The sequence below is a fragment of the Macrosteles quadrilineatus genome, unplaced genomic scaffold, assembly GCF_028750875.1.
Source record: "Macrosteles quadrilineatus isolate MER2022 unplaced genomic scaffold, UCM_ALF_1.0 Scaffold_1__1_contigs__length_201487025, whole genome shotgun sequence".
In the NCBI taxonomy this organism is placed as follows: domain Eukaryota; kingdom Metazoa; phylum Arthropoda; class Insecta; order Hemiptera; family Cicadellidae; genus Macrosteles; species Macrosteles quadrilineatus.
In genome coordinates, this window is record NW_026542594.1 from 85,460,300 (window position 1) to 85,577,863 (window position 117,564).

At 35.7% G+C, this 117,564-nt stretch overlaps 5 protein-coding genes across 11 annotated transcripts; 3 read left to right on the forward strand and 2 right to left on the reverse strand.

Moving 5' to 3' along the window:
• Window positions 1-7,788: 7,788 nt before the first annotated feature.
• LOC128982490 (ribonuclease P protein subunit p29) lies at window positions 7,789-33,354 on the reverse strand. 2 transcript variants are annotated; one of them, XM_054401454.1, is made up of 5 exons: window positions 33,234-33,354; window positions 23,187-23,341; window positions 21,868-22,088; window positions 15,708-15,895; window positions 7,789-7,955 (listed from the first exon to the last, which is right to left on the reverse strand). In XM_054401454.1, exons 1-5 carry the CDS (start codon window positions 33,244-33,246, stop codon window positions 7,819-7,821), a joined length of 714 nt encoding a protein of 237 aa, XP_054257429.1. In that variant the 5' UTR covers window positions 33,247-33,354; the 3' UTR covers window positions 7,789-7,818. The 2 variants fall into 2 exon arrangements, with proteins under 2 accessions (XP_054257429.1, XP_054257433.1); XM_054401458.1 differs by lacking the exon at window positions 33,234-33,354 and adding an exon at window positions 27,599-27,699.
• Window positions 33,355-35,083: 1,729 nt separating this feature from the next.
• LOC128983712 (uncharacterized) lies at window positions 35,084-77,764 on the forward strand. 6 transcript variants are annotated; one of them, XM_054403115.1, is made up of 5 exons: window positions 35,084-35,235; window positions 61,539-61,577; window positions 69,142-69,223; window positions 74,244-74,421; window positions 77,460-77,764. In XM_054403115.1, the coding sequence occupies exons 2-5, from the start codon at window positions 61,557-61,559 to the stop codon at window positions 77,710-77,712; spliced, it is 534 nt and encodes a 177-aa protein (XP_054259090.1). In that variant the 5' UTR covers window positions 35,084-35,235; window positions 61,539-61,556; the 3' UTR covers window positions 77,713-77,764. The 6 variants fall into 6 exon arrangements, with proteins under 6 accessions (XP_054259090.1, XP_054259093.1, XP_054259091.1 ...); XM_054403116.1 differs by lacking the exon at window positions 35,084-35,235 and adding an exon at window positions 35,286-35,503; XM_054403117.1 differs by lacking the exon at window positions 35,084-35,235 and adding an exon at window positions 37,299-37,364.
• On the forward strand, window positions 53,274-55,948 carry LOC128998547 (uncharacterized). Its single transcript, XM_054424734.1, has 2 exons — window positions 53,274-54,487; window positions 54,664-55,948. The coding sequence occupies exons 1-2, from the start codon at window positions 53,274-53,276 to the stop codon at window positions 55,946-55,948; spliced, it is 2,499 nt and encodes an 832-aa protein (XP_054280709.1).
• Window positions 77,765-81,770: 4,006 nt separating the features above from the next.
• Window positions 81,771-83,454, reverse strand: LOC128998555 (uncharacterized). Its single transcript, XM_054424746.1, has 2 exons — window positions 82,504-83,454; window positions 81,771-82,075 (listed from the first exon to the last, which is right to left on the reverse strand). The coding sequence occupies exons 1-2, from the start codon at window positions 83,330-83,332 to the stop codon at window positions 81,771-81,773; spliced, it is 1,134 nt and encodes a 377-aa protein (XP_054280721.1). The 5' UTR covers window positions 83,333-83,454.
• A 9,491-nt stretch (window positions 83,455-92,945) lies between these two features.
• Window positions 92,946-105,307, forward strand: LOC128982155 (venom protease-like). Its single transcript, XM_054401215.1, has 7 exons — window positions 92,946-93,123; window positions 94,003-94,137; window positions 96,212-96,369; window positions 100,809-100,924; window positions 101,043-101,290; window positions 101,816-101,967; window positions 105,019-105,307. The coding sequence occupies exons 1-7, from the start codon at window positions 93,054-93,056 to the stop codon at window positions 105,199-105,201; spliced, it is 1,062 nt and encodes a 353-aa protein (XP_054257190.1). The 5' UTR covers window positions 92,946-93,053; the 3' UTR covers window positions 105,202-105,307.
• The last annotated feature ends 12,257 nt before the right edge of the window (window positions 105,308-117,564 follow it).

Below are 117,564 nucleotides of genomic sequence, written 5' to 3' on the forward strand. Positions count from 1 at the left end.
GTAGTTAGGATTAACGTCAATCAGATCAACTTCGTCAACCAATGGATCATATTTACTTTGTCTAACATTTCTTTTCAATAATACTTTTTGGGATTCAAGAAGCCAAGTTGGTAAGGACTGACCGTTGGAGGATTTTCTCGAATGAATAAACATCCGTTCATGTGGAGTCTGGTTTGTGGCTGTGCATAGAAGCGAGCGAATAGCGTGCAGGGAATCATTTAATACAAGTTCCCAATTATGTACTGAAAGATTGCAACTTTTTAACAATAGTTTAATAGCTTTCCAAATTGTACCATTATACCGCTCGATTTGACCATTTCCTTGCGGGTTATATGGCGTGGTTCGGCTTGTCGCTACACCTTTAGAGTTTAAGAAATCTTTTAGTTCTCTTGACATGAATGATGCGCCTCGATCAGTGTGAATAAAAGAAGGCAGACCGAATAAGCAAAACAAATCACATAGCTTTTCTATCACTGTGTTAGTCGTCATATCCTGGCATGGAAACGCAAATGGAAAGCGTGAAAATTCATCTACTATAGTCAGCAAGTACCTATTTTTAGAATTTGTTGGCAATGGTCCTTTGAAATCTATATTCAACCTTTCGAATGGAGCAGTTGCCTTTATAAGAGTTGTTTCCTGAGGTCTGTAAAAACGAGGTTTTATTTCCGCACAGGTGGGACACAAAGCAGTCATTCTCTTTATTTCTTCCAAGGAGTATGGTAAATTCCGACTTCTCACCCAATGTGCCATCCTTGTGATTCCTGGATGACAAAGTTGAGCATGCAGTTGATGCAGCTTGTTTGAATTGGTTGATCCACAGACTCGGGATAAGGTATCAGCAACATTATTTTGTTTTCCCGGCCTGTAAATAATGTCATAACTATAGCATGCAAGCTCCAAACGCCATCTAAGTATTTTTTCATTCTTGATTTTGCTTGAGTGGGTGTTATCAAACATGAAGGACACAGATTTTTGGTCCGTAATGAGTTTGAAGTGTCGACCAATAAGGAAATGTCGCCACTTTTTCAGAGCTTCGACAATAGCATAAGCTTCTTTTTCAACAGCAGAGTGTCTTTGTTCACTTGATGATAAGGTTCTTGAGAAAAATGCAACAGGTCGACCGTTCTGGGAAAGGCTTGCTGCAATTGAATGCTCGGATGCATCAGTTTCAACATCAAAGGGGATATCCTCATCAATAGCAGAAATAGCTGATTTGATTATTTCTTGCTTCAGATTTTCAAAGCTTGCGGCAGCCTGAGATGAAACTGGAAACGTTTTAGTTTGTATTAAACAATGTACTTTTTCTGAGTAATGTGGGACCCACTTTGAGTAGTGAGATAGCATACCTATAGTTCTTCTCAGTGAAGCAGTGTCTGTAGGCAGCGGTAGATTCTGTAATGGTTTCAGTCTATCTTGATCGGGCCGGATGGTTTTATTACTTATCTCATATCCCAAGAGGTTTATTGACTTTAGCGAATACCTGCTTTTGTTCTCATTAATAGTAAGGCCATATTTCTTGACAGCTTCAAGAAATTTCTCTAAGTTTGCATCATGGTCACGTTGATCATTTCCGCATACTGTGATGTCATCGAGATATGCAAAAGTTCCATTTAAATTTTCAGTTCGAATGATATCATCAATTACCCTCTGAAAACAAGCTACTCCATTTGTGACCCCAAATGGAATTCTGGTGAATTGATAAAGTCTACCATCACCTTCAAAAGCTGTATATTGCTTTTCATCCTCTCTAATAGGAATCTGATGGTACGCACTAGATAAATCAATGGTACTGAAAACTGAGTATTTTGATACTTTAGAAACTACGCTTTCTATGCTAGGAAGTGGATAAGCATCCAGCAGCGTAAAGCGGTTTATAGTTTGAGAATAGTCTATAACCATTCGTTTCTTATGGTTTTCATTGGTTGTGACTAGAGCTTGAGCTCGCCATGGTGATCGACTTTCTTCAATTATTCCTTCCGACAAAAGTTTTTGAACTTCGCTTCGAATGAAGAGGCTGTCATTCATTGAATGTTTGCGAGATTTAGTCGCTATAGGTCTTATGTTTTCAGTAAGATTGCTGAATAAAGGCGGAGGATCAATTTGAGCATGAGCTAGAGCGCATATGTTTAATGGTGATTTATGTCCTCCAAAATCCATTTGAATTTGTGAGTGATGTTTTAACAAATCGTGACCTATCACAACGTCAGCACACAGATCCTTCAAAACCGCCACTCTTGCTTTGGTGTATGAATGTTCTAAAAGCCTTACATTTACAATGCAATACCCAACAATTTGAGAGCTAAGTGAAATGGATGCCATTGAAACTCTACCAGAACTATGGAAAAGTCTAATTTTATGTTTAGAAACAAATGCATCACTTAAAAAAGTTTCTGAACTTCCTGTATCTATTAATGCATCGGCTTGAAGATTATCTACAGTGACTGGTACCACAGCTCGTTTTAAACAAGAAGGTGAAGCTGCTGTCACAGTAGCAACGACATTTGGATCAGTTGTAACGGCGTTAGAAGCTTTATTGTTACTCTTTTTGAGATTAGACCTACAGACTTTTGAATAATGGCCTGTTTTAGAGCAGTTCTTGCAGACTGCATCTTTAGCTGGACATGATGCACGTGGATGTCTACCGTATCCACAGAAGTAGCATTTAGAGGTTGTTGCTGAAAGCTGTGACACATCATTCTTAGAATTTACAGATGAAGTACCTTAGCATTTACAACAGGATCAACATTAGAATAGCAGACTGACTGATTATGAGCAGCTTCCAAAGCTAGAGCTTGATTACAAGCTTGTTCCAGAGATAGAGTATTATTTTCTAAAAGCCGTTGTCGTATTGAAGAAGATAAAATTCCACTAAGAAATACATCCCGAATAAAGTTGTTTTTATGTTCTTCAGCAGTGACTACAGAAAATTTACATTCCTTACTTAGAACTTTTAGGGATAGTAGGTATTCACTGATAGTCTCACCTGATTTTTGCTTACGTGAAGCTAACTGGTACCTTGCGAAGATTTCGCTCGTTGGTTTTATAAATATACTGTTCAGAATCTTGATGGCTTCATCATAGGTATTACATTCAGTTATGAATTCGAAGATAGGTTGGGAAACATGATTAATTAAAAGGTTCAGTTTGTCCTCTGAAGTTACTCTTTCTTCATTTGTTCCAATTTTGTTTACAAAACTTTCAAATGTTTTTAGGAAATGTTTCCAAAGTTTAGCACTGTTAAATAATTAATCATGTGAGTTAAGTTTAGTTGTATTTATCAACTTAAACTTGGATCAGTGTCAAATCTATCTGGTTTTAGAAATCTTTCCATAGTATAAGAGTTAGAGGTAAGGAAAATAATCTAACATTTGAATAATTCAGATTAATAAATTGTAATGAAAGTAAACCCAGATTAATTGTAATCAGAATAAAGGGTTTTATTAATCTGAAAACTGAACTATGAACAATAATGGAATATAAACAAAGCTGAGTATTTACTAATAACATCTGACAGTAAACATATTAAATAATTAATTAATCATGTGAGTTAAGTTTAGTTGTATTTATCATTGACTGTAGATTTTATTCACTACAAGGCTAGCAGTGCAGAAAGTGGGAACTGTCTTTGGCAATTACATTAATGTGTCTGCAATCCTAAAATGCTATGGGAAGAGAGGGAAACAGGTCCACGACGTAGGGGGTGGTGAAGGAAGTAGTAAAGGTGAGCAGTGTTAAGTGTGGGAATGGATTAATGTATCTGCAATGCTAAAATGCTACGGGAAGAGACTGTAGGTTAAAATGATTACGAAGAACGAATCTATACATATTTTCGATACATGCAATCGTTTACAATCAAAATTTACAACTGAGTTGACAACAGCTGATTTTTACTCGACAGAGGCTAAAAACGATTTTTACTCCCTAAAGAGTAAAAATGCTACTTTACACCCGCAACACTTGCATTAAAAACGTTAGTTTTTACTGCAGTATGCCAAAAACAATATAATATGAACCCTTGATGACTCCGCTCAATTTTGTGGATGCCTCTGGGAACGCTACCTAGTTTAAATATAGATAGTAAATTCTAGATGTTCTCAGTTATTTTTTTTTAGCAGTCTTTAAAATATTTAATTTGTTTTAGTGCAATATAATTTGTTATAACTAACAGCTGGTTGAATTAAAGAATATTCTATAGAACTATGAGGTTAGTTTAATTGTTCTGTACTTTGTCATTGATTATACGAAATAAGTAAGATATTAATCATTGCTGTATAAGAATCAGAGCCCACGAATCTTCAAAAGAAAGCTTATGAAAATTATTTAACTTTTTGAGGAAAGGTTGGGAAAATAACAATGATCACATGTTTTCATTTGTCTTGTCAAAGAATTAGTAATAGACACACTATATACAGATATAATGGACTACTCGATTCCCGTACGTAGGACGGGCAAACAGCTCGTAATATTAATGTTTTGGTAACTTGTCATAAAGATTTCTGAGCAGGTAAGGTTGGTGGATTACACCGAGACTATTCTCTACTTTAGAGCCTTCAAAGGTGTTATAAAACTGTGTTTTAGCCAGGGCCAGATTTAGTATTTTGGCGCCCCTAGGCTCCATGATTTTTCTACCCCCTAATCTGGTTAAAGTTAATTTCCTACAAACCTTTAGTAAAAACTAGATCAGGCACATATGTTAATTGCTTGGTCACCATTCCTAAATGTGATTTCATCATTGCAAGTTTTTGAAGAATTAACTTGGTCCTGGCCTTAAATAATATTATCTTACCTACTTTAGCAATGTTACGTATTAAATAGTGAGCTCACGTTTGTGGGACTGAAACAAAACTATATAACCCGCAGAACATTCATGCAACAAAGCATGGCCGTTGCTGCTGTTGCGGCGGCTTCAAATTTCAGGCCCAAAAACATTAACTCTATACAGTAAGTCCGCAAGTGATACCCTAGATTAAACATACCTCCATAATAAATTTTTCATTTTTATGGATCAGGAAGACAATAATTGTTGTTATTTCAGTTATTTTAAACCCTGTTTAACCAAATAGCCCTTTCAGACCCGGGAATCTTAGTCATCTCGACCGCTTTAAAGTCCTGAGCAAATTTTGAATAAATGTTAGTTTTTAACCTAGATTTCAAATAGTAAAATTATTGATTAGGTTTGTTTTAAAGACGAAACCTTCATAATACCATATTAACCATTTCAAATAACTAGTGTACCTGAAGCATTACAGGCGACTCACGAAGATTATGGAAATACTCACGATCTACACAACAGTTAGATATAATCAAAATCTTTTGTAAATATCTTATCATTTCTCAAAAAGCTGATCTTGTTTTTTAGTGTTTCTACAAATTTTTCCCTCTCATAGCCGCATTAGGTTGTCTATAATAACGATTATAAATAAAAAAAACATGATTTCTTTTCTTCTACTTGGTTGTGTTCTATGACTTTTTCTATGTTTCCATTGTTTGCAAATCGGTTATTTCTATGATTGCTCAAGAAATGTAAAATATTGTTAATTCAGTTTTATTTTTAGCCTATATAAAATTGTCCAGGATTTCTCGCTTTTTTCCATTGTAATAATTTTACCAACCCAAGTTTCGTCTATAGATGCAATACGCCAAAGAATATCACCTATGTACAATCTCCAAGAAGTGGTAAAAAAAGGCAGAAACCAAGCCATACAATAGATATAAGTTAACTCCTTAAGAAATAATTTTAAGAGTTACTGTGATATTAGGATTTTCCACTGATTTGGTAATAGAACATTATTGCAAAACATTACACGATGCAGAATAAAATCGATTGTAAAATCAGAAAAACCCATTGCAAATACTGTACTTCATTTTGAAAAATTAAATAAATCACAATTTATAATATTAACAGCTGTTTCATTAAAAAGTAGTGTAGAATTATGCATATGGTAAACCAATTTGAAGAGGCAACTTTAAAGGCAAGGGAATTTACCTCGTTCCTCTTTTGATGGCTCATCTATAGACCAAGACCTTTCTTTAGAGACCCCTACCAAGTTTCTACGCCCAGCCGTTCTCTCAAATTAGCTGGGACAAAAACCCAGTTTTTAAACCATAAGAATAACATGGGATGGGAATTCAAAGGCCACTGGGGCAGATCCCCAAGGGAATTTACCACGTTTCTCTTTTAATGTCTCATCCACAGACCAAGACCTTTCTTTAGACACCTCTACCGAGTTTCTACGCCCAGCCGTTCTCTCAATTTAGCTATGACAAAGAAAAACAGTTTCATAGCTATTTACATTACAAGTGAAGTAAGAGTGTTTTTACATCACGCAGGTGAATGTTGTGCAACGAGTGAAGGCGAGTTGCATAATTCACCAAAGTGATGTAAACACGCTCTTGCCTAACGTGTAACGTACAAGATTTTACCTGACCCGACAATATTCAGGAGGTTACGAGCAATATGCTTCATTATCAATTTCACTCATCTTCTAACAGTAACGTTCATTTACAAACAAAAGCCAGGTTAGGAAAATTCTTCAAAGCATAACAATAAAATTCAAACACACAGCTGATTTCTAGCGTTGAACGTCGTTGGCTCCATAGAGGTATATTTTTTAAGTCATCCACTCAATGTTATTTAAATGGGTTTCATTACATCACCGAGTGAGTTTTTTTCAACTTTACATCACTCGAGAAGTAAGGAAGTTGTATACATCACGCTTGGGATAGGGAAGTTTAACATGGCGGGTTAGGTAAAATTAATATATAGATTAGCATTATATACGTTTAAAAACATAAATAAAACAGTCATTAACCTTAACAGTTGCCTCTTTCTCCTATCTTACCGTGACATTGCAACAAAACAATCAGTGTTACCATAAGACATGAAGGCAGACTGCAAAACAAAAATTCCCAGCTGATCTCCATAACCTACACAATCGATGCGTACACGTCTGAGCAACAGAAAGATCCAGAAACTTCAAAAAAACAAATAAACATCTAACCTACACAATCGTGTTGGTTAGGTTGTCAGGACTTAAAAATTTACCTACACAAATGAGTGTGCTGGGTCTGAAAGGGATAAGACAATCTGATCATAAACAATTGCTCATCCCCTGGTTATGTAACAAGAAAGAAAAGCACAACTCATGAACCCCTTAAATCATAGAAACGGAATTTTATAATTAATTTCCTGTCTGTTGTAATCTTTTTGTACAAAATATGTGTCAAGTCTGACTATGTTAACGTAAAAGATTGGTTTAACGTTTAACTTTCCTTTTGCGAGGTTAGGGTGGTAAGGGTGTTTCGACAATAACATTGGAATGTGCCCGTAATCACTCCGAGAAGTAGCCACAATAGGTGTATGGTCAATGGTACTGCTCAACAACATCCCTCCCTACAGCCTTCTCCCGTGACTAAGCAGTAAGCACCATTGCTGTAACAAACTTGATGTGTAATATTGAAAAGTAGTTTACTAACAATTATTTGTTTCAATAAACTTGAGTTTAAACTCTACTAGCCTGTTTTTTTTTTAATCAATTCACAAGATATCTTAATTTATGACTGTTCATGTTGATTTTTAGATATTTAAAAAATATATATAATTTTCAGCTCCGCCAAGCGCTGCCTGGAAGCTTGCACTCATAGGCCCGTGCCTGTTGAGAAATCCAGCCCTGGTTTTAGCACCTTAAATCCTCCGGTTTGGGCCCCCCTCAAATATAAATCCTGGCTATGCCACTGATATAATTTATCACCTTTTTATAAAATACGGAACAATTACAAGTGAAAAGAAAAAGTATGAATAAATTATATTTTGCTACATCACAAATCAACAGATAAGTTGCTACGAATCTTCTTAGTGCTTCGCTCTGCAGGTTTAATACACAAGTGTCTTCCATATAACGTTAGACTGAAATTCTGTAGATGAAGCTTGAAGACACATGATTCTTTAGGTATTGCTGAAACAAAACAGAAAATTTTACGTTTATTAAGTGGCATTATAATAAAGATACGGTTGATACCACACAAAAAAATGAATATCCAAACAATTAATTTTCTTTTATGTTATGAGCTACTGTAAACTAGGACCGGTGTTCTTTTTCCACCAACACATTTGAGTCAAGTGTATTGAATTGCATCTCACACATACCCTCTATGCTTCTACCAAATCCTTTAAATTCCCCAGCCCATCCGCAATGAAACAGCATAAATATAGAACAGTATAAAATACAAACATACACTTCCAGTGAAACGGACATCTTACTTGCTATTGCATAAAATAAAATAATGATAAAAATACATGTAAACTTAATAATAATGAGAAAGAATAGAAGGTTTCAGAGAAAGCAATGTTAAATAGACATTTAGGGCGGGTTTCTGAGTCAGGGATTTATAAGTCCAGAACTAGGCTAGTCATGGATTAAAATTAGTCATGTACTAAAAATTCACTTTCTGAGTCAAGGATTAAGGACACACGGACTAATTTAAAGCGGGTACTTAGTTTAGTCAGAGATTAAAAGAGCTCATGATTTTCAAGGGAAATGTAGGGTAATTTGTGCCGCCATGCTGGCAACACTGTCAGTTTGATGTGCGCACAGCTGACTGCTCTGAAAAAATAAACAAACGACGATCTCAGTCAAACACCTTGGTTTTGAGGGTTATTTTTGTTTTAATTCATTTATCGTTGTAATATATTTTATTATTGTTATAAACTAGTTATATCGTAAAACTTTAAAGGTGTTTTAAAGGTAGGATTGGTGTTTCATCCTATTTCTTTTGGCTGCACTTTACGTCCTACACTCCTTCGAATTAAAATATCGGTTATTCGATTGTTTCATTCGATATATTGTTTGGTTAGTTAGGTTAGGTTAACCTTACGTAACTAACCAAACGATATAACTTATCGAATAATCAATATATCGATCGATATTTTCATTCCAATGAGTGTAGGATGTAAAGTAAAGTGCAGCCACTTACTGGCCTACCCTAGCCTTTTTTTTAAAAAACTTGTCGACCAGACTAATGAAATAATCTAAATATCGAATAATCAATTATTTCATTCGGTTGTTCTTGACAACAGATAAGTTACGGAAGTCTCTTTACACACTGTCTAACTTACTTAAACTACTCTAAACTAAGTTTAGCTTTTCATCAGCACCAATCCTTGTTCTCCCAATCACCTTAAAATGTTCTATAAGACGTGTTTAAACTGTTGCTAGACACCAAAACTAACTTTCTCAAATGACATTTTTGTTGTCAAGGCTTCCTTTGACCCCTACAATTTCATATATATCAGCAATAACCTCTACCATTTAACTTAGGGGACCAGTGGGAATTAGAGATTTTGGGTGGGGGTTAAAGCTCTTGATGTAGTCTTTCCTCAGTTCACGGCATATTGCCAATGCCACTTTAGGCACATAGCGGCATGCCGATGATTCTGAAATATTAGTTAGATCGCCGGCTTCCCGCAAAAGTGTTCCACTTGCAAAAAAGCGCAACGCTACCAACACTTTCTTCCACAAAGGTAACCTAGTTCCCCTTGTGGAAGTGCCTTCCAAACTAGGCCTTATCAATTCAATAAGTTCTATCACAGAGTTTTTTGAAAATCTATATCTATCCTTGAATTCATCCTCACTTAAGTCATCAAATGGATTGTTTTTCCGCTCACGACGAATTCGCGGCCCACGAAGACGGTAAAAATCATGATAATCAATGTAATCCATAATCACATTAAACTTTAACACACAAAAATGGCTTAGGTTAAAAGTGGACGACTAAAATTAATCCTACCCCTAGGCAGGATTAAAATCTAGTATGTTTTAGTCCGTGGACTAAAGCATAATTTCTTTAGTCCAGACTTAAAAACTAGTTCTTGACTAAGATTAGTCGCTGACTTATAAGTACTCGAATCAGAAAGACATTTTTCTTAGTCCAGTACTAAAATGAGCTTTAGTCTAAGACTAGCACTAATACCTGAATCAGAAACCCGCCCTTAGGAAATAAGCCTACATGTGCTGGAAACATATGCCTAGGCTTAGTCGCTATCAGTGACTTGAGTGTTTGTTGGAAAACAATAATATTAATAAATATTTAGAGAATCTGAAAAAAAAAAATAATACTACAATTTGTTAAGTACCGGCAACAATTCTGAAGCTCAATTAGTAAAATGATCAATTTGAGGAAATGATGCAAGGCAGAGGGCATAGACATAAATATAGTTAAGTATGTTCGACGTTAATAATTAAGTAATGATTATGAGGGAATAAAGTAGGGTCAAGTCTTCCTGTAGGCCTACTCTGCTTTGATAAGGTGTCCTGATTCATCTACACCCCACTCTATCAACCAGCCAGTGATGCATTTCTTGAAAATAGTAATCAATGTAGAATGAAACAATTGATAAGAGTTACAATGCGTGTTGGATTGGGAAATGTAAAAAATATTTTAATTATAAAAAAGGCACCATGTTAACATGAGCAAGAAAAACAATGTATTGAAAAAGTAAACAGAATGAAACAATAACATAAATATACACATATGATATATACAGGTCAAGGGGAAAAAGTCTTTAACAAAGGGAGATAATATTACGATATAAAACTTCTGAAATGTAAGAGGAATTGATTATTGAGTAAGACTTGGATAAATGGGAGGTAGTTATTCCGACATTCTCTGCATATCGGGTATTATAAGAAAGTGATGTTTGGTTAAAAATAGAACCGAAGTTCTCGAAAACATGAATTGAAAGAAATTTTATAAATAGCTGTCATCTGAGTAAGGATAATTCAAATTCAAATAATATGTTTGTGGGGACAAACTATGAGTAACAACATCTGAAGGACAAAAAGAGGTTCTAAAACAGTGGAAAAAGCTCACCTAAAGTATTTAGATGAGTTTCATCATCATGTTGTTTCACAGTACTAGTACAATACGAGGGGGTACCCAAAAGTTCCCGGATTAGCTCTGCCGTGGGCGGAGTTTGCTCGCCGCTTGGCTCATGTAGCGCTGCTTATAGCCAGTTCATTGCCGCCTGTTGCGTTGACCTGACATGTTCTGTCCCCGTGCAGTAATAGTTTTTGCTAGAGCTGTTTTGTGATTTTGTCGTTTTTTTACAATGGCAAATTTGAGTGAACAGCGTGCAGCTGTGAAATTTTGTTTTCTACTTGGCAAAAATGCCGCTGAAACGTTGAAATGTTGAAGACAGCCTACAAAGACGACACTATGGGGAAAACCCAAGTGTACGAGTGGTTTTCTCGGTTTAAAAATGGTGACATGTCAATTCAGGACAAACCTTGTTCTGAACGACCATCGACTTCAAGGAACAGATGAAAATCTTGTTGTTCAAGTGAAAGAAATTGTGCTTGCAGACCGACGACAGACTATCGAGCAAATATCAGAGGCTAGTGGGCTGTCATGGAGCCCACAATAAATCCAAAATAATACATGGAGTCCAAAATAATTACAGGTGACGAATCTTGGTGCTATGGGTACGACCCTGAAATCGAACAACAATCCAGCTAATGGAAGATGGCATCATCACCCAGACCAAAAAATGCCGTCAAGTCAGATCGAGTGTCAAAACAATACTCATTTGTTTTTTTGATGTGAAGGGGATTGTCCATTCTGATTTGTTCCACCAGGCCAGACAGTAAATCAAGTGTTTTATCTTGAAGTCTTAAGAAGACTACGGAACAGCATCCGTCGCAAAAGACCTGATTTGTGGCAAACAGGGGACTGGTTTTTTTCACCACGCAAACGCGCCTGCGCACACGGCAATCTCTGTCGCCCAGTTTTAGGCCAAAAATGGCATGGTTACGCTACCACACGCACCCTACTCACCAGATCTGGCTCCGTGCGACTTCTTTTTATTCCCACAGATGAAAAGGGGCATGAAAAGGTCTCCAATTTGACAGCGTGGATGATGTCAAGGAAAAAACAACGGAGGAACCGGCAGCCATCACTGAAGTTCCAAGCATGTTTCGAACAGTGGAAACAACGATGGGATAAGTGTATAAAGTGCAATGAAGAGTACTTTGAAGGTGATAAGGTTGTTTTGTAAAAAAAAAATATATGTATATTTTAAACGAAATTCTGGTTTTTTTGGGTACCCCCTCGTATGTCTGCAGCACCTAGTGATATTGTACAGTAGTAGTAGTCTATTGCTGCCCCAGTACCAACTATTTGTGGCGATATGGAGCTAATTTGTAACTGGTTGTTACTGATTGAAACTGGTGGGGTGCCACAAAACAACAAAACCCACAATCACACAACACAATTACTAAACTGTGGAATAATAGAAGAGTGGTATGGATAGGTGAGGGTTGGGACATGAAAATATATAATAAATTCACTATAAGGTTGAGGAGTTAGGAAGGGCTGTAACTGTTTATTTTAAAGGAAAGGTTTTACCCTGAGGTTGATCGTGCTCATTGCCGTAAACAGCCTAAGCCAGCTTATGATGAGCTGTGATTTACTAATTTATAACATGAAAATCTTTTAACTAAACCACTACCTGAAAGTGTAAGAATTGTGTTGAGATGAATAACTAAAATTATGAACTAACTGTGAAACATGAAACCTGATTGAAGTAAAGTAATTTGGGAATAAATTACTCGGATTGACAGCAGAGAATAATTGAACAATTTAGAGCTATGTGAATTTGTGCTAAAGCTCCTGGTTTCTCCCCGGCAACCCCTAACTAAAGAATAAACTATTTCATAATTAATTAATATTTGGTTCACTTAATACTAATATTAAAATAGCCTACTTATGGTTAATTTGCTGTGGAGCTGTTTTCCAGTAAGAGCTAGGTGGGTGACAGACGAGCAAACAAGAACGATTGTTGGTTGCTAGTCCTTTTTCGTTCTATTGCCTTTGACAGCTGATACGCTTCGGCCAGTAAGCTTTTGCTCATGCGCTGATTAAGTTCATATAACGGTGATGCGCACGGTACATATCAGATGTGGAATACAAGGAGCAAAATAAGTAAATTGAAACATAACTCATCAAATAAATCAAATATTCATGATAACATAAGACTTATTAAAAATTGCAAGTTTTCTGTGCTCAAAAAACTATCCTAACTTAGTGCAGTAGAAATAGGGTTTGAGGTGGAACTAATTGCAACAGAAATTATTCCAGTTAGAAATGGTAGGTAATACACTTATAAAAAACATACTAAAAATATACATTTGTACTGTTACGCAAAATACGGTTTTTTGGTCGCCATTTAAAAAAAGTATAAAATTTTAAATTATTGTTAAAAAATCTGGTTTGGTATCAAATTATAGAACATTTCATGCTGGAAAAGAATATAATGGTTGAATTTAAAATATACTGTTAACAGTGATGCACTATGGGCGAAAAAAGGTGTGTTTAAAAACGTGGCATTTGAAAAGTTTTTTATTTATAAGTTTTTTTTATACTTTTAAAATTTGTTTTTTTTCATTTTTAACCCTTAAAACATAAAATTTCCCAATTTCTCTCTAGACCTTTTTAAAGAGCTTAAAAAACAAATAGTTAAGTATATCAAAGGGGTTTTGTACGATTATTGGTAACGGGGAAAGTTCAAAAAATTGGAAATTTAAAATCCCCATGTTATTCTTATGGAGAATATGGTAAAAAGTTGTAGTTTCCTTGTTTATGGATATATTTTGATAAAACTTTGAAGGTTTTTATTTATTTTATACTAAACAATTGATATTTTACTAAAAACACACTTAATTGGTTTCCTTGTAGCAGCAAACCTTGGTACTCGTTTCGTTAAACCTAATGTTATTTATTTAATAGACTAGCAACAGAGCCCATTGAGGTTAAATTAATGCAACGGTCTCTAGTAAAATAATGGTTATGAAATCCATAAACCACTTTACTCACTAATATTTGGTACATATTAAGCTCATAACATTAGAATCACACACTTAACATAAGAAACACACCTTAAACACAAATGCAAATTGTTAACAACAATATTTAATCAAAGAAAATTTAATTAAATAACAATATAACAATAAGCTGTTAAATTATCACCTCATTTTTCGTATGGTTGGATTATGCATACTGGTAAATCAGTTATTGCCATCTATAAAAATAATTGGTTTTTCTTTTACGAGTTGGGTTAGCTCTTCTACCAGACCGATTTTCATAATTTTGGCCTTAAGCCGGGTTTACACTATGTAGCTAAACCTGCTACATTGCAAATTTGTGTAACATCTAGCAATGTTATATAACATTTGCTAGAAGTAGAAAAAGTAACTTTACAAAAGTGCTATATAACACTGCTATATATAGCAGATCCGGCTATATATAGCTAAAATTGTGCTATCCATCGGGAGTCGGTAAATATCAAAAGAAATACGTGCTACATCTAACATTGCCATATGTAGCAATGATATACATATATTTTTCGTCTAGCATCTGTTATATGTAGCGCTGAACGGTTTTGCTCAGCGATCTTTGTTTACAATGGAAGGACTGGAAACGGAAAGTAGCAGTGCCTAGGATCGGGATGATATTATCGGGGCTATTGATATTAAAACTTAATTGAACTGTTCCGTGGACAACCGGCGTTGTGATCATACGTAAAACGTTTTTGAAGTTACCTTCGCCTTATTTAGCGTTTTAATTATGGATTGTCAGGGTATTCATCATCATTAAGGTCCCGTAATAAATCTGCTACACTGTACTTATTTCTCGAAGCAAGAAGCGGTCTAACCTAAAACTTACCGGACCGATTTTCATAATTTTGGTCTCAAAGCTATGCAAGCACATATTTGTCATCATTAATCTATCAAATTTATTACCCTACGAAAACAATTAAATTGGATTTTTTCAATTTTTACTTCAATTAAAAATGTATTCCAACAGTTACATTATCCTTTATGTTTTTATCTAAAAATCTTCAGTGAAATACCAGATTCCATTGGAATTATTGATTATTGAGATTGGACGTACCTAAAGCACACTGCTAAATTATAAACGACCCAAATTGCTTAAAAATGGAGTTATCTATCATCGATTTATAGTTAAAAAGATCTTACTTGCAAACTCAACAGAACCTAAGCTAATTGTCGACGTTGACGGGTTTCACCTAGCAAATCTTAAAAAATCAAACTTTAGTAATTATTTAAAAATCTACACGAATTCCTTTCCAATGACCCATTAGGTTATAAAATCGGTCCAGTAGAACTTTAGATTTAGTTGTACAAAGATTTTTAAAACTGAATTACTAGATTTAATTGAAAATCAATTAAGACAAATGGAAATTCGTTTAGTCTGCAGGTTTGCTGCGGCGGGGGTATTTTATACTACGATCGTATTTCTAAATAGTGCTTATAACCACTATTATAACATTTTTCAGCATTAAATTTCCTATAATTTGATACCCAAAAAGTTATTTTTACGAATATTAAAATTTTGACACTTTTTTCAAGATGGCGGCCAAAAAACGTATTTTGCGCCACAGTACGGATGTATACTTTTAGTATGTTGATTAGAAGCATACTACCTACCATTCACAGCAAGAATCATTTGTGTTGCAATTAGTTCCACCTTAAGCTATATTTTCGATTATTTCTACTGCACTAACTCCCCAAAACTTTTCAAATTATGGATATTATCACTTTAAAAATCATTTAGCCATTTACTCTGTTTTTATCCATTACATCCCTGGAGAAAGGTACCTACTACCTGGGGAAACATGACAGACGACTTACTTCTGATGATGTTGTCAGTTGCGATGAGCCTGAAGGTGTTCTTGGTGTCCATGAGGACAATGCCCCGAGTGCCCACCAGTGATGGACACTTGGCTCTTGTAACAGTCAGTTCTGCCCCATGGTAGTCAGCCTTGTAGAGCTGGGCACTCAGTTGCTCCCATTGCTTGTCACTCACATTCACAGTGCCCCTGTAATGGAGGTTGTAAACTAACTTTAAATATGAACCAATTCTCAATAGAGTTAAATAAAATCAGTCTCAAGTTAGTTGGAACAAATTTACTATTTCTTTTTTAACACACAATGTTTTCATTCATGTTTCTTTTTACTATCATAATTAAACATCTGTTAATATATAATATCTTTACAAAGAGGATAATATTGAATTATATAACAATATTACATTTTATAACACACTCCCCCTTTTTTTTTGCGAGGTCGCAAAATAAGAAGTCTTCATTCAGTCCTTCTCCGGTAACTTCCAGTGGGTACAGTCGTTGTATGGGTCTTAGTATTTAACCCTTTTTAGTTTTTACTTGTACCAACCAAACTTTGCCGTCTTTCCCTGGGAACAGTTTTATTACAATACCCAAAGGCCAAGTAATTCTTCTTCTGTCTTCAATTTGAACCAATACCACGTCTCCAACTTTAATATCGTCGGATTGTAACTTGTTGGACGATTTCAGTTCATATTGTCTCTTAGACTTTGAATATATCTCCATCTTGTTTTCAAACTGGTTCTCTCTAGGATGTCCAAGTCCGTGACTTCATTTCCCACAATGCTTTGTAGAAACATAGATGGAGTCAGAGGTCTTAAGTCTCCCGTCTCCTCTGAGACGTATGTTAGTGGTCTTCTGTTCATTATTCCCTCACATTCACATACTAGGGTGTTTATTTCTTCGTATGTGAGAGATGAATTTCCCAAATTCCTCCAGAGGAGTCCTTTTAGGATCCTTATCAGTCTTTCCCAAAATCCTCCCCACCAAGGACTTGCAGGGGGAATGAACTTCCACACAATCGCATTGAGGCTGAATGTATTTTGGATTTCAGTCCAGTTCAGAGACTTCAGATTCTTGTTTAAACTAACAAAATTCGTGCCATTATCTGAATAGATAACACTTATCCGGCCTCGTCTAGCTATAAACCGTCGTAAGGCTCTTATGAAGGCTTCTGTGTCGAGGGATTGTATGACTTCTAAGTGGACTGCACGATACACGGCACATGTAAATATTACCACCCAACACTTCTGATTATCTCTAGTGATCATTGGACCAGCCAAGTCAATCCCACATACTTGAAAACATGAAGAAATCTGAGTGCGGTCTGTGGGTAAGGGAGGTGATGGCATCTCTAAGGCTTTTGCTATGTGTCGCTTGCATCGAACACAGTTGTGAACTACCTTTCTAACAGCCCTTCTGCCTTTCAGGATCCACACTCTGTCACGAAGGATGACAATCAATGCTTGTACTCCTGCATGTTTATTCTGTAAATGGTACTGCCTGATCATTTTCTCAACGGCAGGGTGTTTGCTAGGTAGAATGGCAGGGTACTGGTATTCAAAACCTTCCTCCCGATCTGATACTCTGGTTTTCATTCTTATGACGCCATCTTCATCCACGAATTTTTGTACACCACTTAGCTCTTGAGATTTTAGACCTTCAGGAAAGCTCTCTCTTTGAATCAATTTTAATACAATCTTTTCTGCTTTCAAGAATTCTTCAGAACTTATGTTATTTCCCAAGTTCAATTTATTCTTGGGAGACATTCTCAAGATCCACGCTACAGTTCTTACTATCTTAGTATACTTGGAAAATCTATTTCCTAACATTTGAGCGATTGATATTGGCTCAACAGAACTAGCAGTGACGACAGATTTACGAAGTTCTTCCTTAAGCTCTTCTGGATCAGGTGATGGGCGTTCTGATGGCCATTTATCAGGAGAATCATATAGCCATTGAGGGCCAAGCCACCATTGAGAATTAAGTAATTTTTTAGGAGTGCATCCCCTGGAAAGAATGTCAGCAGGGTTGTCAGGTCCTGAAACATGTCTCCACTGTGAAAATTGGGTCAATCTGTTAATTTCTTTCACTCGGTTTTCAACAAAAACAAACCACTTCCCTTGCTTTGCAATCCATGCTAGAACTACGGTGGAGTCCAGCCAATAATAAACTGGGACTTTGGGGTTGTTGAGACACTGTAAAGCTAGACATGAGAGTCTCACACCAGTAATTGCACCCATTAACTCAAGACGAGGTAAAGTAATTGGTTTGATTGGTGCAACTCGTGATTTGGCTAATATAAGATTTATGTCAATGATACCATCTACTTCGGTTCTTAAGAATATACAACATCCAAAAGCAGCTTTACTGGCATCACAAAAAACATGTACTGTACTTGAAGCATTCAAAAATATTCTCCTACTCAATACACACCTTTCCAGACAGCCTAGTTCCTCGACCCATTTTTGAAACTGTACCTGTAGGTTTTGAGATAGTTCTTCATCCCAACCTACCTTCAACGTCCAAGTCGTTTGCAAAATAATTTTGGGAATCAGTCCAACCGGAGCAGTAAAACCAATAGGATCCAAAACCTTTTGAGCACATGATAGCAATGTCCTTCTGGTAAGTACTGAGTCCTTGATATTCAAAGGTTGAACATTACAGTACAGTTCATCTTTAGAGCATAACCATCTAAGTCCCAAGACGTTCTCAACTTGTTCAGGAGTTTTAAAGTAACCGTTACCAGCCCAACCCCTTAGGTTAAAGCCTCCTAGCTTTAAAAGTATTTGAGCATCATTTATGAAATTCTCTTGCTCAGAAATACTTTTAACTCCCGTAAGACAATTGTCAACATAAAAAGTTTTTAGCAAAGCCTTGGCTACATGTCTAAGATTGGTAGGAGCGTTTTCCAGAAGATTATTTAATACTGCTCCCAAAAGAAAAGGACTACACGACAAACCGAAGACAACTCTAGCATGGCGGTAAACGATCACGTGATTGTCTTCCCACCACAAAAATCGTAACATGTCTCGATCATCATGGTCAATTCTAATTTGTAGAAAAGCCTTTTCAATATCAGCCGTTAAAGCAAATGCATGTAACCTAAAATTAGTCAGTACCTTAGGTATTAACTCTATCAAGTTAGGTACAGACTCAAGACATCCATTAACAGAATATCCATTTATGTCTTTAGCGGAACATCAAAGACAGGTCTGATCCTCGTGGTGCTTCCCTCCTTGACAACAGCCTGGTGTGGTAAATAGTGACTTTTCAATGGCTGTGAAATGTTTTCATCTGTCACTCGCTCAATGATGCCTTTGGTCAACCAATCCTTCAATAATAAATCATAATCAAGATACATATTACTCTGTTTCAACTTACGTGTTGTTGACAACAGAAGTTTTTTGGCTACTTCACGATTTGTATCCAGAGGGGGTGGTCTTCAATCCAAGGTAGTTTTACCTCGTAGCGTCCATCCACATCTCTGGCGACAGTGTCTTCGAAGAACGAAAAAACATCTCTATCTCTCTCCTCTTTCTGTTGCTTGACACTCGGATCCATTATACCCATTGTCTCTAGTTCCCAAAATTGCCTAATATCTTGTGAAGATTGGAAAGCTACAAACATGGAGGAGACAAAAGAAGATTCCTCATCAGACGTGCCAACAATTGTCCAGCCCAATCGAGTTTTTACAGCTACAAGTTGCTCATTTACCTTATGAAACTCTGGAGTGATGATCTGTGTCCAAATGTCAGCTCCCAATAAGACATCAATACCAGTGAAGTCATCGCCATCACAAGAAGAAACATCAGTCAGAAATATGTTTTCTTTCTCTAAACGAGTGATCAAGCTGTAATCACAAAACTTAGGAACATGATTACATATAACATGTTGTTCTACAACGTTGACACTTGTCCGAAAGTTCTCATTTATTGAGCTCAAATTTAATTCATAGGTTTTATGATATTTAGGACCGGTTTGTTTACCTCCAAAGACTTCTTGCTGGATCAGAACTTTACCATTGCTTGAGAGACTTAATTTAGATACACAGAAACTAGAAATGAAGTTTTTCTGTGAACCTGAGTCACATAAGATTCTAACCCTTTTCGGTTCCCCATTTACATTAACAAAGGCATACAAAGTTTGTAAATAGGTAGTTTTACTTTTGTTGTTCAAAGTCGAAAATGAACTAGTACTTTGAACCGGAGTTTGTTTTGACTTGTCCTCACCACTCGGCTTGGATTCATTAGTGGTAGGGATCTTTTGACATAAGATTGCCAGATGTTTACCCATACAGATGTGATATTTTACCTGAATCCTGCACTTACTTGCTAAGTGTCCCTTCTTCAAACATTTAAGACACAACCCCTTTTTCTTTGCAATCTCGGTTCTTTCTGAGGTTGTCTTATCAAAGATGGAAAAACAATCAGATGAATTGTGAGTTGATTTTCCACAAAATGCGCAAAGATTCTTATTAGGGTATATACCTGTGCTCATTTTAGGATCCTGATGTCCATTAGACGATACCAGAACTGCTGCTGAAGGTGTCTTAGGCTTACCAGTTCGTTGTTGTTTCTGTGAATCTTCATTTGCCTTGTTATTTTCACTACTAACTACCCCAAAACATCCTTCTCTCAACTTAAATCTCTCCTCTGCCTCGACTTCCGTCTTTAGGAACAACAATAGCTCTGGTAAGCAATTACCAGGCTCCATTGTGGTCACATTTTTGCCTACTCGATACCTTTCCCAAACTTAAAAATATTCTCTGGTATTGAAGTTTTGACAAGAGGGAATAACATAGCGGAATATTTTTCCTTAGTGACGCCCAAAGTTTCAAGAGCCTGCAGCTGCACTTCAAGTCTATCATAGAGGTTAGTGACAGACACCTGGCTACTTTTACTTAACACTAAGGTCAACAGCTCCCTTACATAATACTCGATTAGTAATTCGTCTTTGCCAAATCGAGATTTCAAGAGCTCGATTGCTTTATAATAGTTTTCCTGAGACAAAGGAAAACCCTCGATCAGTTTTAGAGCCGCGGAGCCTGGTGTCATTGATTGAATTAAATATTCGAATTTATCCTCATCACGCAGACTCTGATCATTATGGATTTTCGAAAACTGTGACCAAAATCCAATCCAATTTTTGAACTGCCCGTCAAATTTCTTTAGTTCAATTTTTGGTAAACGAATTTTGGTTTCATGTTTAGAGGAGTTCAACTCACCTCGGTCGCTGCAGGGAGAGGTTTTAACCAGGTTTTTGTATTGGGCCTTCATGTTGAACCACTTGTCTCGAAACTCTAACGAAGCGTCGTACTCTGCGTCCAGGTCAGAAGTGTTCTCGCCTAGCATCAAGTCTTGTATCTGTTCATCCATAGTGAAGAGATTGTCACATGTCGCCTCCATAATTAAATATTGTGTTTCAATGGCTACCAGGAGTTCTTCTTTTGGCAAATCTTCTTTTAAAACATTTTAAAAATTATGATGTGCTTTCAAAAATTGTCGCCGAAGCTGTCTTCTCTTCCTTCGCCAAAAATGTAAACTAACTTTAAATATGAACCAATTCTCAATAGAGTTAAATAAAATCAGTCTCAAGTTAGTTGGAACAAATTTACTATTTATTTTTTAACACACAATGTTTTCATTCATGTTTCTTTTTACTATCATAATTAAACATCTGTTAATATATTATATCTTTACAAAGAGGATAATATTGAATTATATAACAATATTACATTTTATAACAGAGGTGATACAGTAAAAGTATACTTCTGAGAATGTTGTCAGTTGCAATGAGCCTGAAGGTGTTATAATACACTTCTGGAGCTAGATTCAATGTGTGTAATATTGGTAATGTTTGAGTGGGCAAATGGATGACAAAAGGTTTAACTGTCTTAGCATAGGGTTGATTTTACAAATTTTGATTTAATTTAATACAAATTAATTATATAGATAGGCCTAGTTAGAAATCATCGTTAATCAATAGCCCAGAGAAGTGTTGAACATAGATGCGGAGTCCATCTTTCTCAACAGTAATGCCAATTTAAGCTATCTATCTCAGTACCAATACCAACACAAAATATAGTACAGTAGCAAACTGTAACAACACAAAATCTTATAGCTTTACAATTTGAATCATAGAACTAGATGCGGTAGGCTACTTACTTTTTGTTTTTGAACATACTGAAGTCCATACTGTCCAGAAAGTATTGTCTCCATAGATTGTTCAGATCAAGGAAATTTTCATAATTTAGGCCTAAAACTTTGCGAGAAAGTTTGTACAGTCCTAACTTTCGTTTTTCATTTAAACTCAAATGTGTCTTTTTTGATCTTGAGGTAATCTTCCTTTCTGGTTTAACTTTATGTTTCTCAAAAAGAACAACATTCTGCAAAGACCAAAGGATTAATCAAAGAACTGTTAGAGATTTATGTGACTCAAGATAGCACTTTACACCTAAAGTTATCTTAAGAAAAATCAACATTGTCTTTTCCATCTTGTATATTGAAGTCATAAGCCTTAGATGGCTTTTAACTACAAAGTCTGCTCTTCTACTAGGCCTAGTCAGGAGTAGGCATAGACTACATTTCATAAATTCAGTACTACAAACCACATTTTTCTACAATCACCCGACAAAGTTGGCTTCCTTGTACTGTTTATAGTACAGAAAGCTGCTAATTGCTGCATATTTATACTTTGTCGTACGGTTTATACTTTGTCGTGCGGTTTATACTTTGGCGCACATCAGGATTCCAACGATACAGCACAAAACAGTGTGGTTCTACTAATTATGCACGTGATCCATGTACGCTTCGAAATAGGTTGGCATCACTTAAAGATAATAATAGGCTACTATGAGCAGCTGATTAACTATGATTTTACCTGTCATTTCGTGTTTATAGTTTATGTTCTCTTTTCGGTATTTCTGAACTTAGTGGACTTTTCTTTTAAACGTTTTTAAAACATTCCTATGATCTTAATAAACAAGAAAATACCTTAAAAGCATTTTTTAGGTGCGGAAAACACTGCAAATTACAAAAATATACAGAACTAATTTCTGAAGTCGCGGAGCACATTGCTTGCCGAGGAAAAAATAGCGGAGTGATACGGACCGGGGACTACTTTCTCTAGGGCACCTATTTGTGTTGCCAGCTGAACCTAAAAACGTGTTGTATAGTGTTTGAAAGACTAATTATTTATATGCTTTATAGTGACTGTAGGAAAAATATAATGTGTAACACGAGTGCAAAAGGCCTTTGCTGCACTCGAGATCATTCCACACTCACCTGCAGCTCGTGCTTATAAGTTGCTCTTGTGTGCAGCAAAGTGCCACTTTGCTCACTAGTTACACAAATAACAATTGTAGGATGACTTATTTAAAAAGTTTTCTGAGCTCAAAAATCTTTCAACACTCCATATATTGAAATAACGTATGTGTGAACACATCGTAGTTGATCGCTCACCTGGTAATATATTTTGTTCTCACCTTGAGTGATTTCTTTATCTCAGGTATCTTGTCTGCTGAGCAATACATGGTCAATATATCTGTGACAGCATCCGCATCAGGCCCAGCTGGTCCTTGGGAGAACCCAATAGTTTCTTCCTTTATATAGTGTGGCAAGACATGGGTCAGCTTCTCTCCTAAAAACATACATAGCAATTTTTATTTTCTTTAAATTTCATAAGAAAAATCTATATATTAATACGCAAGCAGTTTTCGTTTCACAGTCATAACTCCATAACGGCTTAACGGATTTTAACGTTTGAGGTGACAAATTAAAGGTATTTTCACGTAGATGTGCAAATACGTCTAAGAATATTAAGAAAGGGCATAACTTAAGTACAGTTAAGGGTTTAAGTTTGGGAACGGCGGCGCTATCTGTTGACATTTGATCAAACTCAATTCCCTTTGCTTACAAGTAAACATATGGACGTAGTTTGAAATAGTTTTTAAGTCTACGTCTGGTTCATAAAATTGGATTCATTTCATAACACAATATCCCAGTAGTGTATGGTTCAGAAACTTGGGCACTGACCAAAGAACCGAAAAACCTTATTGCTGGGTTTGAGAAATAGAGTGCAGAGAAAATATACGGGCCATTTATAATAACGGAGGTTGGAGATACGAAAGAACAGAGAGCTAAGAGGAATAGCCTATTTAAACACCTAGATGCGTGGAGGAGAGAAGATACATTAAATTTTAAAATCTTACCAATGAGTACCACAAATTAGATGACCACTATTTGAAGGACCAAGCAATGAAAGACTTCACCAGACTTGGATCAACATTAGCACAGGCAAAGGATAGAAGATTCCTCTTAAAAGGTTTCAGTTGGCATAGGTGAAATAAGGTAGGCCTACTACAGTAAGTGATAATATGCAATTAAAGGTGGTATATGTAGCTACTGTAATTTAAACCAGTGTGTGTGAATCGACCGCAAATCTCACTTCAAGGCTTTTAAAATCGACACAATTGCATTTTTATTGTAAAATTATCGGATTTAAATGCATATTGTACATGCCTATAATCAGACAAATGAATTAGATGGTCACGTGGTAGCCTATTAACAAGAAATTTTCTATATTAAGTCTGCCAAAACTTTTCTTTATACGTGTAAACTAGCAGTTCTGAATTATATTCAGTTTTAAATGACTATTTGATTTTCTGTACGTAGGTCAGGCTAACAGCTAGTAAATATTATAACAGAAACTGTATGGGTCATAATACATGAAAAAATTATGTCACTGGCCCGAAAGTAAACACGTTTTTATTAATATTTAAATGGAACTTTCAAAAAACTTTCAAACCAGTTGTTACGGCTAATAACCCTAGATCTGGCAGTCATTTTATTCACCAGTGGCGGGTATATTTTGGCCTTTTTAGCGAATTTCCCATATAGGGAATAAGCTATTACCGTAGTACTCATGGTAAGACCTGGACCCGGGACCGATTTTTTTTTTTCGTTTTGAGGTCCCTAGAGGTCAAAAACACCATCCGTTCAAATTCATATATATATATATATATTGTGTATAATTTTAAAAATGTTATTTTTTGTTCTGTAGCTTAATTTTACTGGGGTATGTTTGAATGTTTTTCTGATTGCTTTGTTAAAATTGTTGTTGTATGGGACGCACATGAATTTCTTTTCTTCTTTGTGTTTCGAATTGTTTTCTAAGTTTGATTTTAATTCATTTCTTTTCTTAATTTTATCTTGATTGATAATATGATCAAGAAGAAAATTAAGAAAAGAAATTAATTAAAATCAAACTTAGAAAACAATTCGAAACACAAAGAAGAAAAGAAATTCATGTGCGTCCCATACAACAACAATTTTAACAAAGCAATCAGAAAAACATTCAAACATACCCCAGTAAAATTAAGCTACAGAACAAAAAATAACATTTTTAAAATCATACACAATAAAACCAACAATCCTATAACAAAAAATACAGCAAACATATATATATACAGTATGTGTGTCCGTTGGCGCGATAACTCGAGCAAAAATGATCCGATTTTGATGAAATTTGGTACAAACGTGTAAACCTACGTTTATTCGAACGAGTTCGCAAACCAGCATGATCGGACCATGGGAACGGGGGTTTATGGGGGCTTTTATGGGGTAAAAATGGGGTTTTCCCATTTTTGACCCAAAAAACATAAAATTTTGCAATTTCTTTCTAAACTATTTTGTAGAGCTTAAAAAAACAAATAATTTAGTATATTGAAGCGTTATAATGCGCCTAATGGTTACGGAGAAAATTCCAAAAAATTGTAAATTTAAAACTCCCATGTTATTCTTATGGAGAATAAGTAAACTTTTGTAGTTTGCTTGTTTATTAACATATTTTTCCCAAATTTGGAAAATGTTTTTATTTCTTACTAAGTTAACTATTAACATTTTACATAAAAAACACTTTTACCCTCCCTATTGCAGCAAACCTAAGTATGTTTTAAACTGATTATATTTAAATAGGGAATAAAAGTGATATTTTTAAGGAGACATTTTAGTGTAAAACCATTCAGGGAAATGGAAATTCGCATAGTCTGCAGGTTTGCTGCGGTGGGGGTATTGTAGTGGTACCATATATTTTGCCACAGTACATTTATTTGTGAATATAAGCAGTGGCGTAGCCAGGATTCAGCTTTGGGGGGGGCCCGATCCGGGGGGTCTGGGGGGTATGGAATACCCCCCGTGGGGAAGGGACCTCCCCCGGAAAAACTTTTGTATTTTATGGGGTAAAATTGCAGTTTCTAACACCTCTGGAGGCTCTAAAGTAGAGAATAATCTAGGTGTAATACCACTAAAAAATAGCTTTTACTGCTCTGAAATTAAAAAAAAAATTCCCAAACTACTATTTATCTGTGTGACGTAATTTTAATAAAATAAATCAAGCTAATAAAACTACACTCAACTTATAGAATAAAGAATATGGCACTTATAAGCCAATACTATATTGCACCATTGTGAGTATTTTCCTTCCACCATGATATTGCACGTTAGTTATGTAACTTAGTATACTTGTACATACATAGTATAAAAACTTTTCGTTTTATGATACTTGTAGAATACAAAAAAGGCAGAGTACAAAATAATAAACTTTAAGATGATTTAGCTAGTACAGCACTTTACAGTAGGCCTACATTATATAATTTTTCACTTGAGATTTGCACTAACTGGCAACACAGGGCTTGCTTATCTCGCTCCCCCCCTCTCTCGTATGTCTGGTTGGACGATGATTCACAACTAGGCTTCTAATAAAAACAATAACTTTTTTCCAGATATAAATAAAATTTTAATTTAAAATTGGCATAAATAAGCATTTCCCCCTGATCATTAATATAATAAAATACTTTTGATCGGACAGTTAATAGTCTAGAAAACTAATATTAATTAAGGAGCATGTTATTTAAGTTAAATAAGTAAACTATTTATCGACAAACTATTTACTATTTACAAACTATTTATCGAGTAACTATTTAACGACTTCAAACTGCCCGATTTGAATGATTTTTACACATTTATTACCACCATAGCATAACAAATCGTATAGGTCATCAAATTAAAAAATGTAATATTAGAAAGATATTAATTATTACTTAGGAAACAGGTTATCCAGGAAGTGGACGTCGCTGATGTAGATTTTACTCTAAACGCTAGATGTCCAAAATAAAATGATAAGTTAGACCATAGATAAAAAAAAAACACCCCTAGGTTTTATCTATGGTTAGACGTTAGAGTGTCAGTGTGTGTAGTATTGGTATTAGAATGATCAATGATTAAGTATTGATAAATTGCTTTGACGTGAATCCAAAAGGTATTGTTAGTTAGTTCTAAAAAAACAACTCTCGTTTTCAAAACTGTACATTTAATTGCATACAAACTCAAACTGGTTTTACAAAAAATCTATGAATCAATTATGTTTGAAAACTCCAGTCTTCTTGGAGATCGTGAAAACTGATTCACGATTTCCTCAGTATCTATTTTAATGTCACGATGGACTGACAAAAGAGCAAGAGAGGTGAGTCTTTCTTCTCCCATGCTGTTTCTTAAATAGGTTTTTAATCTTTTTAACTTCGAGAAGGATCTGAAAAACAAAAGCCAGTTAACAAAGGAATTGTTCCTATCCGTTTATTTAATTATGTAGGGACAAATCCTATAAAACAATTATCGTTACTATTGAAGTTAAATTATAATAGTTTTCTCAGTAAAAATAATGGAACCAAAAAAGAATGTTAGGAAATAGGACATTCTTATGCTTAAGTATGTTTGAATAATAATGCCATTATGTTTTGATTGAATATGTTTCTCAATTGACCGTTCAGTAATATATTTAATGGAAAACTTTGTCCATTGAATTTGAATACAAGCCAATTATGTGATTTTAAGTATTTACCTTTCAACAGATGCTGTTGTAACAGGGAGAACTGCCAAAATACTAATAATTGCCGTCATGTTAGGAAACGTGTCATCTTCTCCTTTTAGGGACTTCAATACTTCAACCGCGTGTTTTGGAGGGTCAGTGACGTTTTCCCAATGCGTTTTCCACAAGTCCCATTCAGCAGTGAGTATCGTTTTGTTAGTGTTTTCTAAGTCACTTCTATAAAATTCCAAGGCAGGCTCGAGATCAGCAAACTGTCTGTTTTTGACATTACATGGGAGAACACTGTCTAACCCAGTGAGAATATTTTTGTGGGCTGTAAACCTCTCACTTATCCCTAACAACATTTCATCCACGTATGGGTAAAATACTGTTCTTCTGTAGAACTCTTCTGGAGTTCTCGCTTCTACATTAGACCTATATTTTTGAGTCCCTACAGTCCTGGGTGTTTTTGGTTCAATCCCTAGGTTTCGTGCCATTTCTTCAGCCCGCCGAAAAAGTTTTGAGAACTCATTGTCTCCCTCTGCTCTCATTTTAGAGATGTTTTGCTGGGCAAGTTCAATCTTTTTTATGGCTGAACTCAAGTCGATGTTTTCGGTTTGTAAGTACTTTGATATGATGTACGTTTGTGAGAGCATTTTACTCATAACCGTTAGTGTCATGATAAATTCAAACTTGCACACGCATGTATGAAAGCTAGATGCTTTAGAGCCGTTATCATCACCCCAGTCCATAATTACCTATTTCAAGAGCCATAACAATGGACTCGAACGACTCTTCAAAGACACTTACAGCATCATGCCTCTCCAACCATCTCGTCTCTGACACACTATGGAGGGTTTTAATATCTTTCCCAGCGCTAGTCAAAACATCTCTCAGGACTTTAGTGCGCTTTGCACTTGCACGGAAAAATGTGCAAATGTTAGAGATGGTCGATAAACAGTTTCTAACACATGGAATCTTGCTTGCATCACCCAAACAAAGGTTGAGACAATGTGAAGAGCAGTGGGTGTAAACTGCTTTTGGATATTCCTTTTTTATCTGTGCTTGGACTCCTGTAAAAGCTCCTCGCATCGATGAGGCGCCATCATACCCTTGGCCTCGCAAGTTGTTTAGGTCCAACCCAAACTTCCCAATTTGACTTTTTATAGTTTCTGCAATTGCTGCACCTGTCAAATAAAATACAGGAACAAATCCAATAAAATCTTCCCTGAGTTCAAAAAGATCACGATCTACATATCGAAAGCAAAGCGAGAACTGTTCAACTCTCGAAATGTCTGTAGTTTCATCTGCAAGCACGGAAAAAAACTTTGCTTTAGTAACTCTTGTCAAAATTGACCTCTGTATTTGACCAGCAATAAGATTCAATAACTCATTTTGCACAGATGGGCTGTAATACATGGCATTGCCTGCAGAAGAGTGAATGTGATCAGCCAGTAGGTTATCTCCGTGAGCTGCTCGATATCTCAATAAAGCTCTGAAGTTACCGTCATTTGAAATAGGGTCTTCCGCCGTAATCCGTCCAGAATCTCTATGTCCACGGAATGAAAGCTCTTCACGACCAAGGAAAATGCAGTTTTCCACCATGCATTTCAAAATGGATCTATTTTTTTCAACATCTTTTCTATTTTTTGCAACGATTTGTTCCCCAACGTCCAGCATTTTCCTGTCAAAAATTTTCAAAAACTCATCCCTAGAAGTGCATGAATGGTTATGGTACTTGCTTTTGTTATGCTTTTCGAATATTTCTATTGCGTCCTTCCAATTTTTGAAAGGTTTCGTGACCAAACTTTCGGGTTTTTCATGATTACCCTTTCCAACAGTCGAAGTAGAAAAAACTACGCATGCCTTGCAAAATGCACCATCCAACTTTTGAGAATACGCTAACCACGGATATTTGTTAATCCATTTGATCTGAAATGTCCGCTGTTTGTTTCCTATTTTTTGAATGTGGCCTTTAAATGTAATTGAAGGTTCCTATGTCTGTCTTAAAACAGCCTCTTTGTCAATGTCAGACAAAGATTTTAACCCGACGAAGTTCCCAATGTCGTTTTTGGCAAAGGTTTCATCTCTCGGTAAAGTCGGGGTCGAGTCACACAATAAGTTTGTCTTAGCCACAGAAGTAGATGGGACATTCTGAAAATAAAAGATAAAATGTCCAAAACGTTGATACGCAAATATTTCTTTATCGTTTAAAATTAATACTCTATGGATCTCCCTTTTTTATGACTTAGGTAACTCTAATGATCATCCATGCGTAAAAACAATTACTTTGGAATAATAGTTCAAAATTTTGGCAAAAAAAGGAGGCCTAAATAAAATGTATAAATTAATATAATGTAAACAATTATCTTTATATAATTGTTTGGACGGGAATATTCTTAAAGCACAGAATATAATTCTTATTAGGCTATAAAAACAGAATAGTATATTTCAATTTCATAACAAGAGTAGAAAGTGAGTCATTACATATTTGAGATCATAGGTTTGGAGTGTGAGATTTATCGAGCACTATATTTTAAAAGGTCGATAATATGAATAGACCCACTTTCACTCGTGTTTTGAACGTTAGTTTTCGCTACAAAGACTAATTATTTTCACAATTAAAACAGACATTCAATATTATTTTTATTTATTAGTTAGGCAAATAACGAAACGCATACCATTTTTTAGGATATGACTTCAATATTTGGTTCTACAGTTTTGGTTGTTCGAAATTGAAACCGTTTACAAAACAATAACAAATTTTCGTCTGTTTACGTCGGCAAAATAAAAAAAATAGTAAACATTTATTTCGCATAGCAATCATTTTTTTCCGTAGTAAAGCTCACGTAACGAAAACAAGTCGTTTCACAGTAGTGTAGCGAAAAAAGTTATACTAATTTGCCTTGTAAATGTACACCTAGGCCTACACCTACAAAAATTAATAAGTTGATTAACTTACTAAGCTAGAAGCAGTAGGTGGACCTGGACAATCCAATCGTGGTTTCTTAAAAACAAATTTATCCATGGTCAAACAAACATTAAGGTTATGAGACTATACTATCTTCAATTAAAACAACTACACCAATGTCGATTACAAAAATACCACTTAGAACACCGTGTAACTAATGCCACCACTTGACAAGGACACTAACATGTATATCAAATAGACCTAAAGAATTGTCGATTTGCTTGTTTGCCGTCTCAATCTGGCTAGATTATTAGTCAATACTGTGGTGTCAGGTTGATGCTCCGATGGACAAGTCTATTTTTATCACCGCGTAGGTAAGGACGGCTCGGGGAGTGGCGTCGCTCAACGTGCGGTGGCCGAAGGCCGAAGCCGGAAGTACTGGCACTGCATGTGTATTGTGTAGTGTGTACGCACTCATTATTTGACTGTGTTTCTAGGACGCACGTTGCAAAGCTCCCGTGTGTCTCCGTGTGTACAGTACAGGGTGCATGGGTGTATACAGCTATGATTTTAAACAGCATTCAGCATTCTACGTCGTAGCCTGTGGGCAACTAAAAAAAAAAAAAAAAAAAAAAATTTCGCCCCTCCTTGGATACGCCACTGAATATAAGTACACACATATATATATTTTATGTTTCAGAGATAAATGTAGAATATAATAATATACAAATATTTTTTTCAAATCAATGCATTTAGGCGTAGTAGCAAAAGGTTTGCAAATTTTTGGATTATGCAAATTAGAAATTTCAAAGCAACCCACAAGAAAACCACAAAATAACTTGTTTACACATATTATCTAAATGTAAAGGTTGTGTAAAATATGATTCCCTACATAGAAATATAAATGTTTTTGAATAGGCTACTCATAAAAATAAAATTATAGGCTAAAAAAATAAATTCTACATACATATTTTCTTTTTTGAAAAACTACCAATTTTTTTTAGTCACATAGGAAATAATAGAATGCATCAACAGAAAACAAAATGATTCTGTACAATAGGAAATAAAAGATCTTTCTGAAAACATAGTTAACTTATATACGGTAATTGAATTCTAACATTTTTGAGTAATTTACGTTGGAATGTAAAATTTTTAAGATTTTTTTTACAAAAACATAATTTTTAAGACTTTTCTAAAACCAAATAAAATTGTTACAACCAACCTCATAGATTTAGAGGGAATTTTAGGGAATTTATTGTCGTTTCAGAATATGTACTAATATTGTATAGGCCTACAATTTAATTGACAATCGCCAAAAACTGCTGTTTTTTAGTCAGTTAACCAAAACTTTCCACCGCCAAAATCTATTTTGAAATCTCTAGTTTTTCTAACTATGTTTCACACTACATAATACTCACTCAATAATGTTTTATGCATGAAAATTAATCCTCAAAATCTCATCTTTCTAATGGTACCTACGGTAGGCTTATAAGATTTATTGGGTTGTAAAACGGTTTTTGTATTTTAATAATAAAAAAGCCTGACCCATGTCGTCTTGGTCTATAATCGACCAGCCCCACTGAGAACTCACGTTTTAGTGGTCAAAAATCGACCAGCGCCAGATAGAGGGTTAACTTAGTAGGCCTATTGACATTCGGGCCAGTGACGTCATTTGTTTATGTTTATTAATCCGTACCATTTCTGTTCAATATCCGTGCTAAAATGTCAATATTCAAATATCGTACTTAGCGTGACACGATATTTGAATATTAATAATAAAATATAGTAATAAAATTTGAATCTTGCTTGTCACATTGATCACTAAAAACTGTACTGTATAAGTTTTAACGTAGGACTAAACAAAACACTCTCTGTCTGCTAGACTCGGTTTGGCTCTGGTAGTGAACACGGATACCTTCAGACTTCGGACTGGCCGGAAGACGCGAATTAAAGGACTTGGAGCAATAAAACAGACGATAAACTAAGGACGTTACTGGCCAAAGTGAAACTAGGAACTAAAAAAAAACCTTAATAGAGAGTAACTTATACAAGAGTTGCATTTTTCAGTCATTGCATAAGTAAACTATATTTGCGAGCACAAACATTTAACTTAATTTATTCCAAAAGTGCCCCCACTTTTTGCAGAAGTCTCCGGTAAATTCCGGTAATCTCCGGGGAAATCCGGGGATATGGCAACCCTAGTGGTATTATTATTCATTCATTCAGAGACTTATGTTTTTGACTCACTCTACTAACTTAGGCCTACTTAGATTAATACAGATAACTAAATTAGGCTGAGAACGCCACTAGGCCCTAATTAGGCCTATAAAATATTGAACAGTATGACTTCCCCAAAAAATACCAACATACGAAATCGTGATTTATTTAGGAACTGTTAAAGTGAAGTATCTGAGGGCATGTGAACCAGGCTTCTCGTCCAAAAGACTGCAATAGTCCCTTCACTATCTCTATGAATGCAGTTCAAGTTAGTAGGATTACGAATCAAACAATTAGGCCTAAGCTCATAAAAAAGAAACTGCTAGGCTACCATTTTAAAGCCTGAATAGAATGGCCTTCACTACCTCAGATTACAGCTATAATTTAGCCTAACCTATAATTTTATTTTACTTAACTAGGCCTACTCCTACTGTTAAATTCCTCAGCATAGCCTAGCATTCCTATACCTATTCTAATTCAGGTTAGGCTATTATGCTTTGAATACATTAACGATATCATTCGTGACTAGGATTTTCATACCTTGATATTCCATTATTTTATCATCAAGATGAAATCAACACAAAAAACAATAACAATTAACCAAATAAGCGAAAGGCAGGGCGAGCTGTGCTTTGGTTTTGGTTAGGTGGTAATAATAATATTATTGTTTTGTTTGTTTCTGTTTCATTGTTTGTTTTGTTTTGTTTTATTTCTGTTTTTTTTTCTTTTTTCCCTCAAGTCACATAAAAAAAAGTCACATAAAGTAGAGTAGTGGGAAGCGGCGTGCATTTTCTCCATCTATGAAGCTTCGATACTCACTTATCATGTGGCTGTCCATTTATTTCTTTATTAACGTCCTTGCCTTAGACCGCGGAATATAGAACACTCAGACAGTTTTATGTTTTATCATAGATTAAGCATAGTATGCTTAACTCCAGGCCGCGGCCTTCGAATTGGCAACGTCGCAAGTGGTGCTGTAACAGCTGTTTAGTTTGGCAGCAGCTCTATTGGTATTTGTGTATTTATTTGGACTAGCCTATGACAGGAGAAGGTTTATTTGACCACCTCTATGGAAAGTAAAGAAAAGAAAGTGAGGAACTCCAAGTACCGATGCAGGGCTGTATCCAGGGATTGTCGCTTGAGCTACGTCAACCATGTTAATACTACCATTTCCACTAATGCCAAGATCTTCTGGAGTTTTGTGAAGAATCTCAATCGAACATCTTCCATACTATGCTCCCTTAAACATGGTCCAACTGAGATTTCCCACCCATGAGATGTGTGAGCTGTTTGCTGAATATTTCTCGTCCGTCTACTCTCCTTGATGAGCATAAAAAATCCCATAAAAACTAAATTGATCACGTTCAGAAGGAAATTAAATACAGTGTGTTAGCTGACTACTCTCTTGATGGTAACCGGATTGAGAGATGCAATACCATCAAGGATCTTGGTTTTCTAATTGGCTCCTCCTTCGAGTTTGGACACCACATAAACCAAATCTGCACCAGGGCTTCTCGTATGCTCGGATTGGTATTCCGCTCTGCTAGACATGGTTTGAGCAACTATGCCTATTATCCTGTACAAGTCTCTCATCCTGCAGCTACTCGAGTTTGCTTCCTTGGTTTGGTCACCATACCATCTTGGCCATATTTACCATCTTCAGTCGGTACAAAGACGCTTCATCAGGTTCCTGGGATGTCGTGATGACTGATGGACTTCACTTTCGTGAAGTCCGTGTTGACAAGCTCTCTAATATGTATAAAATTCCGAGTCTTGAAAACAGAAAGGCGAGTGGCTGATGTGACCTTTCTTTACAAACTGATAAATAACCAAGTCAACTGCCCCTTCTTGCAGGAAAGGATAAACTTCCATGTTTCTTCGAGAATCATGAGACATCAGCGTGTATTTGAACTTGACCATACTGGGACTAACTACGCCAGATCCAGTCCCATTCCCCGGATTATGCGCCTCAGCTCTGCTGACCTTCTTACTGCCTTCTTGGGAGTAGTTCGGCGTTCTGTAACTGACAGCATCCTTGAGGGTACCCCGTAAAAGCATTGTTGTTGTTGTTCCTTTGTTGTTGACTTTTCTCATGTTAATTTTGTGATCTATTTTGTTTGTATTCTTGTTATTGATATATTCATTGTTATATTTTGTTATTGTTATATTTTGTTATTGTTATATTTTTTATACATTGTTATATTTTTCTGTAACATCAATACCCATTGTTTTGCCATGTAATAATTAGTTTTAAATATTGTTTTCTACTCCTCTGTTAATTATTAATTTGTTTATAATATTTTCCTATTTGTAGCTACTTAATGTAAAATGGTGTTTGCCGTTGTTCAATAAATAAATAAGTACCCCAGTATTTTTTCGTACCCGCCGGGACGGGATGTGTCGTCTGCTATTTTGAATTGTTTGTTAGTTTCTTGTGTAATTGTGTTTGTCAAATTCTAATTTTGAGTAATTACCGTATGTAAGTTACTGTCATCTGTAAATTTTGGGATTTTAAGTATGAATTACAGGCATACTGTATGCTGTAAGTAATATTATATGCCTAGATAAATCATGTTTTATCTATGATAATAAATTGTAACCCTTCTTGGTCGCAGTCTTAGCCTATTGGGTGGCTCTAGCTCTAACAATATTTTTAAGTTTTAATTGTTTCTACCCAAATCCTTGATATGTGCTTTAAGTTTTTGTTTTGGACCCTACTTATCATTTTGTGTAGTATATTTTGCCACTTAAATGGTTCCTGTAACCTTTAATAACTTATTATTTACGCATAGGCCTAAATAGTGCAGTAGGTAAGTACTAAATTACAATACTGTAGGCCTAATTGTACAAAATGTAAAAGATTATATCCGTGTGAATTTGCCAATAACTCACTAAGATTCACATAGGCCAATTTAACCTTAAAGTGTTTGATAATTTGATAGAACCTAGGTAGGCCCTATTAACCCCTTGTTAAATTTGATGACTGTTTTACAATCAAAATAAGTTAGACTACCGAAAGTGTAAAAAAGGAAAAATTAAAACTGATTTCTGATGAATAGCCTACGCTACTGGAAACCTTTTAACCAATTCAAATTGATTGGATAGTTTAGGTTAAATACTATCGACCTCCAGTCAACGTTCTACAGTTTGGCAAATATTTACTGTATTTACATTGGGATATGATGTAATTTCTATATGTCTACTTACAGTATTTTTAACGCTGAATCCAAAAATGCAATCAGTTTTTGTCGGAGAGATTCCTAAGTTGCCATAGTGGCCGTAAAACGAAGGTTAGGGAGGATTACGAATCTAAGGATAATTGAGCGGTATTGAAGGTAATGGTAATATGGCGTGGTCTGGACTGGACGGGTCCGTACTGAGTGAGGAGTGAGTAGGACTGAGTGAGAAGAGCAAACAACTGTTTATACTTGATCTAATGCGGAATGAAAAATCAATTTGTTTTGATTTTTGAAACCAAATAATCAGTTCTTATTTAGGCATGTGAGCGTGAGGAAGGTAGGTCGGGTTTTATGCGGATTCGTGACTGTATTAAGTGTTTTGAAGTGAGGTTAGATTAGGAAGGTAAAGGTTAGGTTATAATGAACCGACTCATTAATTTATACATACTGGCTTCTTTTTAGCGAATTTCCCATATAGGGAATAAGCTATTACCGTAGTACTCATGGTAAGACCTGGACCCGGGACCGATTTTTTTGTTCGTTTTGAGGTCCCTAGAGGCCAAAAACACCATCCTTTCAAATTCATATATATATATATATATTTATATATATATATTTATATATATATATATTTATATATATATATATATTTATATATATGTATATATATATATATATATATATTTATATATATATTTATATATATATATTTATATATATATGTGTCCATTAGCGCGATAACTCAAGCAAAAATGATCCGATTTTGATTAAATTTGGTACAAACGTGTAAACCTACGTTTATTCGAACGAGTTCGCGAACCAGCATGATCAGACCATGGGAACGGGGGTTTATGGGGGGTTTTATGGGGTAAAAATGGGTTTTTCCCATTTTTGACCCAAAAAACATCAAATTTTGCAATTTCTTTCTAAACTATTTTGTAGAGCTTAAAAAAACAAATAATTTAGTATATTGAAGCGTTATAATGCGCCTAATGGTTACGGAGAAAATTCCAAAAAATTGCAAATTTAAAATTCCCATGTTATTCTTATGGAGAATAAGTAAACTGTTGTAGTTTGCTTGTTTATTAACATATTTTGCCCAAATTTGGAACATGTTTTTATTTATTACTAACAATTAACATTTTACAAAAAAAAAAACACTTTTACCCTCCCTGTTGCAGCAAACCTAAGTATGTGTTAAACTGATTCTATTTAAATAGGGATAAATGTGATATTTTTAAGGAGACATTTTAGTGTAAATCCAATCAGGCAAATGGAAATTCGCTTAGTCTGCAGGTTTGCTGCGGCGGGGGTATTATAAACATTTATAAATGTTTTTGTGTGTGTTTATATGTGTATGTAAAGTAATTTTGACGACGGCTTACGCAAGAGAATATGTTTGACATTTGACGACTGAAGAGAAGATTTGAAAATGGGGTTATAACCCCGAAATTATAGTCATCGAAGACAATAGATGACTGATTGACGACAGGTTAGTAACCTCATTTTATGTCGACTCATTAATTTATGCAACTTCCAGACTGTTTTTGCACAATAAAATCGTGGGTGAAACACAATGAAATAACGATATCAAAAATGCTTCGCTACTATTAATGCTTACTACTATTATATAGCCTACCATACACGCTAGGCTATACTTACTTACTTACTGGAGTGGCCACTGGTACCCTAAGAGGTACTTGGCCTCGCCCACACACTGCCTCCAGATGTCTCTGTCTTTGGTGTCATTTTCACTCCTTCCCAGTCTTCTTACATCTTGTTGTACTTGATCCTTCCATCTAAGTTTGGGACGGCCTCGTGGTCTCCTGCCTTCGGGGTTTCTATCAAGTACATTTCTCGTAGTGGAGTCTTCCTCTCTTCTCGAAATATGACCAAACCATCTCAATCTTCTGCTTAGGCTATATATTCACGCTAGGCTATATTGTTTTAAATTTATTTTGCTTAGAGCAACACACAGTAACTGTTTAAAATCCCCAAAAATATTGTTTTCTGTTCATTGGAACTTGCCATAGGGTAGTACTTACTTAATTAACATATTTCCTGTACAAACCTATTCCATCTGTATTCCCAGGTTATTTCCCAAGAGTAGCCATTGAGGTCATTGCACTTCATACAAAATATTGATTTAACACTACAATAAATCTCAAATTTAAAATGTTACCTATAGTGGGGTTGTATAGCTGCATATAGTGGCAGAATATTTCAGTTCTGGCGGAGAGGCTGCAATTTTAGGTGGTTATAGTATACAAGTTTCTGAACCTAAAACCGCCCAGACCCCAATTTTTAAGGACCTCGGTCGTCCGTAATGACGTCATCAAAATGGCGGCCGTAAGAGGATGCTGGGTCCCCATGAATTAGCTATAACGACCGAATGCCGTTAAAAGCTAAAATAAAAAATAATCTTTCAGTGGTTTGTGTTCTCAACTCCCTCCAGAGATCTGCAGCAACCTATTCACTTTCCTTGCAATCAAAGGTTGCATTACCGTCTCTGCATTTCATGGAATAGGCAAAACTAGGGGATACCCGTCGAAATCGACGGTTACTTTCAAGGCTTACGTTAATTCGTCTAACTGCGTTAAATTTGGTGAAATATACATATTTTAAGCATTTAGCATTCTATAAAAAGAGTAATAAGTGTAAAAACAATAATGATATTAATTGCGTTAGTTTCCGACTCTGGTTGATCATTCAATGATTTAAATATTTCCCATACCGTACGTCATCGGAGTTATTATTAGTATGTTATATGACATCTCTTCCTTATCCATTGGAAGAACATTTAAATAGTATTAAAATCGTATTGGTGGGTCTTTTGTAGTTAAACACTTCTGTGATTTCATCAGTGTAATATGATTTTATTTGAAAAGAAAATATTTTTTGGGAAGACATATTCTAACTTCAAAGGGAGGTATTTCCGTTAGCCTACAGTGTAAGATTGATTTTTCCTTCGTCACGTGGCATCAGTTCATATCGTACTGGAAAATCAATTTTAAAATCAGAAAATAACATTGCAAATACTTATTTTTTGGTAGAATTCAGTAATAAATATGTGTTGTTTGAGATACAATTTAAAAAGGAACAGCTGTTTTATTAAAAAGTGTTATTCACATGGCCAAAATGTAAACAACTCTGTGGAGGGATCTTTAAAGGCTTCTGGGGCAGAGCCCTAAGTGATTTTGCTTAGTTTTTCTTTTGATAACTCATCTACAGACCAAGACCTTTCTTTGGACACCCCTACCAAGTTCCTACGCCCAGCCGATCTCTCAAATTAGTGGGGACAACGTTTCCAATTAAATATTTCAATTCCCCCATGTTAATCTTACGGGAGAAAATCCAACTTTGATGGCCTGTGGGGCAAAGCCCGAGGATTTTTATTACAGGAATTGGTGAAAGGGGGCGTCTACACAAAAAATGCTTTATTTTGACACGTTGTTTGTAAAAGTCCGTCCATTATTAACGGAGGAGTAGTGTTTTGTAGAAATCGCCTTCACGTATTATATATAAGGATACTGTTGAATGTAATTTTATTTTTATATAGGCCTAATATGTTTGCTGTTACTTGTTCTGTATTTAATTTAATTTATGTTGGTAACAGCTGATCATGTGTAAATAGTTAGGATTGTTTTTATTGTAATGAGAACTAGTGTACATGTTGCTCGAATTCGAGCAATTGCAAAGTATTACAGGAGTTATTTCAAAACGAATAACAGTCATATTTACAATGAATTTAAAAGATTCAACTCAAAGATTACCGGTGTGTAACTCAGATCATGTTTATCTTCATTATTAATAAACCTCCTTCTCAAAATGCCTCGCTGTACAGGCAACACAGGTCATTGATAGAGGGCCAATTTTGAACGAAAAGTTGTTTTGGGGTAGTGTTAGGGCGCATTTTAACCTAATAGTTGAGCCTATTACGTGTCACTGTTCTGTAGCTACGGTCGTTATCACGATTACGCCTCCTGTCTATGTTTCATTGTCGTAGCGTCGGAGGCATTTAAAAGAAAAAAACAACAAATAAACAAATTATATCTACACAAAGCAGCGATAAATTCAAAAATTTAAGTTACAATCATACTAACACGATCTGTTTTCGTTTTGGGGGTTATGTTTACACAAACTCAAATAGTAAATAAAGGTACTCAATGCGTTTCATTGAATTGAAAAATAAATAACAGCAATTAAATTATACAGCTGATCAAAATGTAAACAATTATGTTCTTCATAAGGATAACATGGGAACTTTCAAAGCCACTGGGGCAGAACCCAAGGGACTTTGTCAAAAATGTAAGGCCAGTTTGCAAATATGCGCGACACGCTCTTTCCAATGAGACGTCAATGGATAAAATCGGTTAAGAAATGGCGGAGGAGTTCAACCGACAAAGTTTCATGTAGCGTATTAATTATATAGATTGTTGAATAAGTTATGTTTGAGTAAAAATGTAGTGTGTGTGTACTTCAGTAAAATAAAAGATAATTATTGTAACAGTAAAAACCTTAGGTGTTAGTAATTTACTTTCACTTAAGTCAACAGGTTATGGGCCCAGAAAAATCCATTAATTCAACCATAACTGTAAAAACAAGTGAAGTAATCTTCTAGTAAAACCCTAAGAGTTAAAGTGTAGTGAAGGTGAGTGAAAAAGTAAAAGTAAGACTAACAATGGCATCAGTAAAAGAAGATGATTTCGTAGAAAAACTCAAAGGAGTTGAAACTTTTCCATTGTGGAAATTTCAGATTAAAATAATATTTCAATCCAGTGATTTGATGAGTATTGTTGATGGTTCTGAGAAACTTGAAGATATGGGTGATGGAAAGAAGAAGGCTGATTGGATTAAAAGAGATGCCAAGGCTCAGAAGTGTATAGTTAGTTCTATTGAGAAGGGACCGATGTTACATATCATTAACTGTGAAAACTCAAGAGAAATGTTTTTGAAGCTGTGTAATATTTATGAAAGAGACTCAGAGCAGCAGAAGTACTCTTTATTACAAGAATTCTTTAACCTCAGGTATGAGCCTAATTCTGATATAAGTTCTCACATAAGTAGAATTGAAAGCATAGCACACAGACTAAAAACTTTAAAACAAGATATTGATGACAAAATGGTAATATCAAAAATTCTTGTCAGTCTGCCAGATAGATTTAAGTATTTTGTAACTGCCTGGGAATCAATGCCCAATGAAGAAAAGACATTGGCAAATCTAACAGCGAGACTGTTAGCAGAAGAGTCAAGAAGTGAGTTAAAGGAGGTAAGCCTAAAGAAAAATCTTGCGTTCCAAGTTGTTTGTCACAACTGTAAAATTCCAGGCCATAAAGCAAAGTACTGCAAGAAGCCTACATACAATAGGGCTAACTCTGATAATGAAAGGCGATGTTTTAAATGCAATGCTGTTGGTCATTTAGCAAACACCTGTGGAAATGTAAAAAATTTTGTTAACAAGTTTGAAAAAAGAAATGTAAAGCCAAATTTATTTTGTAATATATGTAAAAAGTCAAATCATAATGAATAAGATTGTTACTTTAGAAAAAGCCAGAACCTAAATGTCGCTAGTAAAACTGTGTCATTTTTGTCGTATGATGATGGACAAAATGTTCGGAGTAATAATGGGACTGTAAATTTTGTATCTGAATGGGTTGTTGATTCAGGCACATCTTCAAATACGACAAATTGTGAAGATTTGTTAAGTAATAAACAAAATATTTCTTCTGAAATATATGTTGCTAAGAAAAGTCAAACCATGTTAGCTTCAACGAGTGGAACTGTAAAATCCAAAGAATGTATCCTGAATAAAGTGCTATATGTTCCTGAACTCAGTAAAAACTTGTTGTCTGTTTCTGCAATAACTAATAATGGTGGTGAGGTTATTTTCTCTGAAAATACAACAGAGAATTACAAGAAAGGAGACAAAAATGAAAATGACAAGAAAGAAGACAAAAATGAAAATGACAAGAAAGAAGACAAAAATGAAAATAACAAGAAAGAAGACAAAACTGAAAATGAAGATAGTGAGAGTGCAGACAAAACTGAAAATGAAGATATTGAGAGTGCAGATAATCTAAGTGAGATAAGTAATAATGAAGTAGAGTTTGAGTTGGTTTCAGACAAAAATTAAATTAATGAAGAACAGCCAAGTTCAAGTAATACTGATACTACACAAAGCATCAAACTAAGAAGAAAAACTAAACTACCTGAAAGATATAAAGAGTTTGTGTTGTTGACATATGAAGAAGCAATCAAAGGACCAGATAAAAAAAAATGGCTACAAGCAATTGAGGATGAGAAAAACTCCCTTATTGAGAATGAAATGTGGGAAGTGGTTGACAAAAAGCAAGCACTAAACAAGAAGATCCTAAGTTATAAGTGGGTATTAACAAGAAAGGATAACGGAAAATACAAAGCGAGACTAGTTGTAAGAGGTTTTGCCCAAGAAAAAGGTATAGACTATGAAGAAACCTACAGCCCAGTTGTAAGTAATTCAACTTTACGTTTGTTATTTTCATTAGCTGCCAAACAAAATCTCAAACTAATGCAATTTGATGTTAAAACTGCTTTTCTCTATGGAAATTTAGATGAAGAAATTTATATGTGTGTACCTGAAGGGTTTGATCATAAAGATAAAGTTTTGAAATTAAGAAAGACTTTATATGGACTTAAACAAGCTCCATTTAAATGGAACCAGTTGTTTACAAACTGCTTACTAAAATATGGCTTAAAACAAACTCAGTCTGACCGTTGTGTTTTTACAAATGGCAGTATTCATCTTGCTATATTTGTTGATGATGGAATTCTTGCTGGTTCAGATGAAAGAGAGATGAAGAAACTTTTGAACGAGCTGTCTAGAGATTTTAAAATAAAAACAGACGAAAACCCATCAAACTTTCTTGGAATGGAAATTTTATATTCAAGGGAAGGGATATTGTTAACACAAAAGAACTATTCAAACAGTATTCTCGAAAAATATGGAATGATAGATTGTAAACCTGTAGACACTCCCATTTGTCCAGTGAAAACGAGCAAACCTGATGAAGAAGTAAGCTGCCTGACAAAAGATTATCCTTACAGAGAAGTTGTAGGAAGTTTGCTGTACTTATCCAATAAAACCAGACCTGATCTTACACTTGCTGTGGGATTAGAAAGTAGACGTGTTGAGAATCAAAGCAATGAAGATGTTGTAAATGTCAAACGAACCTTAAGATATATTAAAGGTACTCAAGAAGCAGGAATATTATTTTCAGCATCAGGAGGAAATTGCCTAAATGTATATTGTGACGCAGACTATGCAAATTGCAAGCATACAAGAAGAAGTACTACTGGATTTGTCATAATGTATGGAGAAGACCCAATAAGCTGGTGTACAAGAAGACAACCGATTGTAGCTTTGTCCAGCACTGAAGCAGAATACATTGCAGCGGCGGAATGTGTCAAAGAAGTGTTATATTTAAAAACTTTCTTGCAAGAGTTGAGTGGAACTAATGTTGAAACAAACCTAAACATGGACAATCAAAGTGCTATTAAGCTTTGTAAAAATGGAATTTTTAATAAGCGAAGCAAACACATTGATGCTCGCTACCATTTTTTGACTGAAAATGTAAGGCAAGGTAAAATAAACATTTCTTTTGTTTCTACATCTGAGAATGTTGCGGATATGTTTACAAAACCCTTGAACAATGTTAAGTTTCATCAATTTAGCAAAACTTTGATCAACTATCCAAAATCTTGAACAGAAGACGATAATCGAGATATTTATTTTTTGTTTCTTATATAAAATTAAAATTAAGGGAAGGTGTTGAATGTAATTTTATTTTTATATAATATGTTTGCTGTTACTTGTTCTGTATTTAATTTAATTTATGTTGGTAACAGCTGATCATGTGTAAATAGTTAGGATTGTTTTTATTGTAATGAGAATTGTTGAATAAGTTATGTTTGAGTAAAAATGTTTTGTGTGTGTACTTCAGTAAAATAAAAGATAATTATTGTAACAGTAAAAACCTTAGGTGTTAGTAATTTACTTTCACCTAAGTCAACAAATACCCCCACCACAGCAAACCTCCAGATTAAGTGAGTTTCGATTTCCCTGATTTGATTTTCAATTAAATCAATTTCAATAACATTAGGTTTCATGAGTATCCTAGGTTTGCTGCTACAAGGAGATTAATAAAGTGAGTTTTTATTAATATATTAATAGCTTAGTTTAAAATAAATAAATTTGCCATGTTTCAAAAAATTTAATCATAAACAAGCAAACTACAACAGTTTATGTACTCTCCGTAATAATAACATAGGAGTTTTAAATTTACAATATTTTGAATTTTCTCTGTAACCAATAACCTCATAAAAACACTTCAATTCATTAAATTATTTGTTTGATTAAGATCTTCAAAATAGTTTAGAGAAAAATTAGGGAATTTCATTTTTCGAGGGTCAAACATGAGGTTCGAACATAAGAAAACCCAATTTTTACCCCTTAAATCACCCCAAAAACCCCGTTGCCATGGTCCGATCACCCCTCAAAACACATTTTTGATTAAGAGCTCAAATGAGCCAGAAAAGACGTTGGAAGTGGAGCGGAACGCTTTTGTCCGTAGCTCCAAGGTGTAGCGGACGCCACCACCGAAAAACGTGAGGACATCTCCCCCACCTGCCACCTTCAAATGCACTAAGGAGTTCCCCCATTTAGGAGCTCCTTCGGCAAGTGGAGCTGGGAACGGTGCGGAAAACGTCGGAGATGCAGGTGTCGAGCTGGTGTTGCCAGCAACTCTCCCCCACTCTGCCAGTTCTGCTGTAGGGATGCCGGAGGAGCCATTCAAAGCACCGTTGAGGTCGGAAAGCTCTGAGATGGTGCTTCTGCGTCAGGAATATCTTGATGCAGAGAGTGACATTGAAACCCGGCTCCAAGACATGGAAGCTACGATCAAGGCTATGCTGGACACCTTCCGGACCCAGAAAGCCGTAAATCAAGTGGTCAAAAACGGCATGGCCAAACTGGAGGATGACCTTGGCTTCGTTTTTGCCTGCCGGGTGGTGAGTAAGGCAGCCATGGAGAAGATTGCCGAGAAGGTTGTATCTCTTACTGACAAAAGAACACTGCCTTCTAAGAAACGTAAAAGGCCTTCCACATCGGACAGTCCTCAAAAAAGAGAAGAAGGCGTCCAAACCAAAAGGACCACGGTAAAGGCCAAGGCGACTCAGACTGACCTATTGTCTGCTGTGCCCAGATCCTTTTCGGACATAGCTGCAGCTCCTGTAAAGAACCAACAACCACAGCTACCTACAACCCCCCTTCAGGGAAGTTCCCGAAAGGGGTCAGTCGTAGAGACACCTGGGGCTGCGTGGGAAAAACGTCGTTCCCGAAAGGAGAAGAGGCAGTTGAGGCGGGGGGAGGTCGCCTCTATAAAGAATGTGGCAGTGAAGGCACAGCCGACCGGCGTGGCCCAAACTGGGCCCGGCTCGGTCTCTGCTCCGAAACAGTCCCGGCCAAAAAAGCCCAGGACGGAGGCAATCCTGGTCAAGCCCTCAGGGGGAGATCTTTCGCAGAGGTCTTGAGTGCAATTAAGGAAAGGCTAAGCCAGAGCAGACCGATACGGTTGTCCGGTCGATTAGACGAACCCGGGACGGGGACGTTCTCCTTGAACTGGGTAAGTCGAAAGACAAAGCAGCCTTTACTGCCGAACTGAAGGCAGCTGTTGAAGGCCAGGGCACCGTCCGTGCTCTTAAACCGAAGACATCGTCGAGGTTCGAGACATTGATTGTGTGTCGATGGAGGTTGATGTTGTTGAGGCCCTGAAGAAAGCTGTCCCCGAGCTTGGCGGGCAAACGGCTTTCCTTAAGGTGTGGCTCACAATCCCGAACAGGAGTCAGCAGCGGATGGCGGTCGCCGAAATGGCAGACGCACATGCCACGAAGGTGCTGGGACTCCAGCATCTGAGAGTCGGCTGGGTCAACTGCAGGCTCAGACGGAGAGTGGAAGTGAAGAGGTGTTTTAAATGCCTCTTTTTCGGCCATTCCTCCCGAAACTGCAAGGGACCCGAACTGCCTTCGGTGCGGGGAGGTCGGTCACGTCCGTAAGGACTGCCAAGTCGAGTCCTGTTTCCTTTGCAAAGAAAATGGGCTCGCTGACAAACACTTGAAGCAGCTGGGTCTGGACAGTGTAGTGTATTTAAATCTGCACTACAGCAAGCGAAAGTTCTTTCACGAAGATAAGAATCCTTCAGTGCAATCTTGAGCGATCCAGGTCGGCTGACGCACTTCTATGTCAGCTTGCCCTAGAACACGATGTCAACGCGCTCTTAGTCAGCGAACAGTACCAGTACCGTGATAGGGACCCATCTTTTTGGTTCCCTGATAGTCTTGGTACTGCTGCATTCTGGGCACGTAATGCAGCGAAAGTACAAGTACGGGGTCACGCGAAGGGCCGAGGTTTCGTTTGGGTTCGGTGCCGGGATATCACTTACTTTAGTGTCTACCTCACTCCCAACGAGGCCATCCGTGAATTTCGTGAGAAGATAGACCGCCTGGAAGAGAGTGCGCGCAATACCACAGGACACGTCGTCGTGGGTGGGGATTTTAATGCTAGGGCTGTCGAGTGGGGAATGACCCTCACCAATTCCCGGGGCAAGTACATTCTGGACTTTGCTGCCAGAGCCGGACTCGTTGTCGTCAACGAGGGAAACACGCCAACTTTCCGGCGCCCTGGGATGCGGGGAACGATCCCAGACATAACCCTTGCATCTGAGTCCCTTTTGCCAAGGCAGAGCCTGGAGAGTTCTGGAGGATTACACGGGCAGTGACCACCAGTACATTATTTTTGATGTCCTGGATGGTCATCAGAGACAAGTAGCCGCGTTTCGTCAAGTGCCCGTTCGATGGAATATTAAAAAATTGGATGTGGCAAAATTCAATGAAGCCATTTTACGAGGAACACCGGTGGTTCCCCCCGCAACTAGCGTGGCTCACGCAGAGGTGTTAGTTACATCCATGATGGGACTAATCGTCTCCGCTTGCGATGAGTCTATGCCTTGTAGGAGATCCCGGTGCAATAAGCGACCTGTGTACTGGTGGACTGCCGAGATTGCGGAATTGTGTCGGTCAGCATTGAGAGCCAGAAGACTTGCTACCAGGGCCAGAGAACCTGTAGACAGACGTCCTAAGTCGGATGCTTACAGAGTGGCTAGGAGGTCTCTTCGTCGAGCCATCAACCGGAGTAAACGCAGTTGCTGGGAGACATTAAGGGACGATATCGATTCAAATCCGTGGGGCTTGGGTTACAAACTGGTAACCAAGAAACTTGGCACCCGCTCTCCACCTTCCGTCATGGATGGGGCCACTATGGAGAGAATAGTCGAGTCCCTTTTCCCGGCTCACACGTTGCGCCCACTGCGGGATTTCGGAAGGGTGGATGACGTACCACTTTTCAGTCTTGGAGAGGTGGAGGCGGCCGTCCTATCCCTGAAGAACAATAAGGCTCCTGGACCCGATGGGGTACCCGGCGAAGTTCTCAAAAAGGTTTTGACTACTAACTCCTTGATCCTTTTGCGCATGTTCAACGCCTGCCTAGTCGAAGGAGTTTTCCCCTCGTGCTGGAAAACAGCTAGGCTTGTGCTTGTTGGGAAGGGGAAGGGAGACCAAGACCTGCCATCCTCTTACAGACCTCTGTGTATGTTGGATCCGGCTGGAAAAGTCCTCGAGAAGTTGATACGTTCCCGACTGAATTCAGCCGTGGTCGCTGCGGGGGACCTGTCCCCTCGCCAGTATGGATTCAGGATGGGGCGATCTACGGTTGACGCTGTAGAAGAGGTGAAGGAAGCCGTGATGAGAGCTGAGGATTTTAACCACTACTCTCGAAGGGTTGTGCTGCTCGTCACTCTCGATGTGCGAAACGCATTTAATTTGGCTAGGTGGTGCGATATGCTGGATGCTCTGGAGAACACCTTCCACGTCCCGGCATACCTCATGCGTATCATAGAGGATTATCTCCGGTTCCGCCTCCTCTTGTATGACACTACAGAGGGCCCACGGACGATGAGTGTCACTTCCGGTGCTGCCCAAGGTTCCATACTTGGCCCGGACCTCTGGAATGTCGCGTATGACAGCCTCCTGAGGTCTGAAATGCCTGAGGAAACTGTTTTGGTTGGGTACGCGGACGACGTTGCAGTTTTGATAGCTGCACGTAGCGTTGACCTGGCTCATCTAAAGCTGAACCGAGTTATGCGTACTATAAACGCATGGATGACAGACCACGGTCTCTCGCTTGCTTTGAGCAAAACTGAGATCGTGATATTAACAAAAAAACGGATTGACACCATCGTGCCGCCGTTGAGGGTAGGGGCCGTTAAGTCCAGACCGTTCGTTCGGCTAAGTACCTTGGGATTATGGTGGACAGCAAGTTTAGCTGGCGAGATCAGATTTTCCGTACGGCGGACAAGGCCGCTAGGGTGGTCTCCTCTCTTAGCCGGTTGATGGCCAATGTCGGAGGGTCTCGGTCCAGCCATAGAAGGCTGTTAATGTCTTCTGTCCAGTCCGTACTCTTGTACGGTGCTGAGGTGTGGGCAGACGCTCTAAATAAGGAGGTATATAGGATGCGGCTTGCCCGAGTGCAGCGTCAGGCAGCACTAAGAGTTGCATCCGCCTACCGAACAGTGTCCGAACCCGCCGTCCTGGTGGTTGCTGGAGTCATCCCGTCAAACTTTTGGCGGCGGAGAGAAAAGCAATTTATCAGCGCCGTGGGGAGGACCATGCACGAACAGAGGAACACACCCGCACCTACCAGCTTTGGCAGGAGAGCTGGGAACAGGAGACTCGGGGACGCTGGACCAGGCGACTCTTGGGTTAATCGGCGGTGCGGAGAGGTGGACATCTACCTCACCCAATTTCTGACGGGTCACGGCTTTTTCCGGTCGTACCTGTTCAGGATGGGCAAAGCCGTGTCACCCGATTGCATATACTGCCCAGGCATTCCCGATGACGTGGAACATACCTTTTTCCACTGCCAATGTTGGGATATGCCCCACCTGGAGGCTCAACAGTTAGTAGGACTGCTGTTGGTGGACACGGTCATACCGATGAGGACAATTGGACCTGTGTGTCACATTACATCCAGGGTATTCTCCGTGCCAAGAAGCTCGACCTTGACCGGGATGCGGTGTAGGTCATGAAGTATCCAAATGCCATAAACGGTGAGTGCCCTGAGGGCTTAGGTAACATGTTGGCCTGACTTGAAGTAATGTGACAAACAATTCCAGGTCTGTGTCCAACAGAGTAGAGGGGGTTTTTTAGTGAGTAGTCTGCGATAGATTCAGGAGTCTCACACTACAGGCTGGCTACCTGTGTGCGTAAAAGCATTTTCCCTCCTCTCCCTTAAAAAAAAAAAAAATACCCCCGCCGCAGCAAACCTGCCGACTAAGCGAATTTCCATTTGTCTGAATTGATTTTCAATTAAATATATTTTAACAAGGAAACTAATAAAGTGTGTTTTTGAGTAAAAGATTGATAGCTTAGTACAAAATAGGGTCTAGGTCTTACCGTGCCACCTACGGTAATAGCTACTTCCCTAAAGGGAAATTCGCTAATACTTCCCTAAAGGGAAATTCGCTAAAAAAAAAAAAAATGGTCCGACCACGCTGGTTTGCGAACATGTTCGAAGAAACGTTGGTTTAAACGTTTTTGCTAAATTTCATTAAGATCGGATAATATTGGCTAACGGACACACACATATACAGTGTGTTCAAAAAAGGTAGGGACAAAGTTTACAAATTGATTCATTGGATCAAAATAAGAAGAACATAAGGAATAAAATTTTTTTATAAAATCGCTTCTTTGATAGATATCCATAATTTTATATGTTTTTCATTAACATTTTATCCTTTATAACTTGTATTGGAGATATTGGCAATTAATAATGAAATGGATAATAAATAAAATAAAATAAATTTATTATATATTGGCCTTGTTGAACTTGTAAATTTAATTATACATTTCATTATTTTATCCTTTGATAATTTTGACTGAACTTTTATGAAAGTTAGTATGCATGTAAAAGTAGAAAATACCAATTAATTTTTTTATTCAAACCTGCATGATCGGACTATGGGAACTGGGGTTTATGGGGGTTTTATGGGATGAAATTTGGTTTTTCCCATTTTGGACCCAAAAAATATAAGATTTAGCAATTTCTTTCCAAACCATATTGTGGAGCTAAAAAAAACAAATAATTTAGTATATTGAAGTGTCATTATGTGCCTAACGGTAACCGAGAAAATTCAAAAAGATTTTAAATTTAAAATTCCCATGTTATTCTTATGGAGAATAAGTAAACTGTTGTATTTTGCTTGTTTATGAACATATTTTGATCAAATTTGTAAAATTTATTCATTTCATACTAAACTATTACATTTCATAAAAAAATATGTTTTTACCCTCCCTGTTGCAGCAAACCTAAGTACTCGTTAAACAAATGCTATTTAAATGGGGAATAAATGTGATATTTTTAAGGAGATATTTTAGAGTAAATCCAATCAGGCAAATGGAAATTCGCTAAGTCTGCAGGTTTGCTGCGGCGGGGGTATTATAAGGTAATTGGTTACGGAGAAAATTTAAAACATTGTAAATTTAAAATTCCCATGTCATTATTACGGAGAGTACATAAACTGTTGTAGTTTGCTTGTTTATGATTATATTTTAATGAAACTTGGCAAATTTATTTATTATAAACTAAGCTATTAATATATTAATAAAATCTCACTTTATTAATCTCCTTGTAGCAGCAAACCTAGGTACTCATGAAACCTAATGTTATTGAAATTGATTTAATTTAAAATCAAATCAGGGAAATGGAAACTCACTTAATCTGCAGGATGGCTGTGGTGGGGGTATTTTGCCTATTCCATGAAATGCAGAGACGGTAATGCAACCTTTTATTGCAAGAAAAGTGAATAGGTTGCTGCAGATCTCTGGAGGGAGTTGAGAACCCAAAACACTGAATGATTTTTTCTTTTATTTTAGGTTTTAACGGCCGCCATTTTGAAATGACTTGATGAAACTTGACCATTTTCAACCCAGGCCAAAATAATGTATTCAAGCACTTGTAGGCCCGGGACCAATTTGCTTTTTTGTTTTGATGTCCTCAGAGGCCAAAAACACCATTCGTTCAAATTTTTATATACCGTACCTAATATACTGTTATCTATGTGTCCGTGAACGCGATAACTTGAGTAATTATTGTCAGATTTTAATGAAATCCGGGTTGATGGTGAGTAAGGTGGGATAAACTTGGATGAGTTCGCGAATCAGCATTATCGGACCATGGGAACAGGGTTTTACAGGGGGTTTTATAGGGTAAAAATTGCGATTTCTAATTTTTGACCCTCTAAACATAAAATTTCCCAGCAAATATGTTACAATCTTGATATATTAGATTCTTAATATAATGTGTTACAAACATATTGTATTATGAAAAAAAAACACATTGAAAAACTGTTGCTCATTAATTTTAGAGATTGAAAATAAGTTTTTACCGTAAGTAGTACAGTAATATCTTAGCTTGTGAATTCTATATTTTAATTTTAGGGTCCCTGATGCCCAAAACTGTAGCCATTGCAATAACATTCGAGCATGATAACGCTCAGATTGTGATGAAATTTTTGTCAAAGTTTATGCATGTAGATGCACATTCGTGGGAAGGAATTTATGGTATGGGGGTTAAATGACGGCGAAATAAAGTTGTTTGTTAATATGACACCGAAGATCTTAAAACTAAAAAAATTGTATTTAATTATTGGGAGAATTTACAATAACTAACAAATTAGTAAACCACCCTTTTTATGATTTGATAAAGGGTTTCCTAGATAATCGCCAATGCAGGTTCGCATGTATTTCTAATGCAACTAAGGTTGACACTAAAGGTACGGTTACACCAGAGTGAACCGGAGCGAAACCGAACGTTCACTGCTGTTTGCTGTGGTTCGCTAGCATTCGCGAACACTTGAGAATGGGAGTATTCACACCAAAGTGAACACACACGAATCGTCTTGATTGAAACGTCATTTGCTTGTGCTCCGCCACCACAAGTTATCGTTCCTGTTATCGTCACCGTGCAGTTCTTAAACAGACTAACTGTTTAGTAAAAAATTAATTAAAAAACTTTGAATTTTTTATTTAACAGTTTATAATCAGCACTACTAGGATCACATAACACTGGCCTTGCTTCAATTACATCCAACACTTTGTCATCAGTCCACTCCATAGTTTAACAAATTATGGATAATTAATTATAGTACAACAAAAAAAACTACCTTTGACCTAAACAACTTGTTGATAGCAGTAATGTAGACACCGGCAAGGACCAGACTGGAGTCACTCCGATGTGGTCACACTGAAGCGAGCACTGAACTAGAGTGGAAGCGAATTTCCTTTGATCATTCGCGCTGAAACCGACAATCGATGGAGCAGGTGCGAACCCGAATATGCGACTACCAAGCACTGCCGAACACGGCCGATTGGTGTTCGCTGTCGCTTGAGGTCACACCGAAGTGAATTTCGCATTTATTACTGCTTGTTTGCTCCTGTTCGCTCTGGTGTAACCGTACCTTTACTACTTATTTATGAAATTTGGTCCAATACAAATATATCAATTCCTCTCCAGGTTGAGTCTTACAGTCTTAATCAGACCATGTGCGTTAATTGAGATTGTTAAATTGCGTCAAAAATCAAACTTATTTTCTTGTCCCAATAAAAATTAGAGATAACATGACCAATTTAGGCCTATATTCCCATCTCTATTGTGTTTTTAAGGTAAACCTTCACTATTTATGAAATTTGGTCTAATACAGTAGATACCCGCTCCTGACTAAATCCGGGCCGTCTCTTGCCGCACGATGCGCTGGTAAACACATGTATGGCTTGTCAAAACCCCCCACCCAACACATTATTTAACAGCAGCTCTAATGAGCAAAAATCGAAGTCGGAAAAGGAGTGGAGCCCTTTTGGGCGTAGCTCCAAGGTCAAGAGGTCGCCACCAGCGAACAACGTTAAGGCAACTCCACCGCCTGCAACCTTTAAGGGCTCAAATGAGTTCCCCCCACTAAGATCTCCTTTGACAAGTGGAGAAGGAAAAGTAGACGTTGAACCGGCGTTGACGGGAACCCTCCTGGAAAGTACAGCGCCGAAAATCAGCCCCCAGAGGTCGGATCCCGAACTTCAGCGTTACCGTCAACAATACGACGATGCTGATGAGGAAGAGTCTGACCTCCTGGTAGAGATGATGGACCTCATCAATAATATGGAGTGAACCTTGAAGCTCCGGACCAACGTAAACCGGTCAATCAAGGACGGTCTCCCAAAGGTGAAGGATCGGGTTGCCCGAGTTCTCGAAATTAAAGGCTTGATGAGACAGGCTTTAGTTAATGAACGGGAGCTTGTGAACCAAGTTTTAGCCCCTAAACTGAACGACAAGGGCGGGAATCAAAGGAAACGGGCAAGGAGCTCACCAGCGGAGAGCCCCGATCTTCCTGAATTGGCCAATCAGCCTCTGTCAGATGTCGAGCAGAAGGTCGAGGACAGGGCCACCCAGATGACACCCCCTACTGAGCACACTCCAGCTCTAAAGAAGCGCCCTCAGCAAACCAGGGAGCTTGCCTCTCTCCCAACGGTTGACGGAAGCAGCTCTATGAACTCTGCTGTGGCACCATCAAATGTGGGTAACTGGGAGAAGAGGCTTTCCTGCAAAGAAAAGAGGAAATTGAGACAAATGGAGGCTGTCTCTAACAAAGAACCTGCAGCAAGAGATCGAAAGATTGCTGACCCTGCTCCGGCGAGGGAGGTTCGTGGAAAGGCCTCCCCTGTTTCAAAGAAACCCAGGCCGAGAAAGCCCAGGGCTGAGGCAATCCTGATCAACCCCTTAGGGGGGCGCTCTTTTGCTGAAGTCTTGGGTCGACTCAAGTCTAAGGCCAAGCCAGAGGAGATGGATACGATTGTTAAGTCAATCAGGTGTACCCAGAATGGGAAAGTTCTCCTCGAGCTGGGGAAATCTGGTGACCGAGTGGCTTTTGCTGCAAAGGTCAGAGAGGCTCTGGGGGACCACGGTACTGTTCGGGAACTCGAGCCTAGGACCTCGGTGGAGATCCGGGACCTTGACGGTCTTTCGACTGAGGCTGAAGTCAGGGAGGCTATCAACAAGGCCATCCCTGATATCCAAAATGCCGACTCCCTTAAAGTATGGCTTACGCGGCCCAACCGCAGCGAGCAACGCATAGCTATCGCTGAAATGCGAAACCAAGATGCCAGCAAGCTGCTTAATCTCACACACCTGAGAATTGGATGGGTCAATTGCAGGCTCAGACGGAGGGTGGTTGTACCGCGATGCTTTCGCTGCCTCGGGTTTGGTCACTCTTCCCGAAACTGTAAAGGACCCGACTTATCCAAGAATTGTTTCAGGTGTGGCGGCTCGGGCCACAACAGGAAGAACTGTACCGCAGCAGAGCGTTGTTTTCTCTGCACAGAGAAAGGCCAAAAGGACGCCTCATTAGGTCACATTCCAGGGGCTGGGCGATGCAGTGTTTTCAAGGCTGCACTCGACCTTGAGAAGGCTAGGTCTAGGAAGTGAGGATTCTCCAGGGTAACCTTGAGAGGTCCAGAACGGCTGACTCCCTCTTAGATCAGCTTGCCCAAGAAATCGGTGCGGACACCCTTCTGATCAGCGAGCAGTACCGTGACAGGGACCCACACTTCTGGTTCCCAGATTCTCTTGGTACTGCCGCTTGTTGGGTTCGAAACAGCACGGAAGCACCAGTGCGAGGTCACGGACGCGGCCGAGGCTTCGTTTGGGTCAGGTGTAGGGACGTCACGTTTTTTAGTGTCTACCTTACCCCCAACGAGCCAATTCGGGAATTCCGTCTGAAGATTGACCGCTTAGAAGACAGTGTACGGGGTACCGTTGGGCATGTCGTTGTTGCTGGTGATTTTAATGCGAGGGCTGTGGAGTGGGGTATGACCTCTACAAACTCCCGGGGGAAATACATCCTGGACTTTGCCGCCAGGGCCGGACTTGTCGTCTTAAACGAGGGCGACACGCCTACTTTCCGGCGCCCCGGCATGAGAGGTACGATCTCCGATATCTCCTTCTCGTCGGAATCACTACTAGCACGGATCTCCAACTGGAGAGTCATCGAAGACCTCACGGCAAGTGATCATCAGTACATCGTTTTTGATATACTGGATGAACACCATAATCAGGCGCCTGTATCACGATCTGGACCACGCCGATGGAATACGGACAAGCTGGATGTTGAGAAGTTCACTGACGTAATCTCACGGGGAGCGCTGGTGAATTCTGCTGCACCTGTTGACGCCGAGGCATTGGTAACGTCCACGATGGAACTGATTGTCTCGGCTTGTGACCAGGCCATGCCACGCAGGGGACGCCGTCGCGATAAGCAAGCTGTGTACTGGTGGACTTTAGAGATCTCGAACCTTCGGAAAGCTTGTCTGAAAGCCATACGTGCCGCTATGAGGGCCAGAAGATTCCCGGATTTCGAGGCTAAGTCAGCGGCTTATAGGGCTGCGAAGAAAGCTCTTCATCGGGCTATCATCAGGAGCAAGGTTAGCTGTTGGAGGAGGCTTCAGGAGGATGTTGACTCTGATCCTTGGGGACTGGGCTACAAGGTTGTAACCCAGAAACTCGGCGCCCGATCACCACCTTCCGTCATGGAGGGCACCACCATGGACAGGATCGTCACCGCCCTCTTTCCGTCTCATCCTCGGCGGCCTTTTTTCGACTATGGCAAGGTAGGGGACATTCCACTCTTTAGCATTAAAGAGCTGGAATCATCTGTCCTCTCCCTGAAAAATAGAAAAGCACCTGGTCCTGATGGTATTCCCAGTGAGGCTCTCAAGGAGGTATTCTCAGTTAACCCCCTCTTACTGCTGAGAATGTACAACACATGCCTGTGCGAAGGGGTTTTCCCAACTCCTTGGAAAAGGGCTAGGCTTGTGCTAAAACCGACTGTCGAACTCCGCATGGTGGTCAATTTTGGCTCTCACAGCCTTCAGGCTTGTACTTGAAGTTTGAAATTGTTACAAGTATACTTAACTTAAAAATGTACGAAACCACTCTAACTAAATAGAATAAAGTTAATTAATATAAAATAGAATACTTATGTTTCATTTGAATTTACCTACCATTAATCTAACCTAACCTAACCAAACCTAACCTGTCACATGAATACAGTAGCTATGAACAAATAAAAGTGTACCGGTAACATTACTTTGGGGACACACAGTATGTATATAGAATACCTTATATTAAACACGTCATATCTCATCAGAAAGCACAAAGTAGCGTAGAGATTAGATGTGGCCACCGTGCGGAGTTAGACTATACACTAAAAGTGACCACCGCGCGGAGTTGGACTGGACCCTTCGGGACCATGAAACTTTTCCCGGCTTAAATTTGACCACCGGGCAGAGTTGGGCTATCCCCATAAAAGGATTTCACGGTCATGTTCACTCCATTACCCATTCCCGAACTTTTATCTCACTGATTGCGTTAGGGCCATAGTCATCTGGAGATGGATGTTGGCATCAAATATGCTTCTCGTAATCATGAACCTTACTGACACTATCCCGCATGTGGCAGGAGATGCGATGGTTTAAACATTTTTTTAAACACAACTAAGCATATATGGTAGCTCCTAAACCACTACACTATAATAGAGCGGTTATGATAAGACACTATGTAGAGCGGATATGTAATGCTTTGTAGGAAATTTTTCATCGCAAGTCCAGACTTTGACATCAGGTTTCCTGTAGGTGTGCCCATAATGCAGTACGTCAATTCCATTAATCCGCATTGAGACACGCTTGAATCCATAAAAATACTATGAATTTGTTAGGTATTAGGTTTTCCGTTCAGCTTGAGTACTGTGAAATGTGGGAATCCTATATAGGAATTATGTTAATAAGTGGCAGTTGTAATACCGTCACATAGTTAGGGTCGCACGAGTCGAGTAGGCAGCGTTAGTGCTGTAACTAACATGTCCGCTATTTAACGTGAATTCTCAATAGTTTTACATTATTCATGTTAACCTGCCACCATGTTCACTTGACCTTTTAATGTGTGTTTCTTATCATGTTTCAAAGGAGTTGTATGGGGTGAATATGGGGTTTTGTCACTTTTGACTGTAAAATCATCAAAACTCCTTAGGGTTTTATGGATGATAAACTTATTCAAACAAATTAGTATTTCATGTCTATTGTCTATTGAAGGGTTGTAGAAAAAATGGTAAAATATCCTTGCTGCAGCAAACCTGCATTCTGTACTAAGCGAATTTCCATTTGCCTGAATTTATTTTAAATGAAATCTATTTAAATAACAATAGGTTTAACGAGTACCTAGGTTTAACGAGTACCTAGGTTTGCTGCTAAAGTGAGGCTAATCAAGTGTGTTTTTAGTCAAATTTTAGTAGCTAAGTGTAAAATAAATAAATGTTCCAAGTTTGACCAAATTATTTTCATAAACAAGTAAACTACCACATTTTACAATATTCTCCATAAGAATAACATGGGAATTTTAAAATTGCAATTTTTGGAATTTTCTCCATAACCAATAATCGTACAAAAACACTTTGGTATACTAAATTATTTGTTTTTTAAGCTCTTTAAAATGGTCTAGAGTGAAATTAGGAAACTTTGTGATTTGAGGGTAAAAATTTTGAAAAACTTATTTTTACCATTAAACCGGCACGGGGGTAAAACCCTGATCCGATGATGCTGGTTTGCAAAATCATTGAAGTTTATCCCCCCTTACACCTTCAAATAAAATAATATCCAAATCGGTCAAAAATTACTTAATTTTATTACGTTCACGGGTGTATGTATATACAGGGTGATCAACTCAAGGAGGCCACCATTGGGATATCGGAAACGGTAAGAATTAGAGAAAACATTAAAAGGGGGACATTCCTTAATTTTTTGTGGCAGTTAAAAATATGATTTTAGTTTTTCAAAATTCAGTCGCCATTTTCCAAAATGGCGGCTAACTTTGAAATTTCTTATAGAACACCCTGTATTTTATCTTGTTTTCGGATAGAACATGCAATTTAAAAACTTTTTTATTTTATTAAGACCATAAAATACACAGTTTTCCACTTTTCAAGTTTGCCGCCATTTTGGAAAATGGCCGCCATTTTTAAATAATAGAATTAATATTTTTAACGAATTTTATGGACTTTTTGGAATGTGGATGCAATTTTAAGACTTATTTGACTTATTTTCTCTTTCCATTTTCGCTATAAACCTACTTTTTTTGGAGCTACATGATGTAAAATGTACACCGGAAGTCATTTTTCCATAGGCTGTAACTCCTAAAAGAGTGGGTTTATCGAAAAAATTTCAAGAATAACAAAATTTGTAAATTGCATGTTCTATCCGAAAACATGATAAAATATGGGGTGTTCCGTAAGAAATTTCAAAGTTGGCCGCCATTTTAGAAAATGGCGGCTGAATTTCAAAAAAATGAAATCATATTTTTAACTGCCACAAAAAATAAAGGAATGTCCCCCATTTAAAGTTTTCTCTAATTCTTACCGTTTCCGATATCCCAATGGTGGCCTCCTTGAGTTGATCACCCTGTATATTTATATATATTTGAACCAATAGTTTTTTTGGCCCCTGAGGACAACAAAGGAAAAGTATATCGGTCCCAGCTCCAGGTCTTACTGTGCCACCTACACTTTTCTACACACTTTTAGCTACACTAGCTACACTTTTCTATAGGGAAATTCGCTAAAAGGGGTTCACATGTTATTTTAATGCAACAACACTTATTACTCTACAGTATACTCCCTCTTATCCGGACACCTTTAACCGGACATCGGTTCAACTGTACTACACTTGGTAGAAGTGACATATCTTTATCCGGATAATTTTTATTAGCACATCGGTTTGACCGGACTAGTTCGGCAGGAAGTGGGCGGTACTGAAACGATTGTTCTTATGAGAATGATTTGAGACCAGTGATTACCAGTCTAAATACATTGCTCTCCTCATTTTAAGTCAAATACTGTTTAGAGTATGCATTCAAACGGTCCGTTTTAACGAGATTTTGGGGACATCGGTTTAACCAGAAAAACCGTTATCCGGGCTGGTCTCGGTCCTGAGGGTATGGATAAGAGGGAGTCTACTGTACTTAGGATGAAACTGGGTATACAAAAGTAAATACATATCCAATGATGAGTTTCGAAAAGCATCATGGACAAAGCATCATCCTATGGGGTAAATATGAATTTTTGTAACTATACACTCTGAAAACCTTAAGATTCCTTGCTTGGGTTTAGTGGATGAGTTCAAAAGAGCTTTAAAAACAAAGTAGTATATTGTGTCTTTCCCAGATGAAGGGTTACGGTGGTAGTATATAGGAAAAAATAGTGTCCCATGAAATTTATAATGACTATGGTTGATAAAACCCCACTTTTGATATGATTGTATATAAGAGAGTAAACGCATATCTAATATAATTGATTTACACAAAGCATCCTAGCTGGACCATGAGAATATCCTTTCACAGGGGGTTGTTTGAGATTTAACTTCAAAATCCAATGGGTTTAGTGGATGTGTTAAAAAGAGTTTTAAAAACAAACAAAGTAATATATTGTGTCTTTTATTCCTCGATGCTATGGGTAAAATTATCATCCTGGGATGAAATCAAAAGCTGCTAAACTGTTGATGAAACTCCACTTTTGATATGACTTAATGTAAGAGAGTGAAGACTTTTCTAGCATGAAAAGCGAAAGCTTCCTAGCCATATGATGAGAACGAGAACAGGATTTCTTATAGGGTTATGGGTTATGGGGCAAATATATTTTATTGTTTTATTTTTTACTTTGAAAACTTCCAAATTCCACATTCTAACTGAAGTTTTTTTTAAAGCTAAAAAAACAATTACTATTGTCAGATCTATTATTGTTGTGCTTTTTTTTCAATTTATACTCACTCTATCATAATATTATTGTTTGATAAAGGGTTACCATACAGAGAAAATTTCCAATACAGATTCCGATGTAGTTCTAATGCGACTAAGGTAAATCTCCGCTATTAATGTAATTTGGTTGAATACAATAAACACTCATCAGGTTGAGTTTTACTAACTGTCTTGATTAGATCATGTGAACTGGCTTTTATGGGGCGAATATGATTTCTTTCTAAATTAACTTGAAGACAACAACAAAAAATTAGATATTTTCTGATCTCTATTTTAATTAATGACATAAAGAGAGTTGTCAAAACCCCTTTTCTTTAGTTTGCTGATAATGATGTTCTCAGCTAAGTTTTGTCCCAAGTACAAAGATAATATGATGTCAATCCCACCAAAAATAAGTTGATACATTTTAGCATAAAACAAAATTCTCTGGATACTGAATATTTCCTATATAGCAGCCTGTTCTGGACGTCTAACCAACAGAGGCCATGGTGTTTTGTTGACTTTTCATTTGAGTTATGACCATACACATTCACCACATCTGCACAAAGGCCTCAGGCATGCGAAATGATCTCCTGCTCTGCAAGACACTGTTTGAGCATTGAGCATGCATGCCTGCTCGATCCAGTGTAGTCGTTTGTGCGCCAACCTAGAGTACTACGGTGGAGTCTGGTCGCCTTACTAACCAGCTCAGCCTTATTAACTAGGCTACCTTCGTTTCGTCCACACATGGGAAGAATGAGCGTGCACCTAGTTTTGTTATTTTTCTGCAAGTTTTATCTGTTTTTCATCAAGATTGTTCTGCCTCTTTTACTAAAGTTCACTCGGCTTACTGGATTGCTATCATTATTGTTCCTATACTGGTTTTGTTTTTCGAATCTCTTGTTTTGTCAACTTGTTCAGATAGTTTGTTATTTATAGTTGTTACTTATAGTTTGTTATTTATAGTTGTTACTTATAGTTTGTTATTTATAGTTGTTACTTATAGTTTGTTATTCATAGTCTGTTATTTATAGTTAAAGTTTGTTATTTATAGTTGTTATTTATCTTTTATGTCTTGTTATTAAAGTCTTGTTTTCCAGTTTTTTTCACTACTTTTGTACTGGCCTGTTTTTTTTTTATGTGTTTCCTCTGCTTCTTCTTTCTGTAAGACAATTGTATTTTTCTTGTAAAAATGGTGCAACCGTTTATAAATAAATAAATAAATAAACATAATACGACTCACTCCCACACACGGGTCATCCGATGTGGGATTAATTTTGTTTTTTTTAGCTATACATCATAGAACTTATTTTTATTGTATACATTATATTTTGTAAAAATTGTCTATTTAATACGAAATAAAGGAAATTTTGATTTTGATGCCATCGACCTCGGTGGTATAGTTGGATAGAGTGCCAGGCTGATAAACTGAAGGAGCCGGGTTCGAATCGCACCGGTGGCACTATTTTTTTTGTCTTGGATTTTTTCATTATCAGCACGTTTGGTTGGTTTGGTTAGGTTATGACAGTTTAATTTCATAATAAAAATTATAAAATTGAATTTGGGGCATTTATAGTTTTATTTTATAAACAGAACTTTTTTTTTATTAAACCTTCATTGGATTTTTAGAGTTATTTTTAGAGGTAGGCCTATTTTTAGAGTGTCAAAGTGTTTTCATAAACTTGGTTTTTCTAGGATAACAAAATAGGAAGAATGGAACTTCAGCATCCAGTGGTATGTCACATTTTAATTTTTATTCTATTAACGATATTTGTACAATTTTAGGTATATATATGCTAACTTGGACTGTGGCTTTTAGCGAATTTCCCATATAGGGAATAAGCTATTACCGTAGGGCTTATGGTAAGACCTGGACCTAGGACCGATTTACTTTTTTGTTTTGAGGTCCCCAGAGACCAAAAACACCATCCGTTCATATTCATATATATTTATATATGTGTCCGTTAGCACAATAACTCAAACAAAAATTATTTGATTTTGATGAAATTTGGTATAAACGTGTAAAACTACCTTTATTCTAACGAGTTTGCGAACCAGCATGATCAGACCATGGGAACGGGGGTTATGGGCGGTTTTATGGGATAAAAATGGGGTTTTCCCATTTTTGACCCTAAAAACATAAAATTTTAGAATTTCTTTCCCAACCATTTTGTAGAGCTTAAGAAAAGAAATAATTTAGTATATTGAAGCATTGTTGTATGCCTAATGGTTACGGAGAAAATTCAAAAAAGTGTAAATTTAAAATTCCCATGTTATTCTTATGGAATAAATGAAAACTGTTGTAATTTACTTATGGATAAAATCTTGTTGATAAAATCTTGCAAATTTATTTATTTCATCATACTATTGACGTTTAATCAAAAAACACTTTTTACCTTCCCCGTAGCAGCAAACCTAAGCACTCGTTAAATCTAATCTATATATTAATTTGAAACTGTTTTTCTTTGTGACAGCTAATTTGAGAGAACGGCTGGGTGTAGAAACTCGGTAGAGGTGTCTAAAGAAAGGTCTTGGTCTGTAGATGAGCCATCAAAAGAGAAACGTGGTAAATTTCCTTGGGGCTCTGCCCCAGTGGCCTTTGAATTCCCATCCCATGTTATTCTAATGGAGGAAAAACTGGGTTTTTGTCCCAGCTAATTTGAGAGAACGGCTGGGCGTAGAAACTTGGTAGGGGTCTCTAAATAAAGGTCTTGGTCTATAGATGAGCCATCAAAAGAGGAACGAGGTAAATTCCCTTGGGGCTCTGCCCCAGAAGCCTTTAAAGTTGACTCTTCAAATTTGTTTACCATATGCATAATTCTACACTACTTTTTAATGAAACAGCTGTTAATATTTAAATTGTGATTTATTGAATTTGTCAAAATGAAGTACAGTATTTGCAATGGGTGTTTCTGATTTAAAAATGGATTTTCTTCTGCATCGTGTCATGTTTTGAAATATAATGTTCTACTAAACAGTGGAAAATCCTAATATCACGATAACTCTTAAAATTATTTCTTTTGGAGTTAACTTATATCTACTGTATATATTGGTTTCTGCTTTTTTTACCACTTCTTGGAGATTGTACGTAGGTGATATTTGTTGGCATATTGCATCTATAGACGAAACTTGGGTTGTGGAAAAGAGCGAGAAATCCTGGACAATTTGATATAGGCTAGAAATAAAACTGAATTAACAGTTTTACATTTCTTGAGTAATCATTGAAATAACCGATTTGCAAACAATGGAAACATAGAAAAAGTCATAGAACACAACCAAGTAGAAGAAATAGAAATAATGTTTTTTTTTTTCATTTATAATCGTTATCATAGACAACCTAATGCGGCTATAAGAGGGAAACATTTGTAGAAAACACTAAAAAACAAGATTAGCTTTTTGAAAAAAGATGAGATATTTATAAAAGATTTTGATTATATCTAACTGTTGTGTTGATTGTGAGTATTTCCATAATATTTGAGTCGCCTGTAATGCTTCGCAATGGCTCGAATTCGAGCAACAGGTACACTAGTCTATATATTAATTTGAAACTGTTTTTCTTTGTGACAGCTAATTTGAGAGAACGGCTGGGCGTAGAAACTCGGTAGAGGTGTCTAAAGGAAGGTCTTAGTCTGTAGATGAGCCATCAAAAGAGAAACGTGGTAAATTCCCTTCGGGCTCTGCCCCAGTGGCCTTTAAAATTCTTTTCCCATGTTATTCTTATGGAGGAACAAAACGGGGTTTTTGTCACAGCTAATTTGAGAGAACGGCTGGGCGTAGAAACTTGGTAGGGGTGTCCTAAGAATGGTCTTGGTCCGTAGATGAGCCACCAAAAGAGAAACTAGGTAAATTCCCTTGGGGCTCCGCATCAGAGGCTTTTTAAGTTCCCTCAGCAGATTTGTTTACATTACGGCCATATGGTTAATTTTACACTACTTTTAATGAACCAGCTATTATGAGCATTTACTGAATCTGTCAAAATGAAATTTTTACATTATTATTTATGTTTTTAAAATATATTTTCCCCTGCATGGCAAGTTTTTTATAGTTTTAATAAAATGGTGAATTTATTATAGGTAGGTTTCAATTTTTTTTCAAAAATATATGTTTTAATGCACTTATAAAATGTTGTATTATGAAATAACTGGGACATATCAATTTCAAAGGAACAGATAATTATTCCTTATCGGGTTAGCTTATATTTATTGTAGGGGTTGGTGCTTGCCTTTTTTGGTCTACTTTCAATAACCATTTATCATTACATTCAAGAAAGAACATCAGAGGTTTGTGAGACAATTAGCATAAAAGTTTTCGATAATCAGGTAGAAAACTGTGTCAAAGAATAAAAGCCTATAAGTGTAGATGAGTACGTTGAGGATGTGAGCTGTGTTCAAGTTTTTACCACGGAGTATGTTTAATCTATGGTTTTGGTGAAGTAGGTAAATTGAAGGCAATTCAGGTATTAATTAAACAAAACAGTGCCATAACATCTCATCTCTTTTGCATAATTTGTTGCCAACAAAGCCGGACTAGGTTATGGATGTGGTTCCGCAAATGTTCAAGATTTGTGTCCAAATTCACTACAATTATGGCCCATTCCATCCACAAAATACGTGCACAACTTTATGTGATCCATATGGCCAAGGAAATTTACCCTCGCATATCAATAAAGTTCAAGTTTGACAGCAACCTCATGGCACGATTTCACAAAACTACGCCAGAAGTTAATCAATTTAGCGAATAAGTACATTTAGATTAAATACATTAGTCGATGTGGTAAGAGATAAGGAATCAAATTTGTTTGGACCCCCCATCGAAGTAAGAATGTTACTGTTTTTTGGAGAATCAGATATTTTTATCAAATAAAAAAAAAGATTTAATATGCCTCCCGCCGATAAAATTCTGTATTTTTATGACCAAAGAGTGTGATTCACTTATACAATCCAAATACAATCTGAATGATTTTCCTAAAGCAGATGAAACCAGTTATTTTAGTAATATTGACTCTTTCCGTCAGATGACAGACCAAATGAACTCCTTTCCCCATATAGTGAAAGAGGTTTTAACATGAACAAAAGTCATGAACAAGAAACAATTGTAAGACTCTTGAAAAGCCTTTTGGGTAACCTAAAACCGATGAAAGGACGGAAAATATTGATTCCAACGATTTCATTAACAACGTTTTTTAAAGTACACAATCCTCTTACTCATAATTATGTTCATCCTCCCTTCATTTTACTAAGATTTTAATAACTTCACTCTATCCATCGCAGTTAGCTGAATTTACCTAAAAACTCAAGAGTAACCGTCGATTTCGACGGGATTCACCTAGTGTTATTTAAATTGGGAATAAATTATGTCTTATTTATGGAAATATTTGAGTAAAAATGTAATCAGACAAGTTGAAATTTGCTTAGTCTGCAGGTTTTCTGCGGCGGGGTATTTCATGTTACAGTGGTCCAGGGTCACAGCTTGGGGGGAGGTCGTTTGCCCCGGGCGGCAATTTTGAGGTTAGGCTGCTATGTAATTTGTTTTAACCTTACTGTACAACAAAATTTCTTTTGCATACCGTATTAAAGTGGTCCAGCTAATACAATGGAAAGTGCTCCTAAGAAAATATTTATATGAAGGTGAAGTTTAAGGATGGGAGCGGCGGACATGACTGCTCAAGGTCAAAGTTATTTGTAGAGAGTTGAGTACCGCCACCCGCGCCATCCTATACTACCCCTGATCCCCTCTCCGCTCCTTGTTGACACCTATTTTTTTACATATAGTTTTTTAAAATTAATTTTATTGTTATCTGAAATGCTCGACGTTCCTAAACAACCATTAGCACAGACGGATGTAGAAATTTGTTGAGGAAGGGGCGTACTTATATTTTAAATTATTTCCATGTATCATCAACAAAATAGTAATGAACTTAAGGTTGGGTGCCCTTTATCCCTTTCTAGGCGCCAGTTTGTTCTGCGCTGTATATGCCTTCCTTTCATCCACTTTCTTCCTGGCTTCATTAGGTTCTGCCCTGTTCTAAAAAGCGTAGGTACCAGCGGGTTCCTGTCCCAATCAGCAACATTCTATGAGGATCATCCTTTTCACCAGGTTCTCCTGGTTTCGGGTGATTCTTAAAAGGTCGGGGCATTTAACCTCCCCTTCCATGACTTGTGGTACTAGCCCGCCTTCCTGCGAGAAGGTAGGGATCTGAAGTCAACCTGAACAGAGCCCTGCATGCCCAGGCAAGGTTGCTTACTGCAGGAGGGTGCCTGGTATCCTGCATGTACCATTCAGATACCATACAAAAGAGGCCTGGTGCCATCTACCCCTCAGCATGGTCCGTCTAACACCTTGGGTTGGCCTAAAACAGAAGAAAGAAAAAGAGGGGGCAGTAGTAGGGAGAATAACAGAGCAGAGACAGAAAGATAAAGACAGTTAGTCCATGCTTGGGAAGAAGAAGAAAAACATGGTGTGAAAGGACAGACCCTGCTCAGTTGAAGAGTAGGGAGTCAGGGAGGCTGATTGCAATGGCTAGCCACTGGGCGATTGGATCGCCAACCCCTACACCAATAAATGGCGATAACAATGTCTTCCTGATGGCGGGAGATGTTGAAGATTTATCCGTGATCGTGGGTGATGATAATCATGTCACCGTGATTGTGGGATATTTTCAAGATTTCACGGTGATTTCATAAGTTGTGCATTTAAGAGAGGCTTGTAAATGTTTTAGAGGAAGTGAGGAAATCAAATGGTAAGAAACGCAATACAGTAACTTGCTATACAGGGCCGGATTCAGCATTTTGGCGCTCCTAGGCTCAAATAATTTTCCACCCCCTTGTCTTGTCACAGTTACTTTCCTTCAAACCTTTATTAAAAACTATATAGCCTAATGCCTTTAGGCCTATGGTAGGGCCTAATTGCTTGAATATCACTCCAATTGAATGTTATTATTGCAAGATTTTTGAAGAATTTACTTGTTTAGCATCAACAAAATGTCATTTTAAACACTTTTAGCAATTTTATGCTTTTAGTGAATTTACCTATAGGGAAGTAGCTATTACCGTAGGTGGCATGGTAAGACCTAGGCCCCGGTCATTTTGATGTTCCCAGAGGCCAAAAACAACATTCGTTCAAATTTTTATACATAAAAACATATAATTAATACTAATATTAAATATTAATATTAATATAAAAAAACAAATAATTTAGTATATCAAAGTGTTTTTGTACAATTATTGGTTACGGAGAAAATTAAAAAAATTGTTATTTTAAAATCCCCATGTTATTTGTATGGAGAATATTGTAAAATGTTGTAGTTTGCTTGTTTATGGATATATTTTGACCAAACTTGGTAAATTTATTTATTTTATACCTACTAAGTTATTAATATTTTACTAAAAAACACACTTTTTTATCCTCCCTATAGCAGCAAGCCTTGGTAGGCCTACTCATAAAACCTAATTTTAAATAAATACATTTAATTGAAAATCAATTCAGGCAAAGGGACATTCGCTTAGTCGGCAGATTTGCTGCGGCGGGGGTACAGGGCCGTCCGAAGGGGGGGCAAGCTGCCCCGGGCGCCTAGGCTGAGGGGGTGCCTCGCAGCGGCTATTTGTATTAACGTAGTATTGAATGTCAGTAGCGAATGCGACTGACTATTACTGGGGGGGAGAGGGCGCCACAACCACGTTTGCTCCGGGCACCGCCAACCCTAGGGACGGCTCTGCGGGGGTACACCCAGTAAATGCTCACGTTTGTGGGACTGAGACTGAAACAAAACAACTCAACCCACAGAGCATTCCTAAAAAAAACATGGCCATTGATTCCAATTTCTGCCCCAAAACCATGAACTCCATGTAGTATGTGACACCATTGACTATATAGTAGTGTTATATAGTCAATGGTGATACTATAGATTAAACATACTCGTTTAGTAGATATGTCATCTTGATTTATTAGCTGAAAACAATTATTGTTATTTAAACCTAGTTTATCCAAAATAAAACGATCTAATCATAAACAATAGGTCGTATCCTGGTTATATTACAAGAAATTAAAACACACATCATAGAACTACAACTAACCCTAAAATAATAGAAACAAAATTATGTGGAAACTAACGTTTAGTGTCACCAACATGAACTAGACATGAACAAATTGAGAATTAACAATGTGATAAGAAGTCTACTTGAGTTATGTTTAATCTATGGTGGTTCTGCATCTAGATTATATTTCCAAAGCAAAACAGAGCAATATTCCGGCCAACCATACTGATCCTTAGGTCTGAGGAGAAAATGACAGCATTTTGCTTTGGATGGTATTGAATTTTTCTAAAACCTATTGCAAACTGAGATTAATATTTTTTTGTTAATTTTAAGATAAATTTATGATTTTTTTAATATTCAACACGACGTATTATATATTATATTGTTGTAAACTAGACTAGAAACCTGCAGATTGTTGTAAACTAATCATAAGATTAGTTAATAACTTTCGTTTTGTGAGGTAAGGGTTGTATCAGTGTCTAGCTCGCTTGCGCCTCTACTGATCAGTAGCGCCAAGCCGGTGATACGAATGTACGTACCGCATATACGTCAATATCCCAACAACCTACTCCAGTTTAACTATTGTTTGTTACCAATTTCGTAACGAAATTGATGCATAATGTTGAAAAATAGTTTAAATTTTCTAACAATTATTTCTTCTAATGAACTTCAAAATCATAATGCTTTATTAGCCAGAGTTTTTGTTATCAACTCCAAAATATGTTAAGAGCTATTTTATGACTATTCATTTTTATTTGGAGATAATAAAAAAATATTTTCCTCAGCTGTGCGCCCTCTGGGAGCTCGCGCCCATAGGCCCAGGCCTATTGGGAAATCCGGCCCTGTTGCTATATTATAGTTGTTGATGAGGGTAAACACACGTTTACACTAGATGTTTGTGATTGAGTAACAAGTTATCATTTAATATCTATACAATAGTTAAGAAGGACAATTTGGTCCAAATCCTTGTGCTGTGACTATGATGTGTTTTCTCACTATAAAAGGTTTATATAAGATATATTTTTGGCCAATTATTATTATTATTTGTAGAACTAATACTTTATTTGAGTAAGATTAAATTGGGTTTGTAAAGAAAATTGTTATTGAGTGTGCTAATAAAAAGATAGAGCGAATGTATAGAACTCTACAACTAATTCTCAAGAGAATAACTGGTTCATCTAGTCCTTACCTTCTCTTTCTATAGTACCTGGTCTTGCACTAATTTGCTTATTCTTTAGATTATATAATGGATTTTCTTTATGCAGATGCTGGAAATACTCAAAATGGGATGTTCTAATCGAATGAAAATGGCCACAGCTTTTCAAACTTACATGAAACTGTGTGAAGGTAAGAAAACCAATATTTTGAATATCTTTGTTTTTTTATGAAAACACTTTGGACGTTAGTTATATTAGTGAGACAGACAATGGAATTGGCTAGCTCAGGATCTTGCTAACCCGTGTAAGATGGTAGATTTGGTTACATACGAAACCGGCTAACAGTTTCACTGCAGAATTGCCTAACCCCGTAGCCCACTAACTTGATTTTGTCCTGCAGCAGAATTTAGCTAACTCAGGAATTCCTTAATCCAGCCACGCCCAATGCACAGAGTGTTGCCAACATTTTATGACAAAACTTTGATATACTACCGAATTGAAAATATGTCAGTGATAATGTTGGCAGTGGTTAGTTTTTGTAAAATGATCCTTTCTATTTCTAATACCTTTATCAAAGTAAGTACCTATTTCAATACATTTATTGTTTGTGTTTAGCTTTATAGGTACAACAATCCATTCGTTCTTTAGTTCTTTTTTCTGACTTTATAATGTCTGCCAGTGTTTTTAGGCATGTCACAGAATATGACTAATTTAGAAAAGTACCACTTAACTAAGGATATTAAACTACGTACGATTAAGTTCCATCCAACATTCATTTTAAAATCACTTTTAGTAATCCTAATATTCCGGTATTTACTAACAATTAATATACCCTACATTTTCCCTAACAGTTTTTAATTTACTAGTGTAGGCCTATAGTAGTTCGTAAAATTTTGCTGTGTGGTTGAAATCAACCTAGGGAATCTTATTTTAAAATGTAATTGAGAGAAATGTTCAATCAGCATTTTTTTATTAAAACCCAGTTGCATTAAATAAAATAACGAAGCTTATTAATTCCGCATACCCTATTAGAAGGGTAGGGGCCTACGTAGTTCTGCTGATACTGAAACTACATTAAGGAAAGTCACCAATAAATAAATAATAAATATAATGGAGAATGCTTTTGCTGACAAAAAATTTTAAACTTGAGGCATAACAAAACAGAAACAAACAAAAACTGAACTAACCATCCTCTTACTCCTGTTGCCATTAAATATTAAAATGAAGTAGATACAGCTGTGGCTTAGTTATGCAACAGCATCCCCTAGGAGAAGCTTGAAAGTCTAGGAAGATTGAATGTAACTCTTAGACTAAATCACGTTGTATATAGGTACTGAGTAAAGGTACCGTATAGGTATGGAGACTCGCCTTTGGCTCGCCAGGTTGGGGAATTGTTGGAAAATCCTCAGAGAAAATCTGTTACTGAGCAAAATAATACAATGATTAGAAGTTTGTAAAATACTAAGCACTGTATTCTAATGCAACTGAAGTGTTTTTGATACAGAAATATTAGAGGGGTTGATTTGGTGGGGGGGGGAGGTGTAAATTGTATACACTTTTTAAAATCATTCTTTGGTTTTAAAACGAAGACTAGTAACTGTCAAAAATTTCAAGTCTTTACCACGATGAAAGACAGTGATTCAAAAACTGTTGGGGGGGTTTTAATTATTTGTTATGGAGGGTACACATTCAAAAATTCTAAATTCCTTTAATATAGGGGGTTTATTAAATAGGGGATAGGAGGTTTATAATAAATAGGGGGCTTTGGGTTATAGAAGTTTAAAAAAACATGATACTCGATGACGTTTTCAGATATCCGCCATGTCAGATTTTGGGGGTCCGTGGGTTAAGAAAATGGGACTTTTGAAAAGCGTAAGGGTCATTTTTTGGTAACGTTGTACATTATTGTAAAGTTTTAAATCTATAGCATGATTCCAAACGGTTTAGATCTGCATACCAAGGTCGGCCACTTTCAAGGTTATTCCCAATAAGAGTAACACGGTGGGGAATTCCATAGTTCAGGGGGGGTTTATTATCGTAAAAGGTCACTTTTTGAAAAGGGTGCAAGACCTACAATGGTGCCAAATTGCAGATCTCCAATAAATCTAGAAGTGGGTAAACGTGATTTAGACGGATAGACCTGTCGTGGCTATAGGATAGATATAAGGGGGAAAATGATTTTGGAGGGGAGGAATGTTAATATGGTCCTTTTTATTTATATTCATACCTTGGTGTTAGATCTAATACAGTAAACTGTGTATAGCTTCAATACCCTTGCACCCATAGAATGGGTAAATAAACTGTTATATCCTGGTACAAGTTTTAAATTATTTCAAATTTTTACATTAAACTTAAATTTCGAGGGTCAAGGAGTAGGGTTACGAAATAACATGTAATGACTAAAATTAAAAGTAAACTAAGGAAAATACAAAGCATTAATAATATTTGAAAAAGAAAATACTTGAAGAGGAATAAGTTGTAAAATATTTTAAAGAAAGTTACCAATTTTTGAAAGTTTGGCGTTTTTTGGAGATGAAGCGGTGCAATTTTCAGGAAACGCCTCAAAATGTTTTGTAGAAAATTTAATTCCTGTCCATGAAAGTTCTTTCAAATCTTTGCTAGCTCTTATAGTTTTTTAGCTTTAGCCGTTAAAAAAAAACGTGTTTTGTTGTTTTCAGATGTCCGCCAATTTGGATTTTTGGGAGGGTTAAAATATAAAAATGGTACTTTTGGAAATTTAACGTTAATTTATGATCACGTACTACAATGCTGCCGAATTTAGTCTCTAGCACGTTTCTAAATGGTTCAGATGAGCAAGTCGGCAGCTTTCAATGTTATTTCCCATAAAAATAACATGGGTCGGTAATTATAAATTTTGGAGGGGTTACCTAGTTTTTAATATGCTTGAACCAGCATATTTTATTCTCCGCATGCTTATTCCCCATAAGATTAACATGGGTAATATTTTAAATCCAAGAAGAGGGATTTAGTTGGGAAAATGGGGATTTAAAACCTTTACGTGCTTTGGGCCGAAAACCACCACAACTACAAAATTTCAAAATTCTAGCTCTAATATAAGTGGGTAAGTGGGTCCCCCAAAGTCCAAAGACAACTATCATTATGGGGTTTTTTGAAGGGGTTAGAGTGAAGATAGGTGAAAGACGTAATGGAAAAAAAATGTGCACAAAATAGTATACGAAACATTTATTTTATTTTGTATAATCCTATGTTTGCGTACTTTTAAATTGAAGGGAATCTTCAAAATCGGAATTTTTTATTTAAACTAGAAATCAACCCCAACTTTGATGATTTTGTTGGGTGAGTAAAAATCCTAAAATTGGCTGAGAATAAACTTCAACATATGTTAAAAGAAATAAAAAGTCAAACTTGCCCAAAACGTTTTTAACCTTCTACGGGGCAGCCAAAACCACCCAAAGCAGGAAAAGTAAGATAAAACTTCAGGTTCAAGGCTGAATTTGGGGGTGAAGGAGTGAAGATGGAAAACATTACCAAGTTGTAGATCGTTGAAAGTAGTGCCTGGACTGGAAGTGCTCTCTGTTTTTCCATCAGACCGGACGGTCAAGCCGTAACAGATGTTAAAACAAAGAAACATGAGGAACAAATCTTAAAATGTGAAGTTTAGAGGAATATATAAAGGAATTTATAAATCTAAATGCAGTAACTGCTCTCGGTTTTTCTTATAGACCATTGGTTTGGCCGCAACGGGCGTTAAAAAAAGCACCTTTTTTATAATGTTCTAAAATCTACCATTTTGAATTTTTTGGAGGTTTGAAATCTGAAAATGTCACTTTAGGCAATTGTTCTGGTAAATTGAGACTAACACCTAAAATCGTGCCAAGTTTCAACCCCTTAGCTATTCCGAAAAGTAATTTTAATAATAACAAAAAACACTTTTTTACCCTCCCTGTTGCAGCAAACCTAAGTACTCGTTAAACTAATTAGATTTAAATAGGGAAAAAATGTGATAATTTTTAGGAGGCATTTTAGTGTAAATCCAATAAGGCAGATGGAGATTCGCTTAGTCTGTAGGTTTGCTGCGGCAGGGGTATTTTCTTTGATTGTAGATTGACTCAATTATTCGGGTAACATATATATCACCACTGAGCTCTGTCTAAGCTCAGTTACATTTTATTACCATTCTGGAACATTAGCAAGGAATTTCTTCACTAGGATGTGGTCCATTATATGGAGGCTGTAGAACACGTCTATCAGAGTCAGAAAAAAACATTGTTAGAAACACATTATTATTGCATTTTCTAAGGTCCAGAAATACAAAGGTTTTTGGGGTTATGTGGCGTGATGTAGGGACAGATCTGATGGAAGACAAAATGTTGATGAATACGCACAACATAATCAGTGGGATCTTTACACCTAGATCCGTCGACAGGAAGATCAAACCATGGACCAAAAAATGCTAGAAAAACCGGTTTTAAACTGATTCAAACAAAGTGGTGTGTGTGAGAATACAAGACATTCACATTCTAGCAAATAAATCAGAACTAGTAAGAATGAAATGAAATGATAATTGTTTATTTTTTCAGGCAAAGTTCTTACACTTAACCTGACATTCAAAAATATAACAAAAATAATGTTACATTGGGATAACTTAATCTAATTAAACATAAAAATATTTAACAACTCATGTACCTAAATTTCTCAGACAAAAAGAAGAATAAACATACAAATTTAACAAATAAAAAAAACACATTTACACACTCTCGCATACACGCATCAGCAAACGAGCAAAGAAATAGTAATCCTAGGACACGCCAGCCAAGACCATCTTCTCAAAATAGAGGTTTTTTAGTGCCGCCACAAACTGGGAACTTTTTTCAAGTGTCTTAATGTGCAGGGGTAGGCCATTCCACAGACGACAAGCGGTAACAACAAAAGCCCTGCCATAAGCTGTGGTCACATGATGAGGTATACGCAATGTGATCAAAGAATAACGAGACATTCATGAACTACCCTGAGACACAAATTTAAAATCGGATATGAAATATTTTGGGGAGCCTGTTTTTAAAATTGAAAAAACCAATGACAAAATTTTAATGAATCGTTGATAATTTAATTTCAGGATGTGTGCCTCAAGGTAGTAAAAATATGATAACATTTAAGTTTAATAAGTTTAGAGAAATCTATATAAAATATAAACACTTTTATTAATCAACCCTAAACAATTTTTTCAGTTGACAAACTGTGGGAAATACAGATCTTCTTTGAAAAAGAGCTTGATCTCATATATTTCATATCCTTGGTCAAGAAACAAGAAATGATTTACACCCCATTAACAGTCCAGCAGCAAATGACCCCAATGTTGATGTACTCTGTCAAGACCATTCTAATGGAAAAACACCCAAATGCTCAGTGAGTACTCATTGAATTTTACTTCAGATATGAATACTTTTATGTTGCAGTATCTGACTTTTCATTTTAGCAAATTTCCCATATAGGGAATAAGCTATTACCGTAGTACTCATGGTAAGACCTGGACCCGGGACCGATTTACTTTTTAGTTTTGAGGTCCCTAGAGGCCAAAAATACCATCCGTTCAAATTCATATATTTATATATACAGTATGTGTCCGTTAGCGCGATAACTCGAGCAAAAATTTTGCGATTTCGATTAAATTTGGTACAAACGTGGTACATTTATTCGAACGAGTTTCGCAAACCAGCATGATCGGACCATGGGAACGGGGGTTTATGGGGGGTTTTATTGGGCGGAAATAGATTTTCCCATTTTTGACCCTAAAAACATAAAATTTAACAATTGATTTCAAAACCATTTAGTAGGGTTAAAAAAAAAAACAAAATACAATTTAGTATATTGAAGCATATATTTCTCATATGGTGCATAATAATGCTTCAATATACTTAATTATTTGTTTTTTTAAGCTATATAAAATGGTTGGGGAAGAAGTTGTTAAATTTTATGTTTCCGGGTAAAAATGGGAAAAACCAATTTTTACCCTATAAAACCCCCCATAAACTCCTTTTCCCATAGTCCGATCATGCTGGTTTGCTAACTTACTCCAATAAATGTAGGTACACGTTTGTACCAAATTTCATCAAAATCAGATAATTTTTGGCTTGAGTTATCGCGCTAACAGACACATATAAATACGTATATATTATATGAATTTGAACGGATTGTGTTTTTGGCATCTAGGGACCTCAAAACAAAAAAGTAAATCGGTCCTGAGTCCAGGTCTTGCCATGAGTACTACGGTAATAGCTATGTGAGAAATTCACTAAAAAGGTGAGTGCCCCAAAAGAAATTTAGCTAGTGGTTCACTTTAGGTAAGACACCCTGTATAGATCATGTAAATAAAATGCAAATTACCATGATAATAAATTTATTTAATTGGTACTTTCATGTCATTTAGTGTTCATAAATGATTTCGGGCATATGCGGGTTTATCAGCATAGACTGGTTGTTTATGTATCCCCATAAAATTTAGTCAATTGGTGTCAGATTGCATGATCGTGAAGGCCAGTTCAGACCTTGGAGGCTAGGATACAAGTTAGTAACATTGATTATACACGTACTAGTGCACCTGTTGCTCGAATTCGAGTAATTGCAAAGTGATACAGGCGTTATTTCAAAACGAATAACAGTCATAATTTCCTACGTCATGGACCTGTTTCCCTCCATTCCCATTGCATTTAAAGATTGCAGATACCTTAATCTAATCGTCATAAACAGTTCCCACACTCTGGACTACTCGCCTTGACTACTTCCTTTACCACTTCCTACGTCGCGGACCTGTTTCTCTCCCTTCCCATAGCATTTTAGGATTGCAAATACCTTAATCTAATCGTCATAAACAGTTCCCACACTCCGGACAACTCGCCTAGACTACTTCCTTCACCACTTCCTACGTCGCGGACCTGTTTTCCTCCCTTTCCATAGCATTTTAGGATTGCAAATACCTTAATCTAATCATCATAAACAGTTCTCACGCTCCAGACAGCTCGCCTTGACTACTTCCTTCACCACTTCCTACGTCACGGACCTGTTTCCCTACCTTCCCCTGGCATTTTAGGATTGCCCATACCCTTATCTAATCGTCATAAACTGTTCCCACACTCCGGACAGCTCGCCTTCACTACTTCCTTTACCACTTCCTACGTCACGGACCCTGTTTCCCTCCCTTCTCAGAGCATTTTAGGATTGCCCATACCCTTATATAATCGTCATAAATAGTTCCCACACTCCAACAGCTCGCCTTGACTACTTCATTTGCCACTTCCTATGTCGCGGACCTGTTTTCCTTCCTTCCCATATCATTTTAAGATTGCAGATACCTTAATCTAATCGTCATAAACAGTTTCCACACTCCGGACTACTTGCCTTGACTACTTCCTTCACCATTTCCTACGTCACGGACCTGTTTTCCTCCCTTCCCATAGCATTTTAGGATTGCAGATACCCTAATCTTATCGTCATAAACAGTCCCCACACTCCGGACTGCTCGCCTTTACTACTTCCTTCATCACTTCCTACATCACGGACCTGTTTCCCTCTATTCCCATAGCATTTTATGATTGCCTTTATTACTTCCTTCACCACTTCCTATGTCGCGGACCTGTTTCCTTCCCTTCCCATAGCATTTTAGGATTGCAGATACCTAAATCTAATCGTCATAAACAGATCCCAGACTTCGCACTGCTGCCCTTGACTACAATGTATCGAGTAATCTTCAGTATAATCTTTGCTAAATATTAACAAGGGATGTTTTTCCTCTTGTACTGTATTTGTAATTTGCTAGTATACTGTGGGTAGTTGGCTTATTACAACTACATAATAATGGCAACACATGCTACAATTTCATGTCTTTTGTTTACTTTATCCTTGTTATTTAATTCATCCAAAATGGTTACCTAGCAACACATAAGACTAATGTTTAAAAAATGTGATTTTCAGTTTCATTTTTCTACGTATTTAGATTTTTGTTGGCAGTTCAAACTGCAGTAAACTCGTTTTTAGGCCAGAAATAAACTATTTACAACATTTGAAGAAAATCGTCGGAGCCGTTTTCGAGATCTTTTTTGCAAGCAAGCAAGCAAGCAAGCAAGCATACATACAAGCAAACATTGCTCGTATTAGAGTATAGGATTTAATCATGTGATGATGAAATCACATCCAAATTGTCTTATACAGATTTTAACTACCTATTGTTCTGACACAGTATCACAGTAAATGGTTGGAAACTAAGAGTTTATCTACATAATAATTCTAAATTTGTTTCAGTTGTTCCTGAAAAACTGTTTTGTGTCTTAACTGTGTAAGATTGAATCCTATAAAAGGGTTTAAACTTTTTAAATTATGCCCTTGTTAGCAATTTATTTTTGTGCGTTTTATAAATTTGTCTAATCATGTTTTCATGTTTCATTTTCTAGGATCAATATTGTATTAAAAACACCAGACCATAGTTTTTTGACTTATAAGTTTGATGAAGGCTTGTGCCCTCCACCCACTCCTGACTCTACCAAAGAAAAGAAGGCTTTAAAAGAAAAGATGCAATACATTCAATCAGAGCTGAATAAACGTAAACCAGAACTTTATGAAGAAGCTAAGAGAAAACAGAATGATAATTCTGAGAGCGATGATGAAGTAAAGATAGAAGAAAATTACGATGGGGAAGAACTGTAAATACAGTCCATTATCTTTATATATTTATTGAATAAAATAGTTGCTTTACAAACAGGCTGTTCTTATGTCCTTAAGATTCTAAAGTCTCCAGTCAATCACCATTACAATGCTACCTGTCAGAAAATATTAAAATTTCCAAGTACAATGTTCCTAATTTCATTAAGTAAAACCTTAGGAAGCTTCTAACAATTAACCTAAAACATAAAACAGCTACCTAGCAAATGAATTATATATGGAAGAAAAATTACATAAAAAAGAAAAATAATATATTTATAGACTGAATGTTCTTTCAAATTATATAAAACAAGTCTAAATAACATGTTCAACATTAATGTTCAAGTTAATAAAAGTTGAAAGGTTTATAATAGTGAAGTTAATAGCCCTTTCACATGAATTTGTCAAGTGTGAACAATCTTTGTTCTTATCTAGAATGTTTTAATTATTTCCTAATAGTGTTGTAATCTCTAGTCATTATTAAACACTGCAGTTTCTCATTAAAGATTCAGTACTGGAACTGCATTTTGAAGTTATTGCTTCACACTACATGTTTATGTTGACATAATTCTTTTTATTTTCATCAAAATTCCAAACAACTTTATCTGATGAATGAGAAATGTTAGAAGAAACTTTTAGACAGGTTCCACAGTATGATATACCATCCATACTAAATATTTTGAAGAAAAACTGGACTGAACATTTTCTTCTGCATCAGTATATATCCATTATGACTTACAGTGTGACTGAAAATGCTCAGTTATCCCAAGTTTTGTTTTGTTCAGGGGATTATGAAAATGGAGTGTATTTCATTGAAACAAAATTCAAACTCATTAAAGATCTAAGGTTTTTCTTTATTTATTCTCTTGGAAGTGAAATAATATTGAAAAAAGCACTTATGAAAACCAATTTAGTGCCATGGGGTAATAAAGAAAGATATATTTTTGAGGTTACTTTAAGCCGTTTTACACAAACTATTTGTCAAGTATTTTTAGCCAAAAGAGTAAAATATGTAGCTCAACGTTACAACTTGTTGTGGTTGCCGCCAAATGTTAAGGTTAGTGAAAAAAATATCTCCAAATACTTATTTTTGGATAACTTAAATGTATCTCATGCTGAAGAAATAGATGCACAATGGCCCTCTTTTAGAAATCAGAGAGAAGTTTTAGAGAGTGAAATATCCTCCTTTTTTGGTTTGGGTATTTTTAAGAATACTAACAAACAATTGATAAGCTATGCCTTGTGTTTTCATTCTGGAGGGATTTTCATGCTTTATTCAAACCCGGGTCTTAGGAGGAAAGGTTTAGGGGACATAGTTACTAGAAGTATGATATCTAAGATACGCCAATGTGGTTGGGTGCCTTTCTGTACAGTTTTCCCAGACAACATTCCATCTCTGAATTTGTTAAAACAAATTGGATTCATGGATTATGGGAATGCAGACTTTGTTTTTCCTGGACGGTTTCTGACCAGCATTTTGTAAAAATTGTATGATTTGTCACTCCTTATGAGTAAAATCCTCCTGCTAGCTTGTTTGATTGTTTACTTAAACCCTTTTCTCAAATATAGTTCCAACGATTTCCTTCAACCAATAAACATAATTTTGTCCTGTCTTGTTTAGTACCAGACTTGGAAAGACTAGTTAATTATTTCTTCTAGAGTAAATAGGAAATCGATACGGTAATAGTTTTCATCACTGGGAGCGAAAGTGGCTCTTTTTGGTACGCAATCCTGTTTTACAAGCGAGTTGCAGTCGAGCTTGGAAATACGATTAAGTACCAAAAAGACACTTTCGCTCCGTGTGATGAACAACTATTTTCATCAAAATGTGGAAATAACATTCTAATCGTTACAAAGTTAGACCACATAATTTGAGGTTATACAAAGTTGTCATCAATATTTACATTTCTGTTGTTTGAAAACATAACTTTAAATATCGTGTGATTAACAGCGTTCTCGTAACGCACTGATAAAATTTTGAGGTTAACGAACCAAAGAATTTACCATATGCTTTTTTCTGTTCCCTGTTTGAAGATACCTGAAAATGATGATTTTTCAGACTATATAGAGAACTAAAAACGGCTGATTCCGGACAGTATGATAAAAAAAATTTAACATTGGTCTCATGGAGTAACATTTGTAAAAGAATTGTGATTCTCAGGTATATTTTGGAACTAAAACTGCCTAAGATAATATTGTACAGCTTTAAATGGTATTTTTGTGTTGTTGGGCAAAGTTAAACCGAGGTTGCCCTTAACACATTGATAATAACTAGATGTTTCCAGTTAATAATATTAACTATATTTTAATATCATTAAAACATTTAAATAACTTTTTAACTTATTACTACCAAAAAAAAGGAAGAGCTTTTAAGAGCTTAACTTTTACAGTAGAACCTTGATAAGAAGACTCTCATAGGGATGATCAAATATGACTTGTTATCAAGGTTTACTAATTATAGAGGGTTGCAATAACATGCATTTAAGGACAATATAAAATCAAGCGTATTTGAAAATGACCCTTGTTATCAAGGGCCACTTGTTATTGAGCGTCTTCTTATCGAAGTTCCACTGTAATTAACCATAAATAAAAATCTTAGGCTCAATAATGTTTTAATGTAGGTAGTCTTAGAATACTGACTGACAGACCAGTTAAAATGTTCATCTTAATTTTAAAATGTTACATAAGAAACTCTTCCCATACTATGTTTCTTGTAAACAGTCTTAACGTCTTTAGCCAGATGACCTTGGTTTCGTTGTTCTTTAACCATTATTTTTAGAACATCAAAAGCGCAGCGTCTTGACATTGCTACGTACAATGGCCCATGCTGAAAGCAGGGCTCTGGCAGATAAAGACCAACTTTTCAAGTGTCTGTCCTTGAATTTTGTAATAGTCATGGCAAAAGCGATTTGACATGGGAACTGTCGACGTTTGAATTTTAGGGGGAAATTTCCTTCTGATGGTTCTAAGCTTAATTGGGGCAGTAACACTCGTTTTCCAGCCGAACTTCCAGTAATAATTTCAAGACTTAGGACTTAATCATTCATCTCTTAATCTCTCTTAATCCACCATTAATCTGGTTCTATTAATCAGTCCTTTTTGTGGATATAAATTTCTTAGTAAAATTACAATTACTAGTGTCCCTGTTGCTCGAATTCGAGCAATTGATAAGTATTACAGGCGTTATTTTAAAACGAATAACAGTCATAATTTATGATGACTTTAAAAGATTCGACTCAAAGATTTTGGAAATACTCATGATGTAGGTACATAACAGATCGATATAATCAAAACTTCTTAATATCTTATCATTTTCAAAAGCTGGTCTGGTTTTATAGTGTTTTCTACAAATAGCCTTACTTATAGCCGCATTAGGTTGCCCATAATAACGATTATAAATTCTAAACAAAACACATTTCTATTTCTTCTCCTTGGTGGTGTTCTATGACTTTCCTATGTTTATGTTTCCATAGTTTGCAAACCGGCTCTTTCAATGATTACTAAGAAGTGCAGCACAGTGTTAAAATTCAGTTATCTTTTAAAGATTTCAATTTATCCAGGCTCTCTCGCTTTTTTCCATTGTAATATTTAGCCAACCCAAATTCAAATAGTAAACATTTCATTTCAACCAAATCAGTAAATGTTTGTAGTAAACGGTTAAGTTAGGAAACTTATTGACTGTTTACAATTAACATGTGTTCTTCTTCTCACTTTTAATTTCTGACAACAGCTGGAGTTGCATAACACTTTTTGTTTCCCATGTTAATCTTATGGAGGAATACAAAACTCTAAAGGGCCCCAGGGCCTCACTTTCTAATTATTTCCCTAAAAAGAAAGTTTCCTGCACAACTTCACGTTACGCTCTTTCCAATGAGACCAAAAACATGTCAATCGGTTCTGTAGTTTCAGAGGAGTAATTGTCACAAAAATCCTGCTTGCGTATTAAATAAGTATAACTTTTGATAACTTGAAGTATAACTTGAACTTTTGATTCAGCTTATCAATAAGAGGCCTTAGCTTGTGTAATTTGTCAGGATTATCTTTAGAAATTTTACTATTGTCGTTCACATGAAGATATGTAATATTTCCATGAACCGCCCTCTTGTCATGGCTCCTGCAACAGGCTTGACATGTAAGTCATCAGCAGTATTCCAGTAGTGTTTTATGGAAGGTAACTGGTGATAACCCATGAGAAAGTTTATGCCAATAAACACCAGGAGTTCATTTTCTTTTAAATTTAGTGTTTTACCATTTTGAGTCGCAAATAGATTTGACTGATAAGTTATGTGGCTTACCAATTCCTGGTCAACAAACTCACGAAACACATCAGTAGGCGTTTTGCATTGTTCGAAGTGTCCTTCCATTAGACCTGAAAACAAACAAAAACATTAGACATTTGTACAGTCGGTACAACTAGTAGGTACAACTAACTAACTCTTAGCATCGGGTTAGCTAACAAAAGTGCTGAAAAGTATTAAAAAATTGAATTGTTCTGACAGAATGAAAATTGTTGCCTAGCAACTGATTATAGGCCTAAGTTAATTGTTGGATTTATTAATTTGTTTACATAACTGAGTAGCCAAAAAAATAGTTTTTGCTAGTACATTTTATTATGTTAGTGATAAACTGCAAGATATATAAAAATAACTAACTTAGGCTTACATAAATGAAAATTGTTGCTCAACAACTGCTAAGTATTGTTTGTGTTTGAAAACTGATTTTGAAGGATACATAAGCTAAAATAAGTTAGATATAATATAAAGAAAATAGCCTATAAGTGTTATTTTTTATGCTTACCTTCACTTTCGTCATAGTGTGGAATAGTTGTAGGCATGTCCTTCTTTTTCCATTTATAATCCGGGGCGTCTTTCTTTTTCTTCGCATTGGAGTCTTCATTTTTGTGTGGTTTGCCACCTTTAGACTTTTGGTTTGCTTTAGTCTTATTAGGTTTAGTCACTTTAGGTTTGGTTGTTGTCTTCTTAGCTTCACGCCTGCCTTTTCCAGAGGTTGCGTTTTTTTTCAAATTGCCTTTTCCGGATTTGTTATTAGTTGCACTAGTTTCATTACACCTACTATTGTTAGTTTCGATAGTTTCATTAGCCTCGGTACAATTGTCAGTAGGCCTACCTGTTTCATTAGCTTCCAAAGTTTGATTAGCTTCCAAAGTTTCATTAGACTCTTTGTTATTATCGTCAGAACCTGGTGTCTCATTTTCTATGTTTAGAATACCTTCATTAAATATGTTATCAAAATTATTATCTGTATCTTTGCTACAGCAGGCTACAGGTTCTACAAACTCATGTTGTTTATCTACCATCTCATTGGAAATGATTGGTAGGCCTAGGCCAATTGGACTCAGGTCTTCTACCAATTCTTCATCGCTATAACATGTATTACCGGGCCTAAATGAAACAGAGGCCTCTGTTAACTGCAGATCATTCTTATTACGAGTAGGAACTACATTTCTTACAGATATTTCTCTTCCTGTATCCAAATAGTCAGTTTGTTCTAACCTAACTTCATCATCATTATCTTCACAGTCACTTACATCTGAGCTGGCACTAATGTCTGGTAGGTCTTCAAAAAGACACTCATCTATTTCTATTTCATTTAATGTCCTATCCATAGTGATGAATAACAACTTTAAACATTATAAAACTGCACCACAACAAACTAAACACCTTCACTTTCAAACAACAACACCAAGGCACTAACAGCTAGCAGACTAAAGCTCTTTGTTTATAACACTCATCAGCTGATTAGCGTCTGGCCATAGAGGACCGACGAGACTTTAAAGTACCAAAGCATTTTTAGGCCATATTTATTTATTCCTGCGATGTAATATAAAAATAAAAATAAAATAATTAATTTAAGACAATATACAACCCATTTAATAAAATATATGGACAGATGGGGGACTAGAACTTGTCTTAAAAAAATTTTGAAATTGCACAACATGAATACGGCCGTGAAGATAGCTGTCACCAGCTGTCGCCTAGCAGTTGCGGCGGCTCCCCCACTCCTTCACCCTGGCCCCAAGATAGATAGTCTGTTATTTATGAGAATAGACCACTAACCTCACCTTGCTACTGATTGATTGCACCTACTGTTATTACACATTGTACAAGTATACAGGATTGTTCTTATAAAAAAATATGTAAATTTAAAAAGTGAAGGATCTTTAGGAAAAAATGCTGTTAAAAGAACACAAATACAGTGGTTTATTATTTCATTACACTATGACCAACATTCATAATTTTCTTACCTTGGCCCTGTTTGATTGAACAAAATTGGATTACTGATTGTACTAGTGTAAATGACTGCTTTTAATAATAAAACATAATAATTGGAATAAAGACTGCTTTTAATAATAAAACATAATAATTGGAATAAAAGTATAAGATGTTGGCGAAAATGGTGTCGAAAACTACCAAATGGTCAAATAATATTTCACATTCAAGATTTTTTTCTTACCATGACTCCGATTGATTGCACCAAATGTTATTACTGATTGTACTTGTACAGGTGATTGCTTTTAATAATAAAATATAATTATTGGAATAAAAGTGTAGGATGTTTGCGTAAAATGGTACCAAGACCACAAAAATGGTCAAATAATGTGCCACATTTACAAATTATTTTTACCATGACCTTGATTGATTGCACCAAATTTTATTACTGATTGTACAAGTATAGATGATTGCTTTTAATAATAAAATATAATAATTGAAATAAAAGTGTAGGATGTTGGCGTAAAATGGCACCAAAGTCACGAAAACGGTCAAATAATGTGACACATTCACAAATTATTTTTACCATTACCCCGAATGATTGCACCAAATTTTATTACTGATTGTACAAGTATATATGGTTGCTTTTAATAATAAAATATAATAATTGAAATAAAATTGTAGGATGTTAGCGTAAAATGGCACCAAAACCACGTAAATGGTTAAATAATGTTATACATTTAAGATTTTTTCTTACCATGACCCCGAATGATTGCACCAAATTTTATTACTGATTATACTAGTATATATGGTTGCTTTTAATAATAAAATATAATAATTGAAATGAAAGTGTAGGATGTTGGCGTAAAATGGCACCAAAGTCACGAAAACTGTCAAATAATGTGACACATTCACAAATTATTTTTACCATTACCCCGAATGATTGCACCAAATTTTATTACTGATTGTACAAGTATATATGGTTGCTTTTAATAATAACATATAATAATTGAAATAAAATTGTAGGATGTTGGCGTAAAATGGCACCAAAGTCATGAAAATGGTTAAATAATGTTATACATTTAAGATTTTTTCTTACCATGACCCAGATTGATTGCACCAAATTTTATTATTGATTTTACTAGTATAGATGATTACTTTTAATAATAAAATATAATAATTGAAATAAAAGTGTAGGATGTTGGCGTAAAATGGCACCGAAACCACGAAAATGGTCAAATAATGTGACACATTCACAAATTATTTTTACCATTACCCCGAATGATTGCACCAAATTTTATTATTGATTGTACTAGTATAGACGATTGCTTTTAATAATAAAATATAATAATTGAAATAAAAATGTAGGATGTTGGCGTAAAATGGCAACAAAGTCACGAAAATAGTTAAATTAAATGTTATACATTTAAGATTTTTTCTAACCATGACCCCGAATGATTGCACCAAATTTTATTACTGATTGTACAAGTATATATGGTTGCTTTTAATAATAAAATATAATAAAAGGAATAAAAGTGTAGGATGTTGGCGTAAAATGGCACCGAAACCACGAAAATGGTCAAATAATGTGACACATTCACAAATTATTTTTACCATTACCCCGAATGATTGCACCAAATTTTATTACTGATTGTACAAGTATATATGGTTGCTTTTAATAATAAAATATAATAATTGAAATAAAATTGTAGGATGTTGGCGTAAAATGGCAACAAAACCACGTAAATGGTTAAATAATGTTATACATTTAAGATTTTTTCTTACCATGACCCCGAATGATTGCACCAAATTTTATTACTGATTATACTAGTATATATGGTTGCTTTTAATAATAAAATATAATAATTGAAATGAAAGTGTAGGATGTTGGCGTAAAATGGCACCAAAGTCACGAAAACTGTCAAATAATGTGACACATTCACAAATTATTTTTACCATTACCCCGAATGATTGCACCAAATTTTATTATTGATTGTACTAGTAAAGATGATTGCTGCAATCATTCGGGGTCATTGTAAGAAAAAATCTTAAATGTATAACATTTCTTAACCAATTTCATTACCGGTACTTTGGTGCCATTTTACGCCAACATCCTACACTTTTATTTCAATTAATATATTTTATTATTAAAAGCAACCATATATACTTGTACAATCAGTAATAAAATATGGTGCAATCAATCAAGGTCATAATAAAAATAATTTGTGAATGTGTCACATTATTTGACCATTTTCGTGGTTTCGGTGCCATTTTACGCCAACATCCTACACTTTTATTTTAATTATTATATTTTATTATTAAAAGCAATCATCTATACTAGTACAATCAATAATAAAATTTGGTGCAATCATTCGGGGTAATGGTAAAAATAATTTGTGAATGTGCCACATTATTTGACCATTTTCGTGGTTTCGGTGCCATTTTACGCCAACATCCTACACTTTTATTTCAATTATAATATTTTATTATTAAAAGCAATCATATATACTTGTACAATCAGTAATAAAATTTGGTGCAATCATTCGGGGTAATGGTAAACATAATTTGTGAATGTGTCACATTATTTGACCATTTTCGTGGTTTTGGTGCCATTTTACGCCAACATCCTACACTTTTATTTCAATTATTATATTTTATTATTAAAAGCAACCATATATACTTGTACAATCAGTAATAAAATTTGGTGCAATCATTCGGGGTCATGGTTAGAAAAAGTCTTAAATGTATAACATTTAATTTAACTATTTTCGTGACTTTGTTGCCATTTTACGCCAACATCCTACACTTTTATTTCAATTATTATATTTTATTATTAAAAGCAACCATATATACTTGTACAATCAGTAATAAAATTTGGTGCAATCATTCGGGGTCATGGTTAGAAAAAATCTTAAATGTATAACATTTAATTTAACTATTTTCGTGACTTTGTTGCCATTTTACGCCAACATCCTACACTTTTATTTCAATTATTATATTTTATTATTAAAAGCAACCATATATACTTGTACAATCAGTAATAAAATTTGGTGCAATCATTCGGGGTCATGGTTAGAAAAAATCTTAAATGTATAACATTTAATTTAACTATTTTCGTGACTTTGTTGCCATTTTACGCCAACATCCTACACTTTTATTTCAATTATTATATTTTATTATTAAAAGCAATCATCTATACTAGTACAATCAATAATAAAATTTGGTGCAATCATTCGGGGTAATGGTAAAAATAATTTGTGAATGTGTCACATTATTTGACCATTTTCGTGGTTTTGGTGCCATTTTACGCCAACATCCTACACTTTTATTTCAATTATTATATTTTATTATTAAAAGCAACCATATATACTTGTACAATCAGTAATAAAATTTGGTGCAATCATTCGGGGTCATGGTTAGAAAAATTTTTAAATGTATAACATTATTTAACCATTTTCGTGACTTTGTTGCCATTTTACGCCAACATCCTACACTTTTATTTCAATTATAATATTTTATTATTAAAAGCAATCATATATACTTGTACAATCAGTAATAAAATTTGGTGCAATCATTCGGGGTCATTGTAAGAAAAAATCTTAAATGTATAACATTTCTTAACCATTTTCATTACTTTGGTGCCATTTTACGCCAACATCCTACACTTTTATTTCAATTATTATATTTTATTATTAAAAGCAACCATATATACTTGTACAATCAGTAATAAAATATGGTGCAATCAATCAAGGTCATGGTACGAAGAATTTGTGAATTTGTCACATTATTTGACCGTTTTCGTGGTTTTCGACGCCATTTTCGCCAACATCCTGCACTTTAATTTCAATTATCATATTTTTTTATTAAAATTAATCATCTATACTAGTATAATCAGTAATAAAATTTGGTGCAATCAATCCATGGTGGAAGGAAAAAACATAGGTGTGCTATTCCCACATATTCTGACGTCACTCGGATTGCAAACAAGAGATCACCTGATTGTAACTGTCAAATTCGTATATGTATTTGTTTTGATTTGGTTGTTATTGTTTTTATTATTATAAAACAATAACAATCCAATCAAAACAAATACATACTAATTTGACAGTTACAATCAGGTGATCTTTATTTGTTTGCAATCCGAGTGACGTCAGAATATGTGGTAATAGCACACCTATGTTTTTTCCTTCCACCATGCAATCAATCGGGGTCATGATAAGAAAAATAGTAATCTTGTCAAATTATTTTACCATTTTTCTGGTTTCAGCGCCCTTTTCACTAAGGTCCTACTCTTTTTTTCAATTTTCATACCTTATTAAGAGCAATCATGTTTCTTTATATAATCAATAATAAAATTTGGTTCAGTTTAAATAGGTCCAAGGTAAATACATATTTCTTATTGATCACATTATTGCGTAGTTTTTACCACCAGTCAAGATTACTTATATTTATGTTTTTATATTATTTTATTAATGCATTTTAATAATTACAAAGTAATTCTTATAATTAAATAGGTTATAACCCTTAAAGCTTAGAGTTTTAGAAAATATAAAGTACGGGATTCGGAGGTCTACTTGTGCAAAGCACTGACTACTTCGTAGGGGTAAACTCAAATGTCTGGTGGAGGGGGAAACTTTGGAGGGATGACAGCTGGTGATAGCTATCTTCACGGCCGTAACATGAATTGCCTATTACAATCATGCACCGGCCCAGTAGGTGCTGCTTTCTGGTGGGGTTTGTTGAAACTAGGAGTAGATCTAGTGATTTACAGTACAGACTATGGTACTCAGAAGTACCTCCAGGCCTCTACGTGCAGATAACACTATTGTTACCTTTAATATAAGCATATAAATATGCTGGTACTAGTAAGTACCGTCGGTCCTCAAAGGGTTAAAAGATTCGACTCAAAGATTTTGGAAATACTCATGATGTAGGTACATAACAGATCGATATAATCAAAACTTCTTAATATCTTATCATTTTTCAAAAGCTGGTCTGGTTTTATAGTGTTTTCTACAAATAGCCTTACTTATAGCCGCATTAGGTTGCCCATAATAACGATTATAAATTCTAAACAAAACACATTTCTATTTCTTCTCCTTGGTGGTGTTCTATGACTTTCCTATGTTTATGTTTCCATAGTTTGCAAACCGGCTCTTTCAATGATTACTAAGAAGTGCAGCACAGTGTTAAAATTCAGTTATCTTTTAAAGATTTCAATTTATCCAGGCTCTCTCGCTTTTTTCCATTGTAATATTTAGCCAACCCAAATTCAAATAGTAAACATTTCATTTCAACCAAATCAGTAAATGTTTGTAGTAAACGGTTAAGTTAGGAAACTTATTGACTGTTTACAATTAACATGTGTTCTTCTTCTCACTTTTAATTTCTGACAACAGCTGGAGTTGCATAACACTTTTTGTTTCCCATGTTAATCTTATGGAGGAATACAAAACTCTAAAGGGCCCCAGGGCCTCACTTTCTAATTATTTCCCTAAAAAGAAAGTTTCCTGCACAACTTCACGTTACGCTCTTTCCAATGAGACCAAAAACATGTCAATCGGTTCTGTAGTTTCAGAGGAGTAATTGTCACAAAAATCCTGCTTGCGTATTAAATAAGTATAGATACCTTTTTTTAGGTATAATTTGTGAGTAGGTAAACCACTTGGTGCTAAAGTGTGAAGAAATTCATCAGGTACATGTAACTGGTCTCCCTCTTCTTGAATCAAAGTGTGCACTGAGTAGTAAACTCGACTGTCATCATTTAGTTGCTCAACTATTTTATTATTTATTTCGTCACAAAGTTCATTCTTTATCTTTGGTGAAAGTATTGCATGATTTTTTGTCCTTTTTAAAACATCTTCAGAGAATCTTTAACTGAAGGTTTTGTCAATAATATTTTAATTCACAATACATTGTGGTGGAAGACGTATCAATGACTCACCAAGATCATTATGGTATAGCTCTCTTGGCTATTCCCTATTCATAAAAGATATTCAGCAAATATTGATTCGCGTGGATTGGCTCTCATGTTTTTAGCAAGTAAAATATTTTTAAACTTTGGCCATAAAGGTGGTCTAATTATTGAATTTTCTACTATTGCAAAGCGACTTGCACCAAAAACTATGGGAGCACATTGCCGGAAATCACCTCCCAAAACAATCACCTTTCCACCAAAAGGCTTTTCTTGGTCTTCTCTTCTTACAATATCTCGCAGTAATCTTTCTAGAGACAATAAAGCATACTTATTAGACATAGTAACTTCATCCCATAATATTTCTTTACATTTCCTGATAATTTAGCTTCGTTACTATTGGCTTTTATTCTGGAGTCTGAGGACTCATTTAATTGTATGCTGAGCAAAACGATGCTGAGCAATTCTTACATTGTTACATTTTGTCTTGTAGTGGTTTGATTTGTAACAGGAAGAGATTTGTACCAGGAAACAGGAGTGGGTACACACACGGGTCAATATGTTCGCTAGTGATTGGCAAAGACTGGAGAGAATTTGGGTTGTTTATGTTTCCTCTTCCCCTTTTGTCAACTTGAATACTGCGATTGCTCGGTGGTGCATCATCGTTGTCTGCAACAAAGACCGCTGCTACCTCTCACACGTGCAGGATTGTAGAGTTATTCTCAAATCAGTTCCAGGGACGTCTTGGAAAACCATGCGAAGATTAGAAATGTCATCGCCACTTTCTTGTAGTTCTTCTTCAACTTCTCTTATTTGTTTAAATGAATGTAAATAAGGGTTGTTATAATCATGTAGTGCCTGTTTAAGTAGTTCTAACACTTTGATTCGTTCTCTGTTAGATGAATGATTTATCCTAAACTTATTGGCTTCTGCAGTGTCCATTATATTGGCCAAACGCTGGTATACTACAGGATCTGCATCTAAAGCACTCATTCGATGGTAAACTCCCAGACAGCACACTTTATCCCAGGGACATCCCATAGTAGTCCCATATGTCCTGAGAATGTCTCGGGATATGTACGCTATCCTCAGGATATCCCGCAAAATCCCAGGACGAGTACGAAATCCACAGGATATCCTACAATATACCGTAATGTCCCGGGATTTGTAAGTTAACCTCAGGATATCCTGTAAAGTCCCGGGATATGTACGAATGCCATAGGATATCCCAGAATGTCCCATGAAATCCCGGGACATGTCCAAAATCCAACGGATATCCTGTAATGTCCCGGTAACAAACTGAAGAAAAAAATACTACCACTGATGAAATGTATATCTAAATTTAAATGTTCAACAATGCCAATATATAATAATTTGTTTTTTTCACTAGCGTTTTCAGAAGCTTGGTTTCCATCTTTAGGCTGTGTTTATACTAGTACAAAAAGTAAATATTTACTTAATAAATTAATTTTAAACAAAGTTAAAACAGATGATTTAAAGGATATTGGAAAAATAAAAAATAATATTAGAAAAATTAATCTTTTGAATTTTGGATATATTACAGTGTTGTTCTTGATGTAATTATTTTCAGTAATTCCGAATTTATAATTGGGCCGTCTTCATTATTTAACAAATAATTTTGGTCTGTTTTTTTTTTTTCTCTAAAAATAAGATTCCCACGCATTAAGATGCTGAGGTTTTATAATTTGTTTTAAAAGTTTAAGGTTTCCCAGATTGAAAATATGTCTTGTTAATACTATGGCTAGCAAGGGCTGACTTAACTTTACTGACATATTACTACCACTGAGTTCAAGAAAACTAGAGTTCTATCATAGTTGTGTGAAATGTGAATTTAATTCTAACTTAAAATTAATAAAACAACCAAAAACTAATTTTAATCATACATCCAACCCCTAACTATTTTTCAGCCCCAAACGCTCACAGTCACACAGTACTCCCCAATATAGTTGAGGCAAATAGGAAGCACCGAATAGATTGGAATGGCCGACAAGGAAACGAAGCTCACCAAAAGTTGAAGCAACACATGTAAAAAAATCAAACGTTCCCCGTACAAGGCTGAGCTCACACTAAGGTCGTGGTTATGGGAGGAGGACGACATTTCCCACCTCGTGCCAGGGGTGCTGGTACAGCGGGACAATAATTCCCGCTCGATGCACTCAATGTGTTAACTCCAACCCCAAGGATACAAGCTACTCTAAACAATTCACTTTAAATCCACATGATTAACTCAGAATAATTTATTCCAATTGTATACAAAAATATTGTTTTGCAGGATGATTACAGATAGTAATATAGTTTAACCTTAATCCAGGGGTGGCTTCAGAGAATAGGCCAGGTAGGCCTGGGCCTACCCAAAATTTTGGTAGATATTTCAAAATGATAAATGAATAAAGAAATTTCATTATATGTAAAAAAAGGGAAAGCATTAAAACACATTAAGTTATTTTGCATTTAAATTTTAAAATCCCCCCTTTTTGCTCCACAAAGCCCCTCAAACCCCTCATCCCCCATCAAACTCCTTCTTGATCTTGTCACCTACCCAAAAAATATTCCTGGAGCCATCGCTGCCTTAATCCAGGATTATAAGATCGAAAATACTCAAAAACTCCTGTATAAGTAAGGATTATGATAAATTTCAAGAAATTTGATCCACAAGTGAAGTGGAACCTCAATATTTGGACTAAGGAACTTTGGATATTTGGACTCAATATTGAACTATCGAAATGTCAAACTATAGGGAGTATATTGGACATTAAAACAGGGAGTATTTAAAACACGAGATAAAGCAATTAAATTTAATGAATAGTATGACAAAAAAATAAACAAACGTATCAACTTACATCTCTGATGTGTATTCATTTGGCTTCTTACTGTATAAAAAAGTTTGTAATATTCAATTGCTTTTCACTTTGAATGTAAAAAAAATGTATATCAATGGGATAGTTAAAGTATTGAGTTTTTGCTTGAAACATACCGGGCAATAAAATTTTACATTTTATGGAACAATTGGTAGTTTAAGCTAAGAAGTAGAAGTAAATCACTAAGTACCTAATCAGATTGAAATTGTTTCAATCAGTGAGTGAGATGATGCGTTCAATCAGTGAGTGAGATGATGCGTGGCCTTACTATTTCATTACTCTATGTTGGTGTAATAGGAGGAAATAGAATAACAAACGAAGTTGATGGAATTGTTTTTGTTGCTTGTTATTCTTGTGCAGTGGGAAGGGAGCATTTCTTTCAAAATACCAATAAGTAAGTATTAAGTCATCGTTTTTCTTTTTGTTGTTTTGTTCGTCATCGTAGGAAGTGTTACAACACTACATATCAAACAAGTTAGAGTGACAGTGATGCGATTATTGGTAACAGACTGGGACCGTGGCGTCGTCCTGTAATCTAGCTACTTGGAGGTCAGGAATTGTGGATATTTATAGGGATGATCTGTGGATGCAGTACTCCCTGGTGTGGATTAACGTCCACACTAGTAAGGTGAAATAGGTGGAGATAGTAAATTAGCTATTGCATGGGCCCCACGTTTTTTGTTTTAATATTTTTTTTAAGAGGTTGGCGGCCTCTTTTAACCTTGCATTTCCCCATCCACATAGACTACAGATCTGTGCGCGGAATGTATCCAGCAAAGCAAGGGGTGAGCCGGTACAGTACGAAGGTGAACTGTACTGATAAATTTTAGTGGCAGTGACCAGGATCCGAACCCACGACATCGCTGCCTTGGGCCCGAAGTCCGTGACGCTACCAACTGAGCCACCGACTCTTACAAGTATTTTCATAGCTATGACATATTTACAATCACAAATTGTCTAGTCAATTTATATAGGAATAGAATAAATGATTTAATTATTTTTGGTGTGATTAAAACGTGGAATTTTGAAAAGTTTTTTTATTAATAAATTATTCTACTTTATTATAATTATTCACTAATAGCAGTTGATCTATATTGAACTAATTATTTTTGCTCTATTATTCTTCTGGCTACCTTGTATCAAAATCGAGATCTTTGTGCAAGCAAGCAAAGCATACAAGCAAACATTGCTCATATTAGCCTATCAAGGTTTCTTTTACTTGCGTAGCTCCTTAGATGCAAATACCAAAATTTCTGTGTGTTGTTTTTGGCAGGCAGATGTCAGATACAGAATGGATTTCATGGCTATTGCCGTCCTCTTGAAGAGTGTTCGGGAGTGAACATGTTTGAAGTCTCCAACTGTACTACTGGTCTTGTGTGCTGTACAAGTGGTGAAATCAGTCGGAAAAGTCAGTATCATGCCAAGAAAATCACTTTCTTAAATATGTTCTGTAGTACTTGACGAATGATTAATAAATAACTATCATAATGTAATTTAAAAACCATAAGCCTATTAATTTATGAATTAATAATTTGTTAGGTATGAATCAGTTGAGGTCAGATCTTATAATATACTAGCAGTTACCCAGCGCCCATTGCTGCACTTAACAACTATTATTTTAAATGGTAATTTGTTATTTACGATAAATAATAAAAGTTCATACCAAAAACAAAAAAGAATATTTATGCAAAAGTTTTTTAGTTCCGTATATAAGATTTACTTAATTGTCAGTGGATAAACAATGTTTTTTTTTTTTTAATCATACATTTTCTAAATTTAAACCGACCATAGTCAGGGATCAAGTCGGGGAATATACCCCTTTTTAATTGTGGCTTATAATGGTGATTGCGAAAGCAACACGCAAATGAAGTAGTCTCTTGAATTCAAAGAGTATTTAGGATGAAATCACCGGTATTCTTGGGATTAAGACTATTTATCCTTTAAACTTACCACTGATGATTGTTGCTTATTCGATCAAATTTGGTGTAATTATTTTACTCGTCAGTCTGGTTCCGTTGCACAGCTTGGGTGATTTGTGTTGCATTAGTATTATTGGAGTTCCTTCTTTTAATGACAGTAATGTGGTGGGTTAATGACAAATTGGGAGGCATTTGAATACCCGAGATAGCACGCACTATTATTATTAACTTACTAATTTATGTTAAATTGTGTGGGTATAGAACAAAATATGAAAATATTAAGGCATTGCCATCCCTTTTATTGTTTACTAGCTGTACCCACCGGCTTTGCCCCGTTTAACTTCATAAGTATTCGCATGGCTCAATCACGTTCCGGTTGAAGTTCGTTCGCTACGCTCACTCACCTTTAGGTTGGAGCTCGTTCGCTGCGCTCACTTGTTTTCAGGTTAGCTCGTTCGCTACGCTAACTCGCCTCCAGGTTGATGTTCGTTCGCTACGCTCACTCACCTTTTGATTGCAAATTAGCTGTTGTCATAAATTTTAAAAAGTCATCCCTTTTATTGTTTATAATACTTTGATAAAGGTTTTTATGTTTTAATATTTAACATTGGAGAATTTAAGTGCACAGGTGTGCTGCGATTGGGGTTTAATACATTTGGACTTATTCAAAAGTAAAATAGTTTTCTGTGCTGCACTCTGTAGAAACACTGTGGCACTATTTCAAATCATGACTAATGCTAATACAGAAGGTTGTAATTATTCAAACCTACAAAACAGTTGGTAAAAGTAAACATCTGCTTTTAAATTATATTTATTTGTAAACATTGTAGATCAAAAAGTCTGACATTAGCCCACTTAAAACCCTCTGGGGCAGAGCCCTTTTGACAGATCTGCACCAAACTTCACTCGAACCATCCTTGAAAGATGCTTAATAATGCCTGAAAGTTTCATTACAATCTGTCGAGCGGTTTCGGAGTCCATAACGTATATACATACTCACACACATACATAGTTCTTCTTTTATAGATATAAATAGAACTTGAGAAAGGTTTTTATGTTAAATTTAATAGTGGAGAATTTAAACGTTGGTGAGTGCACAGGTGTGCTGCGATTGAGGTTTAATATATTTGGACTTATCCAAAAGTAAAATAGTTTTCTGTGCTTCATTCTGTGGAAACAGTATGGCACTATTTCAAATCATGACTAATACAGAATGTTGTGATTATTCAAACCTACAAAACAGTTGTTGAAAGTAAATATCTGCTTTTAATTGGCCTAGTTCTTTGTAAACATTGTAGTTCCAAAATTCTGACTTTGGACCCCTTTAACCCTCTGAGGCGGAGCCCTTGTGACGGATCTGCACCAAACTTCACACAAACCATCCTTGAATAATGCCTGAAAGTTTCACTATAATCTGTCAAGCGGTTCCGGAATCCATAGGGAATATACATATATACATACACATTTCCTCTTTTATAGGTATAGATTGACTGATTAAATGAGAGGTTTGTTGCCAGAGAGAGAGAGAGAAGGCATCTGTGCCATTGTTGATTTTGTTTACAGTGTGTCACGAGTATTCTCAGTTTGTATATGACAGTGACTCTGCAGTGAGCCTGATGGCTCATACTTTGTCACCAGCAAAAGAAGACACTTGTGCCATAGTTGCAGTGCCTCTCATTGTTGGTGGTGAGAAAGCTCGGTCGAAGGAATTCCCCCACCAGGTAACTGATAAGCTCATTGTAAAAGTATACTATTCTTAAAATTGTAGTTTAACTTGTTACAGAAAGATCCAGTTTGAATGAATTAAGCACAATCAACTCATTTTATACAGGCAAATCTTCCTATATGGAAGAAGCTAAGGCGGGCCTGGAAGAACCTAGACCTGGAAGTGATTTTATTATTTTTTTTCAGAGGCCAAAGAAACTATTTTTTTTTAATTTTGATATACATATTTTAAAATCTGTGTAGGTATCAAAAATAATATACAGGTGTCCATAAAAAAACTTTCAGGACTTTGGGATATGAATCCTCTTACTAAAAGGAAGAAAACAGTTTATGTGAGGGTATGTCCGAAAATGCATATTTACCCAGATATCCGTCATTTTGTTTTTTATACAAAAATATTTTTATATTTATTTATTTATTTTATTTTATTTTATTTTCCAATGCTACAAAACAGCACATGCCAATTACTCTGTAGCATTAATCATATAAAAATAACTTTAACAGAGTATTACAATATATTAATAAATACAGCAAGGGGAAAAAAGTCCGTCTTCTATGGTGGCAGTCTTATAAAACTTTCACTGAAAATATAAATATAAGAATATAAAATATAAATAAGAATATAAATAAGAATGACAATATAAAATTTAAATATACAGCAACAAGAGAATTTAAATACTAAATAAAAATAATACTGATGGTCATGAATCAAATATAATAAATATGCAATAAATATAACACTGTATAATAAATAAATAGGCAATATTTAGACAAACTATTACTTAACGTTGATAAGAAATTTTGAATTCATTTGACAAACAGACATTTAACGTTGTTGTTATATGTTTTATAACACAAGAACTATTATAAAAAAAATTATTATGTTGGTCCGATTAGAAATTTCAAAATTTTGTAGCCTTTTTAAATTTTATCACAAAATAACCCAAAAATGAATAATTAATTTTACAAAAAAATGTAAAGAATACTTTTTTAGCATTTTCAATTCCTTATCAAACGATTCTATTCATCCAACAATCCACAAGACTGCAGCCTTCGGATCCATGTTGTACTGAGCATACAAAATCCCACTCATCAGCGAGACCAATAGAAAATACCCCTGCCGCAGCAACAGGGCCGTCCCTAAGGTTTGTGGCGCCCGGAGCAAATGTGATCGTTGCGCCCCCTCCCCCCCAGTAAAAGTCGCATTCACATATTTTAATACTATATGTTAATACAAATAGCCGATGTGCGGCGCCCTTTCAGCCGCGGCGCCCGGGGCTACTTGCCCCGGTTGCCCCCCCCCCCTTCGGACGTCCCTGCGCAGCAAACCTGCAGACTAAGCGAATTACCATTTATCTGGCTGGATTTCTACTAAAATATTTCCTAAAAATTGACAGATTTCATTCCTATCTAAATAACATTAGTTTTAGTGAGTACTTAGGTTTGCTGCTACAGGGAAAATATTGAGGCGTGTTTTTTTATTGCAATATTGATAGCTTGGTATGAAATAAACAAACATTTTCTAAACTAAAATAATTAATAAATAAACATTTAAACACGAACACGAGACATTTGTAAACGTCTCGTATTCATGTTTGTGTCGTGTTTAAATGTTTATTTATTATTTTTGTGAAAATTATATGACGCTCTTCGTATGAAGAAAGAAAACTGTCCTTGTACAGCCTGGATGATGGTGTCACACAGACACCGAAACTAGTTGTGCTAACAACAACATTGGATTGCTTAATAGCAGGTATTTAAACTTTTTCTAAAGAATTACTATGTACAGGTATTGTAAGTCATTTTAAGTATAATACAGTAATCCAGAGGCTAAACACTTCTTTGACAATAAAATTACATTACTTGAATTAAAGTTGTAAAAATCCTATCAAAACTAGGTAATTATATCGACCTCCGGACCTCACCCCAAATTCCAAATTCTTTTTTTCGAAATGTCCGAAATTTCACGCTGATTCAAAAAATGGTTGTCGTTTTTCTCGGAAACGACCTGTTTACCCGGGAAATCGGAAAACCCCGGAATTTTTTTACGGAAATTGACATTGTGGGTACTCAAATTAAACGGCAGAGCAAACTGAACTAGAAAATCCAAGAATTTGTAGGTTCAGATGGATATTAAAGGAGATTTGGCCGGAAAAGCGTCGGAAAACGAAAAAAAGAAATCCGCGTAAATCGTTCATGTAGATATTCAAATTAACAGGATAAAACGAGTTGTACAAGAATTTTCAAGATCAAATGGATATTAAAGAAGATATGGCCGGAAAAGCGGTGGAAAATCAAGTTAGCGCCTTGGGTTGGGTTGGGTTATGTTGGCTTATGATAGGTTGGGTTAGGTTAGGTTAAGTTGGGTTGCTAACAATACCCAAGTTATTGATAACCTAACCTAACCTAACCGAACCTAACCTAGCCTAACCCAACCTAACCTATTTTTGGTCATTTTGGCGCTTACTAGATTTTCTGACGCTTTTCCGAGCTGTATTTCCGTTAATATCCATCGGATATTGAAAACTCTTGCATATTCTTGTTCAGCTCTCTCTACCGGTTAATTTAAGTACCCACAATGTCATTTTTCGTTAAAAAATATTTCCGGGGTTTTTCCAATTTTCCGGGTGAATGGATCGTTTCCGAGAAAAACGACAACCTTTTTTGGAATCATAAAAAAAATTGGAAATTTAAAGTTCACATGTTATTCTTATGGAGAATAAATAAACTGTTGTAGTTTACTTGTTTATGGATATATTTTAACCATCAACATTCAATAAATACCCCCGCCGCAGCAAACCTGCAGACTAAGCGAATTTCCATTTGCCTGATTGGATTTACACTAAAATGTCTCCTTAAAAATATCACATTTATTCCCTATTTAAATAACATTAGTTTAGCGAGAGTACCTACTTAGGTTTGCTGCAACAGGGAGGGTAAAAAAGTGTTTTTTTTTTTTTGTAAAATGTTATTAGATTAGTATGAAATGAATGCATTATCCAAATTTGATCAAAATATGATCATAAACAAGCAAACTACAACAGTTTACTTATTCTCCATAAGAATAACATGGGAATCTTAAATTTACAGTTTTTGGGAATTTTCTCCGTAACCATTAGGCACATAATAACACTTCAATATACTAAATTATTTGTTTTTTTAAGCTCTACAAAATGGTTAGGAAAGAAAATGCTAAATTTTAAGTTTTTAGGGTCAAAAATGGGAAAACCCCAATTTTTACCCCATAAAACCCCCCATAAACCCCTGTTACCATAGTCCTATCATGCTGGTTCGCGAACTCGTTCAAATAAACGTAGGTTTACACGTTTGTACCAAATTTCATCAAAATCGGATGATTTTTGCTCGAGTTATCGCGCTAACGGACACATATATAAATATATATATATATGAATTTGAACGGATGGTGTTTTTGGTCTCTAGGGACCTCAAAACGAAAAAGTAATTCGGTCCCGGGACCAGGTCTTACCATGAGTACTACGGTAATAGCTTATTCCCTATATGGGAAACTCGCTAAAAACACACCTAATTATCTTCTCTGTAGCAGAAAACCTACGTTCTCACTCAAATTAATATTATGTTTAATTTTTATATTAAAACTAGCTGGCCCGACAGACGTCGTCCTGTCCTATTGTGGTTTTATGTCACATGCTCGTTCAATTTCAAGATGAGCTTGTTCGCATGGCTCAATCACGCCCTGGTTGAAGTTCGTTCGCTACGCTCACTCACCTTTTGGTTGCAAATTAGCTGTTCTCATAAATTAAAAATAAATATAGTGCTGCACCCTGTTGGTAAACCTATTAACTTTTTAATGCTATTGAACATCACAGAATCAAATTGTTTAGCTGCACCAGCTGTTAAGATTCTTTAATTCCATTTAAATATGAGTACTCATAAGGTTAACATGGGAAACTCCAGAGCCACTGGGGCGGAGCCCTATTGACGGATCTGCACCAAACTTCACACAAACCATCCTTGAATAATGCTTAATAATGCCTAAAAGTTTCATTACAATCTGTCGAGCGGTTTTGGAGTCCATAAAGGACAAACATACAAATATACAAACATACAAATATACAAACATACATTGGATTTTATATATATAGATTATTTTTTATTTGTAATATTTTTAGATAGGAAATAAATCTGACAATTTTTAGGAAATATTTTAGTAGAAATCCAGCCAGGTAAATGGAAATTAGCGTAGTTTGCAGGTTTGCTGAGGCGGGGGTATTATTTTGTTATTTTCTGTGTCAGATATTGTGGTTGCACTTAGGTCAATAAATGATAACTAACTAGACTACTGGAATAATTAACTTTATAAACAGAATTTTTATCTAATTTAACCTTGATATAAAATAAAATAACCGTAGTTTGTGTAAGGTTTGCAATTATTTCTTTTCTGTGATGTTACTAGGCAGTGCTGGGTTATGGAGATCCTTCTGACCCCAAAACCTTATGGGAATGTGGAGGTTCACTAATTAGTGATTTATTTATACTAACTGCTGCACACTGTGCCCTGCCTCACCATCGGTAAGTTGTACCTCTGTATTTGATTTTTTAATGGAATATTCTAGTGTCATCTTATTTTTAATACACGGTAAAAACTAGTAATCAAGTTAAGAAATAATTTGTTACTTTTTGTCTTCAGACCAAGATTTGTCAGATTGGGTATCATCAACCTCAAGCTTGATCTGGATAATGAGCAGATTTATCCTGTGAAAGACATTTTTATCCACCCAAATTACAATAAAATACAAAGAACACATGATATTGCCTTGGTGAGGCTTTCAAGAAATGTGGATTTCACACCGTATGTACGTCCTGCATGCATAGACTACAGTGGAGTAATTGCAGAAAACAGAGCAATAGCTACAGGCTTTGGACTGATTGGCCACGGTTGGTATTTTACACAGCATGACACTATTACTGAAATAGGAAAACTCAGTATCCTCTGTATTACTTGATTTGTTTAATGTTTCTCAAACCAATCTGTTATTTGAAAGTACCTCTAATTAATAAGGTCGCCCAGTGGAAAATGGTACAGTAATTGGAAGTAGAATTACAGAATTTAGCTTCCAAAATTTTCTCAGGATGAAAGCGACCTTCTATTTAACACAAGCATCCAAATATTTGACTACGGTACTCAGCCAATTTTAGAAGTACATTTATGTTATTAAGTTTGTCATATCAATGTTGTACCTTTATCTTCTAATTTACTTAGAAAGATTACCCAACAAGGTAGCTCAGTGGTAATGTAAATGGGCTGATAAGCCAGACATTGCATCCACCTGCACTACAGGAGGTAAATTAAAATCCCATCACCAGCTAAAAGTACACTAATGTTCATCCCTGCTCTTTGGTAAAAATAGAATGGCCCTTGGGAATCAATACCGTTTCATCAAAGAAGTACTTTTGTTGCAGCTGGTGAGCAAAGTATGGATCTTTTAAAAGTCACTTTGGATATTCTTGAAAAAAAGGTTTGTCACCACACTGTGAAAAGAAATATGAAAAAAGGATTATACAATAGTCAAATTTGTGCTGGGTATATAGCTGGTGGCAAGGATACATGTCAGGTTTGTTGTTAGAGGTTTTTATTTATGTTTTTTGGTAACCTTTGATTAAACATACAATATTACTCATGATAAAAAGTTATCTTCCTACTTTTACTTTATGTTAGTGATTCTTTTTCAAAGTCTAAGTATTTAACTAGAATTTTTGATTGGTGAGAAAATGTTTTAAGTTTGCATAAGACATTGGTTTTTAGATGACAAATACTTTTAAGAACTTTAAATACTATAATAATATGTATCATAAATAACTTACAGGAGTATCTATATATATATACTTATACTTATTTAATACGCAAGCAGGGTTTTTGTGACAATTACTTCTCCGAAACTACTGAACCGATTGACATGTTTTTGGTGTCGAGAGAGAGGTGGAAAGAGCGTAAGGTGAAGTTGTGCAGGAAATTTTCTTTTTAGGGAAATAATTTGAGAGTGAGGCCCTGGGGCCCTTTAAAGTTTTGTATTTCTCCATAAGATTAACATGGGAACAAAAATTGTTATGAAACTCCAGCTGTTGTCAGAAATTAAAAGTGAGAAGAAGAACATATGTTGATTGTAAACAGTCAATAAGTTTGCTAATTTAACCCTTCCCGGATGGGCAAAATCGTGACATAGAACGGGAAAAAATTATAAGAAAATTAAAAATTAATTTTCTTTATTTGTGTTTTGTTATACAATTATACATAAAATAAACACAATGGAACACTTCATACTGTCAAAATAATTTTTTACTCGTTTTTAACTATGCGGATATATCTGCCACCCGTCTTTGAAGATATGACCATGATAACGTTAGGCAAAAAATAAAGAACAATATGTAAACAATCAGTAAAGACAACGTAGTGTTGAGCGCATAGATATATAGTTGAGCGTGAAACGTCGAGGGGGTAGGAGAGGTGGGGGGTGCGCGGGAGAGGGGTTGGCGAGGGAGAGGGGTAGGCGCGGGAGAGAGGGGGGAGTGTAGGAGAGAGCTCAGCCATGGAGAGAGCAGGAAAGTGGCGCCTTGGTACCGCGAAACATCTGGTTACTGCTCAAGCACCTGCCAATCTGTCTGAAGAGAAGTCGGATATATCCGATTCCCGTCCGGAACATAAAAAACCATAAGCGGATATATCCGCCTCCCGTCCTTTATCGTCAAAGACTTAGGCGGATATATCCGTGACCCGTCCGGGAAGGGTTAACAGTATGCTACAAACATTTACTGACTTGGTTGAAATGAAGCATTTACCCTTTGAATTTGGGTTCGGGTTGTCGTAAATAATACAATGGAAAAAAGCGAGAGAGCCTGGATAATTTTATATACTACTAGCTGTTGTACCCGTGCTTTGCAACGGGAAGAGGACACAAAAAAGAATCATTTTAATCTTTACCAAAAGACAGAAACTTCAGAGCTGTGACGAGGTATTTATATTATATTATAAAAAAATAAATAATCTTTACTTCTGTTGCATATAATAGTTACACATCTGCCAGGATTTTAGAAACAAAATTCAACTTTTATGGCCTTAATAGAAACGTTTAAGTTATGACTTTTAAATCTGATAAGTAGTGGATACCACCATTTTGGTTTTGATTAATTTTAAATCTTGTGTAGGCTGATATGAGATAAACTTACCAAATCTTTGAAAAAAACGTTTACTTACATGATTTACCTTCATCTCCCTTAATTACATATCTTTTTTCTCAATTTTTGACATTTTAAATTTCAATTTTGACGTTGCAAAAATACTAATTATTAAATTTAAATGAACTGTTTTTTTAATTTACTCTTCTTCATATTAGATCACAAATTCTTCCATCTTGTGGTTTCTTCACTCACAATAAATCATTAGCAAAAAATATCAGCTGTTATAAACTTTAGAAATATTGGTGTGCCTTATCAATAGTATTTCGAAATTTTAAAGAAACTATATCTATACTATAAAAAATGTCAAACAAATAATTAAGCATTAGACAGCAGACAAAACTAATATGATTATCAAAGCATCGAGGACTAAATAATGTAATAGCAAATACAGTATATGTTTCATTGCATCTCTGATTCTACTCTACAAAAATATCAACCCACAACTTATTATACAAAACCAGCAGTTCTTTTAATCAGTTCCATCTTCCATTGACTTTACATTTTCACAACTTACCTTTAAGTAAACATAGTAACATATATTTCATTGATTATAGATACAAAAAACACTATATACTGCTTAGTTTTCCAATGAGAGGAAATAGAGATCATGATTTTTTTATTTTTATTATAATCGTTATTATGGTCAACCTAATGCGGCTAAGAGTAAGGCTATTTGTAGAAAACACTAAAAAACAAGATCAGCTTTTGAAAAATGATAAGATATTTACAAAAAATGTTGATTAGCCTATATGGATCTGTTATGTACATCTTGAGTATTTCCATAATCTTTGAGTCGAATCTTAGTCATCAGCAATTATGACTGATATTTGTTTTAAAATAACTCCTCTAATAGGCCTACTTAGCAATTGCTCGAATTCGAGCATCCGGTACACTAGTATAACCTTAATCCAAAAATATAAAATACAAGTGGTAACAGATACTTTTTACCATTTAATATAATCAGTTTCTAAAACCCTTCACTTCCACATATTTAGTAGCCCCCACCGCACTGGTATTCTGATGATTCAACTATCGAGTTTGGTATTCTTCTCTTTGCACTTGTAGAAGTGTCTTGTGTAACAATTGTTTTAAGGAATAATTTTCTATTGCATAAAAATACCTACACCAACTATTTATTTCTTGAAATTTGTTTTGAATACCTTTTCCTCCCAATACTATTCTGGCTACCATAGTTTTAACTTCTCTGTTCATGAACATGTCTCTCTTCTCACGATGTATTGTTTTAACACTTTAGTTTTGCTTTAGTCTAGTTACAGGAATGGTAGAGGGTAGAAAAAAGTAGTCATAACTACTCTGGTTGGTTTCAAATTTAGTAAGTCTAATTCTACGTTTCAAGCAGTGAAAGATAGAATCGATTAATTACTTGACAAATTTCACACTCTAATGTACAAACAAGAATAAAATTTCAGGGGGATTCTGGTGGTCCATTGCAAACCATCAAGAAGGTTCCATACTGTATGTACAACATCATCGGACTGACATCATTTGGTTCTATGTGTGGCTTTCAACACTCCCCGGCTGTCTACACGAGAGTCTGGAGTTTTGTCCCGTGGATTGAAACTCTTGTGTGGCCAGATGAAAATAACAATTAAGTAACATAGCGTGAAGACAAGTTATGTATCTGGTTTACTGACCAAGAGTGTGTTTCCTACACATGTACATAATAAATAAAATAATTATATACAAAATATTATGGAAATAATTATATACAAATATTATATTTGTACGTTATTGCAATTAGGTACCTACTTCAGTTGTGACATATTTTTCCTATGTGAAAATATATTTATTAAATACCCCCACCTCAGCAAACCTGCAGAGTAAGCAAATTCCCATTTGGCCTGATTGTCTTTTCACTCAAATATTTCCTTAAACATGTTAGATTTACTCCCTTTCACACCTAACACTATGTTGAAAGAATGCTAAGGGTTGCTGCTACAGGGAAGGTAATAATGTGTGTCGTTTTAGTAAAATACTAAAAGCTTGACATGAAATTAAACAATTTGATCGAAATATTTCCATAAACAAGCAAATGGTGGCAGATTACTCATTCTTTATAAGAATAACATGGGAATATAGAATCTACAGTTTTTCTTTTTAAGTTCTACAAAACCTTTAGAAAGTAATACAATTTTGAGGATTAAATTGGGAAATCACATTTTCCCTCCCATATATTTCGTTCCCATTGTCCGATTATGCTGCTTTGCAAACTCTTAAAAAAAACGTAGATTTATAGGTTTGTACCACATTTCAACAAAATCAAACTTTAAAACAAAAACAAATAAATGGTATCAGCATTCTGACACATACTTTCTCCCATAAGTTTGTCAACAACCTTTAACTTATCATGTGTAAGCGGTGAGAGTAAATATACGGAAATGGGATCTGTACAATTTTGTTCAGAATTTAAAGGACTATAACATACTAAATTTTTATCAAAATCGTTCGGGCCATTTTTGAGAAAATCCTATTTTTCCGTTATTTTATGGGGTTTTATGGAAAAATCCCCATTAAAAATCAAAATTTCTAAAAAATGAAAAAAACTATCAAAATGGTAAGGACCATAACATACAATGTTGAATCAAAACCAGATTTTTTTCAATAATCCTATTTTTTGTTATTTTATGGGGTTTTTATGGGAAAATAACATAGTTTACAATAACTTTTGAACCGTAATTTTTACAGAAATGGGATTTGTACCATTTTGTTCAGAATTTAAAGGGCTACAACATACTAAATTTTTAACAAAATCGTTCGGGCCATTTTTGAGAAAATTCTATTTTTCCGGTTTTTTATGGGAAAATTCCCATTAAAAATCAAAATGAAAAAAAAAACGCCTGGAGATACCTTGGATTAGAACCTACATACCAAATTTCATCGAAATCGGACCACAGGTGTAGTCCCTAGCTCTGTACACATCCAGACACACAGACATCACTTCAAAAACCACATTTTTGGGTCCAGGGGGACCCAAAACGAATATATCCACTCAAAATTTAAACTAAAAAATTTTGATGAAAACAATACTTTCTCCATATACTATGGTATAGGGGGAGAAAGTAAAAAACATTATAATATGTCCACTTTTCTATAAATCTATGATTTCAACCATGAGAAGTTGGGTATCTATATATTAATTTGAAACTGTTTTTCTTTGTCATAGCTATTTTGAGAGAACGGCTGGGTGTAGAAACTCGGTAGGGGTGTCTAAAGAAAAGTCTTGGTCTGTAGATGAGCCATCAAAAGAGAAACATGGTGAATTCCCTTGGGGCTCTGCCCCAGTGGCCTTTAAATTCCCATCCCATGTTATTCTTATGGAGGAAAACGGGGTTTTTGTCACAGCTAATTTGAGAGAACGGCTGGGCGTAGAAACTTGGTAGGGGTCTCTAAAGAAAGGTCTTGGTCTGTAGATGAGTTATCAAAAGACGAATGAGGTAAATTCCCTTGGGGCTCTGCCCCAGAAACCTTTAAAGTTGCCTCTTCAGATTTGTTTACATTACGACCATATGCATAATTCTACACTACTTTTTAATGAAACAGCTGTTAATATTTAAATTGTGATTTATTGAATTTGTCAAAATGAAGTACAGTATTTGCAATGGGTGTTTCTGATTTAAAAATTGATTTTCTTCTGCATCGTGTCATGTTTTGAAATATAATGTTCTACTACCAAATCAGTGGAAAATCCTAATATCACAGTAACTCTTAAAATTATTTCTTTTGGAGTTAACTTATATCTACTGTACATATTGGTTTCTGCTTTTTTTACCACTTCTTGGAGATTGTACGTAGGTGATATTCGTTGGCATATTGCATCTATAGACGAAACTTGGGTTGTGGAAAAGAGCGAGAAATCCTGGACAATTTGATATAGGCTAGAAATAAAACTGAATTAACACTGTTTTACATTTCTTGAGTAATCATTGAAATAACCGATTTGCAAACAATGGAAACATAGAAAAAGTCATAGAACACAACCAAGTAGAAGAAATAGAAATAATGTTTTTTTTTTTTCATTTATAATCGTTATCATAGACAACCTAATGCGGCTATAAGAGGGAAACATTTGTAGAAAACACTAAAAAAACAAGATTAGCTTTTTAAAAAAAGATGAGATATTTATAAAAGATTTTGATTATATCTAACTGTTGTGTTGATTGTGAGTATTTCCATAATATTTGAGTCGCCTGTAATGCTTCGCAATTGCTCGAATTCGAGCAACAGGTACACTAGTCCATATATTAATTTGAAACTGTTTTTCTTTGTCATAGCTATTTTGAGAGAACGGCTAGGTGTAGGAACTCGTTAGAGGTGTCTAAAGAAAGGTCTTGGTCTGTAGATGAGCCATCAAAAGAGAAACATGGTGAATTCCCTTGGGGCTCTGCCCCAGTGGCCTTTAAATTCCCATCCCATGTTATTCTTGAGGAGAAAAATGGGGTTTTTGTCACAGCTAATTTGAGAGAACGGCTGGGCGTAGAAACTTGGTAGGGGTCTCTAATGAAAGGTCTTGGTCTGTAGATGAGCCATCAAAAGAGGAACGAGGTAAATTCCCTTGGGGCTCTGCCCCAGAAGCCTTTAAAGTTGCCTCTTCAGATTTGTTTACATTACGACCATATGCATAATTCTACACTACTTTTTAATGAAACAGCTGTTAATATTTAAATTGTGATTTATTGAATTTGTCAAAATGAAGTACAGTAATTGCAATGGGTTTTTCTGATTTTAAATTGGATTTTCTTCTGCATCGTGTCATGTTTTGCAATATTTAAATTGTGATTTATTGAATTTGTCAAAATGAAGTACAGTATTTGCAATGGGTTTTTCTGATTTTAAATTGGATTTTCTTCTGCATCGTGTCATGTTTTGCAATTACCAAATCAGTGGAAAATCCTAATATCACAGTAACTCTTAAAATTATTTCTTTTGGAGTTAACTTATATCTATTGAATGGGTTGGTTTCTGCCTTTTTTACCACTTCTTGGAGATTGTACGTAGGTGATATTCGTTGGCATATTGCATCTGTAGACGAAACTTGTGTTGGTGTAATTATTACAATGGAAAAGAGCGAGAAATCCTGGACAATTGGATATAGGCTGAAAATAAAACTGAATTAACACTGTTCTACATTTCTTGAGCAATCATTGAAATAATCGATTTGCAAACAATGGAAACATAGAAAAAGTCATAGAACACAACCAAGTAGAAGAAATAGAAATAATTTTTTTTTCACTTATAATCGTTGTCATAGACAACCTAATGCGGCTATGAAAGGGAAAAATTTGTAGAAAACACTAAAAAAACAAGATAAGCTTTTTGAAAAAAGATAAGATATTTACAAAAGATTTTGATTATACAGTAACTAACTGTTGTGTAGATCGTGAGTATTTCCATAATCTTTGAGTCGCCTGTTTGCTTCGCAATTGTTCGAATTTGAGCAACAGGTACACTAGTGGTATTTAAATTAAAATATGACCACAAGTAACAGAATATAGACATTTATTAACACAGAAGGAACACATTAAATCAGTTCATAACAAGCATGGAAAATATACTCTATCTTATAATAACACTTAACAACTACTGTACACTTTTATACTTATGCTGGAAATTCATTACCTACAATGATATCATAAAATCTCTAACAGGTTCTGCAATGTTATTGTCAGGTAATATATTTGTTAAGGCACCTTGAAAGTGCACATTGGTTCGGGCATTGCTTATTAACAATTGTTATTAGAACACTTCTTCAAAAAATTGGAAGCTAGTTTACTTTTATGGATGGATTAGTTAGAAAGTGGCCAATTTTATCATTAAGGTCACACAGGTATTAACCTAACAAATCCAACAATAGAAGTGTTTTATTTTAAGTAGCAATTAATTACTGTCCTATAAAGTATTGTTAGGATGTTTTTATAAACACAAATACATACACAACCCTTTTGACTTCAATTTTAGACAATTCAATTTCCTTAGAAAATGGTTACTTTTTAGTAAAAGAATATTGTAAAATCCTATACCACAGGTTTTTAAAAATACCCCTGCCGCAGCAAACCTGCCGACTATGCAAATTTCCATTTGTCTGAAGTGGTATTCGATTAAATCTATATAAATAACATTTGGTTTAACGAGTACCTAGGTTTGATGCTACAAGGAAACTAATAAAGTGTGTTTTTTAGTAAAATACTAGGGTTGCTTTCAGAGAGGTGAAAGCCAGTTGAGCGGAACAAACGTGATTTGTATAAGTAATTAAATGTAAAAAGGTCAATAGATGTACTAATGCTGGTTTTATTGATTAAAATTATAATAATTCAAATTTGTTTTTACTACATCTTGTTATTCAGATACCTCTTCCAGAAGTGCATTATGGTAGTTTTGGCCATGAAAATATTACAGTAGTTGGAATCTGATATTAACATCCAAAAAGTAAAGTATAAAAAAGAGAAAGGAAATTTAACATTCAAATGCAACTGTAGCCTACAACAAAAAAACATTGGGCTACATTTTTCACCCTTACAATCGGTTAAAGTATTTAAGTATAAAAAAAACAGTAACTATAAAAAAACGAGTATTAAAGTATAACAACAGGAGGGGAAATTTGACATTTAAATTCAACCGTGCAACATAAAATGGCTGAAATGTAGGCCTAAACATAAGTAATAAGTAAACATCGCATTCAGCTGATTTAAGTGAAAACAGAATAATAATAAGAAGGGAAGACATGCCTTAAATATACAATGTAGATAATATAATTAGAAATTAGTAGCCTACTTCTGGAAATCCATACTGTGGTTAAAAGTGGACTTCTATAAGCCTAGGTAATTAATTTATTTACTTATTAATATATCCATTAACAAGCAAACTACCTACCCCATTTTACAATATTCTCCATAAGAATAAAATTGGAAATTTAAATTTACAATTTTTTGAATTTTCTCCGTTACAAATAAGTGTCCTTTCCCAATGCAAACGCAAAGCACTAGTATAACTGCAATAAGCATTTTATACTTATACGCCAACCCAATGCGAAGGACAGGTACTCTGCTAGTCTTATAGGCTATCCTATGGACTAATGCTGTGGGGGCATTCGTCTTATTCAGATGAAATTCTTATTTTACAGAAAAAAGTTATTTGGACCATTTGTGGAGCGGGTCCTGTGGATCACCGCAGACCTCTTTTCGTCAGGCTCAGAATTAAGACAATAATTAATTTATACATTTATCAAATTATGCAGTATACAAAAATTAACCTACATGAATTTAATATAAGACAAGATTTTCATCCTCATAATACAAGGAATAAACTACAGTTAGACATAACGGCTCATAGACTTAAAAAGAATAGCAATGGTCATAGTTTAAACTGCATTCATTTTTTTAATAAATTGCCTGATTCAGCCAGAACAGTATCCTTCAAGATATTCAAATGTAAATTATGTGAATGGTTTTTGGTTATGGAATTTTTTAGGTTATGGAACTGAGTATTTTGTAAGTTTTGTATTTTATTTTATTTTTTTTGGAATGTTTTGAATGTGTTTTGACCATGTCTATTCCTTTGTACAAAGAAAGATCAATGGCAATAAAACCCTTTAGCATCTCCGTTTCCTTTTCCAGAAACTGGCGAGAACCTCTTGTGCGAAGGAGTGGGGGGCGTGACGTCACTCTACTCTTGAGGGAACACCATTACCGGAACGAGACGGTTAGATTCCATCAGTGTTCGTGGCTAGTTGATAGCGTCTCGGACTGGTGATCAAAGGGTCTCCAGTTCGAATCTCGCCGGCGACACTAACTTTTTGTCCAAGTTTAGGCTTATTTTTTTACTTTTAACTTTATTTTTTATAAGAACAATATTTTTTAAATTAGTAAACCTTCATTCGATTTTTATTTTTTATATTATCAGCAAGTTTGGTTGGTTCGGTTAGGTTATGACAGTTAAATTTTATCATAAAAAAATTTTAAATTAATTTTATAATTAAAAATTATATAAGTAAACCTTCATTTGGTTTTTATCTTAACTTATATATTTTTTATATCATCAGCAAGTTTGGTTGGTTAGGTTTGGTTATGACAGTTAAATTTTATAATTAAAAAAATTAAGTTGAAATTAATTTTATAATTAAAAAGTTAATTTTTCTAACAAAGAAATTATAAAATAAATTTAAAGATTTTCTTAAATTGGCGTGAGGGGCTCTCCCACAATCCCCCACTCCTTCGCACAAGAGGTTCTCGCCAGTTTCTGTAAGAGGAACATGAGATGCTAGTATAAAACTCTTGATTCTTGACTATGGTTGCCAAGGATACCAGCTGATTGTTTGGGAGCAAAACAAAAATTCCCCCTGAAGCCCCTAGTGATTGCAATAAATTGACTTATACTTTGCCCACAAATAAAACAAGAAAAGTGTTATCCATTGGTACCAAATACTTGAGTAAAAAAAAAGACGTATACCACTATGGATCTCAAGGGCAAATACAACTCACTGACAGATGATCAACTTATACAACCTAGAATTATCAAATTTGGTATATGGGGCCCCTTAAGGTGTGGATGTGCAATAAGGCGGGGTTTTGCAAAATACGATATTAAGGGGAGTTTAGGGGGGGCACAGAGTATAGAATAAATATAGAGGCCGCACTTGCCGTCTGAAGTGAAGCAGAAGCCTGAGTACCAAGATTGAGTCAGATACAGAAGAGAAGTGGAATTACAGAAGTGACGACGAATAGAATTTATTCTAGACACCAGCAACTGGTGCTAAACACCACTTAAGTGTACCATTGAATGTGTCCTCTTGTTTCCTAAATATCTGTGTAACTGCAATATTTTGAGTTCTTATACCATCGAGACGTAGGAATTGGCTAACCCAGGAACTCGCTAACTCGGTCGTGTGTCGGAACTGGCTAACCGTCTCAGTCAGGAATTGGCTAACTCCGGAACCCGCAGCTCGATTTTGTCTCGCGGCGGAATTCGCTAACTCTGGAAGTCGCTAACCCAGCCGCGCCCACTGCACGGAGCGTTGCCAACCTTACACGACAAAATAATCGTACATTGCCGTATTTCAAAATGTCAGTCTCAATGAAGATACAGTAAATGTTATTGTTTTTTGTTATCAATTCCACTTTTAACAGATAACTAGCCCAAAGTAATTCAAAGACAATTAAAAAATCATGCAAAAGTGATTTTTTATTTAACTGTACAATGGCCAGTTAAATGTTTATGATTTCGATCTTAAATACAAATGTCATCAGTATAAAAAAATAATAGAATATGAAAAATATTGAAAATTCAGTTTAATTGGTACTAAATAATTATACCCCTACGAAATTAAGCTAAAATTCATGCAAGTTCTCAAACACGGAAAACAAATTTAATCCTAATGTCGTAATAAACCAAAACCATTAATTAATACGAAATACAGTCATCAACCATCGTAACTTTCATAACTAATTCATAGATTTCAAATTAAATGTTCGTCGTTGAACCGTCCAACTTACGTGTACAAATATGATGACATAGACTAAGTTTTTATCTAGGCCTAAGCATTTAAGGTTTACCAAAGCATTGTAGTCCTATTAAATAGTTGCCTAATTCTAAAATGTGTTGGATTTTTTTGCAATAATGTTACATGTTTTAAAACAGTTTTTAGATTGTACACCTAAGCATCACTAGTAAATAATAGGAGAAGATATAATATTCATATAATAAAACGTGACAGGGTTATTTTAATTCACGATTCTTAATAAACGAATTGACGGATTTTCCTGATTTGAGTGTTGGGTTTCCTTTATATTGCTTTCACAATCGATATAAACTATACCAAGCCATTGCTCGGTTCACCGTTCCCGGGTACTGAGCTACACAATAGACAATAGCTTTGTTTTTGGATAAGATCAAGTAATTTTAGCTATGGCCACCATTCATAAGCATTGTAACAAACAAGAACACCTGGGAAAAACTCCAGACTTTTAAAAAGTAGGCCTACTGAAAGACGTAAAATTAATATTAATTCAACAAAATTAAGAGGACGACCCGGGTTCTACACTAATAGCCTTCGATAAAAGAAATTTACAAGTTGTATTGATGCATAGACTAATTTTTAAAGCAAATCCATGAATACATTAGGCCTACCACTTTATAATGTATTGATAAATATTTATTTAAATTCAATAGCTCTATTTAAAAATACATTACCACTACAATGTAATTCTGTAATGACGTTTAATGTGTAAACTTTATTATGATTTATGATTCAACGTTACAAGCCCAGTATATAAAATACGAACTCAATAATTTTATTTGCAGAAGTTCACAAAATGGTATTTATTCGAATAAAAGAAACAAACGGGGGACTACGAAAATAGATATTTCATAACATGTAATAGATCCAAATTAAATGTGCATTTTTATATTTTTGCATACCAATAAGCTACTATTTAAGTAAGAAACCCACATATAAAACATACTCCCTTATATTAGTACATTTCTCATCCTTATGGATCAGCTGAAGACAGTTTTATTGTTAGTTCTGTCCGGTGCACTATCTTTAGAGGTCATGTTTTGTTTACAATTATTTCTTGTTTTCAGTCATTTAAAGTCTCGTTTAACCAAATAAAACGTTCTAATCACAACTAATAACACGTCCCCTAGTTATATAACCAAACAGTAAAGAACAAATCATGAAGTTAACTATAAAATAATAGAAACGCAATTTTGTCGACACTAGCGATCAGTGTCACCGGACATGAACTAGACACGAAAAACGAGCTTCAAAGTTTACAATGGGATGTAAAGTTTACTTGTGTTGGTAAGTCTATGGTAAGACTATAATGCATTTTCCACCCTAATAATCATAAGAATAATGTTAAACATACTTCTAAATATATTCATTTTATCGACTACGTTGCTCTTACTCCTAACTAATCGTAGGATACGACATTATGGTACCGATACGATATAGGTACTACACTTTCGGCAACACTGGCCAAGAATATTCGTGCTTGGCTCCCATTGGACGGCCCGCGAGGCTTCTGATTGGGAGTTAGCGAGTTCCGCCGAGGGACCGAGTTAGCGACTTCCGTACGAGGACAGAATTTGCTAACCCGGCTCTAGAGTGGGTTAGCGGATTCCGGAGTTAGCCAATTCCGAAACCGAACAAGTTAGCGAGTTCCTCTCATCGACCAAATTTGAAGATAGGGCGTTTAATATGGGGCTAGCGAGTTCCAGAGTTAACCAATTTCGCGGACCCATACCATCACAAGTATCCAAATAACACCCAACATCTTTAACTCTCCGAGTGTTAAGCGTCGCGTAATCGACGCACAACACACCCGCCGTGGTGTTATGCGTCGCTTTTGCGACACACAAACATCGTTTACGGCGAAGGCTCAAGGACTGACTGAATCAGATTGAACTGGATCGAGATTGGTATCGTTGTTTTCGGCAGATTCTAAGCTTTCTCCTGATGTCTGTTTCTAGACGCTTTTCATTTTAGTTCCGAAAATATTGTAGCAGACAGCTGACGTGTGTATTTATGTAAACAACTTGGTTAACCTTGCACCAATGACTGATGTGTTTTATTACGTTTATCATTGTTTTAGTGTTAAAAATAAAAAGTAGTGATATACGTGGTGCATTATAAGAAGATTTAAGTGATTTTGAAGGGCTGGTTGATGATCCTGAAGAAGTAGGTAGTGATATTGATGTAAATTATCTGCCAGATTCCTTGCTATGGTTAGGCTATGCATTCTTAGCTAAACGCTAAATGTATGAAATCTGTTTTTCACCCATAACTTATTTATTTGCAAATTTACTTCCTTATATTACTATTTTTTTGTAATCCTTATAAAATTTAGAACAAAGTGGCTATTTTAAAATATTTGTAGACGCATAAATTATAAAAATTTATTGAGCGCAAACATACATTTTTTTCACTTATTTTATAATTTTTGAGAAATGTCAACCTCACAAAAATTGTTTAAATTTTTTTTTGTAATTTTTTATATATTACATTGAAGCCCATAATTTCCCAATCAAAATGATATATAAAACAGTATACTTTACAGTGTTTTTCAGTTTCTAAGATAAATTTTAATAAAACCCTGCGATTGCGCAATAAATGGGCCGACATTAATACCATTACTATGGACACTTGGAGGGTTAACCCAACATTTTTAACTAGTTGAGTAAATTGTTAAGTCTGTTTCAAAACAAGAAGTTCAATATAGTATCAAATAAAAATCTCTATAGGCATTTTGGTGAGTATACTTTCAACATAACATAATGCTTACTCTACACTTGACATAAATACTGGACTGCCAAAGCCTCTTGCATCTAGAGTGAAGGAATACTGTTCAACTGAGACAAGAGGATCATTAAGGTCACAAAGGACTATAGCATCTAGAGTGAAGGAATGCTGTTCAACTGAGACAAGAGGATCAATAAGGTCACAAAGGACTATAGCATCTAGAGTGAAGGAATGCTGTTCAACTGAGACAAGAGGATCAATAAGGTCACAAAGGACTATAGCATCTAGAGTGAAGGAATGCTGTTCAACTGAGACAAGAGGATCAATAAGGTCACAAAGGACTATTGCATCTAGAGTGAAGGAATACTGTTCAACAAGAGGACTGAGACAAGAGGATAATTAAGGTCACAAAGGACTATAGCATCTAGAGTGAAGGAATACTGTTCAACAAGAGGACTGAGACAAGAGGATAATTAAGGTCACAAAGGACTATTGCATCTAGAGTGAAGGATACTGTTCAACTGAGACAAGAGGATCATTAAGGTCACAAAGGACTATTGCATCTAGAGTGAAGGATACTGTTCAACTGAGACAAGAGGATCATTAAGGTCACAAAGGACTATTGCATCTAGAGTGAAGGATACTGTTCAACTGAGACAAGAGGATCATTAAGGTCACAAAGGACTATTGCATCTAGAGTGAAGGATACTGTTCAACTGAGACAAGAGGATCATTAAGGTCACAAAGGACTATTGCATCTAGAGTGAAGGATACTGTTCAACTGAGACAAGAGGATCATTAAGGTCACAAAGGACTATTGCATCTAGAGTGAAGGATACTGTTCAACTGAGACAAGAGGATCATTAACCCTTTCAGTGCTATGAAACGATATATCGTTGTTTTAAAAAATCTCTAAGAGATATAGAGAGGAAGGTTATTTTAACAAAAAGTAGCAAAGCGGCCATTGGTGACCTGCATGTTCATAGGATACACTAACAACCACTTAGCTAAAAGATTTACCCAATCCGATGATTTCGAGGTGTATGTCTAAACCAAGGAATATGAACACAACACTATGCCCCAGTGGTTGTAGTATATCGCTACAAACACACAGGTCACCAATTATTTGCCACACAGGACGGGAATCGAACCCGAGCAGACGAATGCTACTGGCCAAGTGACACACGCCCTAGCCTTCTCAGCTATCTGTGCTTGAAGACTGAAGGGTCAAAAACTGGTATTAAAGCTGACGCCACCGATTGCAAACAGATAGCGCTACAGATGGTTGTTCAATGCGTTACTAGGTAGCAGCACTAGTTAGTCACGGACTATTTAGATGATATTTTTCAGTTGAAACAACAGTGATCATAAATGTGTTCCTGAGACTTTGCTGCAAAACATTATTTTCCCTAAAATGGCTATATAACGATAACCTCGTCCAACTAAATCAAAGTTCAATTCAATATTACATTGTAAACTATATGTCTTTTGATTTTGTGAGATTTTGGTTTCAACCAATGCTATCAGAACATAAAAATTTATAGGAAAATCGGAAAATTACAACAAAAACTAAGTTTTATTTAATGTTTACTTCAAATACCGGGATTTATCTTTGTTATATATTTTCTTACCGTCTTATTATTCAAAATTAGCCTAATTAATAAAATAGTGACAACATTACAGTTAAAATTCAACAACAGGTAATGGAATTGAAAGGCAA

Coding starts and splice junctions, on each gene's coding strand:
- LOC128982490 (XM_054401454.1), bottom strand. Junction 22,089..23,186: donor AGATAAAGAAATCACTCAAG/GTGAGAACAAAA, acceptor TGGTCTTTGCAG/AATGTTGTTCTTTTTGAGAA. Junction 15,896..21,867: donor AGTATGTTCAAAAACAAAAA/GTAAGTAGCCTA, acceptor CCTCCATTACAG/GGGCACTGTGAATGTGAGTG.
- LOC128998547 (XM_054424734.1), top strand. CDS start 53,274: ATGAGACAGGCTTTAGTTAATGAACGGGAGCTTGTGAACCAAGTTTTA. Junction 54,488..54,663: donor GAGAAGGCTAGGTCTAGGAA/GTGAGGATTCTC, acceptor GGTTCGAAACAG/CACGGAAGCACCAGTGCGAG.
- LOC128983712 (XM_054403115.1), top strand. CDS start 61,557: ATGGAACTTCAGCATCCAGTG. Junction 61,578..69,141: donor TGGAACTTCAGCATCCAGTG/GTATGTCACATT, acceptor TTCTTTATGCAG/ATGCTGGAAATACTCAAAAT. Junction 74,422..77,459: donor GAAAAACACCCAAATGCTCA/GTGAGTACTCAT, acceptor TTCATTTTCTAG/GATCAATATTGTATTAAAAA.
- LOC128998555 (XM_054424746.1), bottom strand. CDS start 83,332: ATGGATAGGACATTAAATGAAATAGAAATAGATGAGTGTCTTTTTGAA. Junction 82,076..82,503: donor ACACTATGACGAAAGTGAAG/GTAAGCATAAAA, acceptor GTTTGTTTTCAG/GTCTAATGGAAGGACACTTC.
- LOC128982155 (XM_054401215.1), top strand. CDS start 93,054: ATGGAATTGTTTTTGTTGCTTGTTATTCTTGTGCAGTGGGAAGGGAGC. Junction 93,124..94,002: donor TTCTTTCAAAATACCAATAA/GTAAGTATTAAG, acceptor TGTTTTTGGCAG/GCAGATGTCAGATACAGAAT. Junction 101,291..101,815: donor CTTTGGACTGATTGGCCACG/GTTGGTATTTTA, acceptor CTTTTGTTGCAG/CTGGTGAGCAAAGTATGGAT.